This window comes from Sorex fumeus, unplaced genomic scaffold (genome assembly GCF_029834395.1).
Source record: "Sorex fumeus unplaced genomic scaffold, SorFum_2.1 ptg000041l, whole genome shotgun sequence".
NCBI classification, from domain to species: Eukaryota; Metazoa; Chordata; class Mammalia; order Eulipotyphla; family Soricidae; genus Sorex; species Sorex fumeus.
In genome coordinates, this window is record NW_026606098.1 from 4,432,202 (window position 1) to 4,555,000 (window position 122,799).

Genomic DNA, 122,799 nt, shown 5'->3' on the forward strand with positions numbered 1-122,799 from the left:
GAGGGGTGTGTCATTGCAGGGAGGAGAGTGGTCAGCTCCTGGAAGGACCAAAGACGGGGTGGGCGTTGGGAGGGTCTGTGCAGCCGTTAAATGGGAATAGGAGAGGACTGGGGTTCTTTGTTTTATTTTATTATTATTATTATTATTGGGCTGCGCTGGAGCGATAGCACAGTGGGTAGAGCGTTTGCCTTGCAAGCGGCCAACATGGCAGACCTGAGTTCGATTCCTCCACAGCACCTGTATTTGCAGGCAAGAGACCAGCCCTGAGTCCTGCCCTGGCAGCTGGAGGCACCCGGTTCTGAACACCGGCCAAAACCAGGCTCCCTGGGGTCACAGCTGGCTCAGGTGCACAGCCATGCAACCCCTTCCAGCTGTGTGGCACAGCATCTGTGCAGGAGGTGCCCACCCCAAGGGGTCAGTCTCCAAAGGGACGCACCCAACGGGTGCCTCACTAATAGGGGCCAAGTGCCTCACTAACCATGCCAAGTGCCAGGGGAGTGGACGCCTCTTTCGGTGACCAGGCAGGCCCGAAGGGGCCTCAGCCCCATGGAGGTGCTGGGCAGCTGCGGGGCAGTGTGGGAGAGCGGCTCGCTGCGGGAAGGGAATCCTTTCCCTCTGCCTTCAAAGTTGGTTTCCGCCGTTGGCCACCTGCTGGCCACGGGGCGCGGGCGTGGGAACACGCTTGTGTCACTAGGTGGCGCTGTTGTAAAGCGTCACATCCGCGTTCCCTTCATCCTGAGCAGCTCCCCCCATCCCACTCCACCCCACCCTACCCCTGTGACCCCAGGGACCACTCCCCCACCCCCCAACCCCGTGCTTCCCAGACAGAACCCGCAGTCAGGGCGGGGTAGCTAGCGGCAGAGCTCTTGCACATATAAAACCCTGGGGGCCATGTCCCAATAACCACAAAAATAATGAGATTTTGAAATATGCTGACGTGGACGCCGTATCGTGTACATGGCCAGCCCCAGTTGGAAACTTAGCACTGCAAAGGGTCCCCTGAGCCCCACCAGGACTGATCCCTGAGCACAGAGCCAGGAGCAAGTCTGGCCGGGTGTGACCCCCCCAAACAGAACCCAAAATGCTAACGAAATGGAGATACTGAGAGGGGCGGGGCGGAGTCTCTCCAGTATACAACTCAGACTCTGGCTTTGGCTGTGGAGCAGAGAAGTAAACTGAGTCACGCCAGGGTGTCCAGGTCTCTGGGGTTTTTTTCTGTGGAGGCAGCATGGAGTGGACAGACAGGGTTGCCACGCTGTTTTTTTTATAAGATTAACACTTGGAAATTGGTTATTTGTTTGTTTTTAATGTCCGTGTACTGCTATTTATTCAGCCATTGATTTAAGCTGATTGAATTGGGCATGAACTCCACAACACTTGGAAATTCTAAGGGGGAAAAAAACTGTTTAAATGGGGGAGAAATGAAAATGCACCCAGGGAGGGCACTTGGGAGCACTGTGATACACAGAAGGTTGGGAGCGAACATTCACTGCACAGAAAAGTGCATGTTAGGAGCCAGATACAATGAAGCCCCCGCACCCCTACAGTGCCCCCAATCTCAAATCAATCCCAGCTCCCCCTCCCTGTATCCAGAGCCCAGAGGACAGGCCCCCCACCCCGCCAGCAGTCTGAAACCCCCCCACCTTGAAGGTCCCGGACTCAGGATGTGGTACGTCACCCACAATCACCACAATCTTCCAGTTTCGTTTCCGTGCAGCTCGTGGTTTCGTTCCTCTCCGGGGGAGGAGCAGCCTCCACTCACAGCAAATAAAAGGGCAGTGGATGGGACAGAGAGAAGACCCTGCAGGTTCCTGTCTGGAGACGGCCAGGTAAGAGGGGTGAGCAGTGAGCGGTGCCAAGGCAGCCAAGCCGCAGACGAGGCTGCCCCGTCGAGCTTGGCCGGCAGCCAGCAGCCTCCTATGGCAGGGCTGTAAACAAGTGCTGTCAACGCCCAGCCCGCTCGGGGCCCAGCCAGCGGGGAGACGGGGACTCCACAGGGCTCCAGAAACAGGGCTGAGGGCCCAAACCCCAGGCAGCCCCTTCCCAGACCCAGACCCACGAAGGGTTGCCTTTGGGGGTAGGAATAAAAACTGCCATAGACCCGGGGAGCCGGCAAACTCCGCCCCACCCCTCGCACTGGCCCCCACGGCTTCCCAAGCCCATCCCTCTGTCCCCTTAATGAGGTGTCCAGCCACCAGGGCCCGGGCGTCCTGCCAACGCTCCCCTAAACCACCTTCAGCCACAGCCTCTGGAGGGGCAGCGTGGAGCCAGGATCCAGCCCCAGCAGAGATTCAATCCTGAAGGTCCCAAATCCCAGCTGGGGGCACAGAGATGAGGGTGGCAAAGCCCCCGTATCCTCCCCTGCCCCGGGGTCCTCCTCCACCTTACTAGGGGCTCCCCGAATTAAGGGGTGCTCTGCAACCCCAGAGCCCAGAGCAACTGTGGGGAACTCCCCACCTCTTAATCTGTTGCCCAGGTCACCGCTGGACCTTTGGGGCATGGTGAGGGTGATCCCAATAGCCTTAGGGGCAGTAGGGGCATGGGGGGAGTGCTATGGGCGGAGAAGCAGAAACTTGTCCAATGGGGGGGGGGCGGTGTGGCAGGGAACTGGAGCCCCAATTGGGGATTCAGACTGATGTGGGGGCTTCAGCACCTTTTGCTGGCAAAAGAAGACATGGAGACAGGGAGATACGGGTCTTAGTGCAGACAGGGGCACCTCCAGGGGTCTCAGTGCAGACAGGGGCACCCCCAGGGGTCTCAGTGCAGAAAGGGGCACCCCCAGGGGTCTTAATGAAGACAGGGGAACCTCCAGGAGTCTCAGTGAAGACAGGTGCACCTCCAAGGGTCTTAATGCAGAAGGGGCACCCCCAGGGGTCTCAATGCAGACAGAGGCACCTCCAGGGGTCTCAGTGCAGACAGGGGCACCCCCAGGGGTCTCAGTGCAGAAAGGGGCACCCCCAGGGGTCTTAATGAAGACAGGGGCACCTCCAGGAGTCTCAGTGAAGACAGGGGCACCTCCAAGGGTCTTAATGCAGAAGGGGCACCCCCAGGGGTCTCAATGCAGACAGAGGCACCTCCAGGGGTCTCAGTGCAGACAGGGGCACCTCCAGGGGCCTCAGTGTAGATAGGGAGCACCTCCAAGGGCCTCAGTGCAGACAGGAGCACCTCCTGGGATCTCAATGCAGACAGGGATCCCCTGCAGGGGTGTCGGTGCAGTCAGGGAGCACCTCTAGAGGCCTCAGTGCACAGGGAACACCTCCAGGGGCCTTGGTGCAGAAAGTGAGCACCTCCAAGGGCCTCAGTTCGGACAAGGAACACCTCCAGGGCCTCAGTGCAGACAGGGAGCACCTCCAGGGGTCTCAATACAAGACTGAGGGTGCTGGCCCAGCCCAGGAGGGGCTCCCCTCCCCACACACACAGAGCAACTGGCCCTAGTTACAGGAACTGTCTTCTGCAGAGCAACTGGCCCTAGTTACGGGAACTGTCTTCTGCCAGCAGGTGTGTCTGCATGGGTGCTTTGAGGTCCAGGCCCCCACTGCAGACTTTGGGGTGTGAGTCCCTCACGGCGGTTTCTGGGGTTCGAGCACAGAGGAAGACTGGTGACAGGGGGCTTCAGTGGCTGCAGTGGCTGACCTCACCACCCCCCACCCGTCATTAGCTCAGACCTCCAGCCTCTCCAGGCTCCGACCCCCTGAGCACCTGCTCCTCTGCTCCCTCCGTGAGTGCCCCCTGACATGCTGCCTGGCCCTGATGGAATCAGGACTGGGGGGAACACAGCAAGGGAGGCCCAGAGTGGGGATGCAGGGTCCACCCTGAATGGAGCCTCCTGTCATGCAGCCTTCAGGTGCAGCCCTTTCTCCTGACCCCAACTACCGAGCAGGATGAATTTCTCCCAGCACCAGGCTGGCCAGGGACAAGCCGCAAGCCGGCAGTCAAGGAGCCGGAGTCAAGGGAGCTCCCAGAAGACCCAGGTGAGTGGAACGAAGACCTGGGGGGAGGGGTACTCCCAAACTTGGAGGCGGCCCTGCGCCCCTCCCCAGGGTCGCCATGCCTCTCCTCGGCGGGTGTCTGTGGTCTCTCTGTGTGGGGTCTCTTTCCTGGGCGGTCCCAGTCCCTGCTGTCCCTTCCCACAGCCTGTCCTGTGGGTCCAGCACCCCTCCACGTTTGTCCATCGGTCTCACTGGCCACCCTCATCCCAGGCCCCCAAGCCCCACCCAGCACGCCAAGCCTGTGGCACTGGCACACCTGCCCTGGCCTCTCACGGACGCCTCCTCCCATCCCTCACGGCTCCTGCGGTCAGTGCCCTGCTCCGTGTCCCCACAAACTGACTCTCAGCATGACCCTCCACTCCCTCCACCTGCTTGCAAAGGGCAGGCGGGGCCTCTGCTCAGCTGACCTGTCCACCATCCCTAGCATCTGCCTGGGCAGGGGCAGCTGGGAGGGGCCCATCTGTGCCTCTTGTCTTCTTGGGGTGCATACCCCAGAGTGAAAACCCTGGGTCCTGTGGGAGTCCCACATTGTGTGTGTGCATGTGTGTGTCCGTGTGTGTCCATATGTGTGTGTCCATGTGTGTCAGTGTGTGTATCCATGTGTGTCCATATGTGTGTGTCACGTGTGAGTGTTCGTATGTGTGTTCGTATGTGTGTCTGTGTGTGTCCATATGTGTGTGTCTGTGTGTGTCCGTGTGTGTATCCATGTGTGTCCATATGTGTGTGTCACGTGTGTTCATATGTGTGTTCGTATGTGTGTTCGTGTGTGTCCATATGTGTGTGTCTGTGTGTGTCCGTGTGTGTATCCATGTGTGTCCATATGTGTGTGTCACGTGTGTTCGTATGTGTGTTCGTGTGTGTGTCTGTTGTGTCTGTTGTGTCTGTGTGTGTCCGTGTGTGTGTCCAGGTGTGTGTCTGTGTTCGTGTGTGTCCGTGTGTATGTGTCGGTGTGTTGTGTGTCCATGTGTGTGAGAACTCCTGGTGCAGGGACCTTCCCACTCCTGGGAGCCCTGGTGACCTTGTAAGTAGAAGGAAAACCACAGCAGAATGGCCATGGGGCCTTTAGGAACCAGCTGTGCACAATCTTGGCCTTGCCAGCCATGCCCAGCCCTCAGGCCAGGCCCTTTCCCGGGCTACACCCATCCCTCAGGGCACACCCCGCCCTGTGGCCACGCCCAGTCCTCGGGCCAGGCCCTCCCCCCCAGCTACACTTCCCTTGGGTCATGCCCAGCCCATCTGGAGCCCAGCTCTCTGGCCACGCCCATGCCCTGTGGCCACGCCCAGCTCTCCCCCCCCCAGCTCCCTGCGGCGCCCCGGCCACGCCCATGCCCCTGCTCCTCCTCCCCTCCTCCCCTCCACTCCCACTCTCCGGGGCTGCGCGGCTGCAGCCCCCAGCTCTCCAGGCTGAGAGCCTGAGGGCGGAGGCTGAGCCGGCTCCTGCTGCCCACAGGCGCCCAAGAACTTGTACAGCCAGTATGAGGAGAAGGTGCGCCCGTGCATCGACCTCATCGACTCCCTGCGGGCACTGGGCGTGGAGCAGGACATGGCCCTACCCGCAATCGCTGTCATCGGGGACCAGAGTTCTGGAAAGAGCTCCGTTCTGGAGGCCCTGTCGGGGGTGGCCCTCCCCAGGGGCAGCGGTGAGCACAGGAGACACGTGGACAATCAGGGAGGGGGCAGCCAGAAGCACGGTCAGGGTCCTGGACAGCCGCGAACAGGGCTGGGCGCCCCCCACCAGCCCCCCACGTTTGTAGCCCTCTGGCCAGAGCATCAGATCTGGGAGCCTCCCGCTTCTCTCTGGCGGGCTGTGAGCAAGTCTTAGGGGGACTCAGCAGTAGTCCAGCGGGCGAGAGGCCTGGCTTCCAGCCTGGGACCATGGCAGAGCACAAAGCAGAGCCCTAAGGCAGTTGTCAGCACCCAGGGATTGCACCCCGGGACCCCATCGGCTGGTCCTGCCCTCCTTCACTCACTGCCTTCTCGTAGACCCCCAACCCCCAAGACTGGGAGCCCCCCAGACCTCCGAGGTTCCCCTGAGCTTTCCCAGCCCGGTCCCAAGGGAGTCTGGGCTGAACCTCGTCTCTGCGTGTACCCCCTAGAATGCCCCTGATCTCCCCAAGAGCAGGACACATACAAGTCACCATCCTTGAGCCCCCACTCCTCTGTCCAGACCCCTGGGCTGAGGGTGGGGGCAGGAGAGAGCCAGGAGAAGGCAGGGTCTGGCAGGAAGCTGAGGCACGGGCTCTACCACCCAGGAATCGTGACCCGGTGCCCACTGGTGCTGAAGCTGAGGAAACTGACAGGGGGCTCGTGGAGCGGGAAGGTGACCTACCGGAACACCCAGCTGAAGCTGGAGCACCCCTCCCAGGTGGAGAAGGAGATATGCAGAGGTGCGCCCCTCCCCCAGCTCCGCGACAGGGGGGATGATCCGGGAGAAACGCTCCAGTGTAGAAGGGAAGGCATGGGGACGAGAATGGAGAGGAGACCAACAGGCTGGTGTAGATGGGATAAACACGCAGGTGTAGACAGGACAGTGATGGAGATGGACAAACAGTCTGTGTAGACGGGGATAGACAGGCTGATGGAGAAGCGGGTAAAGAGACCACAGGCTGGGGGCTGGAGCAATAGCACAGAGGGTAGGGCGTTTGCCTTGCACGCAGCTAAACTGAGTTCGATTCCCTGCATCCCATATGGTCCCCTGAGCACTGCCAGGAGTGATTCCTGAGTGCAGAACCAGGAATAACCCCTGTGCATTGCCGGGTGTGACCCCCCCCCCAAAAAAAAGAGGCCACAGGCTGACGGAGAGCTGCGCCAGTGAGGTGGCCATGAGGCTGCTGCAGGCTGTGGCCAGGCTCCCCGAGCCCAGGTGCTGGGAAGACTCGGATGCCCAGAGTGGGGGCTCACTGGCACTGCTCCCCACTTGCCCCCAGCCCAGGACCTCATAGCTGGGAGAGGCGTGGGCATCAGCCACGAGCTCATCAGCGTGGACATCAGCTCCCCCGAGGTGCCCGACCTGACGCTCATTGACCTCCCAGGCATCACGCGGGTCCCTGTGGGGGACCAGCCCCAAGACATTGGCCTGAAGGTGAGTGTGCAGAGCTGGGAGGGACCCCAGGCTCCCAGGCATGGCCCTCCCTGTGTGTGTGGGTGACGGGCGTGGCGGCCCCTGTGTGCCCTGTGACCCCAGGTCAAGACTCTCATCCAGAAGTACATCCAGAGGCAGCAGACCATCAACCTGGTGGTGGTCCCCTGCAACGTGGACATTGCCACCACCGAGGCCCTGAGCATGGCCCGGGAGGTGGACCCCGAGGGAGACAGGACCATCGGTGAGAGGGGGTGCTAGGGCTGCTGACATCGCGAGGAGGGCGTGGCCTCGCCCGCAGTCCGGGAGTGGCAGCAAGGGTCCCCAGGGCCCCCCTCTTCCTCTCGCTTGTCTGCAGTCACAGCATGTGGGGGTCCATCGCTGCCCAGCCCAGGCCACTCTCCCACACTCCCGCTCAGGGGGCCCACGCAGAGCTTGACTCCTCTAGAAAGGAAGGGCCCCTTCCTGCTCCTCCCGACCCCCTGGCCCCCCCACAGTGCCCCCCCCCCCGCCACCAGCTCAGGACATGCTGATGCCTGCCCCTGCCCTGCTCCCCTCATACCCAGGCCTTGCCCTTGGAGAGAAACCTGCTCACAAAGCACGTGGCCTGGCTCTTGACCCGGGCAGGGAGTGTCCTTTGTCCTTTCTCATCGCCCTCGGGATCCTCAGAGCCAGTCACGGCATCCCGCTTTGGCGAGGGCCGGCAGGACTCAGCCCTGAAACCGTGGGTTCTGGAGAGTGGTAGGAAAGGTTTGCGGACACAGCTCCGAAGCTGACGAAGGCAGAGTGTGCGGTGCAGGTCAGGGAGGAGACCAGGCCCTCCCCGGTGTCCAGGCCTCTCCTTTTTCCCATATACGTCCTGTCCCTCGATGCCCAGGCTAGTGTACAATGTCCTCAGTCTGTCCTTGGCCATCTTTTCGCTTCCAGTGTACAGAACTCCAGGCTCTTCCCTGCTCCCCTGTCTGTCCAGTGTAAAAGCTGCTGACCTGGGCGCTGCACCTGAGCCCTGTCCCCTGTCCCCTGGCTGGGGCTGGGGCCCTGGAACCTGACACTGGGCCTCTGTGGGACTTGATCCTCTAGTCCCTGGCCAGGGCACTGTGTTGTGGGGGAGAGCCCTGCTGTCCTGCTGTCTGTCTGGGCGTCTGTGAGGGCGTGGGGAGAAGCCTGGCCGGGGGCTCCCTTCCCTCTGCCGCTTCCCACCCCAGCCGCCCCATTTCCCATTTTGACTGGAGACCTTCCCAGTGGGGGAGGTTTAAAGTCCCGAATGAACTAGCTCCCCGTGTCCCGGGAAGGCCTTTCTGGACACCACTCCCCGTCCACCCGTCCATGTGGCAAAAGTGCAGGGCCAAGGCCGTGCTGTGCTCACACAAACCTTTCAGAGAGAAGAAACGGAGCTTCTGGTTATAGGACATGTCAGAGAGAGAGAAAGAGTCTCTGTTTTACTTTTTTTTTTTTTTTTGTGGTAGGGGGAGGTCACACCCAGCAATGCTCAGGGGTTCCTCCTGGCTCTGCACTCAGGAATTACTCCTGGAGGTGCTCAGGGGACCATATGGGATGCCGGGAATCGAACCCAGGTCGGCTGTGTGCAAGGCAAACACCCTACCTGCTGTGCTATCACTCTGGCCCCGGAGAGAGTCTCTGACTCTGGGGAGAGGCTGTCATGGGCAGGCTGGAGCATGACCAACCCCAGGAGAAAGGGGGCTGTGAGCTGTGCACGGCAGAGACCTGAGCCAGGGGCCAGCCAGGCATAATGCAGAGGAGAGTGGAACGACGCAGAGCCCAGGAGGCTGGGATGGGGAGGGAGGGGTGGGCGCGTGCAGGTCCTGCTGTGTGTTTCGGGGCCCTGAGCTTCCTGGCCTGCAGGAATCCTCACCAAGCCCGACCTCGTGGACAAGGGCACAGAGAGCAGCATCCTGAGGGTGGCACAGAATTACACCTACCGCCTCAAGAAGGGATACCTGATGGTGCGCTGCCGCGGCCAGCAGGACATCGCCAACCAGCTCAGCCTGGCTGAGGCCACCGAGAAGGAGACCAAGTTCTTCCAGGACCACCCGTACTTCAGGTCAGCCTGTGAGGCCCGCAGTCAGCTGGAACCCTAAGCCTGGACTGCCTGTCTGTGTCTTTTTTTTTTTTTTGAGTGCCCATGAGATACACAGTTACAAAGTTGTTGGATTAAGTTTCAGTCATACAGTGTCGCAACACGGGTCCCTCCACCAGTGCACATTTCCCAACACCAATGTCCCCAGGTTCCCTCCCGCCACACCCCTCTACAGTAGACGTTTTTTTTCTCTCTCTTTTCCCTCCCTCCCTCTTTCCCTCCCTCCCTCTTTCCCTCTATCCCTCCCTCTCTCTCTCTGAGTCTGTCTCTTACTCACTCTCTCCCTCTCTCTCTTTGTCTGTCTGTCTCTCTCCATCTCTCTCTCTCCTTTTGGGCATTAAGATCTGCAATGCAGTCACTGACAGGTTACCATGGATATCTCCCTACCGCTTCTCAGCCCTCAGTTCCTGTCCAGAGTGGTCGTTTCCGACTCTTGCTGCCATAGTGACCCTTCCTCTGTCCCCCAGTTGAATATAAAAAGGTAAAGGCCCTCCCGTTGATCGTCGATTTGCTCGAGCGGGCCCAGTAACGTCTCCATTGGAGACTTTGTTGTTACTGTGTCTGGCATATCCAATACTCTCGGTAGCTTGCCGGGCTCTCCGAGAGGGGCGGAGGAATCGAACTCGGGTCGGCCATGTTGGCCGCTTGTAAGGCAAACGCCCTACCCGCTGTGCTATCGCTCCAGCCCAGTTGAATATATTGGCCTTCTTTTTTTTTTTCTTTTTGGGTCACACCCGGCGATGCACAGTGGTTACTCCAGGCTCTGCACTCAGGAATTACTCCTGGCGGTGCTCAGGGGACCATATGGATGCTGGGAATCGAACCAGGTTGGCTGCATGCAAGGCAAACGCTCTCCCATTGTGCTATCACTCCAGCCCCAATATACTGACCTTCTAAAACCTTTCTTCTTTTTTTTTTCTTTTTGGGTCACACCCGGCAATGCACAGCGGTTACTCCTGGCTCATGCACTGAGGAATTATCCCGGGTGGTGCCCGGGGGGCCATATGGGATGCTGGGAATCGAACTCAGGTCGGCCGCGTGCAAGGCAAACGCCCTACCCGCTGTGCTATCACTCCAGCCCTAAAACCTTTCTTCTTGAGCTCTGAGGTCAGTGCTCAGGGCCCTAGAAGGTAACAGAAGATTTTAATTTGCCTGCTTCTCTGAGTCCGTTTTTATTTCCTTTGCTGTCATATCGATGATCTCATATACGATCTCATATACTTGGAACTTGTGGTTCCAAGTCTTGCATTTACACCTTTAATCACTTTTTGCAGCTGATCTTGTGTCTCAGTTTCATTCTTTCCCTGTGAATACCCACCCGTGTGTTTTGAAGATTCCCTTTCCCTGCTGTGTATTTGACATTCAATCCAGGATCAGTTGAACCAACATACCTGGGTCTGCTCCATAGATCTCTGACTGCATCCTTATGCTAACGACACACTGTTTCAATGATCGTCACTTTGTGCTATGTTTTGGATCCAAGATGCGTGCTGCCTCCATCACTGTCTCTCTTTCTCAAGATTAGTTTGGCTATTTAGGCTTGAATATTTGAGATTACAAGTAAACCACCAGTTGGGGCAGTGCCTCTGAATCACTACAAAGTTAGGTGGGCTTTGTCCTCCTGGAGACGACAGGTGACAACACCAGGAGTAAGCTTGTTGGGGTTATGAGGAGAGAAAGTGGGTATAGCTCACCAGCGCATGCCCGCTGGGCAGAGGCTTGCTCAGCAATCAGCAGCGTTCTCACGCGCCGGCCTCCGTGTTAACCCCCAGCGCTGAGCCCAGCCCATGCCACAAAGCCCCGTCATGCTCAGGGTGCCCAGAGAACATCCGGACTCACTCCTGTGTACATCTACTTTCAGGATACTCCTGGACGAGGGCAAGGCCACCGTGTCGTGCCTGGCAGAGAGACTCACTTCTGAGCTCATCCTGCACATCAATGTGAGTCCTGAGCTACTGCGATTTCTCGCCGCCCACGCCACCATGGGGGCTGTCCCAAGTTAGCAGGCACCCCACAGAACAGCCCAAAAAAGCAGTGGGCCAGGCACTCCCTGCCGTAACAGGTGAGGGGTTCAGGGATCACTGGGAAGCAGCAGCCATGGCTACGGTGGTTCCACTCTGGGCAAAGAGCTGAACCCCGCCCGGGAGGTGTGTGAAAGGCCAAAAGGAGTATATGCAGGCACACACCCAGAAACTCATGTAGCCCCCACCCCCGCCACAGCCCTCCAGGGGTGGACCCTGAGCATCACCAGTATGGCCCCCAAACCAAAACAGCAGCAACAGGTGGGGTCTGGGGGGGGGCATGGAGGGACTCACTGCAGCCCCAGGATAGCACCCTCTGGGGTCCCGCTGGGTCCCTGCATCCCCCGCTTTGTCGGAGGGTGAGGGTTGCCTGCGCTCCGCCAGGGCATCGCTGGCCAAGAGGGCCCATTCTGCTAAGGGGACTCAAGTGTCCCCTCTGCATGCGAAGCACCAAGTGAAATGGGGGCTGAAACCGTGCTCCCTGCCCCTCCTCCCGTGCCCAGGCTGTGGATGCCAGTCAGGGCTGCTGCAGCCCGAGGGCAGCCCACACCTCCCCATGCTGGCCTCCTCCTTTATGTCTGTTTGTTTTTGTTTGGGACTCCCACCCCCACCCCTGGAATGTTCACAGCGTAGTCCTGGCGGTGCTGAGGGACCTTATGGGATGGTGGGGATCCAAGCTGGGTCCTTCCAAGGGCAATTGCCCTCCCCACTGTGCTGTTGCCCTGTGTATCTCTTATCCCTGCAGTGCTGTAGGAATCCCGGCTCCTCAGAGTGGACCTCCCCTATGGAACCTCGCCCTCCCTCTGCCAGCCGGCTCCACCCACTGCCTCTTCCTTGTTTTCTGTCCAGAAAATGCTCCCGTTCTTGGATGAGCAGATTCAGGAGAACTACCAGAGGGCGACCGAGGAGCTCTGCCTTTACGGGGCCAACATCCCCAGCAGCGACGCCGACATGCTGCTCTTCCTCATCGAGGTGGGCCCCGAGACAGGCTCTGGACCCCGGCCCAGTGGGCATCTGCAGAGACAGGCCCCCGCACCCCCCCCCCACAGCACATCCTACATCCCAGCTCCCTGCTAAGGGACCCTGTCCCAAACCTCAGCCCAGCCTGCAAGCTTGATCTCGTTTTCAGAAAATCAGGGCGTTTAACCGGCACATCGAGAGACTGGTGGAAGGGGAGGAGGTTCCGTCCGAGAAGGAGGCTCGGCTGTGCAATCGCATCCGGGAGAACTTCAATAACTGGGGCATGGTCATCCTCCTCAACACGGACAAAGGTCAGGAAAGCAGGACCTGAGCGCCCATGCCCCACATCACTGACCAGCTCGCCCGGCCCCGCCCGCTCCCACCCCAGCCAGAGTTCTGCCTACTCTGCGTGAGTGGGTGTCTCCTTTGAGGTGTGCAGGGGACCCCCATGCTCCACTGGGAATTTGGGCCCACCAAGCCCAGGTTCTTTGCGTGGACCTGGGTGCAGCATGGCAAGGTTTCCTCAGTGTGGGTGGCTGGGCTTCTCCAATGGGTCTGGGAGTCTCCAGAGCTGCCCCGGGCTTCCTGGGAGGGCAGGTAGGAGCCACTTGCTAGTCCTGGGCCCCCAACGCTGCACCATTGCCGGCACCCATGTCTTTGTTTGAGGCTGTACGGTTCCACCCACTCCATTCCCACTTCCTGCCAGCCCTGCCACAGCCCTGAACTGGTACATGGCCTGTCTGCTCTGCCTGGCTGGGTCCTCAGTTCCCTTCTGCTCAGAGCAGATGCCAGTAGCATATGTGCAGGTGTGTGGACGCATGTGCACAGCTGTGTGATGTGCATGTAGGTGTGTGCACTGTGTGGGTCTATACATGTGTGCCCACAGGTGCATTGGGAAAGTGTACATGTGGTCGTGTGCTGTGTGGGTAGCTGTGTACCTGCACATGTGTGTATATGAGAATGGGAATGCACGGGTGTGAGCCATGTAGGTATATACGTGTGTACATGTGTGATCATACATGTACTAAGAGGTATGCTCACACACATTTGCTTGTATGAGCATGTGCATGGTCATAGGTACATGCACGTGTGCCTGTGTATGTTGGGAGGGTTTCTCCTCTGTAGACTAGACATTTAGTTGTGACATCTATAAACGTAAAGGTAAAGGGCTGGAGCGATAGCACAGCGGTAGGGAGTTCGCCTTACAAGCGGCCAACATGACCGACCCGAGTTTGCTTCCTCTGCCCTTCTCGGAGAGCCCGGCAAGCTACCGAGAGTATTCGATATCCCAAACACAGTAACAACAAAGTCTCCAATGGAGACGTTACTGGGCTCGCTCAAGCAAATCGACGATCAACGGGAGGGCCTATACCTTTACCTTTACCTTATCTATAAACGTGTATAAAAAGGTTTAATTCTGGGGGCTGGAGAGATAGCACAGTGGGGAGGGCATTTTCCTTGCACGCGGCTGACCCGAGTTCTATTCCCAGCATCCCATATGATCCCCTGAGCACTGCCAGGAGTAACTCCTGAGTGCAGAGCCAGGAGTAACCTCTGTGCATCGCTAGGTGTGACCCAAAAAGAAAAAAAAAAACAATTAATTCTGGTTCCAGGAGAGAGAGGCTGGGGTAAGGCACTAGGGCTGGAATGTGGCCAACGTTGGTTTGACCCCTGACCCTGTATGTGCCCCCCCTGAGCTCCACCAGGAGTGTTCCGTGAGCAAGGAGCCAGGTGTAAGTCCTGCGCATCACTGGGTCGGACCCCAAAAGAGAATGTTTAACTTTTTGTTCTCATTGAACTAAATCAGAATTTTTCCTAGTAATTAGATTTTTTTTCTCTCAAGGTGATACCTCCCAGTTGAAACATAAATTCATAGAGTAAGACTTTTATTTCTTGAAAGTCAGTATTTACTCAAGCTGACTTCCAACCATGAACTTTTTTCTTGGCCACTGTGGGTAGACACGGTGCTGGACATGGCCATCAGCAGACTATGGCTGTCAGCAGGCTGTCAGCGTGCTGTGGCCATCAGCAGGCTGTGGCCATCAGCGAGCTATGGCCATCAGTAGACTGCATTTGTTTTCTGTCACAGTTAAGAACATCATGCATGAGGAAATCTCCAAATATGAAAATAAGTATCGCGGCAAAGAGCTCATAGGATTTGTCAACTACAAGACATTCGAGATCATCGTGCAGCAATATATTGAGCACCTGCTCCACCCCGCCCTGGAAACGCTGCAGAAGGTTACGGGTGAGAATCTCCTCTGTGTGTGTGTGTGTCTGTGTTAGTGTGAATGTGTGTGAATGTGTGGGTGTATGTGTGTGTGTCTGTTACTATGAATATCTGTGTGTGATTGTGTGTCTGTGTTAGTGTGAAAGTGTGTGAGTGTGTGATTGTGTGTCTGTGTTAGTGTGAATGTGTGTGAGTGTGTGTGGTTGTGTGTCTGTGATAGTGTGAAAGTGTGTGAGTGTGTGTGATTGTGTGTCTGTGTTAGTGTGAATGTGTGTGTGATTGTGTGTCTGTGTTAGTGTGAATGTGTGTGAGTGTGTGTGGTTGTGTGTCTGTGTTAGTGTGAATGTGTGTGTGATTGTGTGTCTGTGTTAGTGTGAATGTGTGTGAGTGTGTGTGGTTGTGTGTTTGTGTTAGTGTGAATGTTTGAGTGTGTGTGTCTGTTAGTGTGAATGTGTATATGTGTGTCTATTAGTGTGAATGTGTGTGTTTGTATGAATGTGTATGAGTGTGTGCGTGTGTTTGTGTGTGTGTATCTGTGAGTGTGTGTGTCTGAGTGTGTGAGTGTGTGTGTTTGTGTGAGTGTGTGTGAGTGTTTGTATGAGTGTGTGTGTAGGGGGAACCCATCCCTTTTTCCTTGAGGTTTTTCTAGAAAAGGTTCAACAAGCGGTCATCATACAATTAGGAGCAGAAGACCAAATTGGGCTCAGAGTGACAGCACAGCAGGGGAGCCTTCCGCTTTACACAGGGCAGACCCGGCACCCCATAGGGTCCCCTGAGCCCCACCAGGAGTGCTCCCTGGAGCTGCCCTATCGAGCTGTCCCCTTTCCTGGAGGTTAAGGTGTCGGCGTGTTATGCTTCTGCTGAAGTCACTGCCACATGACAGAGGGACACGTTGGGAACAGCTGCAGCAGAAACGTGGCGAGTGGGCCCTGCAAGTGTCTTCCCCATCCCCCGGCTCCATCCAGGGGTGTCAGGGCGGGGAGAGGGATGGCCCCACAGAGCGCTGGCTGCGTGATCCTCCTCTCGGCCTGTGGCTGGGGATAGACCCAAGCGTGGGGCCCGTTTTTCCCGAGTCTCCGAGCCATTTGAGTCCTACTTGCATCTCACCCCTCTCTATCCTCTCCCTGATCAGAGATGATCCGTCAGACATTTGTGGACACAGCCAAAAGTCACTTTGGTGAATTTTTTAACCTGAATCAAATCGTCCAGGTAAGCGTCCGTCCTGCCCTCCCTGCGTTTGCCAGCCAGTCACCGGCCTCTGACTCACTGACCGGGTCTCACTGCGGTGAAGCTGAGTGCTGGTGCATCGAGTGTGTTCTGTAGTGACCCTCATTTGCTGGCCTCTGTCTCCGGGGTCATCTGCCCTGCCCAAGAACAGGCGGTCTGCCCTGATGCTCCTCTGGGATTTTCAGGGTTGGTGGCAACACCTGGAACACAGGACTGCTTCATGGCCGCTGGTGCTTTAAGCCCCCTTTTTCAGAACCCAGGACCTAACATGAGTCCCACACCAAAATGCTTGTGTTTGGCTTTAAAAGACAACTCTGTTCTGGGCACACAAGGGGGAAGGTGCTTGTCATGCATGTAGGCAATCCACGTTTGATCCCTGGCACCTCATATTGTCCCCCGAGTCCTGCAGGAGTGATCCCTGAGTGCAGAAGCAGGAGTCAGCCCTGAGCAGCGTTTGCAGATTCTCTTTTAAATCTCTTAAAGTGAAAGTGTGACTGCTAAATTAAAAATCATCAGAAACTGAGCCGTGGACTAAAAGTACTTTAGGCTGTCTCAAAAACAATCTTTTAAATTAAAATATATACAATAGATATAAAGGGCTGGAGTGATAGCACAGCGGTAGGGCGTTTGCCTTGCACGCAGTCAACATGGCTGACCCGAGTTCGATTCCTCCGCCCCTCTCGGAGAGCCCAGCAAGCTACCGAGAGTATCTCGCCCGCACGGCAGAGCCTGGCAAGCTCCCCGTGACGTAGTCGATATGCCAGACACAGTAACAACAAAGTCTCCGATGGAGACGTTACTGGGCCCGCTCGAGCAAATCGATGAACAACGGGAGGACAGTGACAGTGATAATTTTTTAAATAATAGAAATAGAAAATAAATATACTAAAAACTCTAAGATAAATAAAAATAAATTTTAAAATATGAATGAATATAAGATAGTATATATTTACGCCACATAATATTATATATGTGATTGTTTTGAACTACACCTAGTGGTGCCCAGGGGCTAGTCCTGACTCAGGCAGTGCTCTGGGGACTGTGTGTGATGCCAGGGATTGGGACCCAGGTTGGCAGAATGCAGGGCCTGCACTGTTTCTCTGATCCTCAAGAGGATCTTTAATTCAAACTGTCGGAAAGGCGTCTGCTCACCCCTGTGCGGGATGGTGACCCCATGCCTGCAGGGCTGTTCCCTGCACGCACCTGCCTCTGGCTGCTCAGATCTGGCTAGGCTCTCAGGGGATGAGGAGCATGATTCCGGGCCAGGGATGCCCATCAGCTCCATCTGAGGACAGGAGATTAAAAATCAGTGGTTTAAAGCAAGACTCTTCATTGTGCCCCAACCTGGCTGCCTCTCAGGCTGGGGTGGTGTCTCCCTCCCCGTTCCATGGGTGCAGAGAAGGAGCCATTTTCCTCTGGCATGACTCAACTGCTTCTTCGTCTTTGTTGCCAACCAAAGAAACACAGATGTCAGTTCTGACTCTTGCCAACTTCTCGCGGCAACTTCCCAGGGCGCTTCCTCCCCTCCTGGGGTAACTGGTCTGCCATGGGATTCCTGTCCCCCTACCCCCAGCCAACATTTTCCACCTCAAAGTGAAACACTGGAGAGCAGTTGGCTGAGAGGTGACGTCAGATCAGACTAGGAGGATGGGCTGATGGGACTGGGGCTGCTCCCTGATATGGCCCAGGAAGAAGAAGTTCTCCCCGTAGGCCACTTCCTGCCTGGAAGTACAAAGGCAGCTGCCGCATCCCATACTGGATGGGCAAACAGACAAGGCCCCAGGGAGGTTCTGAAAACCCCCTTCCCAGGGGTCCCGGTTGTATGTGGGAGACTCCCTCCCATTACAGAGCTCCCTCAACTGTAAAGACAACAGGGGGAAGGAAGCAAAGTGTCTCTCTTTCTTGTCTAACCAGAAGCTCATCGAAGACATAAAAGTAAAGCAAATGGAAATCGTGGATGATCAGATCCGACTCCAGTTCAAAATGGAGCGGCAGGTCTATTGCCAAGACCACATTTACGGCAGCATCCTTGGCAAAGTCCGGGAAGAAACGTTTAACCCAATGGGAAAGCTTCCAGTGATGCAATCAAAAGCCCCAAATAACTCTTCTACAGTCTCCTCTGTAAATGAGATTGGGCTACACCTGAATGCCTACTTCCTGGTGAGTGGGGCCTGCAGGACTGTGACTGACCCAGCCAGAGCAGGGCCGAGCCACACCTGTCCTCGCCCTTTCTGCACGTTGAACTATTCATGTGTTTCCCCGATACAGTTTTACACCAGTCCTAGAAAGGTACTTTTCATTTGTTTGCCCAGACCTGTTTTCAATGTGGCAGAGCCTGACCCCTTAGCAGGTACGATGCCAGCCTTCATATTAGATACTCCCGCGAGTCACACAGTACTCCTACCAGGGAACAGCCATTGAGAAACCCGCTGAGCTGATTGGTTAGGCTTCAGCTTTCCTCCATGCTCAACCCCCTCTCATCTCTCTAAGGGACTTCAGCTCATGGGTACCACCTAGCAGCATCAAATCCTCCTTTCTCTGGATGGTATCACCCAGTTTGCTCCGTGGATCCTGGCAGCGTATCCCTTAACTGACCCAAAAAGAGCAATGCGGTGCCTGCAGGGTCATGGGCAGGGCTGGTGTAAGACCCTGGACTGAGACATTTAGGCCAGAGCAGCAAATGTTTGTGAAAGGGAGCTGAACACAGTCCAGAGAGGGACATAGCGAAGGTGTCCAACGAGGGGCTCGCCGTCCAATACAGTTCGAGGGTGGTGGGGGAGGTCTCTTTGCTGTTGTTTTGGAGGAAGTATTTTCAGGAGCTTCAGGGGTCTGGGGTGTCACATTAGGGGTTTCCTTGGTGGCGTGTAACTAAATGGGCAACCTGTGGCTTTGTGCATAGGACAGACTTTCAGCTCATTAGTGAGGCTGAAGGGGCTCTGACTGGATTGGACCCAGGAGTGAGCTGGGGACCTGTCACATGGTCTGTGCCAGGCCAGGCATGTCAGCTGGCGGCTTGGTCCCCTCAAAGAAATGGCTCCTGGGCTACCACAGCATGCTGCAGAGCTTTGTTTGGGGGTTATACCTGGCAGTACCCAGGGCTTCCTGCTGGCACTGCACACTGGGATCACTCCTAGCGGGCTCAGCGGACCATATGGGTGCCAGGGATTGAACTAGGATCAGCTGTGTGCAAGGCCAGCGTCCTTCCTCCCGTGCCGTTGCTCCAGTGCCGGGGTCCTTTCTTAACCAGAGCTAGAAAGATGTAGGACCCAGTGGTCAGGCCCTCTAGGGGTGCCTGGGGGGCGGGGGAGAGTAGGGAACTTTAAAGCCTGTGCCCAGCTGCTTCCACAAGGAATCTGGGGATGATGGGGTACGGTGTCCTCTTGGGGAGGTGGAGTGGAAACAAAAGGTAGGGGAGGTGTTCCAGTGAAGGCAGGAGATGTTCAGAATGTCAGAGGGACTCAGGTGAGTTCTAGTGCTCCAGAGGTACTGGCTGATAAATCGAACTCAACTAGGTTGGGGGAGGACCTCAACTAGGATGGGGGAGGGGGGACCACCTGGACTTAGCACGCAGACCCCCATGCGTGCATCTGGGAACCCCACGCCGTGTTCCCTAGTTTACCCTGTTACATCTCTCCTCCAGGAAGCCAGCCAGCGCCTGGCCAACCAGATTCCATTGATCATCCGGTTCTTTATGCTCCAAGAGTACGGGGAGTGTCTGCAGAAGTCCATGATGCAGATCCTGCAGGACAAACAGAGCTATTCCTGGCTGCTGCAGGAGCAGAACGAGACCATGCTCAAGAGGAAATTCCTCAAGGACAAGATTTCCCGGCTGGACCAGGCGCGCCAAGCGCTCTGTAAATTCTACCATGCATAAAGTGGGTGGGGGGCCAGGGTGGTAGGGAACCCTGAAGAATGAGACTTGTGTGTGTGTGTGTGTTGTGTGTGTGAGGAGGGGTTCTTCTGTGTGTCACTGTCTGGGGAGGCACTACCAGAAAGGCATCTGCCTTAGCCCTGGCACTAAGCTCCTCATGGTACTGCCTGAACCCACACCCTGAGGAGTGGGTCTCCAGTCACTGGGCCCCGGGACCCCCATTTCCCTGCTCCTGGTGCCTGTACCAACACCCCACTGGACGTCAGTCACTGTCAGGCTCCAACAGGCATGGGGGCCCATGAGGAATGACATCCCAGTACAGGAAGGAGTTAGGGGTCCCCTGGCTGGCCGCTCAGACGGCGAGATCCACTTTCTGGCTGTTGTTTGCCGACTGTGCTGAGTTGCCGTGATGAGGTGAAGTCCTGCAGAGGCAGTGCTGAGGGTTTACTCCTAGCAGGACTTGGGCGACCTGTGCAGTGCTGGGATTGAACCAGGGTGCTGGGCCCCTCTGGGTCCCTGGTCTCACTCCCTGCTGTCCTCTCGGCTGGAAGACTGTCGTATTCTGTTTTTATAGCTTCACCCTGAATTGCACTGACCTCTCGGGAGTTCCAGGACAGTTCAGGGAAACCGTTTCTGCAACTCCCCCAAACTCCAAGCAGGGGTTCACAAATGCCAGAGTCACCCCCTCCCTTCAAAGGCAGCTTGATTGTGGCTTAGCCCTGGCCCCTCACTTGGAAGCCTTTGCTCAGCCAGCGCCCCGTGCAGTTAGCGCCCCATGGAGTTCAGTCAGCCATCACACCTGGTATCCGAGCAGAATCCAGAGGCTGTTTCTCTGCATGCGGAGGTCTAATCTTTGCAGCACCATTTGGTGGGAAAGGTCATCCTTGCCCTGCAGGTCAACACGGCACTGCCCAAAATCATGGGAGTGTGGAGGGAAAGTTGGTTTCTGGTGCTGTGTGCTGGGTCACTGGCCCATCCACCCACCTGTGCGACACAGTCACAGAACCAGAAAAGTGTGCGTCCTTCCTTTTCTTTTTTTTTTCCTTTTCACCCATTTATCCAGTTTTATTTTTGGAGGGAGTTAGGTGAGTCCCTTGAGGTTCCATGAGAATTTGGGGGTGGGTGTTTCCCTCCCTGACAAACCTGCCCCCTTGGATTGCGGTAGGAAGGGCCTCACTCTGAGGAGGACTTCACTATTTCACTTGGCAATAGTGAACCATCTCGTTCATGACCGTGGGGTCCCCTCCTATTTAATCATGATTTTTAGACATATCTTTAAGCAATGTTTTATTGTCTCAATAATGCAAATCTTCCCCTTCCTTGGTTAATTGCTGAGAATTTTGTTCTTTTTAATGCTATTGTAAATGGAACTATTTTTCTTAATTTTCCTTTTAGGTTGTTTACAGAACTGTAACTGATTTTTAGGAATTTATTTTGTATCTTGCAACTTTGTTGAACTTATGATCCTAACGATTTTGCAAAAGCAGTCTTTGCAACTGTTACCCATTGAGTCATTGCTTCCTTCCCAACCTGAATACCTTTTCCTTTTCTTGCCTAAGTGCTTAGACCAGCACTTCCAGTTTATGCTGAACAGAAGCGAGAAACTAGGTTCCCTTGTCTAGTTTTACCTGTTACTTGTTTACCGGGAAAACCAGATACCCCAATCTTAAAGGATTCTTGTGATACCAAAGCTAATGATGTTGGGAAGAAAAGTGTCCAGCGAAACATTGCTCTCTGTTTAGAAGCCATTTACTTTTTCATCCCCTCATGTCTGAGTGGACTCGAATGTGCAAATGATAGAACCAAAGGGAACCCACTGCTCCACGGTGCGCTTTCCCTTCTTCGTTGTGTCTTCAGATTCTGGACTCTATTGTGAGAACCGAGCCTGAGAAAAATCTAAACCTGATATTGGGTGTTTGTTCCATAAACTGTATATTCAAAGCACATCACTGTCACTGTCACTGTCCTCCTGTTGTTCATCAATTTGCTCGAGTGGGCCCAGTAACATTGTGAGACTTGTTACTGTGTTTGGCATATTGAATATGTCACGGGTAGCTTGCCAGGCTTATTCAAAGCACATTCAATAAACATTTTCTTTATTATCCCCTGGATTCTGCACATACAAATACCTAAATGCATCACCGCATCTCACAGTGCAGCTCGGGCTGCCCCAGCATGAGTGGAGGGTCTGTGGGGGATGCCTCATGCCGAGATGTGTGTCAGCTGGGCTATAGGGAACAAAAGGATGATCTTGCAATAGAACTTCTGCTCTGACAGTTTTATGGGGATTTTTTTGGGGGGGGGTTGTTTGTTTGCTGGGCACACCCAGCACTGTGCAGGGTTTATTCTTGGCTCTGTACTCAGAAATCTCTGCTAGCAGTGTTCAGGATCATATGGGACGCTAGGAATCAAACCCAGATGGGTCATGTGCCTGGAAAGTACCCACCCTAGCCACTGTTCTGTCACTTTGGCCCCTGCTCTTACAGTTTTAAGGTCCAGACATGAAATCAAACTATGGAAAAGGCTGGTTCCTTCCAGCACGCTGGAGAGAGACCTAGTCCAGCCCCAAGACCCTGTCCAGGCTGGCCTTCAGGTTCTTGGGGTACCCAGATTTTCAGCCCCTGCTCCAGTCATATCTTCTGTGCCCACAGCCCAATTCTGTGCCCCCTCTAGAAAAACAGCTCCCTCTTCTCTCTCTGCCATAGACCCATCCTGAGCTCCTGAGACACTTCATCTAGAATGGTCTCATCTCAAGATCCCATATGACTTCTGCCAATTCCCTTCTTCCCCAGGCTCACTAGCCAGGTTCTGTGCATGAGGACACATGGGGTCTGCCCTTTGGAGACTCAATCTGGCCTGACCCCAAGCTTAGCAGGTTAGAGCAAGGCTCTGGGTCGACGGCCCCATGCTTTTGTCAGAAGAAGCTAAGTGCAGCCAGCCAGTGAACATATTCTTTGGGTCCTGGGAGCTGAATGCAACCTCATCCATGCCTTGGAATGTCCAGCAAACCACCTGGCCAACAGGGGAGGGAAGAAATTGGGGAACTACAAGGGTGTTTCTGAGGGTCTAATTGGGACTGGCTCCAAACTGTTCCTCTGAATTCCGTGGGCAACTCAGGCCTGTGCCCACGCCTACCTGCTCTGCTGGGAAACAGGGTCCAATTAAGTCATTGATGGAGAGGAAACCTGGTTTGGATCTGCCTCACGGCTTTGAACCAGAAGCATGTCTCGAGGGCGAGCAAACTCTCATTCTGGAGTGTCTGGTCACCTGATAGCCCCGTCCCCTCCCACAGTGTGTGTCATTCCCAGAACCCCTCCCCTCCCACAGTTCAGCCCCCCATCTGATCCCAGGGGACTTAGAAGCCCCAAATGCCAGCCCCCTCCCGTTACCCCCAGAAATACGGGAGCCAGCGAGTATGGCTTTTTCTCCTGCTCATCTGTCCACTGTGACTTTGAGCAGCTGGAATTGGTGGGGGACAGAACCCTCCACAACTGTCAGCATCTAGAACCCGTCCCAGGTGGGGCTCCCCGGGGATCCACAGAACACGCTGCCCGACCAGCCTGGTGCTTCCGTGGGAGGAAGTTGGTCTCCTTTTCTTTACTTCTGGGGTGGGGGTAGGGGGTGGGGAGAAGTCCCCTCCCCTCGCCTGGACACTCAGACACTTTGGCTTACGTGGCCCAAAGCAGGTTCTTTAGCAGCCAGGACAGACTGCAGCTAACATTGACTCAGCTAGGTCTCCGTTTCTGTTTCCCTGGAGCAGTACTTGCAGTTGCTGGTAAACTCACAATTGCATAATTTGCCAAGATAAAGAATTGGGCAATTGGGTCTGGCCAGTCATGAAGGGTCACTGTCCCCTCCTTAGAAACTTTGCTAACCATTGTCTAATTGCTGACCACTGTTGTCATAGGGCCGATGCGAAAAACAGACCAGTATATAAACTGCTCTTAACTCAGAACCCTATGTAAACTGCTTGTGATTTGGAATCGAGGTCCTTGTCAAGACTCCACTGCGTTGGATGAGACTCGGACCCTAGCTCGGGCTAGTGCTGGCTCGGGCTAGTAATAAAGTTCCTTTGCTTTTGCATTATCGTGTATGCACTGGGTCTCTCCGCAATTGGGAATCTCAAACTTGGGCACAACAAGGTGTGTTGTAGGAGCAATGGCTGAGGGGTGCTGGGCGCTGACCCCACAGAGAGGCTGAACAAAGGCCCCACGCACAGCCCTGCCCCCCACATCCCCGCACACCCACATGCACAGCCCTCCCACCCATGCACATGCCCCCACCAGAGCATCCCTGCACCCTGCGTGCTGAGACTCTGAGCCGCAGGGTTCCTATGATCCCCAGAGAACGAGAACGCAGTCACTGCAAGGGTGCTGTGCTGGGGTCTTCCCGTGTGCCATAAGGAGGCTGGCATGCATCAGGGAGGGGGGGACGCAGTTCCCTGGTGCAGTCAGCAGGTGGGTGGGTTCCCCAGCTCAGGGAGGTTCTGGGAAGGCCAGGCAGGTCCCCACAAAGTGCTGGTCTCCTGGAAAAGCAAAGGGTCCCTGCCCTGCCCATGTCCAGGAAGAGTCCAGGGCCACCACCTCAGTGTCCCAGACTCCCAGCATCTCCCTTGCAGCTAGGGCTGTGATGGGTGGGCAGAACAAAAGGAAGCCAGTGTCCGGGCCCCAGGCCCCACCAGCACCCAGGGTAGACTCAGGATCTTGAACTTTCCCACTACACCTGCACTCACACCCCCTCCGGCCCCTGAAGCCCCTTAAGAGGCAGGCAGCTTCTCCAGGCTCCACATCACCAAATATAAAAGCGAAAATTAACTAGGGAAGTGCTGCATTGACTGGGGAGGTGCTGCATTAACTGAGGAGGTGCTGCATTATCTGGGGAGGTGCTGCATTAACTGGGGAGGCACTGCATTAACTGGGGAGGCACTGCATTAACTGGGGAGGCACTGCATTAACTGGGGGAACACTGCATTAACTGGGGAGGCGCTGCATTAACTGGGGTGGCTCTTCATTAACTGGGGGTGCTGTATTAACTGGGGAGGCGCTGCATTAACTGAGGAGACACTGCATTAACTGGGGTGGTTCTTCATTAACTGGGGAGGCTCTGCATTTACTGGGGAGACACTGCAGTAACTGGGGTGGCTCTTCATTAACTGGGGGTGCTGCATTAACTGGGGAGGTGTTGCATTAACTGGTGAGACACTGCATTAACTGGGGTGGTTCTTCATTAACTGGGGAGGCGCTGCATTTACTGGGGAGAAACTGCATTAACTGAGGTGGCTCTTCATTAACTGGGGGGTTGCTGTATTAACTGGGGAGATGCTGCGTTATCTGGGGGGTGCTGCATTAACTGGGGTGGCGCTGCATTAACTGGGGAGACACTGCATTACCTGGGGAGGTGCTGCATTAACTGGGTAGACACTGCATTACCTGGGGAGGTGCTGCATTAACTGGGTAGACACTGCATTAACTGGGGGGTGCTGCATTAACTGAGGAGATACTGCATTAACTGGGGGGGGGGGGGGTGCTGCATTTCTAACCAAAGCTGCTGGTCCACGTGTCTACTGTGACAATCACGGTGTCCACAAAAGGGGCAGTTCAGGGACTAAGGAAGTAGGAGGGGAAGGCACTTCCCCACAACCTACCCCCAGAGGCATCTACCAGAACTTTCCAGGCCACACTTTGCTGCCGCTGCAGACCCGGATCCGGTGGGAATCCTAGCAGCCGGGTCTTCCCCTCCACCCTCTCCAGGGTCGCCGCCCCAGCTCCCAGAACCTTCTCCCCTCCTCCCCCTTCCCGGAACCCCTCTTACTGGTCGGACACCGCCCCACTCCTCCTTCCCCACCCTCCCGTTCTCCGGGACCCGCCCCTCCAACCTCCTCCCAGCCCCGCCCCTTGACCACGGCCACTCCCTCCGGAACCCGCTGCACATCTTAGCCTCCCCCCCTCCCATGCCCCCGCAGACCTTTCATTTCTGAGAAGGAATCTGGCGAAAGGAAACAGAAACTGTCGCCCAAAGTGGCCTGCAGGTGCCAACGGTGATTGGCCACCCCGCACCCACCCTCCGCCCTCTGTCCCTCGGATCCTTCTAGAAACCGGAGGGGGGGGGTGAGGGTCCAGCTCCAGTGGGCCAGCTGTGGGTGGGGGGGCACAGAAAGCAGAAACGCTCAGGCAGAAAGCCTACATCGGGGGTGCGCAGAGCAGAGTCTGGGGGGCCCCACCCCAACAAGTGGAAGATAAAGGACCCCTGAGCCCTAGGGAACTGGTGCAGTGAGGAGGGCTCCACCCCGAGCCGCGCCCCCACCTGCAGAGGGGCTGGGGGACACCTGGTCAGGGGCAAGGGTGGGCCCTGCACACAGCTCAGGTGGGGCGGGTAGTGCCAGGCTGGGCGCCCCAGGGTCCCTAGGCCGGGCTCTCCCCTCACTGTCCACTCGGGGCAGTGGACAGACATCTTCTCTTAGGAACTCCAGGCTGGCAGCCTGCAGGGGTCCGAGGGATGACCGCGAGCTCTCAGGGGCTGGGTCACACCTGCGGTGACCCCTGAGTGCAGGGCCAGGAGGGACCTGAGCACAGCTGGCTGTGGCCCCACAGTAGAAAACAAACAAGCATTCGTGGGTGCTGGCCCAACTTGGTGGACCCCCTGCAGCGGGCACTGGAGGGGAGTGGGAACCAGGCGCATCTCCCCCAACCCCCGCGAGGTCGCCCTAAGTAACAAGGAGAGAATGTCTCCTGTGCAGGGGGACAGCACTGCTGCCCACGGGAGACAGGAGCCCATCCCTCAAGTGTGCTGTCCTCTCCTGCTGGCCCCTTAAGTCCTGCTGGCATCCTGAGCTTGGGCTGAGCCGCTCCTGGTCCCAGTGCATATGGAGAGCACAGATGTGGCCACCGGATCTGGGGGGGCGCAACAAGGGGGCTCTGGGTTGGCAGACAAGAGGGGTGCGTGGCCCCCAGAGCCCCGGAAGGTGTTATCTCTGAGCAAGAGGTCTTGGGGGGCCTTCAACAGACCCTGGAAGAGGCTGGGGGGCAGCGGTGCAGGGATGGGGTCCCAGCTCCTTCCACCTCTATTTATTTGCACCTTCATATTACAGGGGTGGCCCTTCTGCGGGTAATGAAGACCCCTAATTCAGCTTGGTGGCTTCCAGGCTCTTCCCCAGAACTGGGAGCTGAGGAGTTTGGACCTTTGGGGTGGAGGAGGGGACCCTTTCCTCATCGCTGGAGTCTGGTGGGCGACTGCGGTCCAGGATTCCAGCAGACACAGGGAAGCCCAGAGAGGGCGTGAGCCCACCAGGCAGACACGTGTCCCCATTCCCAGAGCTCCCCTGCTCTGGGCATTCCCCCCTAGTCTCAACCTCCCCTCCCCCCATTTCTATGCTGAAGAAAGGCCGCCTCAGCCCAGGGAGGTCTTGGAGCCCACCTGGGACCCGCGGGGGAAGGAAGGGAAAGGCGGGGCCGCACGGGGAGGGTCAGAGAGGGCTGCCCATCCGCGTCCCAGGGCGGGGCAGCTGCTCTGCTGACCAGAGCTCTGGGAGCCAGCCGCCTTGGAGGCGCGGTTAGCGCCTTGGCTTTCCACTTTCTGTTTGAGTTTCATTTTCCCCTCTCCTGGTGGGCGGGCCCCTCAGCCGCCGGCCCAAAGCTATATAGGCGCGGCTGGTGGGACTCCTGCAGTTGCCCAGGAGGACCCAGTGGTGAGTGCAAGGACCTGCGTGGGTGCCAGGCGGGGACTGTCCCCCTGGACTGGGTGGGGTGCCTCAGCTGGGGCTTCCTGCAAACCAGCATGAGTCCTGGTCGTGCGGGGAGGGGCTGGGGGAGGAGAGGGCGGCTGGGGGAGGCTCCTAGGAAATTGCGCGTGCAGGACCCCTCGCGGGTCCTGTGGGAAAAAGGGGAGAGGGAGGGGGGCAGCCCAGGGGGTCTGGGTTCCTGAGAGGGGATTCAGTGTCTGTGTGTGCTATACCTGACCCCCCACCTTTCAGGAGGGGAGAGGCGCCCGGAGCCCCTAGGGCAGCCACCCGGAGACCCCGAGGGAGGTGTGGGCACTCCTACCCCCTCCCCGGACCCACCCCTGCGGGTGAGCTGTGGGACCCACGTGGGCCAATCTAATTACAGGTGCTTGACTGCCCCAGGTCAGGGGAGGTCTCCCCAGTGCTTGGTCCCTAGGGCACCTGAAATGTCCCACTCTTTGGTTTGCTTCTCTGCAAGGCAGCTGCCTGGGTCCCAGGAACCCCACTGCCCACTCCCCAGCTGCCCCTCCCACCCGCTCACCTTCCAGACAGGTAGAGCACCCCCCAACCCCTCCCCCCACCCAGCACCCAGGCACCAGAAACTGCCACCTCCAGGGGCTGTGGGGAGTTCGGGACCCTGCGGAGGGTATTTCAGACCTTGTGCCAATCACAATCTCTGGCATCAGGCACGAGGTGCTGGGTGGGGAGAGTCCTGAGGAGGACTGAGCAGCGGACAGAGTTGGGGTTCCCCAGCATCAGGTGGCTACTTCCCCCCTTTATCCCTCTGGGCATACAAAGGGAGATTCCCCAGGATAGAGCTGTGGGCGCCCTCCTGTCCCAACCCCACCCCGCGGGGGCAAGGATGGGGATGGATTGGGGTGTATCTTCCAGGTGCCTGGTCTGGAGAAGGGGGTTTGGGCTACCGGTTAGCTGCTGGTGAGCATTTGGGAGCATGGGGGTCTTGAGGAGTCCTGATGAGCACCAGGTACCACTGCTGAGTAACAAGTCAGTCAACTGCTGGTTTCCCGAGTCCAAATGACTTTCAAAGATGGCACAGGAAAAACATGTTGAGGAAGGCCACAGGGAACCGGGCGTGTTGGTCTCCAGGAGATGTCATTTTATGAACCCGGAACTCGGTTGTTTTCGCTCAAGCTGAACCAATGGGTGTGGGGTGCAGGCACGTGTGGGGGATCCCTGACTGACTGGTCTTGACAGCCCCCAACTGCCCAAAAGGTCTTTCCAAAGGTACAGGCTGGGGGTGGGAGGAAGTGGTTAAGAAGTAAATTTCAGCTCATCAGGTGCCAAAAGCTTCTTTACCCTTGCTGGTCTTGAGGCCCGAGAGGCCATGAAGGTCATAAGGCACCTGGGGCAGCTCCATCCCCAAAACTTCATCTTCAAGGAAAGGGAGCCACTCAGAGATAAGAAGGTGCTGGATGTATTTAGGACACTTACTTCAAGTACAGGAGAAAATACTGTAATGACTTTTGTTTGTTTGTTTGCTTGCTTGCTTTTGGGCCACACCTGGTGATGCATGGGGGTTACTCCTGGCTCTGCACTCAGGAATCACTCCTGGTGGTGCTTGGGGGACCCTATGGGATGCTGGGGATTGAGCCCAGGTCGGCCACATGCAAGGCAAACGCCCTTCCTGCTGTACTATCACTCCGGCCCCTGTATTGACTCTTATGCCAGATCTGTAAAATGTAAAATCTGGAGATCTGTAGTCCCAGAAAACTATTTAAATGGATTTCAAATATCTGCATACAGATATTTTGGGATGGAGACAAGGTCAGTAAAGCGGTCAGTGAAATGCAGTAAAACCCGTGCTTGTGACCTCAGGCTGATCCCCAGCACCCAGAGTCCCTCAGTCATCACTGGAGAGGGACCCCAGCATCAGGTGGGGAGGAGCCCCAGCAACTGCCAGGTGTAGCCCCCAAACCTTCGCCAACAGATAAAAATGAGATGTTTAGAAAGGGAAGGAATGAGGGAGGTGGGTGTGGGCAAGGATAGAGCACTCGCCTCACAAGGACCCTGGGTAAGACCCTGGGTTCTGTCCTCATCACCTCGGAGTTAAACTCTAAAAGAACTCAGAGACAAGGAATGACATTAGGATGCATCTCTGCAGGAGAAAGGAGTGAAAAATACAAAGTTGAGGGGCTGGAGCGATAGCACAGCGGGGAGGGCGTTTGTCTTGCACACAGCCAACATGGCCGACCCAGGTTCGATTCCCAGCATCCCATATGGTCCCCCGAGCACCGCCAGGAGTAATTCCTGAGTGCATGAGCCAGGAGTAAGTCCTGAGCATCGCCGGGTGTGACCCAAAAAGCAAAAAAAAAATAAAAAATAAAAAAAAAATACAAAGTTGAACATCAAAAGGAATTGAGTGAAAGCCTTGTAGTTGACTATGTTTTTTTTTTTTCTTTTTGGGTCACACCCAGCAATGATCAGGGGTTCCTCCTGGCTCTTCACTCAGGAATTATCCTGACAATGCTCAGGGAATAATATGGGATGCTGGGGATGGAAACTGAGTTGGCCACGTGCAAGGCAAACACCCTCCCCACTGTACTGCAGCTCTGACCCCTGAAGTTACCATTTTTATTTTTTATATTTTTTTTGCTTTTTGGGTCACACCCTGCAATGCTCAGGGGCTACTCCTGGCTTTGCACTCAGGAATTACTCCTGGCAGTGCTCAGGGGACCATATGGGGTGCTGGGAATCGAACCTGGGTAGGCCACGTGCAAGGCAAACGCCCTACCCGCTGTGCTATCACTCCAGCCCCCAAAGTGATTATTTTGAAGGCGAAAAAAAAAAAAAAAGAAAGAAAAAACCTCCATGGGTTAGTGCAGTGGTCAGGCACTTGCCTTGCACACAGCTGACCTGAGTTTCCTCACGGGCTCCCCACGGGGTCCCCCTGAGCAAGCCCTGAGCCGATCCGAGGAGTAAGCCATGAGCTAGCTGTGGCCCCGGAACCAAAACCAAAACCAAAAGCAAACCGACAAACCCTAAAAGTTGGACATCAAAACACCAGATATGTCTGTTGTTGAAACTGTTCTGGGAAGAGTTTTTGTGTTTGAATGTAATTTTTTTTTTTTTAATGTATCAGAATGAGATTCTTCCAGCTACTCCAGTTTATAACCCAGCCAGAGACAGACTCCAGGGTTCTGCCTTGCATCGCCACCCCACCCCCACACACACACCGAGCGAGCGAGGTCTGAATGCTGCAGAGGGTGTCGGCGCCTCTTAACTAGGCTCACTCCTGAGCACTGCAGGGTGCAGACACGCCCACTCCCAGGGAATGGTCAAGAACATCTAGAAAAAGCAAGCAAATGCACAGTGAAACCATCTGGGGGATGGAAAAGCTCTAGAGACAGAAGGCCTTTGAGCAGCAGTATCATTTCTCATCATCTAGTGGCTGCATCTCGGGGGCGGTTCCTCTCACCCCCTTTTCAGTCTGTGAGTCCCCATTGTGTCCCCCAAGCAGCGAATGCTGGGTTTGCTTCCAGGGTTTGACAGTCCCAGCTGCTGACTGGGTGTGGGTCCACTTGCGCCATGTTCTGTTTTCAGCAGGACTCAGGAAGACCTCAGCTGGAGAGGAAGCTCAGCTTTCCTGTGGAGGCTCCAGATTCAAGTCCCAGCTCAAAAAAAAGAAAAATTCTTTGTTATAGTAGCAAACAATAGGATAAGGGGTAAGATGCCTCAGGCTGAAGAGACAGTCCTGGAGACTTCCAGCTCTGAGTCTGAAACTAAGGAAAGCAGCCCAGAACTCACGGAAGTGGGACCGACCGAGGAGAAGTCAGAGAAGGAACCAGTAAGTGGACGCAGCCCCTGCCTACCCAGGATATCAATCTCGTCCCCTGGGTACTCACAGGTCTCAGGAGAGAGGGGCCTTTGGGGGCAGAAGCTGTAACAGAAGAAGCCGGTCCAAGCACCAGGCTAGCTGCTTCCTTTCCCTTCTCTCCCTCTCCCAAGGATGCTTCTCTGCCCAGTGGTTTTCTGTCCCTTTCCTTTCCACCACTCGACAGCTCTTTGACCTGTGAGCTCCCGTTTCTGGAGCCTGGCTGGTGTGAGCAGGGTTAGGGCCTGCGTGCTGTGTGGCTCCGGCTCAGCTCTGCACCATCACGGGTGGCCACCAAAGTCCCATATTTCTCCCTGGCCATACACTTGTCCCCTTTCACCTAATTTTCCTGCCCCCCTCCCCTGAATGTGTGTGTGAGGTCAAGGCATCAAACCCAGGGCCTCAGACATGCATAGCAAAGCATCCCATGTGTGTCTTTTTCAAAAATTAGTCACGGTGTGCATTTTGCCTTTATCATGATTTCTGTCATATAAATTTTGTGGATAGATGATATTAAGAAACGAGAGAAGAGAGAAGGGATTGTAGTGATACTCTCTTGGGTAGGACATTTGTCTAGCGGGCTGAAGCTTTATCCCAGCTCCAGATGTGAGTCCCTGAGCCCTGCCAGTAGTGAGACCTGAGCACAGAGTCAGGAATAAGCTCTGAGAGCAGAGGGAAGAAGAGCGAAGGAAGGAGGGAGGGAGGGAGGGAGGGAGGGAGGAAGGAAAATTCAAAGCACAAGCAGAAGGGTGATGTGTTTTCATGGGCTCTCTCTCTGTCTCTCTCTGTCTCTCTCTCTCTGTCTCTCTCTGTCTCTCTCTCTCTCTCTCTCTCTCTCTCTCTGTCTCTCTGTCTCTCTCTGTCTCGCCGCCCACGTTCAGTGCTCTCGAGCCACTGTGTATGGACCAGGTCCGGATGGCTGTTGGCAATGGGCAGGTAAAGGAAGAACAAGGACCAAATTGTCATTTATTCAACCTCTCATCTATCCCATCTCACACACTCTTCCTTCTTAGTCCCTCATTCCTAGATCCCAGATCCCCAGATTCTGACTCTGACTCTCTCTGACTTTCTGGATTCTGACTCTTCTTCCGGTTCTCATCTAAGGAGATTATTTCAGATTACTAGGAGATCCGTTTAAGGGCAGGATCCCATCCAGGGTGTCTCAGTTTCTTCTTTCCTCAGTCAGTAATCTACTTAGTTATAGTAGATTTATTTCTAATATTTCTGGCAGTGTCATTCTGTATGAGCACAGGAAGAGATATATCAAACTTTAAGTTTAGAAGAATCCTGAGGACATCTCACTATATATTCCAAACCACAGTCCTCAGGCCAGGTTAGTCTTCCTAACCCCAGAAGGGTTCTAATCTTGCTGTTAATTTTGGATCATGACAGAGCTGGGCTGAACATCACTGGGCGTGGTCCCCGTGCCCCTTGAGCGCTACTTGGGAGAAGTTTTTAAAAACTTGGTTTTGTTTATTTATTCTGGGCTGGAGCGATAGCACAGCAGTAGGGCGTTTGCCTTGCACGCAGCCAACATGGCCGACCCGAGTTCGATTCCTCCGCCCCTCTCGGAGAGCCCAGCAAGCTACCGAGAGTATCTTGCACGCACGGTAAAGCCTGGCAAGCTACCCATGACGTATTCAATATGCCAAACACAGTAACAACAAGTCTCACAATGGAGATGTTACTGGGCCCGCTTGAGCAAATCGATGAACAATGGGAGGACAGTGGCAGTGAATTCTGGGCACTGGTGGTGCTCCAGGTCTACTCCTGGCTCTGTGCTTGGGTTTCTCCTGGTGGTGCTGGGAACTGGGGCCATCTGAAAGCAAGGCAAGTGCCTAACTCCTGCACGGTCCCTCTCACCTGAGAAATGGTTTCAAGTAAGATCTGTTTGCTGGGTGTGGAATTCTAGGTTGATGAGTTTTCCCCAGGACTTTCAAATGCTTCTTCACTGTGTGCTCACGTTTGTTGTTTCAGATGGGAAATCTGTTAATCCCACCTCTTCCTCTGAATCTCATTCTGTGCTGCTGAGAGCATTCCCCTTCCCCACCAGCTTCAAGTCATTCCATTGTGAGCACCTTACTCTGTCTTATTTTTCTTGCACATCAAGGAAACCTTTAGGTCTCTGAGTTGGAAGTTTCATGATGCTTGAGGGGAAGTTCTCTATTGTTTCGTCAAGTTCTTTCAAATTCTGTTCCTCTCATCTGTTGGCATTCTGGGGACACACAGAACTGCAAAGTAGTCCAGTTGGAGTCCTCTGTCTTTGATGACCTGTGGCCTTCCAGCCCGACCCAACTCTGCTTCTTCCTCTCCAGAGACTCGAGGACAGCCTGAACATCCAGTATGAGGAGAAGGTGCGCCCGTGCATCGACCTCATCGACTCCCTGCGGGCGCTGGGCGTGGAGCAGGACCTGGCCCTGCCCGCCATCGCCGTCATTGGGGACCAGAGCTCGGGCAAGAGCTCCGTGCTGGAGGCCCTGTCGGGGGTGGCCCTCCCCAGGGGCAGTGGTGAGCACTTACCCCGCCTCAGGGGCCATAGACGGGGCAGCAGATGCAACAGCAACAGAGTTTCCTGGTGCCTTGGCTGTCATGCTCGTCCACTGGGGGTGTAGGTGGGCTGAGTCCCTCACGACCTCTCCTGGGAGTGTGGAGGTGACATCCCCTGTCCTCTGTGGCTTTGTGTGCACACGTTAGGCTCTCTTCTTTTGGATAGGATTCTAGTTTTTGGCAGTTCTGGCTAGAGCCCATTGTAGGGCCCGGCTAACACTTACCTCCAGTGTGGCCATTGCTGGGTCAGTGTGTGGGAGGATGCGGTTTAGGCATCACACCCTCTTCTCGCTCGTTCTCACTTGTGAAACCAAGTGCATTCGGGTCCCAGGCCAGAGCATGTGTGAGGGCCATCTTCCCTGAGTTTCCCCCTCCCCAAGACATGACCCTTCACCTGGCCAGGGATGGCGCCGCTTCAACCCAGAGCCCGCGGCTTTGAGGCACACACAGCTCAGGAAGAGATGGGAGGAAATGCAGGTGGAATGTGGCCGTGCGTTGGGGGGTCTTATGGAGTGGTGGCCTGTGTGGGGGCAGTATCTAGAGGTGGGGGTGGGAGACAGTGCACATGTTTGGGACAGTCCTGTGGCAATTGATCATTCGGGCTGATGGCAAAGCACTGAGAGGGAGCAAGAGGCCTCAAGCACAGAGGCCCAGGAGGACTGAGCCACAATCCACTATTATTTTGTGAGTTGGGGTGTGAGGTCGCCTAGACATCAGCCTCAAAGTCCCGGCAGGCAGAGGGAGACTTCTCCCCGGCGGCCCACAACAAGGGTGGGGGTTGGGGCGGGGGGCTCGCTGGCCTTGAGCCGTTGGGAAAAGTGTGGAGATGGCACGATGTGTCCCTAGGGATCGTGACGAGATGTCCTCTGGTGCTGAGGCTCAAGAAGCTGGTAGGGAAAGATGCAAAGTGGAGAGGGGTCGTCAGCTACCTGGACCACGAGATCGAGCTCCTGGATGCTTCCACTGTAGAACGGGAAATCCGCAGAGGTGAGTTGCCTATGTTGGGAATGATCCAGGTCAAACTGTGTAGGTGGTGCCGTCTGGCCCTGCAGGCCTGTGCTGAGACCCCGGACCCTCCCTCTCTCCTTCAATCAAGACCGTGGGACCTCTTCCTCCCTCATCCAATCGGGACCCTGGGACCACTCACTCCCTCCTCCAATCAGAGCCCTGAGGATGCTCCCTTACTCCCGCCCTCCTTACTCCCTTCTCCAATTAGGGTCCTGGGGCCACACCCTCTCTCCCTTCTCCAATCAGGACCCTGGGATCGCTCGTCCCTCATCTAATCAGGGCTCTGGGGATGCTTACTCCCCCCCCCCTCCTTCCACCCTCCTCCAGTCAGGGCTTGGGGAGCCTTCCTCCTCCAAACAGGGCCCTGGGGCCAGCTCCCTCCCTCCTTCCCTCCACTCTCTCCCTTCCTTCCTCCTTCCCTATTTATTTCTCTCCCTCCTTCAGCTCCCTCTCTCCCCCTCCAATGAGGGCCCAGGGGCCACTCACTCCCTCTCCCTCCCCCTTTCTCTCCCTCTCCTTCTTTCAATTAGGGCCCTGGGGATGCTTCCTTGCTCATCCAGTCCGGACCCCAGGACCTGCTCCCTCCCTCCTCCAATCAGGGCCCTGGGGCCACTCTCTCCCTCCTTCAGTCAGGATCCTGGGGCCACACCCTCTCTCCCTCAGCCAGTCAGGGCCCTGGGGATGCTCCCTCCTTCCTCCATCAGGGCTCAGTTCCTCATTCACTTTCCCCTTTCTCCCCTTCCATCCCTTGGTTATGTGTGACTTTATGGGGATGGGGCAGCACACTAGCAGTCTACTGGGCCAGGCATCCTTGAATACCAGGAATCATAGCAGTTGAATGTGGTGACCGGGCGCTGTCGGGTGGAGCCCAGGCCTTTCGCCACACCCCGGGTCCCCTCTGTTCAGTTCTTTTACCCTATTAGGATCAGTGCTATGAACAGAGTCTGGGCTCAGAAACGTGTTTGGACATGTCCGCGTCCAAGAGGGCTGCGAGAGATTGTCCCCCACTCAGAGTATCTTGTGTTCTTCCAGGCACCACTGGAGGAGGACTCGGGTGTGGGGTGAGGATCCCCATTAGCCTTGGATGTGGGCATTCCCAAAGGCTGCCCCGCCAGGCCTTCCTCCTAGAGGGGACTCGTGTATGCTCCATGGTAGCTTATGTTCTTTCTTCGTGGGGTGTAGTGCATGCACCCCGCAGGGGCCAGTTCCTCCATTGGAAATACCAGCTTGAAAGGGGGTTCAGGGGCTAAGGTGCTTACCTTGCGTGCCACCACCCTGAGTTCATCCCCAGCATCACCCAGAGTGGCCCCTGAGCACAAAGCCAAGAGTCTTCCCTGAGCACTGCTTGGTGTGCCTCAGTATGCCCCCCAAAAATTCTTGACCAGAAACCATTGTGCTTCCTCCTCCGGTGACGCCATAGGAGACGCCCTGTCTTGTTCGACTCTTACTTTGTGGCCATTCCCTGAGTCAGCATGAGAGGGATTGGGGCTGCCTCATGTCCTGACCACCCGAGCACAGTGGCCCTCACTGGCAAGGAGACATGCTGAGTTATCTTTGGAGGCTCCTTCCAGCTCCTAGTCTAGCTCCCGAGGAGCGATTTTGCTCTGTGCTTGTTCAGGAATTGCGGCTGGGAGAGGCGCTTCTGGAGGATTTGCTGTCATAAGCCGTTTTGGTCCTGAATCTCGGTCCATTTTTCTTTTCCCTTCTCCTCCAGCCCAGAACATCATCGCCGGGGAAGGTGTGGGCATCAGTCAGGAGCTGATCAGTCTCGAGGTCAGCTCCCCCAATGTCCCAGATCTCACACTCATAGACCTGCCTGGCATCACCAGGGTGGCTGTGGGCGGCCAGCCAGCTGACATCGGGGACCAGGTAAAGCTTCGGGTTCCATGTTCACCTCTTCCTGCAGCTGACGGTGGGAGGGCGGGGGCGCTTGGGTGCCCCAGCGTCTCGGCAGTTAAAGGCTGGGTGCTGGGGCCAGGAGTAGGAGAAGAGATTCCCCCTGCCACATCACACGCTCCTCCCCAGAGTGTGATTACCAATGAAAAAATTGGTAATCTAGTTAGTTGGTTACTGGAGGGTGGGGGTTGTTTGGGGGCCACACCCAGCAACGTCCAAGGCATCCTCCTGGCTCTACACTTGAGACTCATTCCTGGCGATGCTGGGAAGTTCATGTGGGACTGAACTCGGGCTTTTAGCCCTACCCACTGTCCTATCACCCCAACCTCTAGAAATGTATTTTCCATGTGTTTCACACTTGGTTCACTTTTGGTTAATAGTTACTTTTTTGTTTTTGGGCTACACCCAGCAGAGCTCAGGACTTACTCCTGCCCATACCCCCGCAGTGCTTAGGGCTTCTTCCTAGCTCAAGTATCACTCTAGGTGGGACTTGGGGGGCAGGAAGGACCGTGTCAGATGCCAGGGATTGATCCTGGGTTGGCCACGTGAAAGGCAACCGCCCTACCTACTGTACTGAGGCTCCAGTGCCAGTTAATCGTTATGTTTTGAGGCATATTTAAGCTGGTGCATTTTAGGAAGGGTTTTCTGTGGATAGAGAGGATCTTAGAAACAGGTGTAATGAATATTTCCATATCTATGACCTTTAAAGATTCCTTCAGGGATCAAACAAGCAGTAGTCAAGCCTGCGTTTCAACAATTGATGCTTTCATGGCAACCTTCACATTTGAGGTCCCGAGAGAGCTGAGGCGTTAAACCCTCATGGTTCAGCCCTGTCCCTAGGGCTGTGTGTCTCGACGGCAGTCTTCGTGTCCCCACGCTAGCTTGTGTCTGTGGGTTCTGGTCTGGGCAGGAAACTCCCCGGGATTCTGAGCCTGCTGTGAGGGGGCCCATGGCCTGGCCTGCTCCCCTTCTTCTCGCAATGCTCACCCCCTCGGGTCTGTTTCCTCACAGATCAAGCGTCTCATTCGAAAGTACATCTCCAAAGAGCAGACCATCAACCTGGTGGTGGTCCCCTGCAACGTGGACATCGCCACCACCGAGGCCCTGAGCATGGCCCGGGAGGTGGACCCCGAGGGAGACAGGACCATCGGTGAGAGAAGCACCCACACAGCAGGGGGCGGGTTCCGAGAGTGAAAGCGCACCCCTGGCACTCCAGTCCTCGGGTGGAGACGTGTGTGCAGGCTGTGCTTACAGAGGGAGAGGAACTGGGCTTTTGGTCCTAAGCTGACCCACCTGCTCCCAGAGGCTGTGGTTGGTGCTGCTTGTGGGACTAAACCAGAAGAAAACTCGATCATTTAATGCCGGCCTGGGGTCAGAGGTGGGGCAGAAGCGACCCCAAGTGCCCCTCCCAGTGGACGCACGAGAGAGTGTTCCATCTGCTCTTGGAGAGGAAGGAAACTGACCCCATGTGACCGCAGTGGGCTCCAAGGATGTCAGGGCCAGTGGCAGAGGCCAGTTGACAGAGGACCGGGGACCAATCACTGACATCACTAGTCGGAACTCTCCGGGAAGTCATTATTAGCTGGGCCTTTCTGTCCCCTGGGCTCCCGCCATGTTCCAGGGAGGCCACAGGTGAAAATCTCATGGCCATGGGGGTCAGCTGGTAGGAGGGGCAGGGGACACAAGATGGAGACAAGACTTGAAGGGGTCTTGCCTGAACAAAGTGCCAGCAACCACGCTGTAGGGTTGGCTGTTTCCAGACAGGAAATGACACGGTTGGGGGTGGGCTCTAGGCTGGGAGAGTGGAGAGCCTTGAATGAGGACAGTAAGTTCTGGAGATGGAGGGAAAGTTCTGGAGTTGCCCGGCCGTGTGGATGTCGCAGAATCAATGTGTCCTTTAAAATGGCAAATTATATTTTTGTTTGTTTGCTTTGGGGCCACACCGTGTGATACTCAGGGGTATTATGCTCAGGAATCACTCCTGGCAGGGTCATATGGGATGCTAGGGTTGAAATCCAGGTCAGCTGTGTGCAAGGCAAGTGCCCTCCTCACTGTACTGTAGCTCTGGCCCTAATATACAAAATTTTAAATGAAAAACTGTCGGGCAATCAGTGTGGTGCATGTGAGACATAATTTAAAGTGTTCTTAAGGTTTTGGAAAGCTACTTATTCGAGGCAATTATTTATCCTGATAATTTCCTTTGGCTTCCCATGAATACAATTTTGCATGAGACATAATGATTATCAGTTATTAATAACTTTTAAAGACTAATTTTTTAAAATTTTTTGGATCACACCAGCAATGCACAGAGGTTACTCCTGGCTCTGCACTCAGGAATTACTCCTGGCAGTGCTTAGGGGACCATATGGGATGCTGGGAATCGAACCCGGGTCATCCACGTGCAAAGCAAATGCCCTACCCACTGTGCTATCGCTCCAGCCCCTTAAAGACAAATTTAAAAAAAATTTAATTTAGTTTTTATTAGTGAAACACCCTGCAGTGATACTAGACTCTCAGCCAGGGACAGGCACTTGAGCAGGCTGAGAGTGAGGCCTGACTTCCCGCCCTGACACAGTGACCTCTGAGCACTGCTGGTGGGGGCTCTGAAAGTCAAGAGAAGAAGAAACAAACTCTGTATGTGGCACTAGGGCTGAAGGGCTGAGACCCCTGGAAGGCAGAGCCTGCAGCTGTGGCTGTCCAGAGCCCTGCCCTCAGCAGAAAAGTGGGGGAAGCCCAGGACCCCCAGCCCCGGAGATGTGATGTCTCAGCTCCCCTCAAGCTAGCGCTGGGAAGCGGGGAGCCCTTGCATCTCTCAGCGGAGCCCTTGGGCTTACAGGTATCTTGACCAAGCCGGACCTGGTGGACAGAGGCACTGAGGACAAGGTGGTGGATGTGGTACAGAACCTTGTGTACCACCTGAAGAAGGGCTACACGATTGTCAAGTGCCGGGGCCAGCAGGACATCCAGGAGCGGCTGGGCCTGGCCATGGCCCTGGAGAAGGAGAAGCTCTTCTTCCAGGTGCACCCGCAGTTCAGGTACCACCCCGAGCTTGCCCAGGTCCACCCCAGGCTTGGGCCAGGCTCGAAGGCCACTGTCCAGAGCCAGCCTTCACGTTGGAGGTGCCAAGCTTTGGGTGCTTGGTCCTGGGTGATAAAAGGGAAATCCCCAAAGTATGATCATTAAACGTCAACCCATCAAGACACAGTTGCGACCGCAGCAATGCTGGAGCCCGCATGGCCCGAGCTGGTCACACAGCTCTTAGTTGGGGCATCCGGGACCTCCAGGTTCTGGGCTGAGTCACTTTGTGGCATGGAGAAAATTATGTATTATCTGGAAAAATATTGCATTGTGCCCTTCCGTGACATCGGGGGCAGGTGTCCCCACCCATTGGTGCTCAGGGCCTATTCCACACACGGTGTGGGGTCACACATGTCTGGGGTCACACACAATCCTGCACTCCAGCCTCTGAGCCTGGAATTCCCTTGACCAAACGAGGCCCTTCCTTGGACCAAGAGACCCACTGGGGTTTGAAATTAAACACAACTTATATATCTATTTTATAAGCATTACAAATACAGAGGTACATTTAAAATGAAATACAGGGGCTGAACTGACGGGAACAGCTTTAAGGCTCGTCTCATCACTCCCTTCCCCGACCCCCCAGCCCTCCCAAGCATCATAGGGTGGCCTGAGGAATGTCTCACCCTTAGCACTTGCCCTGAACTGCCCAGAGTGACCCCCAGGGCCCCGGGGAACTACTTGGGAGCACCCTCTCCCCTTAAGGATAAAATACTGTTTTGTTTATAGTTTGTTTTTGTATTGGAATCATACCAGCGGTGCTCAGGGGTTACTCTGACTCTGCACTCAGGAATTACTCCTGCTGGTGCTCAGGGGACCATATGGGATGCCGGGGATCAAACTTGGGTCGGCCGCATGCAAAGCAAGTGCCGTCCCTGCTGTGCTGTTGCTCCGACCCTGACCAGTATTTTCTGGCACCACCTGTGTCTGCTGTCCCTGCTCGCAGGCGGCTGCTGGAGGAAGGACGGGCCACCATCCCCTGCCTGGCCGAGAAGCTGACCTCAGAGCTCATCATGCACATCTGTGTAAGCCCTGCAGAGCCGTTCCCTAGACAGGCCCCGACAGGCTCACGGCTGTCTTGTCGCTGGGCTGGGTGCAGATTCAGGGGTGGGGGGTGGGGGTCTGGAGCAGGTTTCATGGCCCATTTCATGCCAGTTTCCATGAAGACCCCCCCAATTCTGCACCCAAGCCTGGGGGTTGCCTGTCAGGACCATACCTGGGCTGTGCTGTCTCCCTGGGCTGTGCCGTTCCCAACCCCCCCCCTCCCCCGGCTGAACCGTCCCCCCCAGGCTGTGCCCTTCCACCTAGCTATACCGTCTCTGGGTTCCTGGGTCATGAGTTTCATTGCTTGGGCTGGACTCGGGACCAGCCGGGTAGCTCCGGGCAGGGTAGCAGGGAGGCCCAGATTCCCATCGGTGCCCATCCACTGCCCCTGGGCCCTGAAGCATCTTCCCCTGGCCAAGGCATAGCGAGGGAAGGCCCGGGGAGGCAGGGGAGCTGCTCTGGCCTCACGGGCCTGCTGGGCTTCCCTCCCTTGCCCCAGAAATCGCTACCCATGCTGGAGAATCAGATCAAGGAGCAACACCAGAAGGCCAGTGATGAGCTGCAGACGTTTGGAACCGAAGTCCCGGAAGAAGAAAATGAGAAGATGTTCTTCCTGATCGGCGTGAGTGTCAGGGCGGACAGCCGTGGGCAGCTTTGGGCTCTGCTCCTAAAGCAGACACGGCCTGTCCACGAAACATTCAAGCGGGCCAGGGTGAAGGGCGGCTGGGGGGGAGGCATTAGAAGGGCCCGTGCACCTCTAGGACCTCGAGTGCATGCTCAGGACCGAGGGTAGTTCAGTTCCTGGCATGGCGCCCTCAGTGTGCCCCACTAGAACAGTCCCTCGGGACACACACACACACACACACACACACAATCACACAATCACACCATCACAGACACACATGCACACATACATGCATGTATGTACAGACACACGCATGCACACATACGCACACATACAGACAAGCACACATACACGCACACTGACACGCACACAAAGACACACAGATACCCACACGCAGACACCACAGAAACAGACACACATATATGCACATATAGGCACACACACATCGCACATAGACACGCACACACAGACACAGAGATGCCACATAGGCCTATCTACACAGATGCATGCACAGACACACACATTCACACACACAGACACAGATCTGTCCTCCAAGCCCAGGCCCCCAGCCCGTGCCTCAGGCTTGCTCTGGGAACATCTTGTCTGACGTGCTCCCAACGTGGTTCTTGTCTGCAGAAAATCAACATGTTCAACCAGGCCATCCAGGCGCTGGTGCAGGGTGAGGAGGCAGTGAGTCTGTCTGGCACGCGGCTCTTCAACAGGATCAGGTCCCTGTTCCAACGCTGGAGCTTGCTGATCGAAGAGAATTTCATGAAAAGTGAGTGTGAGACCCTGCCCTCAGCTTGGACAGAGGCGGTGTTGGTCGGCCAGAGGATGGGGTCAGTGGCCAGAGCCTGGCCCTGCGCCTGCTGCCTGGACCCTAGAGAGATGGTTCCTTTCAGTCCATCTGCACCGGCCCAGCTGAAGGGACACTCGGGCCTGGGTCACACATGGGGACACCTCTGGAATAAACAGGGTCCTGGTGACATGGTCGGGGGCTCGGGCCTTGATGGGGTAGGTTGTGTGGCGACATGACACAGCACGGAGGGACCAGCCTGGCCCTGCCAGATCCACATGATCCTGAAACAAGTATGAAACAGAGAAAACGTGATGCTGAGTTAATGGCTTGGCATTCAGGAAGCCCAAAGGAAACCCCGACTGACCCAGGACGGTGGGGGGGCCCCAGGTAACAGCTTGGCTCTTGGCGTGCTGGGCTGAGTCTCCTTCAGCCCAGTGAAAGTTCACGTCTTGGCAGGCAGCAGTGGGCACACATGTTGGCAACGGGCCTGCACGGGAGTCACCTGCCACACCTCTGAGCACAGGTCGTGTGGCCTGCCCTCTCGCCTGTGAATAGACACCGTCTGGCATGGAAGAACTCAGACCACGGAACTCTTAGAAGAAGCCACGTGTCCTCACAGCCCAGCGTCAATGGTGTTTTTCCAGACACGGCATATCGTGCGAATGATCATGGGGAACTAGGTGTGTCACACTCCCTCCAGAGTTAAAACTCAGTTTATGCATTCAAGAGCCCTACTGAGAGGGTGAGGAGAGCCCACAGGTGGGTGAGGATATTTCTAGGTGACATCTATCTGACCAGGACCCTGGACACTGCATCAACCTCCACTTCAGAAAGACAAAGAAATCCAATTTTCAGATGGACAGAAACCGGACAAAGACATTTCTTTGGCAGAGTCAGCAGAGATGACCGATAAGGACAGGGGACCTCCTGGCCCCATCATCCCTCAGGGAGATGCAAACACACCTCACACTTAGGGCACCTGCTGTCAGAAAGGATGGAGGGCCAGGAGTGTCACCGGAAGGTGGGAGATCCAGGGAAACACAAGACAGTGCGGCTGCTTCGGCCGCTCTCTGGCTGGGTCTCAGAGGGTGAAGCCACCAAGTTCCCAAGCGGCCAGCAGGCCCACACTTGTCCACTCCCCAGAGCACCCGCGCACGTGCACGCAAACTCGCGTCTACGAATGTTCTTGCAGCATCTTTCACGTGGACTAAAAACTGGGAGCAGCCCCAGGTCCATCTGCTGTGGGATGGAGCGGGTATCCCTCAAGTTGAGGGGGGCAGGGGATTGCCAGGGCAGCTATAGGGCACCCCATACTGGCCGTCCTGGGAAGCAACAGAAATTTCTCCCTACAGCGTGGGGGTCAGGTCCCCAAGGCCAGGGTGTTGGAGACGGCTTCTTTCTGACACTTCTTTCCCTGCCCCCTCCCATGGGGTCCTTCACCCGAGGACATCAGGCTGAGGGGGTCACACGCAGCCCCTCACTTTGGCTGCTGCTCTGTGCTCAGCACTGGGGCTGATGGAGCCAGGCGTGGTGGGGGGGGGCGGCTGGTCTTGTACCTCTGGACACACCCCCTGCTTGGCCCCCAGGACTGCTTGCCGGACCACGCAACGGCTCTCTCTTCAGTTCTTTGTCTGGGCCCCCACCTGGCAGTGCTCGGGACTTACTCCTGGCTCTGTGCTCAGGGTTCCCTCCCGACGGGTTCAGGGGACCCGGTGGCGTGCTGGGGACTGGACCTGGGCTATGCACAGGCAAGGCAGGCAGCCTCCCCGCTGTCTATCACTCGGGCCTTTGTCTTTAGCCCTTGAAGAAGGGCCACAGCCGTTTCCAGAGCGGCTGCTCCTTCCACACCATCTTCACCGCGGCGGGAGCTGCTTCGTGCTCTGCTCTTGGAAGGGCCGGTGGCACGTGGAGGACAATCGGGTTCCTGCTGGTGAGGTAAGGTGAGCTGTCTCTGCTCCCATAGGCCATAAAGCCATGCAGAGAGAAATCTACAGGTTTGAGCAGCAGTACCGTGGCCGGGAGCTGCCAGGCTTCGTCAACTACAAGACCTTCGAGATCATCGTGAGGGAGCAGATCAGCGCTCTGGAGGAGCCGGCTGTGGACATGCTGCACCGGGTTACAGGTCAGCTCCTGTGGCCAGCGGGAACGGGCCCAAGCCTGCCAGAGAGCTGCCCTCAGGAGGTGGCTGTGAGGACACAGCCCGGGCCCAGGGCTGTGAGGACAGCTGAGCCCCTGCACCTCCATCGCCTGTCAGGGCCAGATGCTAGATAATTCATTTTCTATTGCTTATTATGAATATCCGGGCTGGAGCGATAGCACAGCGGGTAGGGTGTTTGCCTTGCACACGGCCGATGCGGCCGACCCGGGCGACCCGGGTTCAATCTCTCCGCCCCTCTCAGAGAGCCCAGCAAGCTATCTTACCCACACGGCAAGGCCTGGTAAGCTCCCCGTGACATATTCGATATGCCAAACACAGTAACAACAAGTCTCACAATGGAGACGTTACTGGGCCCGCTCGAGCAAATCGATGAATAACGAGAGGACAGTGCTACAGTGCTCCTTCAGTTTTTGCTTTTTTGCTGCACCTGAGCCACACCCGGGGCCGACTCCTGACTCTGCTCTCAGGGCTCTCCTGAGTGGGCTCAGGGCCCCTATGGGGTGCCAGGTATGGAACCTGGATGGGCCGCGTGCATGGTCAGCACCCTGCCCGCCAGTGCACTTTGCAAAGTGCCGTGAGAATTCGGCTCTGATCAGGGAAGACCACCCTCTTGCTTTCTGCAGACTCTGAATGAAGGTGATGGAGGAGCTCACCAACTCTGCCTGTTTTTCTCTCTCATCAGATATCATCCAACTTGCCTTTGCGGATGTTGCCAAAACGAATTTTGAGGAATTTTTCTGCCTCTTCAAAACCAGCAAGGTGAAAGAACTCTGCCATTAAAAACAACAACAAAATCAGCCTGACGCTGGGAATGGACTCCTAGCTAGAGGCAAAGCCCACTCGCTCGCATGTTTGGAAGAGCCAGAAATAGGCGTGGTGTGGATTGAGAAATCAGACCTTGCTGACTCCCAGAGGTCTGCGGGAGTTTGGCGAGGGGTGGGTTTCAGCTCCTTCACTCTGTGTGGGCGGATTCCCAGCCCCTTTCCTACCGCCCCACCTGGGTTGGGGGGCTGAGTCTGTGCATCCGAGCTGGGGGGGGGGCGTCGCCCGCCCCTTAGCCCTTCCCACCCCCATCTGTGGCATCACCCATCCCCTTATTAATGGATTGCCTTGGATGGTGCTGGTTTAGCTGTAGCTGGGGCAGCTCTGGGAGGGAATTCAGAAATAAACTATTGAAAAGGCATCCTGAGAGCTGGGGGTGGAGGGTGAGGGACCCCAGGAACCAGATCCACGGAAGAGATCAGCCTCCATGGAAGAGATTACCCAGCACCTACAGGTCTGAACCCAGTATGGCCCTTGGGCCCCCAGACAGATCCTCTGCTGGAGAGAGGAAGAGAGGGAGGGAGGGGGGAAGAAAGAGAAGAGAGAGAAAGGACAAAGGAGAGAAGTGAGGGGGAATGGGGGAGAGAGAGAAGAGACAGAGAAAGGGGCATGAGGAGAGAGAGGGGAGAGAGAGCCCAGGGCCCCGGGTGCGTGGAGCAGGGTCTGGTCCGGGTGCAAGTCACGGAGGCCCTGTCTGTCCCCCTGTCTGTGTCTCATCCCCTGATTCGCTTCCTGATGGGAGGCCCCTATGTCTGCGTCTCAAGGCCAAGATCGAGGACATCAAGCAGGAGCTCCTGGAGGAGGCCGAGAGGATGATCCGGCTGCACTTCCAGATGGAGCGCATGGTGCACTGCCACGACAGCACGTACCGTGCCACCCTGCAGAAGGTGCGTGAGGAGGAGGCGGAGGCGGAGAGGAAGAAGAAAGGGGACAGGCCCCAGCTCTCACCCCCGTCCCAGCCCTTGGGCTCCATGGAAGAGATTACCCAGCACCTGCAGGCCTACCATGAGGTGGGTCCAGGCCAGGGGCGTCTGCAGCCCCCCTCACTCACTCCTGCCTGCTGGCACAATCTCTCTCTCTCTCTCTCTCTCCTCTCTCTCCTCTTTCTCCCTCTCTCTCCTCTCTTTCTCTCCCCTCTCTCTCCTCTTTCTCTCTCCCTCTCTCTTTCTCCACTCTTCTCTCCTCTCTCTTCCTCTCTCTCCTCTCCTATCTTTCTTCTCTTTCCTCTCTCTCCTCTCTTTTCTTTCTCGCTCTCTCTCCTCTCACTCTCCCTCTCTCTCCCTCTCCCTCTCTCCTCTCTGTTTCTCTCTCACACTCTTACACTCTCTCCCTCTCCCTCTCAGTCTCTCCTTCTCCCCCCCCCCACCACACCCATTCTCCCGACAGTGGGGTAGGGCCCCCTCCCCCTCCTCCTTGCTTGCTCTGCATTTGGCAGCCTAAAGCGCCTGTGGCACCAAAACACAACCCAGGCTCTTCCTGCGTCCACACAGCACGTCTGTGTGGTCACAGCCCTCTGACCGCACCTTCTGCCTCCCTCCCTGCACCTCATCCACAAGCAACACCCCAACATCTGCAGCCCCGGCCGCCCAGGGCGCACAGAGACAGGGCTATGACAGAGCCACAGAGACAGAGCCCTGACCAGCAACACAGACCAGTACCACCACAGAACCCCACATGGCCCCGTGACCCACATGGCCCCGCCCTCGCCGCCTCGGCCCCGCCCCGCCACCTTGGCCCCGCCCCCGCCGCCCCAGCCCCGCCCCTTCTGCCCCCAGGCCCGCCCCTTCTTCCTCTGGCCTCTGCTGGCCACTAACTCCTTTGCCCCCCCACCCCCCTTCCCCACAGGAGACGAGCCGGCGCCTGTCCACGCACGTCCCGCTGCTGGTGCGGTTCTTCATGCTGCACACCCTGGCGCAGCGGCTGCAGGAGGCCATGCTGCTGCTGCTGCAGGACAGGGAGGGCGTGGGGAAGCTGCTGCAGGAGCGCGGGGACACGAGCGCCAAGCGCAGGTTCCTCAAGGAGCGGCTGTCGCGGCTCTCGCAGGCGCGGCGCCGCCTGGCCCAGTTCCCCGGCTAGAGCGTCCAGGGTCGGGCCTCAGTGTTGGGACGGCCCAAGGGACAGACAGAAAAGCCTGGCCCCCGCCCCTGGCCCCGCCTACGACAAGCCCTGCCCCCCCGCACCGCCCCAACTGGCCCCCCCGCCCCCATCCCACGCCCCGCCCCCGACTGGTCCACCTCCCAGACCCCTGCAGTAAAGGCCTCGAACCCACCCCAGTTCCAATTCAGGTCCTGCCCTGCCATGGTCCCGCCCCAGCCCCACCTCGGGCCCCGCCCTTCACTGGCCCCGCCCCGCCCACGGCCTGGCCCCGCCTCCGGGTCTAGGCCCCGCCCACAGCCGCAGGCCACGCCTCCGGCCCCAGCCTCACCCTCAGTGCCTCCCTGAGGAACAGTGCAGGCTCCCTGCAGGCATGTGTCCCCTCGGGAGGACAGGTGAGGGTGAGAGAGGACACCACAGAAGCCAGGTAACCCCACTCAGGGGCCCTCTCTACACTCTTCCTGCCACTGCACTCCCTGAGGGCCTCTGCACACGTGCCCAGAACTCTAGAAGTTTCTGTGTCCACCTGCAATGCACAGCACCCTGCCCCCGACTCTGCAGTAAAAGACGCCCCTGGGCCCTACTCCTCATTAAAGGACTCCCTGACTCTGACCCCTATAGTGTTTGTGGGGAGCAGGCAGAGGTCTCAGGAGCCTCCGGAACTCAGAAGGGATGAGGGCAAGAGCCAGGCAGAAGCATGCACAGTTGGATGCAAGCTCAGAGGAGATAGTGCGGGCAGCACGGGGCATCAAGGGAATCGAGCGAACAGGAGCAAAAGTCACCCCATGGACAGACGCGGGGCGTTTCTGGGCCGCCCCAGCCCAGGGTCACCATGGAAAGGTGCAAGAGACAGACTGTAGCCAGGCAGTGGGCTTGAAGGAGGCCCAGCGGCATGGCCTGCAGAGATGGACCCTTCCCTCCTTCCCTTTGAGGGAGGTGGGGGAGTCCCGTGGGCCGGGCACCTGGGGTCAGCGGCAGAGCCTGCCATGACTGGAAGGGCCAGCACTGCCCTCAGCAGGAGTCTTGGCACTGTGAGCACTTGTTTGGGGGCCTTGTGCAGTGTGTGTGGGGGGGGGGGAGGGAGAACCCCTCACCCGCCGTCCCTTGGGGTCCAGAGGACTTTCCTGCCACCTTCCAGGCCTGCCTCGAGTTGAACCCTTGCTCCGAGGACACCTCGGTTCTCTGCTCCTTGGCAGTTAGGGATGAGGTCGGGGTGCAGGGCTGCTGGTCGGAGCTTTCTGGCTGGTGCTGTCTGTCCCCACCCCATGGCCCAGAGGGGCGGCTTTGCATGTCACTGCTGGCAGCTAGACACGGGGTGGGCAGCTGCGTCCTGGCAGGGCTTGGGACTTGGAACCACGGATGCATAGAAGGAGCACTGTGGGGGGACACTGTGCCATGTCTAGCCGCCAGCAGGGACATGCAAAGCCGCCCCTCTGGGCCATGGGGACAGATAGCACCAGCCGCAAAGCTCCGACCAGCAGCCCCGCGGGCATCCTGGCCTCATCCCTAACTGCCAAGGGGCAGAGAACCGAGAAGGCGAGAAGGCGTCCTCGGAGTGAGGGTTCAGCTCGAGGCAGGCCTGGAAGGTGGCAGGAAAGTCCTCTGGACCCCAGGGGACGGTGGGTGAGGGGCTCTCCCCACACACACGCGCTACACACGGCCCCCAAACAAGCGCCCACAGTGCCGTGGGTGCGGGGAGTGCAGGCTGGAGCATGACAGGCTGGTCTGAGCATCCTGGGGTTTGAAGCCACAGGCTCTCTGTCCACTAAGGGGCGGGGCACACGGCCCACCTGGGGTCCAGAGGCCACGGTCACTGCTCCAGGTCAGGGACGGTACAGGGACGCTGCCCGCTGAGGCCTCCCAGAGCACGGCTGTCCCGAGAGCTGGTCTCACCCAGGCCCTGCCCCTCTGTGTCTGGTGCCCTCTGACCCACTGGGCAGCACCTCCCGCCTGTCCTTGGGGCAGTGGCCATGTGGACATCGACCCCGGCCGCCAGGGGGAACGTCAGCGCCTGGGTCCCTGCCCGAGGCCTGAAGGGATTTTGGGGGGCGGTGCATGCTGCTCCCGGCCCTCGCCCCTGCCCAGTCCTCCTGTGGCAGTTTCCTGGTGATTCACGGGGGGGTGGGGGGGGGATACATTGCCATTGCGTCCCCTTGAGAAGAATTTACCCCAGGGAGGGCATCATCAGCTGGGGCCTGGCATGGACGGGAGACCTGAAGGGCACTTTGCACGAGTCCACCAGGAATGACCCTGACGGGGCCTCCCCACTCTAGGCTCAGCACTGAGGCCCCCCCTCTCCCTGTGTCGAACATTCTAGAATGTCAGTGATGTCACTCCAGGCAAGTCTAGGGCCCACTGGGATGGAAAGCCTCAGTTTCACCCCAGAGACCAGGCCTGCCTGGCCTCATGCAGGTGCTCAGTAAACTTGGGCTGGGGCGGACATGTAGGACAGCAGGGAGGGCGTCTGCCTTGCACGCAGCTGACCCAGGCCCCATCCCCGGCTCCCCACATGGCCCCCAGGAGCGATTCCCAAGCACAGAGCCAGGAGTAACCCCTGAGCAGAAATCTCCACCTGGACCCAAACCCTAAGAATATCCAACAGTTCAATGAGTTCTTTGGGGGGGGGGGGGGATGGGAGGAGGGGGACGCACCCAAAACCCAGCGACCAACAGCGACTCAGTGTCCGTAATGACACGCACACCCCGCCTTGCTCTGTAGGAACCAAGGGCCTCCCGGGCGCCCCGAGGTGCAGGGGCTACAGCGCGGTCAAGACAAGCTTGGGTCCCCGCCAGCAAATCTCTGAGGGGTCCCTGCGAACGCCCCGTCCTCCCTCTCGAACCCTCGCAGGACCATCATGGCCGAGGCGCCCGTCCTCTGGGCTGGGGGCTCGCCTGGGCGCCCTGCGGGCAGTGGTGGCCTATGTATGTGTGCTGCCTCCAGGGGCCGTGGGGAAGGGGCTTCCAGGCACGTGGGCTGGGGTGGGACTAGGCAGGGTCTGGGCGTCTCCTGGGGACAACGCTTGCCTTGCACGCTGCTGACCAGACCAGTGGCCACTGGCCTGCTGGAGGCTGCGTCTCAGTGGGGCCAGAACCACCCCCTCCTCCCTGGGCTTGCGTCCTGCTCTGCCCGTAAACTACTGGGGGTCCAGGAGGGCAGGGGGTGGGGGTCCCCACGGGGGCAGAGCCGGGGAGAGCGCTATGTACAGGGTAGGCATCAGGGAGAGGAAGGACCCCAGAGGGCAGCAGGAGATATGTAAGAGGGGACCCCAGCCTCCACCTCCCCTGCCCTGTCAGGAATTCAAGAGCATTAGGAAAAACAAGAGAGTGCATAATTTATTCATAGGATTTCCACAGACATTTCTAGAGACACAACAGAAGACAGCCAGTGGTCCAGGCACAGAGGAACGGGTGGTCCCAGGAGACACGTCCGGGGGGCTGGGCACTGAGCCCCTTCCAGACAGCCACAGTGTCCTTCTGGCCAGGGCGTGTGGGGGTCTCCCTGCTCCCCCTTTCCCGCCAGGAGGCGCCGCAGAGGTCACTGTCCGAGAGCCCGGCTCCTCTTGGCCCTCTGTGCTGCAGCCTGCTCATTTCCAGAACATTCCACGAGAAGCCAGTCTCTGTGCACTGGACCAGGGCGAGTGGACGCCCAGCTCAGAGGCCCCTGGCCGCAAGGCCAGGCAGGCTGAGGTAGGTGTGGGCGTAGCTCGGAGAACCTGATTCGAATCCCTGATTTCCCCCCCTGAGTGCCCGGGGAGGGGGCATAGCGCCCCCCCCCCCCGCCTGGGTCCAGCTCTTGTCCAGCAGCAGAGAGGTCACCAGAGCCCCAGGTGGGGGAGAGGAGTGGACACGGCCAGCCAGCCTGGCGACAGACAGAGATCCAGGTGTGGGTTGAGCCCCGGCAGGAACCAGCCCTGAGTCTAGAGGCTTGTCTGAGTGTCCAAGAGTCTGAGCTGGACGGGTCAGCCACGGCTCCGGGTGCTGCCAAGTCCACTTAGCCATTGGCCTGAGGGAAGAGGGAAGGTCATGTCAGGTCACATCCACAGACACCAGTGTCTGGGGATAGGCTGGCAACACCGAAAGCCAGGGCACCCCTTCCCATGCGGGGACAGGCCGGGCGGGGGGTCTGGGCCCGAGGCCTTACCCCTAGTGACCGGACTCTCCCCCGGTCCACTCTGGGCTCTGATCTTGTCTGCTCGAGTGCCCAGGGGCCTCGCCTGGGGGTCTCGGCACCCCTGGGATGCCCTTTGCCCAGCCGTGGCCCAGAGTGGACAGGACACCTGCGGCTCTGCCCGAGACCCCAGGAGCCGGCAGCCCCCCACCCACCCAGAGTCCCCCACGTGTCCCAGCCCGGGACAGGGGCCGCCATGGATGGGGGTCCGAGGTGTGTACCCGCATCTGCCGGTAGATCCAGTCTGTGAACACAGACACGTTCCCGTACACGCCTGGCCGGTTCACGTTGGCACAGCCCGAGCCCCAGCTCGTGTCCCCGACCAGCCACCAGACGCCGTTCTTCAGAGTGACCAGGGGGCCCCCGCTGTCGCCCTGCGCAGAAGGGACGGGGTCAGGCCGGGAGGGATGGCAGGGGGCAGGCAGGCAGGGGCAGCGGGGGCAGCGAGGGGCTCACCTGGCAGGAGTCCACCTGGCCCTGCAGGTACCCGGCGCAGAGCATGGCGGGCGTGACCAGGCCGTTGTAGACGTAGCGGCTGTTGCAGCGCCAGGCCTCGATGAGCCGCACCTGGGCCACGTTGAGCAGGTCTGACGTCTTCCCTGCACACACGGGTGTCAGCAGCCAGCACCCCCCACCCCCGCCCTCCGGGAGCTCAGGAACACGAGGCCCGTGGGAGATGGCTGCTCTGGGCCGGGTCAGGGAAGGCCTTCCTGCCTACGTTCTAGAACCTTCCTGTTGTCCCTCTGTGGGAGGGGCTCATCTGTGTTCTAGAACCTTCCTTCTCTCCCTCTGCGGCAGGGGCCCGTCAGTGTTCTAGAACCTTCTTCTTGTCCCGTCTGTGTTCTAGAACCTTCCTCTTGTCCCTCTGCGGGAGGGGCTCGTCTGTGTTCTAGAACCTTCCTCTTGTCCCTCTGTGGGAGGGGCTCATCTGTGTTCTAGAACCTTCCTTCTCTCCCTCTGCGGCAGGGGCCCGTCGGTGTTCTAGAACCTTCCTCTTGTCCTATCTGTGTTCTAGAACCTTCCTCTTTTCCCTCTGCAGGAGGGGCTCATCTGTGTTCTAGAACCTTCCTCTTCTCCCTCGGCGGGAGGGGCTTGTCTAGAACCTTCCTTTTGTTTCCCAAGCAGAGCATCTGACTTGGCTCGTTTTTTTGCTCAGAAACTCCCCTGCCCCGGGATAGTCCATGCAGATGGGTGTCCCGGGCATGTCATCTCTGACTCCTGAGGGACAGTCCCCACCTTGGTGGACACTGCTGATGCCAGCCTCCCCAGCTCAGCCATCACACAGCCCCGACATGGTGAACTCATCCTATGCCACCTCTCCCAAGAAGTCTGCCGTGACAGCCCCTTCCTGGCAGCTGCCCTGTGCAAGTGTCCCGTGGTCTGGACACACAGAGACTCTGGCTGGCCACAAGCAGGTCGACATACAACATCATAGCTGCCACTCTCTCCCCAGAACTCCCAAGACCCCCAGCCTTGGCACATGCACAAACGTTATTAAAAAAGTGAAATTTAAAAAAAAAAGTAGGGTTGGTGGGTTTGGGAGCAATCCCCGATGGTATGTGGGGTCCCCTTGCCCTGTGTTGTCTTTGGGCCCCTCAGCCCTCCCAGGACCCCTGGCTGGACGCACGGGGCCCAGGCCCTGGTGTGTGGCCGGCTGGCCTCCATGCTGGTGCGCGGGGAAGGTGTGGAGACGGAGTGCTCGAGTGGGCGCGTGGGGCAGCCTCACCTTTCTCCGAGGTGGCACCCCAGCCCGATATCCAGCAGGCCTGCGTGGGCTGCAGCTCCAGGCCGGGGTTGGGCAGGCACACGGGCTTCACCCTGTCTGTTCCGGGAGACACAAGTCAGGCCGGCACCCACCCCCACACCGGCCACCTAGGGCCAGCAGCCCGTTTCCCCTGGCTGCCCCAGGCTGTCCGGGGCTGTCCCAGACTATCCCAGGCTATTTTAGGCTGCCTGGGGCTATTCCGGGCTGCCCCGGGCTGCCCCAGCTGCCCCTGGCCACCCTCATAGCAGCAGTGCCCGGGAGCCAGCAGGAAGTCAGCTCAGGTGCTGCACACGGTAGGTCCAGGCCCGCAGGGAGAGACCCTGAGCTCAGAGCCAGGGGAGCCCTGAGACCTGCTGGGTGTGTCCCCCAATCAGAAAGCAAAGGGAAAGCCACGGCTCCAGCCCAGTACAGTGACCTACTGACCTGCTGACCCGCTGCTGAGCACCCCAGAGACACACAGGGTCTCCCCGGCTTGGGCGCCCTGGGCAGGGGTGGGTTCGGAATCCAGCACTCTCCCCCCATCTCTCCCTCTCCTTCCCCCTCTCTCTCTCTCTCCCTTCCTCTCTCTCTCTCCCTCCCTCTCTTCCTCTCTTCCTCTCTCCCTCTCTCTCCCTTTTTCCTTCCCTCTCTCCCTCCCTCTCCCTTCCTCTTTCTCCCTCTCTCCTTCTCTCTCCCTCTCTCTTCCTTTCTTCTCTCTCCCTCTCCCTTCCTCCCTTTCTTCCTCTCTCTTTCCCTCTCTTTCTCCCTCTCTCTCCCTCTCTCTCTCTCTCTCTCTCTCTCTCTCTCTCTCACACACACACACACACACACACACACACACTCGCCCCTGCCATCAGCCGGCCCTGCTCTGCACTGGGTGCTCACTTGAGCACAAACACAAGGGCTTGCACCTGTGTTTGCACAAGCAGAGGGAACCTTCCAGAACCCTGGGGGCTGCGCCCGGGGCACTCCTGCCTTTGGGGGCCACGACCTCCCCCAGCCCCTGCCTCAGCCTCTGAGATCCAGGTGGAGCCCAGGCGAGACCCCCCCTGTGTGCTGCCACCTGCAGGCCGATCTGGGAATCACACCGGACACAGTCCAGTCCTGGAGGCCAGGGGCAGAGACCCTTCCTCCTGGCATGTCCCCACAGCCCCTCACCCCAGCCCCACCCCCCAGGAGCTGGCAGTACCGCTCAGGGCCAGGGGCGTCTGCAGCTTCATGAGTGCGATGTCGTTGTTCTTGGTGGTGGAGTCATAGCTGGGGTGTGGGATGACCTTGGCCACGCGGTAACCACTGCCGTACAGCATGCGTGACTGGCTCTGGATGCCCGCGAAGGCTGTCCAGTAGCGCGGGTTGTTCAGAGGCCTGTGGACAGCAGGGTGGGGGGCAGCGCTGGGCGGTCCTGCCCTGCTCCCACCCCCCAGACGCCCCTCCTGACCCGCAGCCTACATCCCCAGGACGGTTCTGGCTTTCATTGGTGCTGGATCTTTTGTTTTTCTGGCCACACCCAGAATTGCTCAGGGCTGATTCCCAGCTCTGTGCTCAGGGCTGACTCCTGGCTTTGTGCTCATGGATGATTCCCAGCTCTGTGCTCAGGGATGTCTCCTGGCTCTAGGCTCAGGGATGACTCCTGGCTCTGTGCTCAGGAATGACTCCTGGCTCTGTGCTCAGGGATGACTCCCGGCTCCGTGCTCAGGGATCACTCCTGGCTCTGTGCTCAGGAATGACTCCTGGCTCTGTGCTCAGGACTGACTCCCGGCTCTGTGCTCAGGGATGACTCCCGGCTCTGTGCTCAGGGATGACTCCTGGCTCTGTGCTCAGGGCTGACTCCTGGCTCTGTGCTCAGGGCTGACTCCTGGCTCTGTGCTCAGGGATGACTCCCAGCTCTGCTCAGGGATCACTCCTGGCGGGGCTCAGGGAACCAGGCCAGTGCCTCCAGGCCACTGTTGCTCATCCCCAAGACCCTTTTCCTTTGGGAAGTTCTCAGCCGCTCCTGGCAGAGCTAAAGGCTCCTGACAGGTGGGCACAGACGCCACCTGGGGCCGGACATTTCATGATTTCTCTGGGGACATCGCCGATGCCCGAAGGAGCATCTGAGGGTGTGGGGACGGGGTGTCTGCAGGACGCCCAGTCGGCCCGAGAGATTGACCCGGCTGGGCCTCGGCACGAGAACCGGCTGAGGAGAGGGACCCAGCTGGGTGAGGGCAGATGCCGCCCACACACCCGCAGAAGCGCCCGGCCCGGGAAAGTCCCCACGCTGACTCTTGGGTGCCTCTGCCTGCCCCCGGCCCAGCGTGTCCATGGGAGGCCAGGCCCTAGATGCCACGGCCCCCTGCCCCTGTGGCCCCCCTGCCTGCGTGGGCCCCCGACATACTTCTCCAAGCAGTGGGCGGCCGTGACGATCCACTCAGGGGTGATGATGGAGCCGCCGCAGACGTGGGTGCCCTGCACCTGCAGGCTCACCTGCCACGGCCAGTCCTCCATGCGCGCCACGTTGCCGCCCACGATGCGCGGCTGCCGGCCCGACGCTGGGCCCGGGACCCCGCACTCTGTGGGGACACAGCAGGTCTGAAGCTCGACACCAGCCATAGATTCTTCCGCCCCCTGCCATGGTGCCCCCATGCCCACCCACCTGCCTCCACACCCACCCACAGGCCCCCACACCCACCTACATGCCCCACACCCACTCGCCTACCCCCAAACCCAGCCACGGTGTCCCCTGGCCACAGCCATCCCGAGGGCCCTGCCGGGCAGCAGGCAGTCCCACTGCCTCTCCTGCCCCCTCCCTGAGGGCTCTGACTTGGGGACCATGCCCGGGACCCTCCGGATGGGGGCGGGGAGGGTGCCTCCTAGACCAGCATCCGGGAAGCAGCATTCCCGCTGGCACTGGACCCTGATTGCAGCCGAGAGCCCAGACAGTGGCTGTCATGCAGCCGAGCAATCCTGCCACATCCTTCGGGGAAACAGAGGCAGATTCCTCCGGGGATACTCGGGTCCATAGGCAGAGGCTCAAGGGGCAGTGAGGGGGGACGCTTGTGGTCAGCACCAAGTGAGACGACGTCCAGGAAGAGACTGGATCCCCCCGCACTTGGGCTCTGCCCTCCAGCACTGCAAGCCCGGGGGTGGGCTTACCATGAGCACTGTCAGCCCGAGTCTGACAGTGTCCCCTCCCTTCTTTCCTTGCTCTTTTTTGGGGGTCACACCCAGCAGTGCTCAGGGCTGACTCCTGGCTCTGCACTCAGGACCCCTCCTGGTGGGGCCCGGGAGAACCACAGTGGATGCCGGGGACAGAACTCAGGCTGGCCCTCCCCGCCGCCCTGTGGCCCTGTCCCCCTTTCCCTCCAAGAGGGCCAAGCGAACAGGAGAGCTCCAGGAGCCCAACATGGGCGGCCCCCAGGACCAGGCCACCCGCCCAGAAGGGGACCAGCTCCCCGAGCTCCTGCAAGCTGAGCTTCAGGGTGAGGTGAGGGGTGAGGCTGGGCCGTCCCGGCAATCCAGGGCTCAGTCACAAACGCCCAGCACTGCTGCTTCTTGACGGAGCTTAACACTCATCCCGACTCATGCCACGAGCGCACAGCAAGGCCTGGGGTGTGCAGACACACGGGGCGTTCCTCAGGGGCTGCGGGGACCCCAAGAAGGCTGGGGACACAGCCGTCACTCACCGATGCAGCGCAGAGAGACCACCATCTTCAGGAAGCAGGCATCGCTGTGGAAGGAGACGGCCATCAAACACGAGATGAGTCCTTCCTGCCTTGTCCGGGCTCCCGCCCACCAGATGGAGAGGCCCACCCTCAGGAGCCCCAGGGACCCTGCCAAGCACAGAGCCTTTCCCCACTGCTGACGCGGGGGAGCACTGGGCCTCTCCAGAGAGCAGCTCGTGGGGCCCCGTGGGGTCAGGGTCCAAGCACAAAGCTCTCGCTTCCCTTCAGGGGACCTGAAACATCCGCGAGTTTAGCAAAAGGCCACTGTGCAGCTCCCGAGAGTGTCTCTGGCACAGAAAACAAGGTGATGTGCCCAGGGCCTGAGAACAGCTCCTTGCTGGGGAGAGGCACGTTCTCGCTCCAGGGAAGCGGCCGGCACTGCAGCTGGCTGTGCCTTGATCTGCTGACCACAGGCACCCAGACCTGTGTGCACACCCAGACGGGAGCAAATTCACAGAGAATGATGGCTCCAGGCCGGACCAGCTTCTCATCAGCCTCTGATTCCACTGACTAAAGCTGAGTGTCCACCCAGCCTGGACAGCAATCATGCCATCACCCCTGTCCTCTGCCTTCCAACAACCTCCTCTGCTGGTCAGTACAGGAACTGCACCTCCCAGCACTACCGTAACCTGTGGGCTAACAGGGGGACTGTACCTCTCAGCACCACCACCTGCTGGTGAACACAGGGACTGCACCTCTCAGCACCACCACCTGTGGACTAACTAGGGACTGTGCCTCTCAGAACCACTACCTGTGGGCTAACAGGGGGCCTGTACCTCTCAGCACCACCACCTTCTGGCCAGCACAAGAACTGCACCTCCAGCAGCACCACCAGCTGTGGGCTAACAGGGGGAACTATACCTCTCAGCACCACCACCTGCTGGCCAGCACAGGGACTGCACCTCCAGCAGCACCACCACCTGTGGGCTAACAGGGGGACTGTACCTCTCAGCACCACCACCTGCTGGCCAGCACAGGGATTGCACTTCCCAGCACCACCACCTGTGGGCTAACAGGGGGACTGTACCTCTCAGCAGCACCACCTTCTGGTGAACACAGGGACTGCACCTCCAGCACCATCACTTGTGGGCTCAGAGGGCAACTGTACCTCTCAGCACCACTACCTGCTGATGAACACGGGGGCTGCACTTCTCAGCACAACCACCTCCTGGCCAATACAGAAACTGTGACTCCCAACACCACCACCTGCTGGTCAATATGGGGACTGCACTTCTCAATACCATCACCTGCTGGCCAATACAGAGACTGTGACTTCCAACACCACCACCTGCTGGACAAAATGGGGACTGCACCTCCTGACACTACCACCAGTTGGCTGACAGGGGGACTGTATCTCTCAGTATTACCACCTGCTGGTGAACACAGGGACTGCGCCTACCAGCACAACCACCTGTGGGCTAGCAGAGGGACTGTGCCTCTCAGCACCATTACCTGCTGGCCAGCACAGGGACTGAATCCTCCAGCACCACCACCTGCTGACCGATGTGGGGACTTCATCTCCCAGCACCACCGCCTGCTGGTCAGCACAGGGACTGTGCCCCCAGCACCATCACCTGCTGGCCAACACTGGGACTGTGCTCTTAGCACCGCCACTTGCTGTCCAGCACAGGAACTGCACCTCTCAGCACCAATGCCTGCTGGCCAACACAAGGACTACACCTCCCACACCATCACCTGCTGGTCAACATGGGGACTGTGCCTCCCAACACCACCACCTGCTGGCCAACACGGGGACTGCACTTTCAGTACCATCACCTGATGACCAATACAGAGACAGTGCCTCCCAACACCACCACCTTCTGGCCACCACAGGAACTGCACCTCCCAGCACTACCACTGGCCAGGATGCCAGGGATCAAACTGCAAGCCAAATGCCCTCCCCACTGGACTATCCACTCCAGCCCTCTGTCATGTTTGTTTTGCTTCTGATGGGATTGTGAGAGTATCTGACCCAAATGCCAATGTTCTGAGATATATTTTGTAAATAAAATTTGGTTTAAATGTAATGGGAAAGTCAGAAGTAGGCATTTTGGGGCTCAAACCCAGATTCATACATGCTGGTCACAGGCCCTACCATTCAAACCTCATTTCCAGCCCCTGAACCAAGCGATAGCACAGCGGGTAGGGCGTTCGCCTTACAAGCGGCCAACATGGCCGACCCGAGTTCGATTCCTCCGCCCCTCTCGGAGAGCCCGGCAAGCTACCGAGAGTATTCGATATGCCAGACACAGTAACAACAAAGTCTCCAATGGAGACGTTACTGGGCCCGCTCGAGCAAATTTTTAAGATAGAACATAGAAACACTGAATGTGCTGACTAAGCACAACTTCAAGTTTGTGTCGTGTGCGTCTGTGTATGAGTGCAGTATTCCAGGTTATGTTCATAAGCATGTTTAAAGGTGCAAAAGTGGCATATGTAGCAGTAAAAACACTGCCCCATTGGTTTTGCTCATCTGCTGCCATTGACACACAAGTCTCAGTCAGCAACTCCCCCCACCCCCCGCCATATCATCCGAGAAAGAGAAGTAGGCTCCTTTGGTAAAAAGTAAGAGTCTGGTCCAAAATAAAAATTCATATGAGCAGTGAAGGTGCCCCGGGAACAGTCAGAGCAGAGGAATGTGACCACTGGACCCAGGCTTTTCTCATCAGTTCTTTAGACTTTTGAGCCCTCCAGAGGGCCCCACGTAGATTTTATCTATGCAAATCAGTGTTTAGCATATTGAAATTTGAAACTGGACTTAAGTCTCAGTTGTTGGTTCGTTTGAAGATGAAAATGATGGACTCATTGGGGCTGGAGTGACAGTACAGTGCGTAGGGTGTTTGCCTTAAATGAGGCCACCCGGGTTTATCCCCAGCACCCCATATGGTCTCCTGAACCCCACCAGGTGTGATTCTTGAGCACAGAGCCAGAAGTAAGCTCTGAGTGTAGTGGAAGTGGCCCAAAATGAGAAAGAAAAAGAACGGGTTTATTGCATGTTCACACAGAGTCTAACAATTCTATCAGGATGGACCAAGTCTTTCGAATCTACCAGAATCTGCTAGGCTCTATCAAGATCTACCAGCACCTACCAATTCACTTATGAATCTACTAATTCTCTCAGGATCACCCAGGATCTGCTTGCTGGTGAGAACCCCAGACAGCGTTGGTCAGAGAAGTTGGGTTCTGAGAAATGCAAGCAAGTGCCAGGTCCCCGGGACCCTCCTTGACCACTAAGAAGCTTGATCTGAAATGCCTTAGTGAAGAAATTCCAGGAAAGCAAGTCAAAACCATCTCTATCGTCACATCTGTCCTTGCTCTGTTGCTGCAGAATAACTGTCTACCTTGGTTTCATCATTGAATCTGCGTCTATAATTATTGGGATTAGTGGTAAGGATGGAGAGAGAGAAAAAAATGTTTCTGGGTCATATCCTGTTGTGGAGCTCAGAATCATTGAATCTGTGTCTATAATTATTGGGGTTAGTGTAAGGATGGAGAGAGGAGGGGGAAAAAAGTTTCCGGGTCATCCCCTGTTGTGGAGCTCAGATTCTTTTTCCTTAATCATCTTTTAGAAGTTTCCACTTTGGGACGACCAGAACAACCCTCAGACACAGCTCTGGGGTAGCTGAGCACTGGGACAGACGCCACCCCCCTCCCCCCAACAAGCAAACACAAAACTGTTTACTCTTGACTATGAACAGGAATGAAGCCCGACTCCTTCTCCTGCTCTGCCAGCCAACTTTCCAAACCAGACTTTCTAGCTTTTCTAGTTGGCTCGAAGCACACGGAGCCTCCTCTTTAGTCCATTGGAGCAGGAACTGGGAGCTTGACACAGCGGCCTGACAGCCCCCCACCAGGCCAATACCAGGAGCCGGCAGCTCTCAGGACTCTGAACTGGATGTTCAGTTCTAACGGAAAGATTTCAAACCTTTGTTCTCCCACTTTTGTCTCTTTAATTCTGCACCAAGAATTTAGAGCTTTTTGGTTTGGGCTTGTTTGGGAGGGGTTCACCTGGCTGTTCCCAGGGCTGACTCCTGGCTGTGCTCAGGGATCACTCCTGGCTGTGCTCAGAACTGACTCCTGGCTCTTTGCTCAGGGATCACTCCTGCTGGTGCTTGGGGAACCCTTGTGGTGCCAGGGATCAAACCCAGGCCAGCTGCGTGCCGACAAGCACCTCACTGGCTGTGCTCTCTCCCCGGCCCTCTGGAGCAGGAATTCAAATACGAATCAGTAAATGGACTGATTAAGACTCTGAAATGATTCTATAAAGCTACTTCTGAGATACGGAACTTCTGGAGAAGTTCCAAAATGGGGTTTACAGAAGCGAAACTCTGCCAGCCCATAACAGTCTCGAGTGAAAGGTGGCTTCAGGGGTGGGCTGGGGGCAGAGTGCAAGCTTCCCACTGGGCCTGTTGATTCTGTTCCATGGGTCCCCCCATAATGATCCACTCCGCGAGAAGGGGCCAGACCCCACTTGGCTACCGGCATTTCTCATTTCAGGAAATGGCTTCAGGTAACCAGTGCTCCTCGGACTAGAGTCCCCGTGGGGAGGGAGATAGGTTTATTTCTCCCACCACATGGAATCCATTTCTTGCACCCAAATCCCACCCCGCCCTACTCACAGCTCAATTTCCATCGATTCAGAAGCAAAAACTGGCACTCGGGACTGACCGGAGATCTTTCTGGACCCCGTATTGAGCAAGTTACTCCAGGCACTTCAGATGGAGCAGGTATGCCCTCTCCAGCCACTCCAGATAAAACCGCAGTGGCCACGAGCTTCCAGAAGAAAAACCCAGGTATGCGGGTTCAGGGACTAAGATCCAGGCCACATGGCAGCAGAGTTAGGTGTCTCTTCCCATCTCCCTGCCTGCTCGAGGTCCTGGCTGTCACACCCACAATCTGCCTCCAGGCTGGCGCCATCCTAGCACCCCAACGGCCTTGGCCCAGAGACTCAAAATGGACCAGCTCCCTACAGAGATGTCTCTGGACCCCAACCATTTACAATTTCAGAATTCCAGAAGCGCACCACCTCTCATGATATTCAAAGTGAGCAATAGAAAATAAATTATCTAGCATCTGCCCCTGGCAGGCAGACTTCAAATGGTGGTGGGAAAATTCAAAATAGTGAATTTGGGGGGGAAGGTGTAATGGTGGTGGGATTGGTGTTGAAATATTGAATGTAAGCAATTGGCCCTCCCGTTGATCGTCAATTTGCTCGAGCGGGCCCAGTAACGTCTCCATTGGAGACTTTGTTGTTACTGTGTCTGGCATATCGAATACTCTCGGTAGCTTGCCGGGCTCTCCGAGAGGGGCGGAGGAATCGAACTCGGGTTGGCCATGTTGGCCGCTTGTAAGGCGAACGCCCTACCCGCTGTGCTATGTAAGCAATTAATGTGGACAACTTATGAAAATAATATATATATATATATATATATATATATAGGCTGGAGCGATAGTACAGCAGTAGGGTGTTTGCCTTGCGCACAGCCAGCCCAGCTGAGCTGGGTTCAGTTCCTCCGCCCCTCTCAGAGAGCCCAGCAAGCTACCGAGAGTATTTCACCCTCATGGCAAAGCCTGGCAAGCTACCTGTGACATATTCAATATGCCAAACACAGTAACAAGTCACAAAATGGAGATGTTACTGGGCCCACTTAAGCAAATTGATGAACAATGGGAGGACAGTGTTTGATATATATATATATATATGTGTGTGTGTGTGTGTGTATATATATATATATATATATATATATATATATATATATATATCACTAGGGATTGAAACCTGCCCCTGCCCCAGAGAAATTCAGAGCTGTCCATGGCTTGGAGGCCAGCCACACATGCTAGGGGAAAAGGCAGCTCAGATAGAGAAGGGAGCACCAAATAAAGGGTGTTGGGAGGATCCTCCCAGGATGGGAGAAGCATGCTGAAAGTAGACTACAGACCGAACATGATTGCCACTCAATGCCTCTTTTGCAAACCACAACACCCAAAAGGAGAGAACAAAAGGGAATGCCCTGCCAGAGAGGCAGGGTGGGATGGGGGGGATAGGGGGTGGGAGGGATACTGGGATCTGTGGTGGTGGAAAATGGGCACCGGTGGAGGGATGGGTATTTGATCATTGTATAATTGAAACCCAAGCACAAAAATTTGTAAGTCTACAACTGTACCTCATGGTGTCTCACTAATAATTAAAAAAAAAAAAAAGAAAAAGAAATTCAGAGCTGAATTACCAGCCCCTTGGCTGGGCCAGGACAGTGGTTCTTATCTTGACCTTCTAAACATCTAAGATAAGAACAATTGAACCTCACTTAGAAACCTTGGGTTTAGGGTTACAGATGAGATGGAGCATGCCTGGGGCCACCAGCCAAGAGAGAATTTATTGATCCCTTTGGCACTGACCCAGTGGACCACCTGCCCTTTCTAAAAATGTGCCTTCCTGTTTTCGTCCTCTCTGAAGTAGTGGGGGGGTGAAGGGTGGGTGGGAGGGGACCCTAAGACAATGGTGGAGGCAAGCGACGCTGGAGGAGGAATGTCGTGTGTTTGCCTTGTCACGGAGAGTAATGCAAGTCCTGGTGCTTTAAGTAGAAAAGTAAAACGATAAAAAAAGAATGGATAGCGCAAGCGAAAATTTACATACCCGGATGTTGACAGCTCAAAATAGCAGGAGGTGAAGCAACAGCTGCCCAGCAGGCGCGAACTACTGACGTGAAAGTCACTCTATGCAGAATCCAATGTTACAGTAGAGATATGTCGGTATTTGCATGCAGAAATGTTTCTAAGGTTTTTTTCATTGACAAAAGCTAGTTATGGGTCAGCAGAATGCGTGACGCCACACGCACACAGGGGAGATGTAGGAGAAGCAGAGACTGAACAAAAGGGAAGGGGTTTCGGGGAATGTTCATGGGGACAGTCACGTCTGAGACCAGACAGATGCAACGTCTGTGTGAGGACAGGACTTCAGGAGCCTCCACCTGTGACTCACTCCTGATGAGAAAGCTCTTCTCGACCCATGCAAATATTTCATATTTATCCAGAGCAAATGACCTCAGCTACCTTCCAGGAAGGATAAGGCAGAGCTGCTGGGAATGACCCTGGCTGACTTTCCTGTCCCCCAGATGAGCGGGGGGGCGGGGGGGGCCTGTCCGGAGCAGCCGCTGGGAAGAACAGACCCTAGATTCCCACCTGCCCAACGGCCCTGGCCCCAGGGCGCATACCTGTGGTAGAGCTTCTTGTAGAGGTCCACGTTGCCGGCGCTCTTGTTCAGTTTCAAGAACCTGGTGGCCCCGCTGTCGTCCATGACCCCTTGGCTCAAGTAAAAGCTGTCCCTGCACAGATGGGAGAATGTGTCTCGCAAAGACCAGCTGGGCGGCACGGCCTAGAGGGCGCCACTCAGCTCAAGCTTGCTCTGAGAACGCCCACCCTGCACGCTCAGCACGGGACAGTCATCAGCACCCTGCGGTCCATCCAGAGCCAAATCCACGCCCCCAGCTGAAAAATCCCAACAGGTCCTGCTGTCCCTGACTGTGTCCACCCCTGCAGTTCAGGGCGGCTTGAGCCCCAGAGCCAGTGCCAACCTCCTTTTTTGGAAAGGGACATGAGAGGCACCTGGCATCAGGCATGTGGAGAAGCCCCCAAGGGAAAGGGATGGGGTGAACTCATATGGCCCTCAGTGGTGCCCGGGGGCTTCCTGTCCCCTCTGGGAGCCCTGAAGGGGGCACCCCTTGCCCATTCTCCTCTTTCACATAGACAGTGGATGGCCACTCCCCCCCTCCCGTTCAAAGTCTCCTGCACACAAGCCGAGAAGGTGCTGGCATCTGTGTCCCCCTCAGTGTCCAGCCCTCCCTGCTCACCCTAGGACTCTGACCAGCACCCTGGGCCCTGGCAGTGGGCACTAAGCAGTCCTGATGGGCGGGGTTTGGGGACACAGGAAGGAGGTACAGCTGTGGGTGACCCCCAGGCACTGGGCTAGAGAGCAGCAGGGATGCAGTGGGAGAGGCCCAGGCAGGAGGAGCAGAGGAAGTGCAGGCCCTGCCCTGAAACCACACGCACTCACCGGTAGCCCATGTCCTGGCATGCGGCCCGCCCGTAACTGTCGCTCCAGCCCTCCTGGCATACGGGGGACCAGGACCGGCTCTGTGCCGAGTACACCTGGAGGATGAAGTTGGGTCCGTAGAGGCGGGCTGCGGGGGGAGAGTGGCCGTGAGCATCACACATGTGGGGGGGGGGACACAGGGGCTGGGAGACACCCTCCCCTGCCCAGGGGATGGCCTGGGGCAGACGCCAGCCGGACGCAGCCTGGCCCACACTGTGGAACCCCAAAGCGCTGCCCACTGGGCCACACTGCAGCCCTCTTTCAATGGGGAAGTAAGGTCTGTTCAGCACATGCACAAGCCCGAAGGGGCTGGCCAGGACCCACTGGACAGGAAGTGGTGGTGCTTGCTTAGAGCTCAGGCAAGGAGGGGGTCGGAGAGAGGACTGAGGAGGGGCAATCCAGAGCCTCCCTATGGGGTGATGGACTGTCTGTCTGGCTGGGAACGGCCACCAGGTGGGAGGTGGTCAGGAGGAACACTGGGCTCCTTTTAAAAAGAAAATGAGCATGACGGTGTTTCCCGAAACTAGCTCCCCCAACAACCCCCAGAGCAGCAAGGCCCCCATCCCTGGCCCAGCCCTGGGCCCCACAGTGCCTCGATATGCCGGGCCTAGGACAGGCCCTTTCCCCTCCACGGAGTCAGTCATAGGCCCTCTGCCTAAAGAAATAATGTGGGTCTGAAGCGACAGCACAGCAGGGGGACTTGCCTTGCAGGCAGCCGGGTTCTATCCCCGGCACCCCATAGGGTCCCCTGAGCCCTGCCAGGAATGATTCCTGTGCACAGAGTCAGGAGTCAGCCCTGAGCACTGTCAGCTAAGGCCCCAAAATGAAAACAAAGAAAAGAAAGAAACAACACCACAAACACACCTCCTCCCTACCCAGTTTCTCCCTCTCCCTAGAGGAAGGTGCAGGGTACTGCGGGAGGGCGGAGAATAGAGCAGGGGTCTCCACGGAGCAGAACACCCTGAGAATTACGGAGGAACCTGTGTCACATAAGCAAGAACCTTCTGGAAGCAGCATCACACAACAGCAGGTAGTCAGCTTGCTCTGTAGGTCTGCTGCAATGCCCCGCTGAGGGGGCAAAGGTCATGGGGACCATCAGCTGTGACCTCACTGTCTCCTTGGTGCCCCTCCCCTTCCTCCAGGATTGTCCTCACTGGACCTCGGCACTTTCTAGTGCTCAGACCCCAAGCAGATAGCAAACACCAGGGGTACTTCTATATGTATCTAGTGAGGACACATCAATCCAGACGAGGGAATACTACACAGTGCTGAACAGAGGGGGTCCTGCCCTATCTCCCAGGCCCTGTGTCTGTTCACGCTCACATTTCTAATGTGACCTAGCGTGGGGAGCTCGAGCACAGCAGTCACATATGTGCTCACAGAGGAAACAGGAGCAACGCTTGCTGTCATCTTAGCCTCACCCTCCCAACCCCAGGTGATCCCTCTGCAGAGAAACGGGGGTGGAGACTCCCACGGAGCTGCAGGGCACCAAGGAGCACGTGGACTGTCTGAGGGAAGAGGCAACAGGACCCAGGCAAGTTGGGGGGGGGGGCAGTCAGAAACAGACCCAGTGTCCTTGCAGCAGCTTCGGGGGCCAAGGAAACTCACTGAGAATCTGACAGCCCCAACTCACACACACACCAAACCCACACACACGTACACACACACACACACATAAGCATGCAGGGTCATGTCCCGTCCTACACTGCACACCATCTCCACAGACCCTGCTCATCTCGCTCAGCCCCGCCCCACCTCCACTCTGACCCCGCCTACCCCGCCCAGTCCCTGCCCTGGCCCCACCTAACCCTGCTCTCATCTCAGGCCCCACCCACATCTGCCATGGCCCCACCCAAACTCCACCCATTTCTGATCTGCCCCGCCCTGGTTTCACAAAGCCCCGCCTACTCCTGCTCTCCCCCATTCAAGCCCCATCCATTCCTGCTCTGGCCCCGCCTATTGCCCTGCCCATCCCTGCCCTAGCCCCACCCACCCCCGCCCTGGCCCTGCCCATCCCTGCTCTGGTTCTACACAAGCCCCGCCTACTCCTACCCTTGCCCTGCCCAAGCCCCACTCATTCCTGCCCTGGCCCCACCTGTTGCCCCACCCATCCTTGTCCTGGCCCCGCCTATCCCTGTCCTGGCCCCGCCCATCCCTGCCCTGGCCCCGCCCATCCCTGCTCTGGTTCTACACAGGCCCTGCCCACTCCTGCCCTTGCCCTGCCCAAGCCTCACCCATTTCTGCCCTGGCCCCACCTGCTGCCCCACCCATCCCGGCCCTGGCCCCGCCCATCCCTGCTCTGGCCCCACCCATCCCTTCCAGGCCCTGCCCATCTCTGCCCCGCCCATTCCCCCACCCACCTGGCCTCGGCCCTGCCCCACTCACCACAGCGGTTCTCGTCCTCCCCTTGCGGACAGTGCAGGATCCCATCGCACCAGTGCGAGGGGCTGACACAGATCTTGGAGGAGCCGCACTCCATCCCCGTCACTGCGCAGTCATTCTCCACTGCGGGTAGAGAGGCCTTCAGGCTGAGAAGGAGGAGGCCCCGCCGCACCCAAAATGGGGGGAGACCCCCGTCCTCTCCTCCCACTGGGGCCGGGCCCTGCCGCCAGCACCACCCCGTGGACAGCACCAGACATGGAGCAGAGCCCGGGAGGGGCAGGACCCCGCTCCCACTTCCACACGTGGGCCCCGCTGGCCGTGCAGTGACCCAAGGCACCTGGGCTGTGCTCCCACTGTGGGACGCTGTGCTCCCACTGTGCTCCTTAATGTGCTCCCACTGTGGGATGCTGTGGGCATGGGGTTCAGTGGCACCTGACGAGCCCTCCATGGCACCCGGCGCCCCCCCCCCCCCCCCACACACACCCCGTCCATTCTCCAAGCCCCTAATCTTCCCTCTGCACTTACAGAACTTCCACAGCAGGACAGCGGCCAGTGCGACTCCGGCCAGCACCACCCCCAGGCCCAGCACTCCACACAGCACCTTCTTGGTCTCTGCAGGAGAAGGGGGAGGGGTACATCAGATGGGGGTCTTCCCACTAACGAAGCCCCCACCATGCACAAATGACATGGGTTACACAGGCCAGCCGACACTGGGCAGACAAGTGACGCATGAACTCTGACTTCTACAGCTTTTAGGTTTTGGAGAATGAGAGCAGGAATGAGGTGGGCAGGAAGGAGCAGCTCCACTCTTGAAAATCCAAGTCACAGCCCGAGAGATAGCACAGCTCGCGGGGTGCTGGACTTACGGCAAATCCCAGTTTGATCCCTGGTCCCCCATAGGGTCTCCCGATCACCAGGAGTGATCCCTAAGTGCAGAACCAGGAACAAGCCCTGAGCATCGCTGAGTGTGGCCCATAATTGGAGGAGGAGGAAGAAGAGGAGGAGGAAGAAGAGGAGGAGGAGAAAGAGGAAGGAAGAGAAGGAGGAGAAAGAGGAGAAAGGAGGAGGAGGAGGAGGAAGGGAGGAAGAGGAGGAGAAAGGAGAAACGAGGAGGAGGAGAGCAGGAGGAGGAGGAGGAGGAAGGGGAGAAAGGAGGAGGAGAAGGGAGGAGGAGGGAGGAGGGGGAGGAGGAGAAAGGGGAGAAAGGAGGAGGAGAAGGAAAGGAGGAGGAGGAGGGAGGAGGAGGAGGAGGAGGAGGAGGAGGAGGAGGAGGAGGAGGAGGAGGAGGATTGGGTCAGCGCCATCTGATGCCAGGCAGCAGGTTGTGGTTCCCCCTTTGAATTCCACTGCACAAGCCCAGGCTGCCGCTGGCCAGGCCAGCAGGGGGAGCCAGGGACCAGCTTCCTGGCCTCAGAACAGATAGCCTTGCTCCCTAGGGTGGAGGGAGCATGCGTTTTCCTCAAAGGGTGCCACGTGTGGCCCCAGCCACATAATCAGCACGTGGCCAACTGGGCTCAGGCCGAGGCAGGGGCCAAGGACTAGGAGGATTTTCCCTGGACATAGCATCGGCCAAGGGCTAGGAGGATTCTCACTGGACACACCACATACGTACCAGCCACGTAACTAGCATGTGGGCCACTGGCTGTCCCTGGAGAGATAAGGGGGACTGACCTTTGTGTTGGACCCCCATGGTGTGTGTGGACAGCAGTCTAGTTCTCGGTCCCAGACTTGACCTCCGCTTTCCCTCAACTGAGCTGGAATCTGGTGATGAGGGTTTGGCCAGCCCCGACAGGACCTGGTGCTGATGGGCCCAGGCATCTCCTGCTGGACTGAGCTGACCAGGAACTGGCTACCTCGTGGTCAGGGGAGCACCTGCTGCCTCAGCCTGCAGCCTCTGGACTTGCTGGCTTGCGGCTCCCCCAAGCCCCCGGCCATGACCCTCCCAGCGCTCAGTGGTGACTGTAACTAACGCCTCTGGTTTTCCTGTGGGTGGACGGGACTCAGGGGCCAGCAGTGAATGTGGGGAGGGGAGAGAGACATGGGCAGAGAGAGGAGGACGAGTGAGCCTGGGGGCGGAGGTCCTGAGTGCCCGACCAGAGTACAGTGGGCAGGGTGCCCAGCCGACCTAGGTTCAAACCCCAGATCCCCATACAGTCCAACGGGCTATTCTGAGTGAGTACAGAGCCAGGAGTAAGCCCTGAACACTGTCTGACCCCAAACCCAAAAAGCCTATCATTGCAGAATAAGGGGGTAGGGAAACAGTACAGAGGGCAGGACACTTGCCTAGCCTGTGGCAGACCTGGGGGTTTGATCCCTGGCAACACCAAGCCAGAAGTGATCCCTGAGCGCAGTCAGAAGTAAGCCCCAGGGGCTGGAGCAATAGCACAGCAGGTAGGGCGTTTGCCTTTCACACAGCTGATCTGGGTTTGATTCCCAGCATCCCATATGGTCCCCCGAGTACCGCCAGGAGTAATTCCTGAGTGCAGAGCCAGGAGTAACCCCTGTGCATCACCAGGTGTGACCCAAAAGCAAAAAGGAAAAAAAAAAGTAAGCCCCAAGCATCACCGGTATGACTCAAAAACAAACACCAAAACCAGGAAAAAAAAAACAAATGGTGAGTTGATGACGTCAGTGAGAGCTGGGGGCCTGTGGGCGGGGCGAGGGGGAGGGGGGCTCCTTGAGGGACAAATATTACTCACTGTGATTTTTTTCTGGGAAACTCACTGGATTATTCATCCTGAACGGTACAAGTGGCACATGCCCGTGTGCCCAGCGCCCCAAATAAACTGAAATGCCACCAGTGCCACCAGGCTGGCTTATTCTACCCCAGGAGCTATCATTTTCCCAGCCTGAACAAAAGTGGGGCTGCTTGTGGAAGAGGAAGGAGTCTGGAGAGAAAATCCACAGCAAAGAGAGGCAAAGTCGAAGGGGTGTAGAGGTAGAGGGGAGTGCAACCCCCAACAAAAGACCCCCCCCCCCCGTCCCCTATCCCCTAGGCCATCCTCCGAGATCCCGAACGCCCAGACAGTCCCAGCGATGCCCCCCATGGAAACAAGATACTCCCCAAGCATCTCCAGCCTGGCCCTCAGGACTCAGGGATCATGGTTCCATACAGCTGGGAGAGGTCCCAGTGCACTGGAGCCCAACACTCTCTCGGGATGGTGAGAAGCACACAGGGACACAGGCGGCCCTGCTCCTCTGGCTGGCCAGGACCACTTCCGGCCTGGTGGCTGCCCCCTGGTCCTCGGGGCTGTTGCCTAGAGCCGAGCCCCTGATCTCACGTGGAGCACCTGGAAGCTTGGACGCAGGGAAGGGGTTTGAGACGCCCTGACGGGCAGGACCGCTCACGCAGATAGATGCAGGGGACAGGGCCAGAGTGCAGGGCCCCCAGGCTGGTGCTCCTTCGAAGGGGACCCCTTCCACCCTGCCCCCCGTGGTGCCTTACTTGTGAAGTACGGTGTCTCCGGGGAGGATTTGGGCTGAGCGTGGACGACAGGTGCCGAGGCTTGGGCTGGACCCTGGGGCAGGTACTGGGGCACCACCGCGGGCGGGTAGTAGTGAGCCGGGTACACGGTGTAGACTTGGGGGGCTGTGGCGACGACCAGAGGCGAGGGCGGGTACGGGCCTTCATGCTGGTAGCCACGGTTCTCGTAGTAAGGCCCTGCGCCCGGGGCTGAGCCCTAAGCAAGGAAGGAAACAAAAGTGAAGGGGGGCTATTCTCTCGGGGTGCCTGAGAGGGGCCACAGACCCAGCCCTCGGAAACATGCACCGTCCTGTCCACAGATGCCTGCGGCGTGCCCACGCTCTGCTGCCTTTTGGAGCCCGTGGAGACGGAAGGGGACGACCGTCAAAAGGCTTCAGAGAGCAACGCGGGGGTCTGGGCAGAGTCGCTCTCCGCCCTGGAGATGGGGATGCAGCCAGGAGCCCGTGATGGCAGAAGCACCATAAAGACTTGCTGGGCCAGCCACCCCTTGATGCCCGGCCTCAGCTGCCCTTACTTCCAAGCACCCCAAAAGCAGGGTCCCGAGGAGGGACTGGATGGACCCAGGGCAAGTGGTGAGCTTTGTGCTACCCTGGCATCAAAATGGGCCTGGACAAAGTGCCATAATGCTTAACTATAAGTTAAGAGCTTGGTCATGGACAAATTCTGTCATGATCCAAAAAGTAATAACTAAATTCGAACCCTGCTAGGGTTAGAAAAGATTAATCTGGCCTGAGCACTGTAGTCTGAGTCTGTGACAAGATGTTCCCAGGAGAGCCACCCTACAAGCCTCAATGTATCTCTTATTGTGTCCACACAAAAATAATGTTAAGAAGTAGAATTAAGATGTTAACTAAGTTATTGGACTAAGGAAGAAGAGGAACACCCGTAGGTGGTATTTCCGCCCTTGAGCCTGATGAGCGGTCTGCATTGGCCCAGAGTGCGGGGAGTTGGGGAGAGGCAAGAGATTGGGAGAAGAGGAGAGAGCAGGGCAGCGAGACAGAGTGCGGAGAGACTAGCAAGGGGGACAGAGAGAGAAGGATGTAGAAGAAGAATACAGGAGCAGGCGCGTGGAGAGAGAGCCCAGGGTGCGAGATGGAGCACGGAGAGATGAGCGGGAGAGACAGGAGGAGACGGGAATGAGTGGCAGTGTGAGACTAGAATGGGAGGCTCAGAGAGACTGGGGCAGGCGCGTGGGGAGAATGGAATAAACGGCAACTGATCAATCTACCGGCTTGGCCGTTGTTTCCTGATCCATCTGCCCCATAGCATGGGCCGTCCTGGCTGGGCGAGTGGCCTGAGACCACCCAACCCAGGCGGTGAGGGAAAGAGCCGTCACGGCCTCTCTCTAGCCGTCCTGGAGATTTACAGACCATGGCTCGCTGGGGGAGGATGACGGTTCTCGTGAAACCTGTCGGTCAACAGCACTTTAACCCACAGGGTCAAAATCTGATTGAAAAGTGCCTGCCAGGTGGGAGTGATAGTCCAGTGGGGAGGGCACTCGCCTTGCACACCTCCAACCTGGGTTCAATCCCCGGCATCCCGCATGGTCCCCTGAGCACCACCAGGAGTGATTCCTGAGTGCAGAGCCAGGAGGAAGCTCTGAGCATCGCCAGGTGTGGCTCAAAAACAAAACAAAAAAAAGAAAAAAAGGAGAGAAAGGCAAGTGAGAGGTAATCATTCATCCAACTGGGAGGCCGAGGGAGAGGAGGGTCACGTGGGCCTGAGGCATCTAAGAACACGGGTCCCGCCTGGGAGGGGTTGCAGCTGACAACCTTAGTCCCGGCGAATTCCTATGCGGAGGATTGGAAATCAGAAACAGGTGCAGCGAAAATGCAATCAGGTGACTAAAGGTCTATCGATCCGGGGAGGACAGCCAAGGTGTGTTTCCCAGATGGAGGAGGGAGAGTCGGCGTCACAGACCCCACCCCTTCATTCCAGGCAGTTTCCGGGAGTGCAGAGATGACGGGGTGGGGGTGTGGTATGGTGTGCGGGGGGATGGGCAAGGTCTCTGCCCAAACAGCTGTGAGGGGGCTCAGTGGGGGTGGGTGGGGGCAGTCGTCCCTCCCCGCACTCACTCACCGGGTCCAGCGCCATCCTGAGGGGGTCGGAGCGTCAGCGGGGCTGCAAGGGGAGAAAGCACAGCTGTCACTCAGGGAAGCATCTGGGTGGGGGGCTCTGAGCCCCCAGACTGGGTGTGCAATTTTAGGGTGCACTTCCCTTATACCCTCCCGGGGATCCTCTCCCTTTGCCCTGCCGACAGGAGCGTCCCGGGAGCAAAAGTCGCACCCAGTTCAGCCGAGGGAGGCCGAGGTCAGCAGACAGGTACAGAACCCCAGAGAGCCCTGACCAAGGAGGCGATGACGGGGTGCCCTGGCCAGTAATGGGGCCCTAGCCCCGCCCTTCCACTTCTCCGGGTGAGCAGCTGGAGGGGGACCAGCCAGGGCTGGTTGCTAGCCTCTCCTTGGCTCCCTGCAGAGGTCACACCTGACAGCCCTTTGACTTTATCTTTTTTGTGTTGTGTTTGTTGGTTTTGGCCCACACCCAGCATGCTCGGGGTTATTCTCAGCTTGGTGGGGGGGGGGGGGGTGGAGTTGAACCGGTGAACCGGGCCCCACACAGGCCAATGTGCTTGCATTGGGCCACGTCCTCCCATCGAGTGTCTGCCAGCCTTAGCGGGGAATGTAGGCCACATCCAGCAGTACTCGGGGTGCCCCATCTCTCAGGCACCCCTCCCCGCCTCTGTAAAGGAGCTGTAGGGGACCCCCAACTCTTCCCTGGTTGTTTGGCTTTGTGGCCACACCAAGCAGTGCTCGGGAACCACATGGGGTGTGGGGCTGAGCACCGGAAGAGCCTTTTCTGCCCAGGCCCCGGGAGTGAAATATTCTGTCAAATGGCCAGAAGGCCACGCACCACCACACACCAGGTCCCACACGCTGCCCAGGGCATGGGGAAAGGTTCAAAGGGGCAGAGGCAGGGAGACAGCGCATCGGGGAGGGCTCTTGCATTGCATGTGCTCCCAGGCCGTCAGGAGCCCCTCGGTCCTTCCCCGGCAAAGCAGACCTTTGCTGCTCTAAGGTGAATAAATAGGCCAGACAGAATGGGTCTTGCTCTGAAGGGCACAAGCGACTTTCGAATCCTGGGTCCTTCTGTGAGCATGAGAACAACACACCAGGACCTTATTTACTCCCAAAGCAAAGAAAAATCCAAGAACCAGATCATGGGCACACAACTGACCCCAGTCTCATCCCCATAGAAGCGATCCTGAGCACAGAGCTGGGAGTAGCCTCTGAGCACAGCTAGGCTGGCCCAAACCGCCCCCACACACACACATACACACACATGCATGAGCACACACACATACTCACACACTTGCATGCACACATACACACTATATGCCCACACACATGTGCACAAACATGCATATGCACACATATACACACGCATATGTACACACACGCACATGCACCACACACATGTGCACACATGATACATACACACATGCATGCACATGCAAATGCTCATACACACATGCATGCACATACACACACACACACATGCACACATACCCCACTGAAGAACCAGTTCTCATGGAGAGCTTTGATTTTTTTGGTGGTGCAGGGAGGATCAAATACGGGGTCTCCAAGACTTGGCTACATCCTCAGCGTCCCGAAAATAATTGGGGGTACTCGAGTAAGACCCAGCATTGCTCCAGGCTCCCCCTAGCTCACACTCTGGAGCGAACCCTGGCAGTACGCAGGGGACCCTGTGTGGTGCCACCCCACACCATGAAGATGGAGTGCTGCATGCCAGGCAAGTGCATAAGCCTCAACTATCTCTCTGGGCCTCTGGAAGATTCTCTGGAGGCCAAGCCAGGGCCTGAGTGTCGAGGAAATGCCTGAGTTCTACCTGCAGCTCTGCTGGCCTCTCCCCTACCCCTAGGTCCTGGGGGTCCCTCCACCTGCTGGGGTTATGAACCCTCCCCCCAAATAAATAGTCAGAAGCTCCACCCCTTTCTGTGTCTGAAAAGCACCAACTCAGGCGAATGGGCAGCTAGGGTCTGTCCGGAGAAGCTTTCAGCCTTGCACAGGGACGCCAACCGTCTCCCCGCGGCCCTCAGCCTGGACGCTGCCCTGCCCACCCTCCCGCAAGAGCAGGAAAATGCCCGTCTCTGGATCATGTTCCAAAGCGCCATGCGTGGCTCAGACCCGCTCCCAGGGTGGGGGGCGGGGGACCCGCCCAGCTCCCCACTATAGGTTTGGTTGAAGTTTCAGGAAATGAACATTTGATCGTGTTGGCGGCCTGCCTGGTTCAGGAGCTGTCTGAAGGGAGGCTGGGCCCAGCCGGGCTGGCAATCCGGGCTTCCCAGTCATCCGAGAACCCTCCTGGCCAGCCCCGGGCAGCCAGGCAGGCAGGAGAGCCAAGCCCCACGAGAATCCACTCAGTCAGTCCCATGCGGCCAGCCACAGCCACAGGACCACCGCACCACATCAGCCTGGGTGCAAAAGACAGGGAGGGTCAGCTGTCCCCCTGGAAGTGATGTGCAAGCCGCCCAGGGCCACGGGGGCCAGAAGACTACGTCAGCAGCGCCTACCCTCCCAGGCAGGTGTGCCTGTGCCCACATGCTCTCAACGCTCTCCCCGGCCAGTGTCTGAAGGGCTCGGAAAGCCCCCTGAGAAGGTGCTTGGCGACAGCTCTTCCCGACACCCAACGGACTTGGAGAGAGGCTCAGTCTTGGTTCTGGAAAGTCTCGTGCAACAAAGCGATGGTCCTGGAAGGTTTGGAACAGCTCAGTTGACAGCAATAGCACCTCCATGGAAACAGGGCATAGCTGTCCGTCTACCTGGGCCGTCCACTATGGCGCTGACCTGATGGCCGGGCGCTCTCGGGCCATCCTGAGCTGGGATGTGCCAACGATACAGCTGCTGGAGTCTGGAAAGGTCAAAACAAAGCTCACGGGATCTGGGTCTCGCACAGAGGGTCCCCTCGACGTTGGCCGCTGGTCCTCTGCCGCCACCACATGGGCCTTTGCTCCTTCACAGATACTGACGGTGAGAGCAGGGCAGGCAGGTGAGGTCCACTCCCTTGACCTCGGCGTCTGTCCATCTTCCTACCGCCCAGCAGCACAGCCTGTCCAAGGGCCGAGCGCCCAGAGAGCCCGCCAGACTGCCACATGAGTGCTCCGGGCCGGCCCATGGAACATTTACTGACAGCAGACATAGGTGACAGTCGAAGACAGACAGGTGGACAGGACTGAAACAGGGCCTTATGCAGAGACTGGCACTGAGAGGCAGAGGCAGAGAGAGCAAGGGAGAGCGACATCACAGCCGACTGTGCCCTCACGTTTCCCCTAGGAATGCTTCTGGTTCCGCAAGATTCTACTGGAGGGCCAGAGTTGAGCCACTCTGGGCTCTAGCCTTGTTCCAGGTGAAGATGAGGCCACCGAGCTTTGATTTCTTAGGGCTGGGGAGCCAACCTGGAACTTGGGAGAAAAACGCACAGCCGGGGGCAGGAGGAAAACAGACTGTCAGGGCGAGGCCCCGGGCATACCCAGCTCAGCTGCCCTCTCCCTCCCGAGGCCCCAATCCCAGAGGGAAGGAGGCGTCCAGGAGACAGGCCACGGGTGGGAAGGAGGCGTCCAGAAGACAGGCCATGGGCGAGGGAGCAAGGCTTGCCCCAGAGGCATGTGAAAGAGGAAATGAACTAAGTGGACGGCGGCAAGGCATGTGGCAGGTCCCCGGTCACTCCACGGAGAGTCTTGACAGACGGCAGGCTGCTCGGGGCTGTCTGCGGGGAAGGTCATTCCATCCACGCATCCTGAGCACTAGCTCAGACAGATGCTCAAATGCTGCTCAGGGCACCAGCCTTCCTTCCAGGGTCCTGGCATGGTTCTCAGCGCCCCTGGGCGCCCTTTCTCACCCACTCCCGAGCACGCTGGGGCTGGGGTGGGGGTGACGTGTAGCTCTTCTCTCTGCGGGGGTCAGAACTTGAAGCCGTGCCAAGAGAACCCGACTCAGGTGCCTGAGTCTGATCACCTGGGTGAGGTCAGAGGGCATGTGGCAGGCAGAGACCGGAAGGTCCCAGCCCGGGATCTACCACACACACCACGGCCAGCCTTCACTCACCCATTGCCCCTCCCAGTCACATTTTATCCAGGGGCTACAAGGTCCTGGCCCACGCCTGCATGTATGGCGTCTGTGCCATGTCATGGCCCCCAACTCTATCCATCTCCTGGTGCTATCACAGCCCCCAAGGCCACCACACACCTCTGATGCCACCTCCCCATTCCCATGCCACCACATGGCCCCATTCCACCACACACTCTGTGCCCTCATGTTTCTGCACCTCCCCTCCTGCCCATGCACACACACACACACACACACACACACACACACACACACACACTCACTCACTCACATCGACATATGTACATATGTGCATGCACACACACAGCCCAATGCCTGGGGTGCTTTCCTTCTCCCATCCCAGCACCAAAAGTCCCCCATTTGTGACCTCTGCTCCGAGGGGTCCCCGGCCCTCAGCAGCCTCCCCCTGCGATGTCACCTTGACCGAGACATGCCACTCAATCTCCTCCTGACTCTTCTTGTGCTCAGATGGGGGGGGGGCGTGGGGGGAACACAACCTCCTCTTCCTTTCTGAGCCCCCACTTGCTGCAAGACCCCCTGCCCCCGCTCTTGCTCCTCCTCAGGTACAGAGGGGGTCAAGGGTCACCAGGCCCCCATCCCCGTTCCCAGCCCACTATCCCTGGGGTGCCTGCCAGGGCCTCCACCCCCGTGCCAGGAAGGAGCTCACAAAGACCAGCCTAGCAAACACTCAGGGCTCAGATCTGTGACACTGCACCCCGCCTCCCCCCCAGCCCGTCTGCCTCGCCCCACAGGGGGGATCACTGGGGGGCTGAGCCCACGTCGGGGGAAACGGCGGGTGCCCTGGAAAGAAGGGGCCAGGAAGAGCAGCCCACTGTGGAGACCCGGAGCCCTGGCAGACAGCAGTGTGGGCCAAAGGGGCTCGGAAGGCCCCCCGTGCCCCCTGCCCCACCCCACGCTTCCAGATCCTTCTCTACTGCGGGGTCAGTTTCTCCAACTGGCCATAACTCTCAGGCGTCCCAGGTCAGTGGCCCTGGCCGGCTTCCCAAATGCAGAAAGTTCCAGAAGCTACAGACCAGCAGGCTCCTGAGCCCCACTCCGGGGTCTGAGCAGCTGCCTTGCCGGGACCATGGAGCCCAGAGGCCAGAGACCCCCAGGGAAAGTCAGAGCAGAGCCGAAGCCGGACCGAGACACAACCACACGTGTGTGGACCACCGGGGCACGTCCAACGCCGGCCCTCACCTGCAGGGCCAGCACCCACCTAGAGGGAGCCACGGCTGGACCAGAGAGGCGGCGAGTCAGTCAAGCATCAGCAGGGACCCCGAGCACTGAGCTGGGAGTAAGTCCTGAGCACTGCCAGGTTTGGCCCCAAAACAAAGGGGCAAAAATGAAAACAGGGGCTCCCAGGAGCTCGGCCTCTTGGCTTCCTTCTCCCCTTGTCTGCACCCCCAGGACATGCCAGGCCCCCAGCGGCCCGGGGAGAAAGGTGGTCCACACTCAGGGGAGGGGTAGTCCTCGCCCCCACTTCTTCCTGCAGGTGAGGGCCCTGGGCAGGTCACCCTCCCCTGCTCTCCATTTCCTCCCAGCTGTGTTCCCCAGGCTCCAGGAAGCTGTGGGGGGCCACTTTGCACCACCAACTCCCAGCTAAGCCATCAGGACCCCAGGAGCCATCCTGGGGGCCTGCTTCCTCCACCACACACCTGTGAGAGCAAGGAGGCCTTGGGGGCATCCCCGAATGGCAGGTGGCTGAGAATGACGGCCATGGCCAAGCCGCACCACACACCAGCAGAGACATGGGGTGTGGGGAGACAGAGACAGAGACACAGACAGACAGACACAGAGGGAGACACAGAGAGACAGAAACAGAGAGACACACAGAGAGAGAAAGAGAGAAAGCGAAACAGAGAGAGACAGACACGGACAGTCAGAGAGGCAGGGAAAGAGAGAGAGGGAAAGGGAGAAAGAGGCATAGGAGAGAGAGAGAGAGAGAGAGAGAGAGAGAGAGAGAGAGCACTAGAGGGAGAGAGTGCTTTGGGGCCACACCCAGTGCTCAGGTATCCCTCCTGGTGGTGCTGAGGTCAATCCAGGATGGGCCTCAAGCAAGGCGCTGGCCTGCCCCCTGGACTATCTCTCTGACCCCAGCTGATACTTTTAGCCCCTCTGGGTGTTCGTAGAGAAAAAGCCACAGGGACTGAGGACCCAAGGCGCCCCACTGGCTGGGGTATGTTGCCGTTCACTGCGAGTCTAGTAAGGTAGCTGGGGGGGGGGGGCACCCCAGTCTTTGCTAAGGCCAAGGAAGCCCAGGGTGACCCACGATGTCCTGGGGGCCCCTCACTCTGCAGCACTGGCGGCCTTGGAGTTTGACAGTGCCTCAGTTGCTGCACCCCCGCTTCCTGAAGGTCCCCCATCTCCTGGGTAAGGCTGCACCTTCCACACGGCTGACTTTCCCCACACCCCCAGGAATGGCTGTCCCGCCTTTTCTCTGCCTTTGGAATTTTCCAGGAAGGCCTGGTTGCCTGTGGCTGGGGGTGCCCTGGAAGCCCCTTGGTTGGTCCCCAGGACTCTGTTGAATCAAGGCATGTGCCACCCCCCAGCCCCCCAGAGGCTGGACCCAAGCCCTACCACTTTCCTCCCAGAGAAGTCCGGAGCGTCCCTCCAGACCAGGAGGCTGCCCTGCGCTTTCTGAACCCCAAGTGCTCTGCACTGTTCTGTGCCCATCACCCCTAGGTCCCAGGCTGAAAATGCCGGGAGCAGAGCGAGGACTGGAACCCCCAATTCCTAGAGTCCGGGGCGTAAAAGCAGATCCTTTACCCAGCCTGGAGGCTGCCGACTGGGCACCTGGGACTGGTCTGGGGGACAGCATGCCCGCTCTGGAATGCGGCCAGCCCCAATCCACAGCAGCCGATAAGCAGAGCCACAGCGGCCAGGTGTGCCTGCCTTGGACCCCAAGGGCTGCACCACCCCATCGCGCCCCAAGCTGGGCACCTCCAGTTCCCCCGCCCCCACCACAGAAGGGAACCGAGATCTCGAGATCTCGTTCAGGTGACTGCCAAGATTTGCGACCCAGATGCGTCCCCAGTCCCCAGTCTCCGGCTCTCCGGGTCCGGAAGGGGAAGGGCGCACCTCTGATCTCCGCGGGCCAAGACCCCCCCCCCCCCCCCACCCAAGTCTCCTTCCCCGGCCCTGGGCCCTGGCTGGGTTCTGGCGGGGCAGCGGTGGGGGCAGGCGCGTCCCCTCGGCGCGCCCGGCCGCGCCGCACCTGCCGCGCGCACCTGGCGCTCCCCTGGGCCCGCGCGCCCTGCACCCAGCGTACCTGCGCGGACCCCGCGGCTGGCCGGCCCGTCCAGTCCCGCCGGCCTCTGCCTCCTCGCCCGCAGCGGGACTCCTGCCCGGCAGGGCCCGGACCGAGCTTTAATCCCGGGGGCGGGACCCACTGCCCGAGGCGACACCTCCGAACGAGCGGGAGGAGGAGTTTCCCCCCAGGAAATCCCTGGCTGAAGTGTGTTGGGAGGATTCTTGGGAGACGCCGGCGCCTGCCTTGCCCCCACGCACCCACCCAGGAGGCTCCCAGGGGGACAGCCAGCCCGGGCCGACCACGGGTGCCCCAGCGCCCGTACCCCCGACCTGGCGGTCCCGCTTAAGCCCAGGACCGAACAGGGGTCAGAGGCTGTTCCCAGCGGCTCCCCTTTGCCCCGTGAGTCTGTGGGTGCTTTGGGACCCGGGAGAGGAGTGGCTCATTAACTGCCTGAGACCCGAGGCCTGGGTCACGTGCTGTCCCCGGCCCTCCGGGCCAGCATTCCCCTGGAACTGGACTTCCCTGGTACGTTCTGACCACCTCCAGCCAGTCTGGGCTCTGCTGCCCTTCTGGGGTGATGGTCCCTCTGGGGGGACTGCATGGCCCCAGCCCTCCCGGGACATCTTCATGCTCTCTCACTGTGCAGGACTGGCCCCATCACCCCCAAACCTCTGGGGGTCACCACCCCTCTGCAGGTGTGTTTTCTGCATTCAGCCCTTTTCTGGGCCTGCTCTCTCTACACCCACGGCCCCTCCTCTCAATGACCTCCTGGAATGTTTATTGCAGACCACATACTTCCTTGCTCCCTGGGCTGGTGGGCGTGGGGACAGGGTGGAGGGGATGTAGATGAGCCCACTTCTGGCCAGTGGGACCTGGAAGTGAGGGGCAGGGAGTGGAGGGAACTGATTCTCATCTCTCCAGGAGGGGGGTCCAGAACCTCCCAGTGCCAGGAGGAGGAAGCCGCTCTCAGAACCAGTGAGCTCCCCACCGCAAGTTCCTGGTGCTGTGGAACCATGGAATCAAGCAGCCGTGGCCACTCCTGGCACAAAGACAAGTGAGACACAGGAGCTGTTGACACGGGGAGTCCCAGCAACACTGCAGGAACCAACCGGGCCGAGAGATGGCACAGCAGGGAGGGTGCTAACCTCGCATGGCCAACCCGAGTCCCTTCCCCAGCACCCCATGAGGTCCCCTGGCCCCACCAGGAGTGATCCCTGAGTGCAGAGCCAGGAGTAAGCCCTGAGCACCGCCAGGTGCCGCCCCCAAACACACACACACACACACACACATAAGACATGCACACACATGCACGCACACACGCACCCCCCCCCACACACACACACACAGCAACAACTTCCACTGTCCTAAGCAGAGGCCCGCAGGGTCCCCAAGTCAGCATCTCTACAGTCCCATAAATGGGGCGACAGCATGAGACTGGGCGGACAACTGCTAAGGACGGGTTGGGGGCTCCTGGGCTGGAAGGAAGCTCATTTGGAAACGGCTCTAACGAATCCCCATTCCACAAAGAGCAGCCGGCTGGGGCACATGTCCTTTGGACTCACAGCTAAATCTGCAAGACACTCTGGGAAACCCTCAGACTTGAAGAGGGAATTGCACAGGGTCAGACTGCAGCACCCCAAGTCCCCCACCATCTGCCATCTGGAAGTGACAGACTCAGGGACTTTCCATGGGGACGCTGGCTAGGACACACCCCACCGTGTCCACACCCCAAAATTCTACCCTGGAGAAAGGGTGAATTATTGGGGTGCTCAGGGCTTACTCCTGGACCTGCACTCAGGGGTCACTCATGGTGGGGTCAGGGGGCCGTATGGGATGCCCGGATGGAACCCAGGTTGGCCACGTGCACGGTGAGCGCCTTCCCCGCTGTGCTATCACCAGCCCCTGAGGGTGAAGTTTTAACAACCCAGAGCTGGTCTGACCCAGCCCTCATAAAGGCAATGCACAGGGCTGGTGTCTGCCTTCACTCTCCCTGAGGAGGAGCGGCATCCCGCCAACCTAGCACGGGCAAGTGCCGTTAGGATTCGGCTCTGACCACCAGGGCCCCCTATTCTTGTGACCACAAAAATCACTGACTGTCTTCTAGAGGGATCAAGGTTAGTGACATCCCAGGGGCATGGCAAAATGACTAGGAGCCTCTCCTTCCTTCCTTCCTTCCTTCCTTCCTTCCTTCCTTCCTTCCTTTCTTTCTTTCTTCCTTTCTCTCTCTCTTTCTTTCTCCCTTCCTTCCTTCCTTCCTTCCTTCCTTCCTTCCTTCCTTCCTTCCTTCCTTCCCTCTCTCCCTCCCTCCCTCCTCCCTCCCTCCCTTCCTCCCTCCCTCCCTTTCTCCCTCCCTCCTTCCTTCCCTCCTTCCTTCCTTCCTTCCCTTCCTCCCTCCCTCCCTCCTCCCTCCCTCCTTTTCTCCCTCCCTCCTTCCTTCCCTTCCTTCCTTCCTTCCTTCCTTCCTTCCTTCCCTCCCTCCCTCCCTCCCTCCTCCCTCCCTCCCTCCTTTTCTCCCTCCCTTCTTCCTTCCCTTCCTTCCTTCCTTCCTTCCTTCCTTCCTTCCTTCCTTCCTTCCCTTCTTCCTTCCCTCCTTCCTTCCTTCCTTCCCTCCTTCCTTCCTTCCTTCCTTCCTTCCTTCCTTCCTTCCTTCCCTCCCTCCCTCCCTCCCTCCCTCCTCCGTCCCTCCCTTCCTCCCTCCCTTCCTTTCTCCCTCCCTCCTTCCTTCCCTTCTTCCTTCCCTCCTTCCTACCTTCCTTCCCTCCTGTGTAAACACAAAAAGGGACAGCGGTCTATCTCTCCCGCCACCCGTGTTCAGTAGTCTCACGCCATTTCCCCCACTCCAGAGAGGTCAATGGTGATGGGCAGGAAAAGGAAGGAAATGAGGGCCAGGCTGGTTGGTGTCAGTTGCACTTTATTCCATTCCCATTTCCATTCTCCTCTGATTCTCCTCTTGCTTCTTCCTCCCCTATGCTACTTCATTCTCTTTCTCGATTCCCCTTCATTCCCCTTCTGGTTCTGGAATCTGGATCCCCAAGGCCACTCTTACAGTCTAGTTAAATCCCCCAGCATGAGGCGTTGGGGTAACAATTACACATAGGTTTCATCATACAATCAGCAGATGTAAGGTCCTTCCCTCAGAGGAGGCTACTTCCAGGACATATTCTTATCCAGCAAGGCGACTGGCCTAAAGGCAAATATGGGTGTGTTTCTCCTCTCCTTAGTCCAACAAACATATAAACATTCATAATATTGATCATTTTGTATGGACACAGTAAAAGATACATTAAACTTATAGAATTGCTCTCCTAAGGCCATCTCGATCTCAGACTACAGTGCTCAAGCCAGATTAGTCTTTCCTAACCCTAGCAGGGTCCTAGTTTCATCGTTACTTTTGTATTATGACAGCATTTGTCCATGATCAAACTCTTAACTTATTGTTAAGAATTGTGGCACTCCGAGAACAGTTGACTGGTTAAAGAAACTTTGGTACATCTACACAATGGAGTACTATGTAGCTGTTAGAAAAGATGAAGTCTTTTCATGAAATTTACATATAAGTGGTACTACATGGAAAGCATCATGCTAAGCGAAATGAGTCAGAAAGAGAGAAAGATTGCATTCATCTGGGGAATATAAAATAACAAAATAGGAGACAAACACCCAAGAATAGCCAAGATAAGTACCAGGTGGTTTACTCCATGGCTTGGAGGCCAGCCACACACAGCAGGGGGAAAAGGCAGCTCAGACAAAGAATGGAGCACCAAATAAAGGGTGCTGGGAGGATCCTCCTAATCAGAGATGCATGCTGAAAGTAGACTATAGACCGAACATGATTGCCACTCAATTCCACTTTTGCAAACCACAGCACCCAAAATGAGAGAGAGAACAAAAGGGAATACCCTGCCACAGAGGCAGGGTGGGATTGGGGGATGGGGGTGGGAGGGATACTGGGATTAGTGGTGGTGGAGAATGGGCACTGGTGGAGGGATGGTTACTCAATCATTGTATAAATGAAACCCAAACACAAAAATTTGTAAGTCTACAATTGTACCTCATGGTGATTCACTAATAAAAATTAAAGAAATAAATAAATAAAAGCAGTTGTATCTAAAAAAAAAAAAAAAAGGAATCGTGGCACTTTGGCCTGGCCTATTTCGATGCCCAGCGTAGCTCATAACTTGTCCTGGGTACATTCAGTCCCTCGTCGGGACCCTGCTTTTGGGGTACTAGGAACTAAGGGCAACTCAGGCTTAAGTCGAGAAAGTAGATGCCTGGGAGCGAATAATATTTGAAGCCAATTAAATCCCAAGTTACAGAAGCATAATATTAACTGTATTCCTGTATCTATACAAAAAGGACATTGCTTTAAAGTAAACTATTCAAAAGACATAAGGAGAGGAGAAAGACAATATTTCACTCATACATATAAAATCATAAATCTCTGAGGAATCTGACCTTACAAGTTAACAGAGTCTGATTAGGGGAAAAGCTGATTAACTGGTTGGGGAGGAGAGCATAGGGAAGAGTTTACAGATAAACACAATGGAATGGAAGTGCCTCAGGAGCACTGTGATAAACCTGAGTTCCTTGTGGCAAGGGAAACAGGACATGCCAACATTATCCTAAAAATGTTTAGAGCTACATTCCAATAAACACAGAGGAATGGAGGTGTTTCAGGAGCACTGTGATGGGTATCACCCGAAAAACCTAAGCTCTCTAGCAAGGGAAAAAAGACAACCAATGTTATCCTACACCCTCCCTCCTTCCTTCCTTCATTCCCTCCTTTCCTCCTTCCCTCCCTCCTTCCTTCCTTCATTCCCTCCTTTCCTCCTTCCCTCCCTCTTTCCTTCCTTCCCTCCTTCCTCCCTTCCTTCCTTCCTTCCTTCCTTCCTTCCTTCCTTCCTTCCTCACCCCTTCATTCCTTTCTTCTTTCTTTTCTTCTTTCACCTTCCTTCCTTTCTTCTCTGTCTTTTTTCTTTCTTGCTCTTTCTCTTGTTCTTTCTTTCTCTCTTTTTCCTTTCATCTTTCTCTCTCCTTGCTTCCTTTTCTTTTTCTTTATTTTGTCTCTCCTTTCTTTTTCTTTCTCTCTTTCTCACTCTTTCTTCTCTCCTTCCTTAATTTCTATTTTTCTTTCTTTCTCTTTCCTTCCTTTCTTCTTTTTCTCCTTCCTTCTTTTCTTCTTTCTTTTTTCTTTCTCTCTACTTTATTTTCTTTATTTTTCTTTTCTCTTTCTCTCTTTCTCACTCTTCTCTCCTTCCTTAATCTTTCTTCCCTCCTTCCCTAATCTTCCTTCCTTCCTTCCTTCCTTCCTTCTTTCTTTCTTTCTTTTCTTCCTTTTCTTCCTTCCTCTCTTTCTCTCTGTAATGTGCAAGAGCACCCTATGGCTCTAACCCCTGGAGTCCCCTTTCAACTGCCCCTGTCCTTGTGACATCTGAAAGGGTGTCGCCGCTGAGGAAGGCATGGGCAGCTAGTTAGTGATGCCTTGTTCCTGGTTGTCCCTCCGGGAGCAGTTAGTGTCTGGCTGCATGGGCTGAGTTGGACAGAAAGAAAGACAAGAGGCCGCACTGCTCTCCCTGCTGCCATTGGCTCCTCGCAGCTGACACTGGGATTTTCCTCGTTCTCTAGCCTTTAGTGGTGATAATGGCTCGTGACCTCCAGCATGGTCTGAGCCGATTTCTATTGTACAGACACACGAGTAGTTGCATCTGTGTTTGCATAGAAAGATGAGTCTCCATAGGACACCCATGTAGACCCCCCCACCCTCCCTTGCCCCTACCTCTAACAGTCACCCATCTCTATGGCCTGTGTCTCAACTTTCTACGTCCAGTTCCATTTCCGCTGGGGAACTCTGACTAACACATCCCTTAACCCAGGGAGACACCCCGCACAACAATGAAAACTTGATTTTAAACAGAAACAATTTAGATAAGAGATCGTTTTTTAAAAAAATCAACAGAACTTACAAGCAGCAGAACAAGACTTTGAACACACAGAAGGCAAAATAAGCGTGTTTGCTTGGAAATCATACGAGAACACAGAAAATAAATCAGAAGCAAGCGCGGGTCAGCTCCTCCCTGACAGGACTGGGGGTGATACCAGAGACAAACAGCTAACATGCAGATCAACATGTATATGCACATTTTCAGTAGCCAGAGGTGGAATGGGTGACATAGAATATAGGCCGGAAGAAATGACCCCAAAATCTTGGGGGGACAAAGTTTTAACTATGAAAAAGAGAAACAGTAGAAAAATCCCAGCATGTTTAACAGCCTCCAAACTACAATAATGGAGAACCAGATAGCGTTAAGAGAAAGGAAATGGGGCTGAGATATAGGACAGCGAGGAGAGAACTTGCCTTGTGCATGGCCCATCTGGGTTCCATCCCCCGTACCCCATGTGGCCCCCAGGCCCCACCAGGAGTGATCCCTGAGTTCAGAGTCAGCAGTAAGCCCTGAGTGCTGCTGAGTTTGTCCCAAAATCCAAAAATAAAATAAAACAGAAAGGAAATAGTTGCATGAAGAACTAGTATTATCCCTAGTGGTAGAGAAGTATTATAATAATTGTGTTCGTCTAGGAAAGCAGAAACATGCTGGTTAACTTTAGGCTCTGCTGAGAATCCTTGCTAGGAAGGATATTTGCAAAAGAATTAAGATGATTAATTAAGATAAGGGCTAGAGCGATAGCACAGTGGTAGGATGTTTGCCTTGCAAGTGGCCAACATGGCCGACTGGAGTTCAATTCCTCTGCCCCTCTCGGAGGGCCTGGCGAGCTACCGAGAGTATCTCGCCAGCATGGCAAAGCCTGGCAAGCTACCCGTGATGTATTCGATATGCCAAAAACAGTAAAAACAAATCTCACAATTTGTTGTGAGATGTTACTGGTGCCCGCTCGAGCAAATTGATGAGCAACGGGAGGACAGTATCAGTATCAGTAATTAAGATAAAATGCTTAAATTGGGGGTATATAGAAATAGTACAGCAGGTAGGGCACTTGCCTTACACATGGCTGACATGGGTTTGATCCCCAGCACCACATAGGGTTCCCTGATACCCACCAGGAGTGACCCCTGAGCACAAAGGCAGGAGTCAACCCTGAGCATCGCCAGGGGTGATCCCTGAGCACCAAGGCAGGAGTCAGCCCTGAGCATCGCCAGGGGTGATCCCTGAGCACCAAGGCAGGAGTCAGCCCTGAGCATCGCCAGGGGTGATCCCTGAGCATCAAGGCAGGAGTCAGCCCTGAGCACCACCGGGTGTAACCAAGAAACAAAAGAAAATGCTTAACTAAGATTCTTTAAATAGAATATATGTTGAGAGCACCAAAGCCCAAGGAAGAAAAGGTAGCACCCACATTGGGGACATTCCATGAAAGCCAAAAAATAAAGCAGTAGGGCTGGAGCGATAGCACGGCTGGTAAGGCGTTTGCCTTTCACGCAGCCAACATGGCCGGCCTGAGTTCCATTCCTCTGCCCCTCTCAGAGAGCCCGGCAAGCTACCGAGAGTATCTCGCCCGCACGGCAAAGCCTGGCAAGCTCTCTGTGACGTATTCGATATGCCAAACACAGTAACAAGTCTCACAATGTTACTGGGCCTGCTCAAGCAAATTGATGAACAACGGGAGGACAGTGACAGTGACAGTGAAAATAAAAGACATGCAATAAAGTTTCTCCCCCAAAAAAAAACTTTCAAAAAAAATAAAAATAAAGCAGAGAAGGCTAAGGACAGGCAGAAAAGCAAAATGAAGCTGGGGGCAGGAAACGCCTGTGTATAAGCAACACAAACACATCAGGACCCACGGGCTGAGTAAATGCCCCTAACCCCCGTTAGCGGGATCAGTGTTTCGGACACAGACACCAGACTAAGGGCCTGCAACAGCCATATGTTACTTAGGTATGTCCATGAGAAGCCCTGCAGATTCGGTGATTGTTCAGACCCGACAGAGGAGACCTCAGACTCCACACTGTGCTGAGAAGGCAGGGAGGACCACGAGGCAGAGGAGGCAGCTCTGATCCTGCACGTCCTGTGGATGTTGGCATAAGCACAATCACATGACACACATGCACACGTGCGGGCACACTCACACATTCACAATTCACACGTATACACATGTACTGACACACAGCCCTACACACAGACACAGTGGCATACACATACACACACGCTTCCACCTCACTCTCACATGGACATAGTCACAAACACCCACGTTTGCACGCTCACCCTTTCTGATAGTCACATACACGCACACACACACTTGCATACTACTTGCCCTCACTGACCAGTCACATACACACACACACACACATCTGCACGCTCACCCTCTCTGACAGTCGCATACACATACCAGCTTGCACACTCACCCTCACTCTGATAGTCACATGTGCGCGCGCGCGCATACACACACATGCACACACACACACACACACACACACACACACACACACACGGCCCGTGCAGACCCCACTCTGACTGGCCCATGTGTGAGGGAGAACTTTACGTCTCTCCATCCTACTCCCCAGGAGGGAATGCAGCACAGAAAGGCCGTAAGTACACAGACGATGCGAATGCAGACACACCCGCACTCAGAGCTGGCCGCCTGGTCTCTGGGCGACTTCTGAGAGACTCAATTCCGCACATTGCTGCAGTGGGCCGGGGCCCAGGGCACACAGCACCAGCCTCACCCTCGAGGGCCCTGAGTCTGCTCCCTCCCAGCTCAGCGTGTCCACCGGCTCCCCTGGACGTCATGCTTGGCGTCCTGTTCAAGCGTTCCTGGCAGCGCCCGCACCCTATCCCCACACACACACCCAGACCTGATTTCAGTCTTCCACAAATCTCTCCAAGGCTCGGGAAAGTCTCTGAGAGCCTGAAGGATGAAGTGAGGCCCAGAGGGACAGGGGGAGGAAGTATCCAGGCTAGTCCCAGCCCTGAACATATGGGAAGGGAAACCCCTGAAGGAATTGCTCACGGGAAGGGGCTTCCTGCATCCCTGCCTGCCTTCTGAACACACAGCGTTGGAGCGATCAGTGCTGGCCTCTGAGGGAAGTCTGAGCCCTGCCCGGCGGCCTCCAGACCTCCCCTCAGTCAGGACCCCCTCAGGAGGGGCTGCGCCTCCCCCTACAGTCAGAACCCTTCAGGAGGAGCTGTGACTCCCCACAGCCGGGATCCCTCAGGAGGGGCTGTGACCCCCACAGCTGGGACCCCCTTGGGAGGGGACTTTGACCCCCCCAACAGCCGGAACCCCTCAGGCGGGGCTATGACCCCCCACAGCCAGGACCCCTGGGCTTGAGGATGTCTAGGCTTGCTTGTCCACAGGGGTGCAGGAGTGTGGCCGTTGGCAGTGGGTGTGACTGAATCCGGCCCAGGACCTGGTCCTGGAAACTGTCCTGCTTTGGTCTACCTCCGGGAGACCCCGTCCCAATGGCCTATGCCTGCGGGGTCCAGAGGGAGGTAATTTGGGGTTCGCAAGGGCCCCGGGGGATTGGGGATAACCCCTGCTCTCTCTGTGACTCTACCCCGTGCTGAGTCCGGACACTGACACACGTGGCCCCCTAACTGGGAAGCCCCTGCATAGGGAGCCACGGGAGCACTGCGGGCTGCCGGAAGGGGAACTCCCTCCACAGGAAGGGGCGGGAGAGAGGAAGGTCTCACACGGCTCACGTGATGAGTGATGCACGTGTGTACACCCATGTGCAAGTGTGTGCAAGACAGGTGTGTCCTTTCATACGTTTATATGCCTGGACTTCCATACATGTGTGTGCTCCTGGGTAGGCATGACTGTTGTGTGTGCACTGTGCATGTGTGTGGCCATAGGCACATGTGTGTGCATCTGTGTTCTTTCTCCTCACTGGTCTCAGTCACCCAGGGGACTGTTTTCTTTCACGAACATGACCAGAAAACAGCCTGCCCCGCCAACCCCCTCACAGGGTTTACTTATCCGCAGCCCCACCCAGGGCTGCTCCCGCAGGACAGAAGCTCTGGGGGACCTCACCTCTAGGGAGCCCCCGACACTCTCCCTGAGAGCCCACTTTCTGGAGCAAGCCCGGCCCGGCTCGCTCTCTGTGCTGACACGGGCAGTGGCCTGACCCGCACCTGGAACCCCACACTCGACCATCCGGCTTTGTCCCTTATCTCACTGACTCACAGACTGGCTTTGTCCTTTGCCCGGTCAGTCGGGAAGGCACCTGACCCAGGAAGTGGGGATTGTGCAACACACAGCAAAGAAAACAGTCACGCACCTGCTGTGGCCGTAGTCAGCTCTGCCCGGGTGCCCACCTCCTCCAGGTCCCGTCTCAGGACGGGTACAAGTGCCCCCAAGGGGGAATGGCAACAGGTGCAAGAGAATGAGGATACCAGAGGCCCCAGGGTGCCCCCTGTCTCCAGTCACTGAGTGGAGGTCACCCTTGGGCCCTTGACCATGGGGGGGCTCATCACCCCGTGTCTGGGGGCCATCTCCAGGGTGGGGGCCATCTCCAGGGTCAGGACCCCGCTGGTCCCATGGTGTGCAGGTGAGGGTACTGTGAGACACATGGGCCAGTCAGAATGGGGGCCGCACAGGCCGTGTGTGTGTATGTGTGTGTGTGTGTGTGTGTGTGTGCGCGCGCGCGCACATGTGACTATCGGAGTGAAGGCGAGCATGCAAGCAGGTGTGTGTATGTGACTGTCAGAGAGGGTGAGCATGCAGATGTGTGTGTGTATGTGACTGTCAGTGAGGGCAAGCATGCAAGTGTGTGTGTGTGTGTGTATGTGACTGTATCAGAGAGGGTGAGCATACAAACGTGGGTGTTTGTGACTATGTCCATGTGAGAGTGAGGTGGAAGTGTGTGTGTGTGAGTATGCAACTGTGTCTGTGTGTAGGGCTGTGTGTCAGTACATGTGTATGCATGTGAATTGTGAATGTGTGAGTGTGCCTGCATGTGTGCATGTGTGACATGTGATTGCGCGTGTGCCAGCATCTATAGGACTCTGTGTCAGTGTGTGTGCATGTGCCTGCTTTTTGATATCATGTGTGTCAGTGTACAACTATGTGTGGCACATGTGTCAGTGTGGGTGTATATATGTGTGAATGTATACACGTGAGTGTGTATGTATGTGTATGTCTAAGTGTATAGCATGAGTGTGCGTGAGTGTCTAAATCTGCAGGTGTGATGGTGTGATGGTGTGTCAGCACGAGTGTATGTGTCTAGGTGTACAGATGTGATGGTATGTCAGTGTGAGTGTCTGTGTGCAGGTGTGATGGTTGTGTCAGCATGAGTGTGTGTGTCTAAGTGTGTAGGTGTCATGGTTGTGTCAGCATGAGTGTGTGTGAGTGTCTAAGTGTGCAGGTATGATGGTGTGTGTCAGTGTGAGTGTGTGTCTAAGAGTGCAGATGAGATAGTGTGTCAGCATGAGTGTGTGTGTCTAAGTGTGCAGGTGTGATGGTGTGTCAGCGGGTGTGTGTGTGTGTGCAGGTGCGAGTGTGTGGGCTGGGGAGCACTGGGACCCAGCTGGGAGTCTGAAGGCCTTAGAGACACAGAGTGGTGCCCGGAGCAGGCCGGAGCCTAGGAAGGACCTCTAGAGGAGAGGACTGGGTGGCGCGCGGGGCAGAGGCAGACGTTAGCCGTCCTCTCCCACCCTCACGGGACCAGGACACTCTTTTCCGACAGCCATTTCCCATCCGGGGCCAGTGACCCCATCCCTGCAGTGTAACGCTCCTCATCCTTTCCTTCTTAAACAGCTCTCTCTCGCTCTCTCTCCCTTTCTCACTCTCTCTTTCTCTCTCGCTCTCTCGTCGCTGTCGCTGTCTCTTTCTCTCACTCTTGCTCTCTCTGTCTGTCTCTGTCTGTCTTGATTCTCTCTCCCTCCCTCCTCTCTCCCCCTACCCCCATCTCCCTCACATTTCTCTAAGCAAACTTCCTGGTGGGGGCAGTGACCTGTGTAGTGCCAGGTTGAATCAGGCTGGCTGTGTGAAGCCAAGTGCCACATCCCTGGGCTATTTCTCCAGCCCCCAGAGTAGCATTTCTGTCACTTGAGCAGGGTTCCAGGGGCTGCAGACCAAGTGCTGTCCCTGGCCTTCAGTACCTTTGAGGGGACCAGTGAGCTCGGGACGGCTTATTCTATGGGCCCCTGTTGGGTAACATTGGTTTGTGCTTCCTCCTCTGCCACAGGGAGCTTAGTTTACTGAGCAACACCTATCAGAGTGCTCCTGGAGCACTCCTGTTTCCTCGGGATTCATCTTTAACTTCTCTGTCTGTCACCCACCTATTTTCTAAGCAGCACCTGTGGCTTGTAAAGTCAAATTCCTCAGAAATCTCTGGATTTGTATTTGTAAGTGAAATATTGCTTTTTCTCCTCCCCTTATGTCCTTTGCATAGTTAATTCAGAGCAATGTCCTTTTGTATAGATGCAGGAAGACAGTTAATGCTATGCTTTTGTAACTTGGGAGCTAATTGACTCTGAATAATATTTCCTCCTGGGCGTCTGTTTTCTTGACTTAAGCCTCAGTTGTTCTTAGTTCCTAGTACCCTTAAAGCAGGGTCCCGACAAGGGACTGGATGGACCCAGGGCAAGCTGTGAGCTACCCTGGCATCGAAATGGGCCAGGCCAAGCTCCATGATACTTAACTACAAGTTAAGAGCACAGCCATGGACAAATGCCATCATGATCCAAAGAGAAACAACTGGATTAGGCCCCTGCTTCGGGTTAGGAAAAACTAATCTGGCCTGAGCACTGTAGTCTGGGATTATAGCGAGATGTCCCCAGGAGAGCCACCCTACAAGCTTAATGTACCACTTACTGTGTCCACATAAAATGACTCATTTATAAAGAAGTAGGATTGAGATGAATGTTTAAATGGTTGTTGCCCTAAGGGAAGGAGAAACGCACCCCTAGGTGAAATTCTGCCCTTGAGGATCTCCTAGTCAGGGATCTTGTCTTAGAAGAGCTTCCCCTGAAGGAAGAAAGGGCTTTACCTATGTTGATTGTGCTATCTGACCTAGGGGTAGTTGCTATCCCGAACGCTGGGGATGAGCTCTATTTTTTTTTTAAATTTTTATTAGTGAAACACCATGAGGTACAGCTGTAGACTTACATTTTTTGTGTTTGTGTTTCCGTTATACAATGATTGAGTACCCATCCCTCCACCAGTGCCCATTTTCCACCACCACTGATCCCAATATCCCCCCCCCCCTCCCCGTCATCTGGGGATGATCTCTAGACTGCCAGACTGGGCCTAGGGAGAAAGTGAGCCTAGGGGGCGGGAGGAAGATAGAAGTGGATGAGGCTGGAAGGAGGCTGGAAGGAGGCAGAGGGAGCCGAGATCGGGATAAACAGCGGCTGATCACCAACCAGCCTGGCAGGCCTGTTCCCACCTTCATGCGTCTGTTGGCGGCGGCTGCAGGACGGGATGAAAAGCGGCTCATGGCCACCGAACACACGTGGTAAGAGAAAGTCCACAGTGTCGTTTACTTACCTATTTTTTGAACACACAGGCCCCCATTTCCAGAATTTTCAGAAATTGGCATCGCATATCCCACAGAGTTTGCACCAGTGAGACACACAAACACACACACTGCACCAGTGAACACACACGCACACACTGCATCAGTGGCACACTCTCACTGCACCAATCATACACCTCATACACCCTCATACACACACACGTACACACACACTGCACCAGTGACACACTCTCATGCACACAAACACACATACTGCACCAACACACCCTCATACACACACACACGTGTGCACACACACTGCACCAGTGACACACTCAAATGCACACAAACACACACATACTGCACCAACACACCCTCATACACACACGCACGTGTGCACACACACACACACTGCACCAATAACACACCCTCATATACATACTCACTGCACCAATGACACACCCTCAAACACACAAACACACACTGCACCAGTGACACACTCTCATACATAGAAACACACACTTACTTCACCAAACGCCCTCATACTCACATGCACGTGAGCATGCACACACACACACACACACACACACACACACACACACACACCCACACACTGCACCAGTGAGGTACCCTCATCCCCCCCACATCCCCAGCTGGGCAGGGTGCAGATTTGGTTATTCAGGAAGGGGGCTGTGACCCAGGTCAGGGCCACACTGCCCCTTCTGTCCCTCTGCCATGCGTGTCCCCTACCCCACCCACACCCCACCACCACTCCCTGGTTCCAAGCAGCCTCTGGGCTGGGCCGTTCTGGGCTTCCCCAACCTCTTCCGGGCTGTTGTGTTTGCAGTTCGTCACCCTGGTGTTGAGGTCACTACTTCCTCCTGTAATCTCACGTCCAAGCCAGGGGACAGATGGGGGACAGTGGCCAGCAGAGATGGGGCCTGTGGTGTGGGAACAACCCCAGTGGTGCCCGTCCTGCGTTCTCCTTCCCCAGGCTTTGGGTCAAAGTGCGTGTGGTGTCTCCAGGCCGTCTGCCCACAGCATCTGGCCCACGCCCATCTCCACCCCCCAGGGCTTGTGCTGGCCGAGCGCACACAAACACAGGAACACCTGGTTTCTTGCTGTGTTTGGTCTGGGGGAGGGGGGGCACACCCTGGGGATTGCTTGCTCCTGGCTCAGTGCTCACACATTGGCGGGTTTGGGACCTGGGCCCCCATACACAGAGCCGACACTCGGCCTGCGATGCATCTCCCCTGTACCAGGGCTCTGCTTTTAGCTGGGCCATCCTGGGCTCAGCCTGTCCACGTCCACCGGGAGAAGCGGCCTGCAGGCTTGGAGGCAGGCACAAAGGAGGAGCCCCCTGCCGCCATCCTCCTCTGCTTACACAGGTTCTGTCTCCCCGCAGAGAGACAGGACCATGCCTCGGGGCTGGAGTCATAGCACAGCGGGTAGGGTGTTTGCCTTGTACACAGCCAACCCAGGTTCAATCTCCAGCATCCCATATGGTCCCCTGAGCACCGCCAGGAGCAGTTCCTGAGTGCATGAGCCAGGAGGAACCCCTGTGCATCGCCAAGTGTCACCCAAAAAGCAAAAGAGGGGGGGGGGCATGCCTCCACTGCAGTGGGAAGAGGCCCGGCCTAGTGGCATCCACTCGGCCTCCCTCTCCTGCCCCTCAGCCCATCCTCGGTCAGGCCAGAACTCCTGCAGGCCCTGGAGGTCTCAGCCACTTCCCTTGGTGTCATTTGCACCCCGTGAGCACTCTGAAAGTCCCTCCTTGGGGTCTGCGGGATGCATAAACCCTAGTTGGGCCGAACAATGGCACAGTGGGGCAGACCAGCCCCCCTCATGGTTCCCCTTGCCCTGCGAGGAGAGATCCCTGAGCACAGAGCCAGGAGTCAGCCCTGGGCACTGACAGGAGTGCCCTCCTCCCTTCCTACACACACACACACACACACACACAGACACTGGACTCAGAGCTAAGATTCTGCACAGAAATGGCCCAGACGCTCTGCAACTTGCTCCTTGTCTGGCGTGATTGCCTGGCTGTCATGTTTTTTTTTGTGTGTTGCTTTCATAAAAACTGTGTTTGGCATATCGAATACTCTCGGTAGCTTGCCAGGCTCTCCGAGAGGGGCGGAGGAATCGAACTCGGGTTGGCCATGTTGGCCGCTTGTAAGGCGAACGCCCTACCGCTGTCTCTATCTGTTGCACCTGAAATTAAAGTATAGAAACTGAAGTTTTAAAAACCCTTTTATAGGAAGAGAGGCCGGGGACATGGCTTATGGGGCAGTGCTCAGACACGTCCGACACAGGTGACCTTCGTTCAGGACCCTTAAGCATTTGGAGTTTGTGTCTTCTTCATTTCTCCCCTGCCCTCTCCTGTTGACCACTAAGGGTGAGGGAGGGCCCTTCACCAGTGCCTGTGGGGGCACATGCTGGTTCCAGTGCCCACGGCGCTCTCCTGTCCACGGAATCTCGTGTCACTTAGCTGCAGCAGCCCAGGACTCACACACACACCTGGCTGAGTGCCACGGCACGCCAGGGACCCCTCTGTGGGAGGCACCAGGATCGGCTGTGACCTGCTTAGATGGGGAAAGGACTCCACACCCAGCAGGATGCAGGACTCACTCCTGGCTCTGTGGTCAGGGCTCACTCCTGGCTCTGTGCTCAGGGCTGACTCCTGGCTCTGTGCTTGGGGCTGACTCCTGGCTCTGTGCTCAGGACTCACTCCTGTCTCTGTGCTCAGGGCTCACTCTCACTTCTGTGCTCAGGGCTGACTCCTGGCTCTGTGCTCAGGGCTTACTCCTGGCTCTGTGCTCAGGACTCACTCCCAGTTTTATGCTCAGGGCTCACTCCTGGCTCTGTGCTCTGGGCTTACTCCTGGCTCTGTGCTCAGGGCTGATTCCTGGCTCTGTGCTCAGGACTCACTCCTGGCTCTGTGCTCAGGGCTCACTCCTGGCTCTGTGCTCAGGGCTCACTCTCACTTCTGTGCTCAGGGCTGACTCCTGGCTCTGTGCTCAGGACTCACTCCTGGCTCTGTGCTCTGGGCTTACTCCTGGCTCTGTGCTCAGGGCTCACTCCTGTCTCTGTGCTCAGGGCTCACTCCTGGCTCTGTGCTCAGGGCTCACTCCTGGCTCTGTGCTCAGGGCTCACTCTCACTTCTGTGCTCAGGGCTGACTCCTGGCTCTGTGCTCAGGACTCACTCCTCGCTCTGTGCTCAGGACTCACTCCTGGTAGTGCTCAGGGAATCATATGCAGCGCTGGGAGCAGAACCTGCACTGTACTCTCGAGTCCCTGCTTTCAAATTTTAGCTCATTTTACTGGGTGTGGAGAGAGCCCAGGACCATCTCTGGGCGCCCAGGCTCCATCCCCGGTACAACGCGGTTCCCTGAACCCTGCGCCAGGGGCAGCCCCTGGCGACTGTCAGGTGTAGCTGGACCAGAAGGAAGAGGCTGTGTCAGGGGTCTCAGCTACCCCCCTACCCCCACGCTCTCTGAGACCTAGCCGTGGGACCCAGCACTGCTACAGGGAATGGGTTTGCGGAGACCTTTTGGAATTCACATTTTTGTGTTTGGGGTTAGAAGTCAAAAAGAAAATGCTGAATCCATAGGAAATCTCAGTCTTACTTCTCTGAGCAGTGTCCACATGCCTTCCATAGAGGCCGGTCCACAGTGAGGAGGGACCCTCCCCCCACAACCCATCCAGCACTGACAGTTTCCGGCCTTTACAGTACCTGCCTCCTTGCGAGTGTGAGCAGAGGTCTTGCTCAGACCCTCTCTCTGCACTATCACACCTAGCAGAGCCCGAGGCAGAGCATTCAGTCCTGGGACCCCCAGGAGCCTCCTGGGAGGCTTCAGAATCTGGGGTGTCCAGGTCAGAACTGGGCCACCTAGGCCCCCAGTCCTGGGACAGGACCCAGATTCAGGAGGTCGACCCGCTCCTGGTGCCCCCGGGCGAGCCAAGGCACAGCCTCTGGGTGTTGGGGGCTGTGTCAAGAGCTGAGGGCTCAGGAGCCCCTTCTGGTCCCCATGTGATGGTCACTGAGGAAAAGATGAGATGAGGAAGCGTTGCCTTTCTTGGGGGGGGTCACACCCAGCGATGCTTAGGGGTTATTCCTGGCAGTGCTTGGGGACCAAATGGGATTCCGGGGATCGAACCCGGGCTGGTTGTGTGCAAGGCAAATGCTCTCCTGCTGTGCTATCAGGCCCCCAAGTGGGCTTTTCTGCCGGGCTGGCCCAGGGCTGGGCACAGACCCTCCCCTTCAGCTCATTCCATGGGACTTTCTCTCCCTCCGAACTTCTCAAATACTGGCCTTTTCTACCCCAAGTTCTCAAAGTCTGTGGCCCCTCCTTCCTCCTGGCCATAATGAAGTGGAAGAAACCACTTCTGAGGTTCTGAGCTGTAGAAGAGGTGACCTTGGATCTTAGTAGAACACATTTTACTAACTGTATCACTATCATCCCGTTGTTCATGGATTTCCTTGAGCAGGCACCAGTAACATCTCCATTCATCCCAGCCCTGAGATTTTAGCAAGTGCCACATTGGAAGCTCTTTCATGGTCAGGGGAATGAGACCCGTCATTGTTACTGGGTTTTGGCATATCGAATACGCCATGGGGAGCTTGCCAGACTCTGCCGTGTGGGCAGGATACACTCAGTAGCCTGCTGGGTTCTCCGAGAGCAAGAACTAGGCAATCACACATTTTACTATCTACCTTTATTTTAGGCAAGATCACATTTTCAAATGACTTTCTACATTGCTCCCAAGCTGCCATCTGTCACACGCAGAGCCTTCTCCTGGAGGGTGCCCGGGCTCCAGCTTCACAGGAACTCGGGACACGGATCAGGAATGGCATTTTTCTGATGAGAAAGTCCAGACAGAGCTAAATGACCGTCAAGATGGAGACTTCTAAACCACAACACCCAGGGCTGGAGCGATAGCACAGTAGGTAGGTCGTTTGCCTTGCACGCTGCCGACCCAGGTTCGAATCCCAGCATCCCATATGGTACCCTGAGCACCACCAGGAGTAATTCCTGAATGCAGAGCCAGGAGTAACACCTGTACATCACCAGGTGTGACCCAAAAACCAAAAAAAAAAAAAAAACACCCTAAACCACAACACCCAAAAGGAGAGAGAGAGCAAAAGGGAATGTCCTGCCACAGAGGCAGGATAGGGTGGAGGGGATGAGGCAGGAGTGGTGGGAGGGATGCTGGGACCATTGGTGGTGAAAAATAGGCACTGGTGGAGGGATGGGTACTCGACCATTGTATGGCTGAAACACAAGCACTAAAGTTTGTAAGTCTGTAACTGTGCCTGACAGTGAGTCACTAATAAAAAATTAAAAAAAAAAAAAAGATGGAGCCTTCTGTTTTGTTCAGGTGCCACACCCAGAGGTGCTCAGGGCTTATTCCTGGGGAGGCTCGGGGAGATGAGGCAAGTAGAGCCCGGCCCGCCCCAGAGAGCCGAGTGGGCAGCAGGAAGTGGGCAGGGAAGGCCTGGGGATGGTCCTAGTCATGCTTGTAACCCGGGAGCCTGGAGGGCACCCCCCCACACTCACACCCTGAGGGGCCTCCCCCTTGCGTGCAGATGAAATGCTTGAGGATTTCTTCTTTTTTCTTGCTGCCAGCTGCCCACAGATGCCCCCATCCCACCTGGCCCCAACTATTCTATAAACGGAGCTCCCACCTTTGTTGGGGCCCAGTCTTTGGAGCACAGGCCCTGCTGGGTGGTCCAGCAGCGTAATAGAAACTGAGTCCCCACCTTGGGAGCCACTCCAGCAATTTCACTGTGAGGGATTCTCTGGGCCACCTGATGTTGCTCAGAACTTTCAGATCATATCTGACAGTGCTGGGGGGCTTAGCTGTATGCAAGGCGAGCATTTTGCCCTGAGCTCTCGCTCCGTCCTGCTCTCGAGTCTCATCTGATTTCTGGAATCAGAGTGAGCTGACCCTAGCAGGTGCTGGCAGGGGATTCCCCCCTCCTCAGCACAAAGGGTGTGTTTGCACAGAATGCACGCATGTGCTTCCCCTGCCTCTAGGAGAGAAGTCCCACCCAGACGTCCTGCTGCGTGCACGGACCCCTACCAAGTGCCCTCTGAGAGTCCAGGCTGAGTCCGACATCAGAGCGTCTGGGGGAATTTAATCCCTGGTAACTAACTTTGCTCCTTTATCTCCTGAGTGATTCAGCCAGGCGGCTGCTTTAAGCTCCTGGGCAAGCAGGGCTCGGGGTCATTCCAGGCCACTGTCCTTCCAGGAGGAAAACACTGGTCTTTCGTTAAAAAAGTAAAATTAACATGAAACAAATAAAGGGGCTGGAGAGATAGTACATTAGGTAGGGCGCTTGTCTTGCACACGGTTGACCGGGTTCAATGTCCAGTCCCTGAATGTTGCCAGGCGTAATTCCTGAGCACCGCCAGGAGTAATTCCTGAGTATTGCCAGGAGTAATTCCTAAGTATTGCCAGGAGTAATTTCTCAGCATCACTGGGAATAATTCCTGAGTATTGCCAGGAATAATTGCTGAGAATCACCAGATGTGGCCTAAAAAAACGAAAATTAATTTAAATAAGTAAATAAAAGCAGTGTTTTTGTTTAGTTTTGTTTTACTACAAAAAAGCCTCAATTCAAAATGCAACTACTGGACCTGAGAGTCTGTTGGGAGCTTGCTTTGCACGTGTGTGACTCGGAGTCGACCCCTGGCACCTTATAATGTCCTTGAGCCCACCACTAGGAATTCCTGAACACAGAACAGGGATTAAGCCCTGAGCACTGCCAGGTGAGCCCCACCCAAAAATAGCAAGTATGAGTGCCCATAATAAGAGAAACTTTAGACTAAGGAGATAGCACCTAAACCACCGCCCCCTCTTTTTGGAGGAAGCACTTGATTTAGGGGCATATTCAGGATGAGGGGTTCTGAAGTCTAAATGTCAGAGTCTTTTAGGATTTTTGTGTTGCATCATTTTGGTTTTTGTTTTCATTTCATTTTCATGCTACACACAGCCGTGCCATGGGGCTGCTCCCAGCAATGCCTCGGGAGCATACGGTGCCGGGGATTGGACCTGGAGCTCCCACACGCTGCACCGGAGCACCAGCCCCTGGAGCATCTCCCCGGCCCCTGGCTCACGTGTTTGGGGCTGGCTGAGGTTTTCAGGTTTCATGGCCAGGCTTTCTGCGTGCAGAGGGTCGCCCTGCTGGCCCCCGGGTGCCCAGCTGAGTCTGTGGGGGATATTTTATAGGAAATATCAGCCGTGATTGGGGACAGGGAAGCACTCGCCTTGCATGTGCGACTCCCAGGCACCATGGAACATAGTACCAGAGGATTCTAGAATGTTCTGGCATAGCCTGGATTCTGTACCACTGAAGTTCAGCCACATCACCTGAACCCTTGGGAGCAGTGCGGTGCCTATGGACCTTGCACCAAGGCAGCCCCAGACTCTCTGCAGGGGGAGCCAGGAGAAGAGACCCCCACACTCAGCCTTCCCTTCTCACCAGAACCAGCTGCAAAGGAGTCCCTGGGGGCTGCTGGGATGGGTGGGTGGCACAGAGGGGCTGCCGGGCAGGAGAAGTAAATGTGGCACAGCCCAGACCTCGGTCCCCTTGCAGGGGTGGGGAGGACTGGTAATATCTGGAACCTAAACCAGCCCAATGGCGGGAAGAGTTTGGGGGCAAAGACCCATGGGAGGAATGGGGAAACCACTCAGTATTCCGTTCCGGTCCCCTAGCCCCCATGGCTGGACCCCTCAGGAAAAAATCCACCCCTGCAACAAAGGCTAAGCTAAGATCAAAGACCATCCACAGATCCACGCTCACCCCTTTGGCCACAGCCCAGGCCCAGACTGGGGGTGGGAGGCGGTGGGTGAAGCTTAGTTCATTCACAGTGTGCAGGTCCCACTCAGGGGACGCGGCCTGGGCTGGGTTCGGTTCCATACAGTTTTCCCAGTACCCATGTTCTCATCTCTCTGCCTAAAACTGGAAGCTGACCTGGGCCAGAGGCGCTGGGGGAGGGAACCCTCCTGAGCCTGAAGACCCTGTGAGCATCCTCCAGCGTCTCGCCCCTGAAGCATCTTGTAGGCACACAATATTTCATACACAAAGTGCTGTGTGTGTGTGTTTTGTATTTTTGAGGGGGGACCACACCTGGTCGAGCTAAGCATCGAGCTTAGTCCTGGCTCTGCTGAGGGTCATTCCTGACGTGCTCAGGGTTCCTGTGTGGTGCCCGCATTCCACCCACAGTTGGCTTCTTGCAAAGCCAGTGCTTCCACCCCTGTGCTATATCTTCAGCAGTGTGTGTGTGTATCTGTCAGTCTCTCTGCCTGCCTGTCTGTGTGTATGCATGCGTGTGTCTGTTTGTGTGTCTGTCTTTGTGTATGTGTGTATACATCTGTCTGCCTGTCTGTGTCTGTCTGCCTGCATATATGTGTATGTGTCTGTCTGCATGTATGTGTGTCTGTCTGTGTGTGTGTCTGTCTCTGTGTGTCTCACTACGTGTGTGTGTAAGTCTGCCTGCGTATTTCTGTATGTGTCTGTGTGTCTGAAGACAGACTGCTGCTTCTCCCGCAGAGGGGATATCCAGGGGCCTGTTAGTATCCAGGCCACCCAGGGGCAGGCTCTAGCTTGGAGAGGCCAGGGGGAGCAGCCAGCCGGCTGCCTGTCCACCAGGAAGGAAGGCAGGGCTGAAGCCCAACTCACACCAGGAAAGATAGAAAGATAGAGCAGGGACTGCCACCACCCCACCCCCCCATACACACACAGTCGCTCAGATAGAAACTGTTTGCTAGACGCAGGAGAGGTGCAAACAGGGGGTGGAGGTCACCTTCAGACGGTCACCTTCAGTGAGGCAACCCCACTCCCACTCCACGGAGCCTGCAAAGGCTCTTCGTAGCACAGGAAGGTGAGTACTTGCTATGGTTCCCGAGAAAGCGGATGGACTCCTGGGGGCGGAGGGGTGGGTCTCCACTGTCATCTAGGAAACGCAGAAGCACTTTTGGAGTTTGGGGGGTTTTGTTTGGTTTGGGCCCCATGTGTTGGTACTCAGGGCTTATGTCTGGCTTTGTACTCTGGTCACTCCTGAGGCCCTGGGGGGACCCTGCGAGGTACCGGGATCAAGCCTGAGTCAGCTGCATGCAAGACAAACGCCCTCCCCACTGTGCTATCACTGCTTGGGCCCCTGCTGCTGTTGTGTATAATATATGATTATTCTGGAGGGCCACACATACCTGCACTTAGGCTCACTCCTTTCTCTGTGCTCAGGGGTCACTCCAGGTGGGGCTTGGGGATCACAGGTGCCATCCCCTCTGTGCCCCGGCTCTCTGATCTGATGTGGACATTCACGGCAGAGGAGGAGCGTCCACTAACATCAGGTCTGCTCAGCATGAGGCGCGAGAAGCCGCCACCCCAGCGTCGGGGATGGGAGAAGAAGAAGTGACCCGGCTAGGGATGCCGGCAGCGACATTTTTATCAACACCAAGATATACAACCTGATAGACAAGAAAACAGGGTAAATTGGACAGTGGACGGGTTAAAGAGAAAACCAGCGATGTGCAATCTGTGACCAAGGAATTGGTGCTATAAGGGGATGAGGGGTGGAGTGGCTGCAGGAGCTTCCAGCAGCAGGAGAACCAGCCGGGATGCTGACGCCTTTCCCAGGAGACTCAGATCAAGGAGGGAGAAAGGCTCCGGCCGAGGCGGCCTTAGGATAAGGGGAATCACCAATACTGAAGAAAGCCATGGGTATTTAGAACAGAAAGGGAGAGAGAAGTTTCCCCACAAGCCAGGAGTGAGAGGCAGAGTCAGGACAAAGGGCGAGAGGAGAGGGGATGTCTCTGCCTCAAGGAAGGGATCGTAAATGCAGAGTGGATATCATGCAGCACAGGCAAGTTCTGCAAAAACTTGTGAAAGGCAGAGAAAAGGGACTCGGAGCCTGGAGCATTGAACAAAGCATCGTGGCTGAACAGCAAAGTCTTCAGCCTTGAAAAGATGCAAGAGACTTTGGGGGGGGGTGCGTTGTCACACCCAGCGATGCTCAGGAATTACTCCTGGCGGTGCTCAGGGAACCCTATGGGATGCCGGGGATTGAACTCGGTAAGCCGCGTGCAAGGCAAATGCCCTACCTGTTGTACAATCTCTCTGGCCCCTGCGAGACACTTTTAACTGACTTTTGGGGAAAGTGGGGCGGGGGGGGGGCGGGGGGAGCACTGTAATATAAGTTGGAAAACAAAAAAAAACATTGTCAGAAACCTAAACTAGACCAATAGCAGAAAGCCTCTGAGACGAAAGGCCCATGTGGGGCCCTGGAGGGATGCTGAGATGCAGAATCACAGCCCCGAGCATGGCCGGCAGCTCGAGAGGAGGGAGGGGGGAGGGGGAGGAGGGGAGCAGGGGCAGGAATGCTCACTGCTCTCCAGGAGGAACTCAGGAATGGGACTTTATCACTGCTTTTCCCAGGAAAACCCCACTAATAAACTCGTAAAGAATTTGGTAAAATCCTATATGCTTGAATTGTTTTGTCACTCAAGAAAAAGAGGTAAAATTAAATATAAGCAAATATTTGAAGTCAACTTTTATATGCTGATGGCAATATTGAACACATGCATTTCAAATGTTTTAAATGCATCTCAAATGTTTTAAATGCAAGGGTGTTAAAATTATGTTTCAGTATAAATCCTATTTTTCAGTTAGAGTATTTGGGTCTGTGTGATATTGTTTCTGTGATAAATTTTGGAATATATTGTGATTAACTCTATGCTTAATTTTTATGTCTTCTAAAGGTTTTTGAACTATTTATTGAATCTTTTACCGTGCATACATTTTAATAAATTAAGATATATTTGAAAATTAAAAAAAAAAAAGAATTCAGGACAAAGATGGTTGGGAAAATAACCACACTGCACCTTCCCACAAAGCCGTTCTGGGCCTGTCCCACTCTGGAGAGGTCCAGGTGTGTCTCCTTCTTGCCTTTACTTCCTGAAGATGCTCCTCCTGTCTCTATCACCCCCCAAGGTGGGCCCAGCAGCCTGGGGAAGGGCTCGGACTGACCTTCCCTCCTGGCAAAAGGCACCTCTTTCTCCTCCTGGCTCCAGGATTCCCCGAAGGAGTCGGGCAGAGGGGGTCTTCTCCCCACCCCGCACCATGCACAGCAGATGGAACCTTTAAGCATGGTTTGATGCCCACCCCGCAGGGCTGCTGACCGTGAGTGTCCCGAGCAGGGGCTCAGAGCCAACTCACTGTTCCTCGATGCCCCGGGCACTGCCGTGGAGGCCACCTCTCTCCTCCCCGCCCCAGTGAGCCACACGGGGGGGGGGGGGGCCTGCTTCTCCACAGGGGGAGTCACGGCTACCCCCAGCCGCGCGAATTGGTCGGCTGCAGTTGATACGACTGAATCATTGAGCCTCTGCGAACATGGTGGCGTATGTGGGCTGCGCTGGACATCGAAGCTTTGCGGGGCTCACTCTGTGCAAATGAATCTTTCCCATTTATTCCTCCAGCACTTGGGGAAAAGATGGTGGGTGGGATTCTTTGGGGGCCTCTCTGGACTGTTACAACCACCCCCCACCCCAAAATGCTTGGGACTCTCTCCCCATGGTCCCGGTTTTAACAGAGAAGGGATGAAGCTTTTCTGAATCTCCCTAGCTCCTTAAAACAGTCCAATTTGGGGGCTGGAGTAATAGCACAGCGGGTAGGGTGTTTGCCTTGCACGCGGCCTGACCTGGGTTCAATTCACAGCATCCCATATGGTCCCCCGAGCATGACCAGGAGTAATTCCTGAGTGCATGAACCAGGAATAACACCTGTGCATCGCCGGGTGTGACCCAAAAAATGCAAAAAAAAAAAAAAGTTTAAAAAAATAACAGTCCAGTTTGAGAAGCATTGGATCCAAGCTCCTCTGGGCCCAGGTGTCCTGAAGAAGCATGGAGCAGAAGCACTAACTCTTATATACTGTTCTGGGAGCTTCTAGGATATTCTGGAAACTTCTGAAATGTTCTGGAATTTTCTGAGCTGTTCTGGAAGATTCTGAGATGCAGAGTCCTTTGAATACACAGCAACCTGGCTCACTTTCACGGTGCGTTCAGAGCCAGAGTCCCTCCCTTAACTGTGGCCTGGTTGCCAAGCTTGGAGGCCTTTTGCAGAGATGGGGGCTGGGAGAGGTGGCCGGGTCCTGAGCCCTTTGTCCCACTGCTGCTGGCCTCCTGCGTGGCTGTGGGCAAGGGAGGGTGTGGGTTCTCTCAGGCACTTATCTCAGCTGTGTTGCCACATGGGGACAAATGAGTTCCCTGAATGGTGGGTCACTTCCTGGCCAGTGGAGCAGGGACGTGCCAAGGCGTGCAGCCATGAAAAACTTTGGGCTGGAGCAGGGGTAAGGTAGGTTTCCTGGGTGTTCTGGGAAGCCCAGTAAACTTTACCCATGGGTGCCCTTTTAATTCCTCTGATACTGTTTTGTCTGATTTCAGCAGCGACCTCCACACCCAGGCGAGCCCATGGTGGGGGCAGCCAGAGTGGGGGTTTTGGGAGGGGCGGGCAGGGGGGTTGTTTCTGGAAGAATGTTAAGATACAGAATTGCAGGCTCTGTGTCTAGGGGACAGTATTGTCTCAGGGGCAGCTGGGTCTGGATGGCCAAGCAGGAGGCTCAGGGTTGGTGAGCAGTGGGCAGAGGAGCTGGCCAGGGCAGGACGGTGGGTGGACGGTCTGCAGGGACACAGGGGTCCTTCCTTGGCTCTGGACACAGAAAGCATCTGAACCAAGCATCCAAGCATCCAAATCAAGCATCCAAGCATCCAAATCAAGCATCCGGGCATCCAAACAAGCCTCCAAGCATCCGAACAAGCCTCCAAGCATCCAAACCAAGCATCTAAGCATCCGAACCAAATATCGAAGCATCCGAATCAAGCATCCAAGCATCTGAACCAAGCCTCCAAGCATCCGAACCAAACACCCATGGATCTGAACCATGCATCCAAACATCCAAACCAAGCATCTATGCAGTTTCCCAAACCAAGACCTTTCCTTAGAGTTTGGTCCTAGAAAATCTTATCTCATACAGATTTAATGCAGACTTTACCACAAAACATGCCTCACTTACCCATTTACACAGTCATTATCACTGTCCTCCCATTGTTCATGGATTTGCTCGAGCAGGCCCAGAAATGTCTCCATTGTGACACTTGTTACTGTGTTTGGCATATTGAATACATCATGGGTAGCTTGCCAGGCTGTGCCATGCAGGCAATATACTCTCGGTAGCTTGCCGGACTCTCCGGGAGGGGCGGAGGAATCAAACCTGGGTCCGCCAGGTTGGCCCCGTGCAAGGCAAATGCCTTACCCACTGTGCTACCGCTCCAGCCCCATTTACACAGTAAAGACTTTTAAAACTGTAGCTAACACTTTATGTTCTCAAGGCAAGACTCCATTAGAGTTAGGTGACAAAAACTGACACATAATAAAGTTATTTAATATTTTCATGTACTCGGCAGATTGACAACATACTCTAGAAAAGCTGGTTATAGTCATTTGTCCCCATTTTCCACCCAATCCCCCATTTTCGGGAACCTCTGAGGTCGAAGAGGCACTTTCTGGCCGCTGGGATTTGACTGTGACCCATTTTCCTTTTGGTTGGCTTTCAGTCTGTTATCTGCAGCAGATTCTTTAGCAAGCAGACAATGAGGTCCCTGGGCTGGAGAAATGGAGCTTAAGGGAAGTTTGGGAGGATGGGAGGGGATGGTAGGGGTCGAGCCTCACCAGCGTCTTCCCAAAACGTCCCATATGGGAAGCACCTAGAACCTGAGGCCAACTTTCTATACGTTTTATAGACTGTCACCATCACTGTCCTCCCGTTGTTCATAAATTTGCTCGAGCGGGCCCAGTAACATCTCCATTGTGACAATTGTTACTGTGTTTGGCATTTTGAATACGTCATGGGTAGCTTGCCAGGCTTTGCCCTGTGGGCGAGATACTCTCGGTAGCTTGCCAGGCTCTCTAAGAGGGGCGGAGGAATTGAACCCAGATAGGTGGGGCAGGCTGCGTGCAAGGCAAACGCCCTACCACTGTGCTATTGCTCCAGCCTGGAGAGAAAAAAATGAAAATAGGCTGTCCTGAACATTCAGGGGATTATTATTTATTTAAGCTGGGGAGAGGGTGACACCCAGCGATCTCAGGGTTTACTCCTGGCTCTGCACTCAGGAATTACCCCTGGAGGTGCTCGGGGGACCATGTGGGATGCCGGGGATCAAACCCAGATCGTCAGGCGCAAGACAAGTGCCCTCCACACTGTGCTATCCCTCCAACCAATCATGCTCTTTTTAGGGTGGAGAGAGAGAGAGAGAGAGAGCGAGAGAGAGAGAGAGAGAGAGAGAGAGAGAGAGAGAGAGAGAGAAGAATAGAGCCTGCCAATAGAGGCGGGGTGGCAGGGTGTGGAGACGGTGTGACAGGAGAGAAACTAGGGACATTGGTAGTGGGAAATGTACACTGGTGAAGAGACGGGTGTTGGAACATGATATGACTAAAATTCAGTCATGAACAACTTTGTAATCATGTATCTCACTGTGATTCAATTTAATAAACACATGAATAAAATTTTATTTTATTTATTTATTTTTTGCTTTTTTGGTCACACCTGGCCGATGCACAGGGGTTGCTCCTGGTTCTGCACTCAGGAATTACCCCTGGCAGTGCTCAGGGGACCATATGGGATTCTGGGAATCGAAGCCGGGTCGGCTGCATGCAAGGCAAACGCCCTTCCCGCTGTGCTATCACTCCAGTTCCCAATACATGAATAAAATTGTAAAAGGTGTCTTTAGTTTTTCTTCTTCTCCCAAGGGGATTTTAACCCCCTCCAGTTTTGAGTTTCCATAATGTTCGCCTGCCCACTGGACCTTCTGCCGTGAGGGATCTGTAACCCCTGAACATGCCTGAAAGGGGCGACCCCCCACCCCCACCCCGTGCCCTGGTGGGAGTTCCTGGACGCTGCAAGAGAGTCATGGGCGACCTCACCTCTGACGGCTGCTCAGAGGGGCCCCGACAGTGTGCCCCCCACCAGCTGGGCAGGGCGGGGGGAGGAGTGTCAGCCAGCTTGTCCTTGCCGACAGCCAGCCTGCCAGGAGGCAGGAGGGATGGAGGGACAGTGAGACTCAGGCCTGTCCCACTCCTGGGGGTGGGGGCGGGTGGACAAGTGCCTGCGAACATCACCTTTACCTCAGAGCTTCAGACTGCAAACAGAGACCCATTTCCCGTCTGTCAGCATTCCTGCCAAGTCCCCGGGCCTGTGGCTGGGTTTCGGGACCATGCCAGCCAGCCAGCGGCCCTGGTCACTGGACGGTCAGCAGCCGCCCGGAAATCCTAGTAGCGTTGTTCTGCTGCCTAAGTTAGCAGGACGCGTCCTTCTAGCCGGGACCCTAGACGTGGCCTCTCCCCACCCCTGGGCATGGGAGCAGGGAGGGGAGGAGGGAGCCCAGCTAAGGAATCAGGCAGAGCTGGGGGTGCACAGCTGTGCCACAGGGCCACGTGGCCAGTCCTACACTGCGGAGGACCATTGTTCCCCAAGCCAGGGTGGGCCGCCTGCCTCTCAGGGCCACCCTCTGCCACAGGTGGGCTTCTCCTGCCATTGCTTCCCTCCCAGCACCCGCATGGTGTGGGAGCCCCTCTCAACGCCAGCTTAGCCGTGACCCAGGCAGAGAGGGTGGCAGGTTCACATGGTCCTGAACACATCCCCTGCAGGGACATCCCAGCCACTGGCTGCCAACCCCAGGGAGCTTGTGGGGACGAGGTGGGTGGGGGAGGGTCTCCCCACCGTAAGCTTCCTGCCAATGACCTGTTCTCCATTTCCCTGCAACAGATTTCTGAGGGTTGATTCTGTAGTCTGCACTGGCTTATTGTTTCTAAACAGTTTTTTGGTGTGCTGGTTGATTGGTTGGGTTTTGGTTTTGAAGCCACACCCAACGATGCTCACGGGTGACTCCTGGCTCTGCACTCAGGAATTACTTCTGGCGGTACTCTGGGGATCCTACGTGATACGAGGGATAGAACTGGGTCAGCTGCATGCAAGACAAGCACCCTTCCCACTGTACTGTTACTCTGGCCCCCTCTTAAATGGTTTTCTTAAAGTGAATCCTCAGGGTTTTCTATGTATTTTATTATTATTATTGTTATTATTATTATCATTATTATTGAGGCTGGAGTGATAGCACAGCGGTAGAGCCTTGCATGGAGCCAGCCCGGCTGAGCCGGGTTCGATTCCTCTGCCCCGCTCGGAGAGCCCGGCAAGCTACTGAGAGTATCTCACCCACACAGCGAAGCCTGGCAAACTACCCGTGATGTATTCAATATGCCAAACACAGTAACAACAAGTCTCAAAATGGAGACGTTACTGGGCCCGCTCGAGCAAATCAATGAACAATGGGAGGACAGTGCAGTACTATTGTTATTGACTCACCATGAGATACAGCTACAAAGCTTTCATGTTTGAGTTTCGGTCATGCAATGATCAAACACCCATCCCTCCACCAGTGCACATTTTCCGCCACCGAAATTCCCGGTATTTCCCCCCAATTCTAACCCTTCCCTTGCCAGTGTGGCAGACAATTTCCACAATACTCTCTCTCTACTTTGATTACATTCAATATTTCGACACCAGTTTCACCATTACTATTTAGAACTTTCCCATTACCACTCAATCCTGCTGAAAAGGCAATGCAAACAATTTGCTTTGTATTGCTTGTTATGAATAGCATAAGACGTCATGCGGCCTCTAGAGTGGCCATGTGGGCTCCTGGAATTTCAAAATTTTAGATAATTAGGGTCTGGAGAGATCTCTGCAGCGAGCTGCTAGGTTCCGAGATTCTTTTTTGTGTCTCTGGATCACGGTCGTTATGGAGCTTAAATAGTAGCCAGGGCAGTTCATGGGCATCATCTCAGGGTCCCACTGGGGCGGGGGGTGGGGATGAGGAGTTGGATCAGCTCCTCCCCCATCCCGTGAGGTCTGGCATTTGCTGTTACTCCTCCCACATACCTGGGCTTCTTATTGGGTTCTGGAAGATGGCGGCTGCCGGGATTTCTAGGGGGCAGGTGGAAGGACAGTACCTGCTCCTCCCTGGAGTAGCCTGGTGAAAGCGGCCAGTGCAAAGTCTAGAGGCATCTCTGCAGCGAGCTGCTAGTTTGGAGATTCTTTTGTGTCTCTCTCTGTATTATTAAGTCAGCTGAAAACAATGACAATTCCCTTTGTTTTCCAGTGGAATCCTTTTCATCTCTTTTTCTTGCCCAACGGCTGCTTCTAGGACTCGCAGTACGATGCTGATTAATAGTGCAAAAGGTGGACATCCTTGCTTCATGCCTGATTTCAGAGGGACACCTTCTAGGTTGTCACTATTGCGTATGATCCTAGTGGGGGCTTGTTGTGAATGGCTGTTACTATCTGGAGCAAGCTTCCGTGCAGTCTTATTTTTATTTTTTACCATGAATGGATGTTGGGTTTTGTCAAAAGCTTTCTCTGCGTTTGTTTATACAGTCATATAAGGTTTCATTTTTCCTTTTGTTGATCTAGCACGTAAGTTACATTAATTGATTTGTGTACGTGAATCATCCTTGAGACCCTGTATGAATCCCACTTGATTGTGATTTATTGACTCAGTTTGCTGTGATTTTGTTTAGGACTTTTGCATTGATGTTGTCATCAGGGGAAATGGTTTGAAATGTTCTTTTTTAGTAATTCCTCTATCTGCTTTGTGTAATGCTGCCTTCATAGAAACGGCTAGGAGGGAGTCCTGTGTCTTCAGTATTTTGGAAGAGCTTGAGGAGTAAAGTCAGTAAGTCTTTGAAGATTTATTAGAACGTACTAGGAACTTGTCTGAATGAGGGCTTTTATTCTAGGGAAATTTGAAATTACTCTTTCAACTTCCTTGTATGTGATTGGTCTGTTCAGGTTTTCTATTTCCTCCTCCCTCAGTTTGGGACAGTTTCCTCTCTGACCAGGTTGGTGTGTGGACTTCTAGGAATTCGTCCATTCTCCTCAGTTCTCCGTCTTGACAGCATAGAGCTGTCTGTAATAAATAACTTCTTATAAGCTTTTGTATTCTACCTCCTGGTTTTGGGTTTTTTTGGGGGGGGGGGGGCGGTGAACACAGCCTGCAGTCATTGAGGACTTAGTCCCGGCTCTGTGCTCAGGGAATCCTGGTGGCACTCCAGATTGACTGCACTTTCCTCTGTCCTATTTCCCTGGCTCAATATTTCTGAGTGGTATGTTATAATTTCTCCTCTTCCATCTCTGATGTAATTGATTTCTTGTCATTGCTTTTCATTTTCTTTCTGTGTGAATCTACTAAGGGTTTTTTTCTTTCAAAGCACAAGCTCCTGGTTTTATCAACCCTTGAGTATTGTTTTGGGCTTCTCTATCATTGATTCATGCTCTAATTTTTCTTACTTCCATTAGCTTTGGGATTCTTCATTTTCTAGATTCTTAAATTGTGTGTGGGGGTTGCTGGTAGGAGCTTTATCTTTTTTCCTAATAGGGTCTGGACTTCTGTGCACTTGCCCTTATGACAGCATTTGCTGTGTCCTGTAGGTTCTGGAAGTTCGTGTCTTCATTCTCATTGTGAGAAATCTTTTTACTTCTTCAGTTTCCTCTGTGATCTGGTTGATATTCAGCAGCATATTTTTCAGTTTCCAAGTATCAGATCTTTCCTTCATCTTCTCTTTACGGTTAATTTTAACCTTCATGGCACTCTGGTCTGAGAAGATTCTTGATATGGGTTCTGTTTGGGTGGCTTTATTCATCATTGCCTCGTCTCCTAGTTTATGTCCTGTTCAGGGCATTCTGTGTACACTAGAGAAGACTGTGCATTCTGTTCTTTTTAGCGTGGAAGGTTCCTGGTTATGTCGATGAATCCCACATTGCCCAGTTCTGCAGTGACGGCTCTTGTTTCTTTACTGATATTCCATCTGGCTGATCTGTCTAGTGGCAGAAGTGTGGTGTTGGAGTCTCCCACTATTATCATGTTTCCATCAATGTGCCATTTCAAGGATGTGGGTTGTATCTTCACAAACTTTGCTGCCCTTTCATTTGTTGCATATCCGTTGATAAGCATCAATGGACTTCCTGATCTGTTGATCTCAGAACCAGTTTGTAATGACCATCCCTTTCTCTTATTACTTTCTTTTGCTTGAGTGCTAATTGGTCTGCTCTAAGTATAGCTGACTCTACCTTTCCACCTGCTGTGGGCTGGTATAAGCGCTCGGAATCCTTCTACTCTGAGACTGTTTTTATCTCACAACGTCAAGTGCATTTAAACAGCACAAAGTCGAGGGACTCTGCTATTGTTCTTTTCTGTTCTTAAGAAATGTCAGCTCCAGCGCTGGACTCCTTTCAGCTCTCTGGTTTGTGTGGTTGGGTTTGATTGTCACCATTTCCCAAAGGCCTGGGCAACACAGATACACCTGGGTCAGCCTCTACGTGGCAGGCCAGTGACACTGCTAAAAATACGGGATCCCTGGTGACTGGCTCCATGCGGTCACTGTGCAGCCTCAAGGGCACAGGCCATACCACCTATTTATTTCCCCCTATTTGAGGGCTGGAGTGATAGCACAGCGGCAGGGCATTTGCCTTGCACGTGGCCGATCCGACCGACCCAGGTTCAATTCCTCCGCCCCTCTCAGAGAGCCCAGCAAGCTACCGAGAATATCGCGCCCACACAGCAAAGCCTGGCAAGCTACCCATGACGTATTCAATATGCCAAACACAGTAACAACAATGGAGACATTGCTGGGCCCGCTCGAGCGAATCAATGAACAACGGGAGGACAGTGGACAGTGGATTTGCGGACATGAGTCATTTTTAGTGCAGGGTGATTACTCAGAAAGCCACCGAGTATATTCACTTGTTTACCATGCCCCAGACAGTACTATATATGACCATGGGGAGGGGGGATCAAAGTTTCCAGTCTAATTTAGGGGCTTTTTCTGTTTGCTTGCTTAAGGAAGGCAGAGCTCCTGGGGGCGCTGAGCGGGATGGGGAGTCCAGGTGAGTTTAGGATCCTCTGATCTATGGGACTGGGCCTGGACTTGTGCCTTTCTTTCTCCGGGCAGAGGAAGGAGCAGATGCCGGGTTGAAGGGAAGGTGCACACAGCCAATATGAATGTTTGCCCATTTTTATAGCACAATCTAGACATGAGTCTTTGTTTTCAGATGATTATGAAGAACCCTAACTCTGTGGCGTGGGTGGCCATGCACGCAGAGTTCGAGACATCACTAGTGCAGGTCAGGAGGACAGAAACCCTCACCCTGCCCGGGCTAGAGTCCCAGCCCCTCCCCGCCACTATTTCTAGCAGGCACTGGAACATTCTCCGCTTCAGTGATGTTCTTTTGAGGACATCACTTAAAGAAAGTCAAACAATCTGTGGCTTTTGAAACTGGCCTCTGTCCCCAAGTCCTTGCTGCTCATCCAGGTTGTCGCCTGGGCCAGCAACTGGCCTTTTGATTAGCAAGTTTTGTTGCATGGCAGGGAAACCCAGCGTGTGCCCGTTCGCCCCCTGAAGGCCACCTGGATTGTTTCCAGTTTTCAGCAGTTAGGAACTGAACGGCTCTGACTCGTCTTTATGCTCAGACTTTTGGGTGAACATTCATCTTCATTTTTCCAGGGCAAATTCCAGGAATCGCATTGTTGGATCATTATAGCATGTTTAACTTCCCTCCACCCCAGATTTTATCTATTTCGCATCATTCTAGGTTCACAGGAAGAAGGCGCAGAGGTTGTCCACCCACGTCCCTTCCCCCAGCCGCCCCACCACCCACACCCTCAGCTAACTGGTGCATCTGTCACAGTTGTTGAATATCCACTAACTCATCAGGGCCACCGATATCCTTACCGGTCACTGGGGCTCACCCATGGGTGCACACCCTGAGAGATGGGGCAAACATCAGTGACATGTAGTCATCACTATAGAGCCACACGGGACTCTCCCACCACTCTGAAGGGCCTTTGTGTGCTGCCAATTCTTCCTCCCTCCCCACCTCCCTGTCTCTGGCAACACTGATCTTTTATTCTTCGTAGTATTGACTGTTCCGGAAGGTCATGGGACTGGAATCAAACTGCATGCAATGTTTGAAGTTCAATTTCTTTCACTTAGTAACATGCCTTGAAGTTCCCTCTGTCTTTTCACGGGTTGATTCCTCTCCCTTTGGCAGTGGGTACTATTTCTTTGTTGGACTGCGTCATTGTTTCTTTCCTCATTCACCCACCAAAGGGCATATGGGAAGCCTCCACCCGCCAATAGTCATGAATAAACTGCAAAAGACATCTGGTTTGGGGTGGACGTGAATGGCCAGTGCACTTGGGCAAAGAGAGAGACCGCCTGGGGTGGTGGCGGTTTGGCCAGAGCCTGCTCCCTTCTGGAAGCACCCTCGCACTCTCCTCTGCAGTGCCACCCCCGGGTGCACCCCCACCCAGTGACTACATATCCTCCTCAGCCTTTTGTGTTGTATATTCCAGCAAGCTGAGTTCTGTGTTTCAGCCACTTGAGTAGGTAAGCATTAGATGCTTTAGTGTCTAACGTTTTGTTGTTTGTTTGTTTGTTTGGGAGAGGACACACCCAGGGATGCTCAGGGGTTACTGCTGGCTCTGAACTCAGGAATCACTCTTGCTGGTGCTTGCGGAACCATATGGGATGCTGGGATCTAACCTGGTCGGCCACATGAAAGGCAAATGCCCCACCCACTGTAATATTGCTCCAGCCCCCCTAGTGTTTAATATTTTTAAAGGACTTTGAGACTGCTTGGAAGACTGTAGTAGCCCTCAGCATTTTATTCAAATAGATTCCTAGACGCTTTCAGCTCTAGCTAAGGGCAGGTGGAGCAGAGAGGGAGGCCTGCCAAGAGTCTCGGATAGGTTCTGCCAAGTGCTGGGCTGAGTGGTCACCCAGGTTTGACTGGAGAAGTGTCCCCCAGCCCCACCCCACTTCAGGCAGGATTCAGGTCCTAGAATCCAGACACAGAATCTCTCAAAGTCCTCATTTCCGGTTGGCTGTTGGCTAGAGCAACCCCCCACCCCGCCCCCTGAGGGGCCTCAGGTTCCTGCACTTGGGATGATCCAACTTGAGCACTTTGGAGAGGCAGACAGAAAGAGATAGGGAAGGAGATGGAGAGATGGAGGGAGTGGAGGAGAGAGGAGGGCGAGGGAGGGAGAGGGGAAGGGAGAGAATAGAGGGAGGAGGGAGAGAGGAAGAAGGGAGGAAGGAAGAGGGGAGAGAGGCCCCAGCAGACCGACACCATCTCGGTTGGGACACCTTTTGGGTTCAGTTGACTGACAGCAAACAGCTCAATACATGGTCCAGGGGAGACCCTTCATGGGTCAGCTTCCTGCAGGCATCAGCCACAGCGTGAGACCCACATCCTCGGGGGTGTGCTGGCGTCAGGGGCGCACTCTGGAGCACAGTGGCTGGAGACCACACTGACCCTGCAGGCCACACTCAGAATCATAATCGGCCTCTGCCTGCGGGAAGACACTTTATCGCAGGGGCCCATGCGTCAGAGTTCCTACTCAGCCCTTGGGAAGTGTACTTATTCACTAAGGCAAAAACAGCCTTAAAAATATAGACACACTCCACCTGCCATCTGGTCAGTAGAGAAACAGCCCAGCTCCACAATTAATCTAGACCAGAACATGACACCACCAAGTCTTCCCGGGGAGGCTGGTCCAGTGGGGAACTCTGGGGCCTTCTCAGAACAGGGGCTGGCGAGTGGGTTCCCCTTTCTGCTGAAGGTGGAGCACCCTGCAGCCATATCTGCACCCTGGCATACAAACCGCCCAGAGATGCAACTGAACCTCATCAAGCTGCCAAGTCACTAATGGCTCCAATTCCAAAGCTCCTTGGAACACCTGGCCGTACACGACACCTTCAAATCTCATAGTCGTGTCAGCCCAATAGGATCACAGCACATTTGATGGAAAAGTTGTGTAGAAGCCCATCAAGCTCAATGAGCGAAAACGATAACACAAAAGATTTAACAAACACTAACCAGCCCACTAAATCCTCAGATAGTGACTTTAGCAACACCATTATGAGATAGAACAGCTGTCACAAATCTACTTTTATTGATCTCAATTTTGATAATTCCATTTGCCTTTGTCTTGCAACAAACAATATAAAGTAAATATTTTGTACCTGCTAAGGGGGCAGGCTTGACTGGACTGGTGGGTGAGACATTGGGGAGATTGGTGGAAAGAAGTTCTCATAGGTGGTGAGATTAGTGTTGGAATATTTACTGACTGAAACAAGTATCAGCCGTGTAATCCCATCAGCGGCCAAGACTCAGAGACTATAAAATCCAGATCCCGGAACCGCGCGGCCGCATTTGCGGCCGCGCGACATCTTATTATCTCATTCCTACTTTGGACAAACTTGCAGGCTATCGAATGTAGCCTGCCCACAGGGCAGAGTCTGGCAAACTCCCCATGGCCTACCAAATATGCCAAATACCAGTAACAATGATGGGTCTCATTCTCCTAAAGAGCCGTGAATATAATCTCAGGGCTAGGATGAAAGAGACGTTACTGGGGCCTGCTCGAGGCAATCGACGATTAACAGGATGATGAAATGAAAAATGAAATGAAATGAAACAAGTATATTATGAACAACTCGGTAAGTCATGGTATATAGTATACCGGTCACAGTCCGGTCACGGTCCTCCCGTTGTTCATCGATTTGCTTGAGCGGGCCCAGTAACGTCTCCATCGTGAGACTTGTTGTTACTGTGTTTGGCATATCGAATACGTCACGGGTAGCTTGCCGGGCTCTCCGAGAGGGGCGGAGGAATCAAACTCGGGTCGGCCATGTTGGCTGCGTGCAAGGCAAATGCCCTACCGCTGTGCTATCGCTTCAGCCCTATATAGTATACCATGTTTATAAAATATAAACAATATTTTAAAAGTGGACACAGAACTATAGCACTGTAGCACAGTCCTCCCATTGTTCATCTATTTGCTAGAGTGGGCCTAGTAACGTCTCCATTGTGAGATTTGTTGTTACTGTGTTTGGCATATTGAATACGTCACAGGTAGCTTGTCAGGCTTTGCTGTGTGGGCGAGATACTCTCTGTAGCTTGCCAGGCTCTCCGAGAGGGGCAGAGGAATCGAACCCGGGGAGGCTGAGTCAGCCGCACGCAAGGCAAACGCCCTACCCACTGTGCTATCACTCCAGCCCGGACACAGAACATATTTTATAAATAGAAAACATCATTATCTTAGCCCAAATATCCAGAGATATTGAGGTTATTGAATTCATAAATCCAAAGCAGCACAATAAAGAATTAATCAGAGTATAACCCAGCAAAAAGTCATTTCACTAAAAGCTGAAACAAAATTTTAATAATTAAATTATAAAGATGAGAAAACCTCTCAGAAATTAGAGCCTCCCCTATTTCTATCTTTTCTTCCACAGATATAAAAATCAGCAAAATAATGAATAGTATAGTTTTTAGAGGCATGGTGAACATTCCAGAAGAAATGGGGTGATTTAGCAGCCCTTGGAAATTGGAATTAGGAAGGGCTATATACTATTTTAAGGATATACTATTTTAAGATGTATGTTAATACTAGACGTGGTTTTTTTTTAAATGTGGTTCTATTGCTTTAGCTTTTAAAAGACACATTTAAAAAGAACAACTTGTTTTGGGGTTTGATTTTGGTTTTGGGGTCTCACACAGCTGTTGCTCAGGGTTTACTCCTGGCTCTGCACACCAGAATCACTCCTGGTGGGGCTCGGGGGACCATACGGGATGTGGGAATTGAAGCCGGGTCAGCCTCATGCAAGGCAAGCGCCCCCCACTACACTCTCTTTCTGACCCTGCACAGATGTTCTAGAGACAGATCATCCTCTGCATCTCTTCCAGCTTTTCCTGTTAGTTTGGTTATATTATTTTATTTCCTTGTGTTTCAGGCTATTTTTTTTAAAAATTTTTTTTGGGGGGTCACACCCAGCAATGCTCAAGGGTTGCTCCTGGCTTTGCACTCTGGAATTACTCCTGGCGGTGTTCAGGGGACCATATGGGATGCTGGGAATCGAACCCGGGTTGGCCGCTCACAAGGCAAAGGCCCTCTCCACTGTGCGATTGCCCCAGCCCGCTGTTGTTTATAAAGTGCAGACATGCACTGAGGGAATGTTTAGAAGTGTTTTCATGCCTGGTAGGATATTGCTTTTTGCCAGAGATGGTTCTCTCTCAACTTCAGGCACGTGGAGGTATTCGCAGTAATAGAGGGTCCTGGTGGAAATCTTCACAGCCCCTCATGCAATAAAGTTGATTTCTCAAGATCTGAATGCTGAAAGGAGGAGAGGGTAGACAGGCTGACCTGTCAGTACCTTGTATTGCAAACCATAATGCCCAGAGAAAGAGAGAGAGAGAGGAGAGAAGAAAAGTGACTCGCCACGGAGGCGGGCTGGGTGGGGCGGGGCTGGGGGCGGGGCTGGGGCGGGGCGGGGCGGGGGGGGGGGGGTGGTAGCGGGGAGGGAAACTGGGGACAATGTTCAGTCAACAATGTTTGACTGAAACCGGATCATCAACAACTCTGTAACTGTGTATCTGTAACTGTGTATCTCACGGTGACTCAATAAAAAATTATTTCAAATTAAAAAAAAAAACAAAAAACATTGTATACCTGAAAGCCAGTCACAAATAACTTAGTAACTTCACGGTAACTAAATAAAAAATGAATTAATTACAACACAAACAAGCAGAAAAGCTGCTTTCTTTTTCCTCCTCTGTGCTCTGTGATCCAGGGGACTCCCAGCTGAGCTTCCAGGAATGCTGAAGACATAAGGACCTTACCCCTACCCCACCCGGAATTCCCACCCTGGGTCAGCACGAACCTGTCCCCTTCTGCATGCCCACTTCACCCCATCTCCTTCCTTTTCCCCTTGAGAGCTGTCCTTCCTCTAGAGTCTTCCATCCTCTGTGGTCATCGCCCTGGGCTGTCCGTGAGCCCCAGGGACCCGTGGGCGCTCTGCTAGAGCTCGGCCAAGTAGATACGTCTCTTGCCGTCTCTCCCCGTCTGTCCCTGTCTCTCCGTGGGCTCCCAGCTGAATCCAGCTCCATCGTGCCCCACTCTGAATGTGGCCTGCTGTTTCCTGCCACAGCCATTCACTCTCCTAAGCCCAAGGGCCAATGTGTCCTCTATGACTCATGCAGGAGTTGCAGTCTTTGTTAGTTCCCAGCTTCCACGTGTCCGGTAATAGGAAGAGGGAAAACGAGACCAAGAGTGGTTGGGCTGAAGAGCTCGGGCGGTGAGAGGCGGCCCAGGGTTCTAGGGTCCCTCGGAGGAAGCCAGGGGATGCCTACGCTGAGTGGGGGTGCTGGGATGGAGACGGGGTGTTTGTCTTCAGAAGGGCACAGGGATGGGTATGTCTGGCGAGCAGAGACACCTCCCAGTCTCCCCCACCCCTGCCTCCCAGTCCCGCCCTGGACACCCCAGGCCAGGACAGGGTCTCGATTATGACCTGAGAGTTGGGGGTGGGTGAGAGGGACGAACATGGGGAGACTTTCCCGTTTCTCGGCCCCTGAGGCAGTGTGAGGGGAGGGTGTGAAGATCTGGAGCCAGGTTCTGGCAGCATTTCCATTTCCAGGAGCCCTTGGGGGTGTGAAATGGGCAGCTGTGACGCAAAGTGGAAATGTCCCGAGGCTTGGTCTGGGGGGGGGTCCCTGTGGGCCTGGGTCAGGGACACAGAATTGCAGGGGCCCAAGAGCTGAGGGGGCTGCAGGGGTGAGGTCTGGAGCAGCAGGCCAGGATCAAATGTGGGCCCGTGTCTTTCACAGTCAGAAGGCCTGGCTCCGCCACCTGCCAGCCCTGTGGACACAGCTGGACCCAGCCCTGGCCTCTGGGCCTCTCCATCCCCTGCTAGTGGCAGGGCTGCCCTCCCTTCCGCCATCCGCTGCAGCTCGGCTAGGCCTCGGGGCTGCATTTCTGGGCTCCAGACGCCCAACACCAGCTGGGCGCTGGCCGGGGGTGTGCAGGAGAGAGGAAGTAGAAATGGCCTTGTTGGGGCCAACAGGACAGAGGTCCTAAGAGGGACAAGAGGGGACGTGCCCTCAGACAAGGGGAAGGCAGCAGGGAGGGGCCCTGGCCAGGCAGCCTCTGGCTGTTGCTCCACCCAACAGGCAAGTGCACCCCCAGGTCCCAGGGGGCCCCCTCAGGTGCTGACTCAGCAGTAGGTGATACCACCTGTGTGTTTGGGGGGGGGCACGGCGCCCTCTACCCCACCTTCCCGTGAGTCAGGAGGGGACAGCCCCAGAGCAGCTGGCCAGCTTCCTCCACGCCCACCGGCTCCAGGACACGTCCTGGGTCCTCTGCGAATCTCGGGGGGGACAAAGTCACATGTTCCGAGAGCTCAGGGACTGGGCAGCCCTGTCCCTGGCTGCCCCAGCTCCTGCCAAACTCCAGCCGGCCTTGTCCTGCCCAACAGGGCCTCGGCAGGTCCTGGAAGCCTGAGCTCGGGGACAGAATGGCACCCCCATCCTCAGGACTCACACGGCCACAGGCTGCAGGCTGGGCAGCATCACTGGGCAGGAGGAGGGGGTGTCGGAGAGAAGGAAGACGAATGGCCCAGGGCAGGGATGCCAACCCCTCCTCGTCTCCCTCTCTCTCCCTCCCTCTTCCCTCTCTCTCTCCCTCTCTCTCTTTCTTTCCCTCTCTCCCTCTTTCCCGCTCTCCCTCTCTCTCTCCCCCTCTTTTCCTCCCTTTCTCTCTCTCTCTCTCTCTCTCTCTCTCTCTCTCTCTCTCTCTCTCTCTCTCTCTCTCTCTCTCTCCCCTTTATCTGTCTCTGTCTCTGTGTCTCTATGTTTCTGGCTCTGTGCCTTTGTCTCTCTATCTCCATCTCTGTCTCTGTCTGCCTTCGTGTCTCTACAGCACAGTGCTGACTGTGTTCTGGGGTGCTCAGCACCAGTGTCTGCAGGAGCCGGCCCATGTGTGCTTTCTGGGAGGAGCTGCCCAGGGCCCGTCGTGCCCAGCCTGGCCATGTGGGGACATGCCAGCTCCCGGGAGTCCTTGCTGGGGTCACCTGCTGCCTCGTCCCAGTCTCTAGCCGCGCCGAAACCTAAAGCAAAGGCCGGAAGGAGCAGGGACTGGTGTCCAGGTGGGACGGGCCACTCGGGCAAGCACAGCCTGTGCCCAGCCCTGGGCACTGGCTGCCTTAGAGGACTCCTTGGACATCGCAGGGGTTCCTGCAACCCCCTCCCCAGGAGAGTGCCAGACAATGGATCTGGAGGGCAGGAGGATAGAGCGTCTCCTAGGGCCCCCAGACCCTGAATAAATCTCCACCCACCACCAGCCCGGGCCCCCAGAGGCCTCACAAGGAGAAAAGACTCCCCAGGAGCCTCTATCTGCTGCCCCCTGCTCTGGAAGCTTCTCCCCACCCCCTTCCCATTGGAACCCACCTGAGGATGGCTCCCGCCTGCCTCCTCCCTCAGTGCCCGACACTCTCCATGACAGAGCTGGTCACAGCGCCAGAGCTTTTATTTTAAATGGGCGGCAGGGTCCTGAGTGATTGAACAGCAGGGAAGGCAGTTGCCTTGCATGGGACTGACAAGGGTTCAATCCTCAGCATCCCATATAATCCCCAGAGCACCATCAGGAGTGATTCCCAAGTACAGAGCCAGGAGTAACCCCTGAGCACCACTGGGTGTGGCCCCCAAACAAAAACTATGAATAAATAAATAAAATCAGAGGCAGGGAGTTGGGGCCACACCTACCAGTGCTCGGGGCTTCCTCCTCACTCTGTGCTCAGGAATCAGTCCTGGTTGGGCTCAGGAGACCCTGTACTGGGGATAGAACTGAGGTGAACCACCAGCAAGACATAAACATGAAGCCCTGGACCACCTCTCTGGACACCCCACCCCCAGCTTTTTAATGGCGTTGGTTTGTTGTTTCTGGGCCACTCCAGTGTTGCTCAGGGCTGGCCCCAAGGCCCTGCGGTGCTCTGCAAGCTGCAGAGCGTGTGGGCAGCCCTGCTGCCAGCTTGCCAGCCAGTCTGAAATCTCAGAAGGTTGATACCTGATATCCTAGTAACATTCCCGTAAGGCAGGGGCTGGAGCAGGAAGACCCTCTGATTTTTGCAAGATGGAGAAATCCTAGCCTGCACATGCACGTGCGCGCGCACACACACACACACACACACACACACACACACTCATTGCTTTTTTGAGCACATGCCCAACCTCCTGTGAAGACTCTGAGCTCCTCACGGGCACCATTATCTGCCAAGCCAATAGCCTTCCCCTCAATAGAAGTAGCAAGACCCCAGTTACGTCCAGGTAAATGAAAGCCCCACCTGTTAGAGACTCCCTCAAATGAGGGGTGGCTACACGGCACTT

At 55.8% G+C, this 122,799-nt stretch overlaps 3 protein-coding genes across 5 annotated transcripts; 2 read left to right on the plus strand and 1 right to left on the minus strand.

Annotated features, from left to right (window-relative positions):
• The first annotated feature begins 1,742 nt into the window (after window positions 1-1,742).
• On the plus strand, window positions 1,743-21,586 carry MX2 (MX dynamin like GTPase 2). Of its 2 annotated transcripts, XM_056119568.1 has the most exons (15): window positions 1,795-1,829; window positions 3,499-3,718; window positions 3,838-3,971; window positions 5,440-5,629; window positions 6,242-6,376; window positions 6,917-7,071; window positions 7,174-7,312; window positions 8,932-9,130; window positions 11,028-11,106; window positions 12,037-12,159; window positions 12,317-12,458; window positions 14,237-14,395; window positions 15,510-15,586; window positions 17,519-17,764; window positions 19,245-21,586. In XM_056119568.1, exons 3-15 carry the CDS (start codon window positions 3,882-3,884, stop codon window positions 19,476-19,478), a joined length of 1,968 nt encoding a protein of 655 aa, XP_055975543.1. In that variant the 5' UTR covers window positions 1,795-1,829; window positions 3,499-3,718; window positions 3,838-3,881; the 3' UTR covers window positions 19,479-21,586. The 2 variants fall into 2 exon arrangements, with proteins under 2 accessions (XP_055975542.1, XP_055975543.1); XM_056119567.1 differs by lacking the exon at window positions 3,499-3,718 and having other exon boundaries at window positions 1,743-1,829.
• Window positions 21,587-27,100: 5,514 nt separating this feature from the next.
• LOC130028615 (interferon-induced GTP-binding protein Mx1) lies at window positions 27,101-47,169 on the plus strand. 2 transcript variants are annotated; one of them, XM_056119380.1, is made up of 14 exons: window positions 27,101-27,159; window positions 30,754-30,997; window positions 33,340-33,532; window positions 34,418-34,558; window positions 36,294-36,448; window positions 37,487-37,625; window positions 39,312-39,510; window positions 40,500-40,578; window positions 41,097-41,219; window positions 41,859-42,000; window positions 43,985-44,143; window positions 44,862-44,938; window positions 45,766-46,011; window positions 46,847-47,169. In XM_056119380.1, the coding sequence occupies exons 2-14, from the start codon at window positions 30,881-30,883 to the stop codon at window positions 47,075-47,077; spliced, it is 2,001 nt and encodes a 666-aa protein (XP_055975355.1). In that variant the 5' UTR covers window positions 27,101-27,159; window positions 30,754-30,880; the 3' UTR covers window positions 47,078-47,169. The 2 variants fall into 2 exon arrangements, with proteins under 2 accessions (XP_055975355.1, XP_055975356.1); XM_056119381.1 differs by lacking the exon at window positions 27,101-27,159 and adding an exon at window positions 27,478-27,539.
• Window positions 47,170-50,427: 3,258 nt separating this feature from the next.
• On the minus strand, window positions 50,428-80,142 carry TMPRSS2 (transmembrane serine protease 2). Its single transcript, XM_056119554.1, has 14 exons — window positions 80,077-80,142; window positions 72,742-72,783; window positions 70,624-70,858; window positions 67,704-67,790; window positions 67,182-67,301; window positions 64,758-64,884; window positions 63,919-64,029; window positions 56,669-56,712; window positions 55,381-55,555; window positions 54,196-54,371; window positions 52,989-53,084; window positions 51,719-51,861; window positions 51,484-51,636; window positions 50,428-51,097 (listed from the first exon to the last, which is right to left on the minus strand). Exons 2-14 carry the CDS (start codon window positions 72,754-72,756, stop codon window positions 51,086-51,088), a joined length of 1,494 nt encoding a protein of 497 aa, XP_055975529.1. The 5' UTR covers window positions 72,757-72,783; window positions 80,077-80,142; the 3' UTR covers window positions 50,428-51,085.
• Between the last annotated feature and the right edge of the window lie 42,657 nt (window positions 80,143-122,799).

What these genes read in the sequence shown, in the direction of transcription:
- MX2 (XM_056119567.1), top strand. Translation starts at nt 3,882, where the DNA reads ATGAATTTCTCCCAGCACCAGGCTGGCCAGGGACAAGCCGCAAGCCGG. An exon ending in GGCCCTCCCCAGGGGCAGCG is followed by an intron (nt 5,630 to 6,241) that starts GTGAGCACAGGA and finishes TCTACCACCCAG; the next exon opens with GAATCGTGACCCGGTGCCCA. An exon ending in CAGGACCACCCGTACTTCAG is followed by an intron (nt 9,131 to 11,027) that starts GTCAGCCTGTGA and finishes ATCTACTTTCAG; the next exon opens with GATACTCCTGGACGAGGGCA.
- LOC130028615 (XM_056119380.1), top strand. Translation starts at nt 30,881, where the DNA reads ATGCCTCAGGCTGAAGAGACAGTCCTGGAGACTTCCAGCTCTGAGTCT. An exon ending in AGAAGTCAGAGAAGGAACCA is followed by an intron (nt 30,998 to 33,339) that starts GTAAGTGGACGC and finishes CTTCCTCTCCAG; the next exon opens with AGACTCGAGGACAGCCTGAA. An exon ending in CAGGTGCACCCGCAGTTCAG is followed by an intron (nt 39,511 to 40,499) that starts GTACCACCCCGA and finishes CCCTGCTCGCAG; the next exon opens with GCGGCTGCTGGAGGAAGGAC.
- TMPRSS2 (XM_056119554.1), bottom strand. An exon ending in TACAAGAAGCTCTACCACAG is followed by an intron (nt 56,713 to 63,918) that starts GTATGCGCCCTG and finishes CTCCTTCCACAG; the next exon opens with CGATGCCTGCTTCCTGAAGA. An exon ending in GCCAGGTGGACTCCTGCCAG is followed by an intron (nt 51,637 to 51,718) that starts GTGAGCCCCTCG and finishes CCTTCTGCGCAG; the next exon opens with GGCGACAGCGGGGGCCCCCT.